Raw genomic sequence first — 116923 nt, 5'->3', positions numbered from 1 at the left:
TTGGAGGGGAGGCAGGATATAAAATGTATGTGAGCTTACAGATAGCATCTGTGAGTTTGGGTACTACAGCTTTTCGAATATGAATACCAAGAGAACAGGGAAGGCTTGCATGGTGCAAGCACTGAAGCTTAGACCCTAAATATTTTTGGTTTACCACTTAATCATCACCCTCACCTCCACTCTCTTCTAGGTGAAGCACACCTAAAAGAATGAATTCACCCTGATAAAAAGATTAAAGTTTTCTTTTTATTTTCTTTTTTCTTTTTGGCCCCTTGCCCTAAAGGGGAAGTACAGTTGGTCACAATAACAAATATGTTGTGCAAATACGACTTTTTTTTTTTGAGGAAAACTATCATCTCGAGAATATGATCAGTAAACCAATTTTAAGTCTTTTCAGGCAGAAAAAAATATGTATGAAACTAGTGCGGTGAGAGCTAAACAAAAATTTCATTAGTATTTGTTTGGCTTTGCACATCTCTCAGATGAACTGATTTTTAATGTAAAAATACCCCTTCAAAATTCCAAATTGGAATTTCCCTTTTTTAAAGTAACCAGCAATGCCACTAGCACTTTCAGGTTCATCAGAAGAAATTTGCATAAAATAAGTGCACAAACAGACACCACAGCAACTCTAGCTAAACCAAAACTTCATGTTTGGCATGAATGTGTTTCAGGCTACCCCTTCCACTGCTAGTTACCGTGGTGAGAAACACAAAACTGTCAAACATTTTACATTGGAACTCTCCAAACAGCCTTATATGGTGAATTAACCCATTACCTCATTGTGTCCCATCTAATTGTGTCTGTTAGTTTGTATGAATTTTTAATACTTTGTCTTGTATTTTTATTGTACCATACCAAAGCTGTCTTAAGTACAAGCATAAGGAATAGGTGTGGGTGATGGAGTCCTTGGGTTCCAAATCTGTTTTGAATTGTGACATACCGTGTGCCAAAATTAAATGTGCATGGCAGCAGTGCAACAGAGCAGCTGAAGGAAGTTATTTCTGCTGTTATCGATAAGGAGTTTTGGTTAAACTTACAAAAATTCTCTTTCTTCTTTCAAATACATGAGAAATGAATTCTTCCATGATGTTCAAAAGTATGCAACATACTCAAAAGCTGTATTATCTTAGATCAAATTGCTAGCTTCCATTACAGCATCAGACCTTGTCCTTTTGCCCCAGGACAACAGAGGAAGTGCTGCTTTTATTTTTTTATTTTAAATAAGATTTGTAGAGACTCATGCATTAAAATGGAGAAAAAAAAAAATTACAAGTGATATTCACCAGTTTGTTGCACTGCAGTTTTTATATTAATGGTTTGCAGACTGTTTGTCTTGTGTAAACCCATGTACAGACTATCAAGATCTAGAAGTCCTTGACTAATCAGTACTGTTCATCCTGATTATTTTTAAATTGTATATTTCTAATCATATTTTTTTAACTTAGATTGACAGAATGGGAGTTTATTTTGCTGAAGGTATTTTTAAGATAAAGCTTCATATTATCTTGTAATATCAAGTAGTTCAATATGCATTTGTGTGTCATTTGAAAATATTGCATATTGTATTTGGTTTTATACAAAATACTGAATAGTGAAAATTGTAAACCTGAATTGTGTAAAATTAAAAATAATAATCAGAAGTTTGTTTTCTCACCTTTATTTCCAGCATTCTAAAATGAATGTCAGAACAAAACCATATTTGTACAATTTTGACTCTTCTGTGCTCTTAAAAATAATGAGAATCTCACCTGCCTGTGAAATTTTAATTAAAGCATGAATCTTTCACATTTTTTTTCTGATTTCAAAAATAAGCTTTGGCTCTGCATTTCAGAGGACTCACTTCAGAAAATAATGGTAATTGTACTTGAATTGTTGGAATACTCTTACCCAATACATATATATATTTATACACATATATAGTTAAACCGAAATAACTGGTTCTAGTTAACCTAAGTTAAGGCTGGGCTTACAAAGACGCTGCGTGCTTTAAGCTTAAATAGCTGAGTCCATTGATGAAGATATTTGGCACTTTTTTTTTTGCTTTTTTTTTTTTTTTTTTAATGGGGAATGGTGAGGGTGTAGACCTAGACATTCTGCCCTTTAAACAACTGCTTTCCCAGTCAGTGTCTTTCCCTTCAAACTCCTTCCCAATATAGAAGCCTACTAAAAAGACTGGCAAAAACCGCACCACCGGGACAGCCCAGCAGCAGTTGCTTTTTGTCCCTGCTGCATGCCAACATGTTCCACGCTGCTGCGTCACTACCACCGCTGCCTCCCAGCCTGTCCAACTACCCCGGGTGCTGCACACCAGTCATGCCATGAACAGGACAGAGGTAAGTCCTACACTGCTTGTTGCTGCAGGACTGAGGGAGCAGACAATCGACTACCCTTGGTAGCAGCTAATGTTAAAGTAAGAAAACCCAAAATGCTTGCTACTAGTAGCAGGAATGTAGCCACTTAAGCAAGCGTTGAAGCAGACCGAGTCGCACCATCATGGATTTACCTTTACCACCATCAGTGCTTTCGTGCCATCCCCCTTAAGATGAGGGTAGGTCATTTCCTCAGTTTTTTTCAAGGTGGAAGGGCTCAGCTTCCCCATTACCCCTCCTCCAAAAAAAGTTTCCAGCTAAGCACACCTGAGTTTATTTTTAGGTTTGAGTTCTGTCATAACAAGACTCTACTCTTCTGTTCCTTATTCTTCCCAAAATATTGTGCTTCTGGGACTGAACCTTTACTCAGTACTTAAAACAGGCAACATTTGTCCTGCTGCCTTTTTCCAGGTGCTTTTTTGTCCGCCCCTTCCCCTTTCACAACAATATGTACTTTATTTAAGTGAACCATTTAATGCTGGCTCCCCTCCTGCTCCCATACTTAAGGATTTCCTTCCCCTCCTCCCATTGATCAGACATTTTCCACCCTTTGACTAGAAGCCTGAACAAAAAAGGCTCCTGAGTTTTTACGTTCTCTCATTTTCAAGGTATGCAGCCTTTACTAGGGCCAGAAAAAATATCTGATTTTGTAAACATGAAGAACGCAACCAAATCACACCTCACCCAACGAGCACGCAATTCCTGGATTATATTATGTCAACTTCCTTTTTCTCTTGTCAGAAGAGAAAAAAGTAAATCAACACATTTTGCTGATATTTTTCCCTTTCAACAAAGCTGTCCCATTAATTCATTACATTCTGTAGAAGTTGCTGTCTTTCATTCAAGCAGTTAATACTGCACAGCTCTAGATAGAGGACCTGTCTTTGCTGGAAGGGGACAGCAGCTTATAGTGTCCTGTTAACCAGCTGTAAGTAAAACAGACAAAGGAATGCTGAAAAATTTTATTGACACTGGCTACCCAGGACAGCAAAAACTGTACTCAAACCATTAAGTGGTAGCTTGTCTCAAACACAGCACTGCTGTTATGTGTGAGGCAGGATCGAAAGCCACTCTGAAGGTTCAGCCATCTGCACCATTTCTTGCATCACATCTGCAAAAAGGCGTTTGTTTGCAGGCAAGTAAAACCTGGAGATGTAATGTATGTCATATTAAAGTCTACGTAACAGAGCCAAAGGGTAGCAGTTGTTATTTCTTACAATTGAAAGACTGAAGGTTCCATCCCGGCAAAGCACATGTTGCTCAATACTTCCCCAACGTGCCTTACTGAGAGAGAGGCGCTCACATCCCACAGCTGTTACTCAGTGACTGAGAGTACTTCTGCAGGTAACCACATTTCACATTCAGTTGTTGGTCCAGGGGTAACGAGTCAGTATTACATTATTTTCAACACTGTATTTACATGAGAATATAAATACACAGTTTGTGTATCAATGTGTATGTGCACATGTGCCCGTGGCAGCTCTGAAGGGGGAAAACACGGAATGGCATGAGCACAATGTGACACCTGGGAGACAAAGGTGTCCCAGGGCTGCGAGTTTTGGTCTTTGAGCCCAGAAGCTGTGCCAGCCACCTAGCGCTAGATCCGTGTGAACAAGTGTAACCAAAGCAGCTGAAATACCATCGCCCATGGGGTCATTTACATATATTCCTAATCAACTACACTTTTCTACCAGGGTCTTTTACTTCTGAGTCTATTTATACTCTTATGTTAAGCACAGATAATCCTCCTCTTGCTTTTAAAGGCACTCTCACAGGAATATACCCTTACCAATCGTATACCATGGTACCACGTATGCATCAGGTGGGCTGCATAATATCGAGACTCTCAGCTATAAATGAGATCTGTGGAAAGAGATTAATTCCTTTTTTGCAAACTTTAGAGTTCACTGCTTGGGGGAGTTCCACCCCTCACCTCTTTGAAAAGCGTATTTAAGAAGATAATTAAAATAGACATTCCTTGCATTCATCACACAACCTTCACAAACTCCATCTACATCAACATAAAATTTCCCACGCCAAAAATCAACGCATCATTATCACAACGCTGACAAAGGTGGACAATTTATACATGCTCCACCTTCATCCCTTTCCCACATTACACCACCACACTCTCCATGATTATCACATTCTAACAATGTTCAATCCATGTTTTGCCCGCTCTCTCTCCCAATTATTGCCCTTATCTTAGACTCCTCAAGTCCACAGTTTGGTGCCAGGAAGGACTGTGGTGGCTTCACTTCAATGGGCAGCTGAGCTCCCCCATAGCTGCTCTCACTCCCCCTCCTCAAAGGAAAAAGGGGAGCAGATAAAACAGAAGGGGGCTCAGGGTTGAGATAAGGTGAGGGAGATCATTCGTCAATCACCATCGCAGAGAAAACAGACTCAGCACAGGGAGATTAATATAATTTATCACCTATCACTAGCAGAGCAGAGCAGTGAGAAACTAAAAGCAAACCAAAAACGCCTCCCCTCCAGGCAGCCTTTGGAGCTGGCTCTGATCTGACATGGGGCAGCTGCTGGGCTCTTTTCAGGGAGGATACCCCTGCAGCTCCCTGCTACCAAACCCTTGCCGTGTAAACCCAACACACATACATTAACTAAACACAAAGCTCACGTGTAATTTTCCCTAGACCACTATAGTAATCCTAACACTGAAGTGCCTGTCATAGTGCATTAAAGAGTAATTAATGTAAGATCTACAACAAAATTTCATCTCTTGCTTAGATGCATGCCACATTTTATTAGTGTTGGTTTCTTTATTTACCCCGGACTGCCACTTGCTTTACATGAAGGAGTAAACCTAAACCAGGAGTAATTGTTAGCAGCAGATGTGCTTAACAGATACAGCTGTTTCCATACCTTAAGTATGACAGGTGACTGAGATTTAATATTTTCTCTTTTCACAGCTAGGAAAAATAGTCAGATTGCTGTTACCACTTACAACTAGTAACTTCTCTATACTTAGATACTGTAAACTAAAGAAACTCGGGACATGTTCAAGTTTGAAAGTCTGAAAAAGAAAATTATCACACTTAGTTACTCTAAGACACTCTTGGTTTAATGAGCAGTAAACAACTACACTAAACCTCGCACCTGAAACTTTACGGGAATGTATTTTTTTTCATATCAATTAGCAAGTCTTAAAGCCAGACCAACTTTTTTTTTTTTTTTTTTTTTTTAACAGGAGTTTTGAAACAACCTGCTGACCAAACACTTACTACATAGATACACTTGGACAATTTCTCTAACAGTTAACTGTCCTTTGAGAAGGAAACTATTTGTCGTTCCATTTTAGAATATATAACAGTTAAAAGGAACAAGCAGTGACTTTGTAGCAGCAGGAATCAACCTGAAGAAATAAAGTGATCCTTCTGCCCTTTCCAGAGAATGTCTGGAAAGTCAAAACCGAATCAAGTGTATGACACTACAATCAACATGGCTGAAAGGAGTTACCTTTAAGTATTTCACTACTTCCCTTAGCAAAAATAAAGTATCAGTAAAAGGAGCAGCAACAAGAAAAAGCTCTCCACATATACGTACATTCACCCCTGCAGGCAAATAAATACAAAGGATTCATTTTTCCCTGTCCCGTGGCAAAAGGGACACGGAAAAGGGATAAGGAGGGGAAGAACAAGTGAAAAAAAAATCCAAAAGCCTCATATGCAGAATCACTTCTGTTTCACATTTGTGAAATTGCCATTTTTGTCAGAAATATTCAACCACCTATTAGAAGAGCAGGCACAGTTAAGTGGTAAATCGCAGTCATTTTCAGGTTGTAGCTTTTTTCTACAAGGTCGTTTCAACCATTTCATCCATTCAGTTCTATAACTCAAAAAGCATCAGCGTGGTTCCCCTCATACCAACATGCTTGTTTGCCTTTGCACAGTCTTGCTACTGCAGGCTGTCAGATTATCTCTGTGTCTTTAGAAACAGTTCACTGTGGAATTTAAAACCTCATTTTATAGCAAATTGTCATAAAATGTAATTTAACAATATAAAAACCTTTTGGGCAGTACTGCTTTGCAGATGATCTGTTTGGAGCATACAGAAGAACATCAGTGGTCTTTCTAGAATGATTACATCTAAGGGCATGAGGCCTTACCATGGAGATGAGATACTTTAAGTTTCTGAGTGCCCTAAGAGCTCACTCCAAGGCAGAACAGATTGTTAATTCATGTCTCATCTAATACCTGCTCTCAAAGGAGATTGTTTAGAAGTGGTACAAAACAAAGTGAGGCAGAAAACAGGAAGAAAGGTCTACAGCCATCCTGCTTTTCCAGTAAACTGAGAGAGTGAGTTCAAGTCAACAGGCATTTGGACATTCTTTGGAGGGTGGCAGTTACTTCTAAAACACCCAACATAGTTATCCTCTCATTTCTTTCCCTCATCAGTTTCTTTCACTATTTGCTTCTCTCAGATTCCTGAGAACAGCTCCAAGCATTCCCTTTGACAGGAAACAAGCTAGGGTATTTGGCTCAAGTTAGAGAAATATGTTAAAACTGCAAGGAAAGGACCATCCCATCTCATCCTCACTGCCACACATTTTTTTTTTTTTATTAAGGCAAGAAATATTGCTGTGACAAGGGAGGGTCAGGCTGTGTGGGAAAGGAATTTGCAGGTGGCTCCGCGCTGTTTCACACATCCCTGAATTAGAGGTAATGAGCAAACAAGCGGTAGAAACAAAAATTTGAGCAAGGTTGAGATAAAGTAAATTGGCTGAAGTGTTAAAGATGAGCTTTGGGCAGTGGCCACTTGCTGGCTGGCTCCAGGCACATGCCTGAATGTCTCTAACAAATTGTATGACAGATTCAGGTGCATGGACAGCACATGGGGCTAGAGGGAAAGTATATGTAGTAGTGAAAAAGGGCAAAAAATGGCTCCTCTTCAAGAGCCATCAGGAGTCCGTGTCTTGCGTCCTTTCAAGGTTGGGTGTCAGGAAAAGGTTCTTCAGTGCAAGGGTGGTCGGGCACTGGGACAAGTTCCTCAGGGCAGTGCTCACAGCACCGAGCCTGACAGAGTTCAAGCAGTGTTTGGACAATGCTCTCAGAGATAGGGTCTGATTTTTGTGTGGTCCTGTGTGGAGCCAGGAGTTAGACTCCATCTTTGTAGGTCTCTCCAACTTTTCCATCTCTTCTATGATTCTACGATTTTAGCTTGCAGTTTCTCCTGCTAAAAATGAAAAATTCCTTAACAGTTTGGTTCTGTCTTTAGCTCAAAATTATTTTATTTAACCTTCAGACTCTTAAAAGTAGTTGCAAATTGTCATTTCTTACTGAAGCAAGACTTGTTAAAGTCAGCTACCAAGAGCACCTGCACTGTCTTAAGATCACTTCTGTTCAGAGGTTATTTCTTTTTTTTTTTTTCCTTTCTTCCAGATGGCAACCAAACAGCATGGGCTTCAATCTCCTACTCTGACTTGTGAAAATAATAGCTCAAACCCAAACCAATGTGTGCTTTCCTTTATTTGCCCATCTCTCAATAACTACAACTTCTAACTGTGTAAAATACACATCACCCAGAGAAACACAGCAAGCAGCTTTCAAATGTCTACAGTGAAATAGAGTCCCAACTGCAAACCATGTTCAACAGTTTACATTTGATCAAGCTGTCATGGAGAACTTGATATCATCTCTATATACACATTTTCAAGCACTGTACCCTTGAACTTCATGTGAAGTAGAGTAGAGTAGTAGTAGGCTTGTAGTAGAGTGCTGCAAGCCTTCACATCATTTTCACACATGGAAGCAGACACTGGACCCTATGACAGAATCCCAATCTACTGTTATCTCCAGAACCCATTTCCATTAACAGAGGAGTGCAATCATTCCACACCAAAAAAAAAAGAACCCAAAACAGAACAGTTTTTCGTGTAGACTCAGACTTCTTTTCCACACCAGAGCAGAACTGGCCTCTTCACAGGCTACACCAAAGCTATGTTGATAATACCATTCATGATAGCTCCTTCAAGCTAAAGCAGGAAAATCCTCAGGATCATCAGGATTTGGAGCAACAATTTGCACCTATAAAGTGAAAAAGGAAGTTTTATAAAAATGAATCCATTGTAAAACACATGGCAGCGATATATAGACATGTATTTTACCCTGACAAATACTCATTCTTTTATTCAAATTAAGTACTTTATGTAATAGAGATGGATATAAATGACAATCTTATCTCAGAGATTATGACTATTGTAAGCCACACCATGAAGCTCTTCAGAATGATGATTTGCTGGCTGAGCAGGACCAGAAGGTCAAGGGTTCTGAAGTATTTTGATGGGATGGAAAAAAATGTAAAACAATCTCATCTGTAACATTTTTTCAGAAGCAGCATTGTGTTGTTTTTTTTTTTTTTTTATTAACATTCTCAGGCTACTACATATCTGATTGTAGTTTTAAACTCTGTGCTCTGATATAAAGAGACTGTTTCATTTTTATGAAGCAAACATCAAATTATTTCCGTATCATTCTGTAAGTTCCCAACCTTAATTATTTTATTCATGATAAGCAGAACTAAACAGACCTTTGGGGATTATGAAGAATAAAGGTGTAATTTTTAGGTGGTCAAATATATTGTTTTGTTTGTTTGTTTTAAAAAGGAAAAAGGGGAGTAGAAGGTTTTTTTTAATGGTTATAAAAAAATACTTCCACCACTCCATGTCTTCATCTGCAGGATCCCAGATGTAGTGATCTCATGCTGTGTAATCAAAATACTATTAACATACAGTACTGAAATCTCTTAAAAGGGATATAAACCTTTAGTCATTTCAATTACTTCGCAGTTTATACCAAAACTCACTGCAGAAACAAATCTTCATTACGTCCTGTCTTCTAGATAACATTACAGCAACTAGTAATCCAGCCTTTGGAAATTTATGTGTTGGAGTTCCTGAGCCTGAACTGGTATTTAATTTTAAGCAACTTGATATGGGTCAGGTACTGAAAATAACAACACAGGCCAACATACTGTGAGGTAGGCAATAGAAACAAGTCTGTCACTATGGAAATCAGTAATCCCCCCAAGAAACACAGGGGGAAGACAGCCACTACCAAAAAGAATTCCAAGAAAACAAAACAAAAACCACAAACTTTACCGTTACTTCTGGTCGAGGTCCCATCTCTTCGACTCGTCTACCACGACCACCTCGTGCTCCTCTTGATCCACGGCCAGGGCGAGGAAGACTCCCAAAGTTAATATCCAGCTGAGATGTTATGTCATTCACTGCTCTTCGAAAGACGTGAGAATCATCTTCAAAGTCTTCCTTTTGCAGCTAAAAAGAACATCTGGTTAAGGCCTGTAATTTCCTTACACACCCTTCTTCCCTCCCTGATACACACACACTTGTATTACAAACTAAGCAGCAGATAAATCAACAAGATGTCCAGAATAGAAGACAGGCCTTAACTTGCAGAGGGTTTGAAAAGAAGTGAGACAACTGCTGCTTCCCAGATGCCAGGAATAGTTCTTTGCTGGCTCAGAGAGTCCTTGCAAAACAAATCTTATATACCAGCTCCGTAACACCGAAGAAGTTTTCAGAAATATGATCTACAAGGTTTTCCTAAGGAACCAGAGAGTCAGGCCTATGCTACTTACTCCTACAATTACCTTCAGGTAATGAAAAGATCATAAGCAACTACAGCATTTGCCTACCAAATGAGCTGTTAGTAGCTGTTTAAACTAAATAGCTGTTTAAACTCTGTGTATTCCTTGTAGCTAGTGGATTTAAGATTGTTTCCCACTGTAATTTTAATGTGTGTTACAGTTAACATACCTGTAAACTCGTCCCATACTGTGATGGGTCACCTATTCTATTCAATGTCTAATAGACGGATTTGACTTGTTCTTGTCATGTAGTTTCTGTACCTCTTCTATATTCATTTTAATAAGGTCCCTTGATAATGCTAGCCAAGAAAGTTTAGGAGCAAAAAGAACAGCAACTTGCATGCACTCTTCATACACTGTCATACTCTTCAGAGCTTGTAGTAGTTATTTTCCCCAGCACATTCCCACACCCTGGAGAAGGATGGGGCAATGGCATCTGTGACCACCAAAAGCCATGCTAAAAAAGGATGCAGCAACTTCTGTATTAGTGTTGGTCTATGTAAGTGCTAGGTGACCTAAAGTAATTAAGACTTCTCAAAAAGCTGTAAGCTTTGATGTTAGTATTATAACTAGGCAAAGGATAAATGTGTATCAATACATGCATACAGACGTTATTCAAGGATAAGAATTCCATTATGCTAGGCTACAAGGATATGCACATATTTCTGTGATCCCAAAACCTGAAATCTAAGTAAGCAGGAATCTCTGAGTCTCCCTGCTTGCCTATCATACCAATAAACTAGAAGTCATCTCTGAAATATGAATCCCAATAATATCATGGAATAAAAATTTCAGAAAAGCATGGACAAAAGCACATTACTATGAAACAAGCTCTCCAGAGTTACTTTTAAGAAGCTTCTAAGAAGCAGGACCCTAAAACTGGAAAAAAAAATCATATATTCCAAGTGTACAGTGAAAGCTGGGATCCAGCGCAGATGAAAATAGGAGACTTAGCATCCAGACTAAGAGATGCTAAAACCAGAATGCAATATATACGTTCAAATACATACTGGTAATTATGCTAAATATAACTCAAAATTAGTATAAGACATGTTTAGTAAACCAAGTTTCTCTAGTAGCACTACCAAAGATGTACATAGGTGGCAGCAACAAGGACACAGGTTTTATATTGCTAAGACTAAGTAAACTCTAAGGTAGAGCTACTTGTTATATTACATATTTGCATACAAAATGTGGGTGATGATCTGAGAGAAGAAAAAAGAATAGACAGTACGTATAAAGCAAGTTTTGAGGCACGTATGTGATTACAGTAACAAAGTTGGATAGTGACTTGTGTTGAGGTTATACTAAAACTAGTAGAAAGAATAGAGACAGTTTCCTAACCCTGAGCATAAAGCAGAGTTTACAGAATTCCTCAGGCAATGCATGCTTACATCATCGCTATATTTTGACTTGTGAATCACCACTGCTTTGGAAGGAACAGTGGATTCTGGCTTCCGGATGTTGAATTCAGGCTTTGGTCGATTCTGTTGCTGAAGATTTTTCCACTCATCTAACGTCATTTCTTGAACTACTTCTTCAATTGGCTCCCCTTCAGCAACTCTAAAGGTTTATAGTTGTAAAGTAAAAACCATTAGCTTGCAACATGCCAGGATGAACAAGAACACTAATCTCTAAAGTAAGGATAGTAAACAAAACATCTGGAATGTTTCTCCCCAAATTACTATCCTCAATTTCACTTATAACCCGCAGTAGCTTGAGGTACAAGTTTTATGTCAATATAAATTAGAAAACACACCTCTTTGCTTGAAATTAAGTCTTATGAATAAATGCTATCTCTAACCTACTACAGTAGGTTCTGGTGTTTATCCATCCTTATCGTAAGTTCAAGCACTTCAAATTCTAGACAAAACCAGGCTGTCTTTTGATCTGGCATATTCTCAATTCTACTGTTTCATCAGTGGATCTACTCCTAGAAAATGCAGCCACAGTAAAAAAAAAAAAAAAAAAAAAAAAAAAGTATACTAAGCAGTTCACAATACCCCAGTTGCACAGTTTTATTGACTTACATTGCAAGATGACAATGAGATGGATTTGTGTTTCAGTGCGGCTTTCAGCCATCTAAAAAGACCTGATGACACCATGGGATCTTCTAAGTAATTATTAGCATTTTCTTTGTGAATTTTAGACAACGCTTCTGATGCTTGTTTGACTTCTTTTGTCAGAGGTAGTAGCTCACAAGGAGTCATTATTTATCACCTGCCTGAAACTGACAGATTAATCCTAGTCCACTCTGAATTTGCCACACAAAATGCAATAATGCTGATACGTTCAAGGAAAACATATGGAGTATGTCACAACATAAGGAGTATGCTTTGCATATTTTTGAACTGTAAAGACAGAAGTCCAACGCTGTACATCTGTACTTATAAGACAAGATATGTAAGACTAAAAATCCTTCTCCACACATCACTGCTTGACTACTTCTCTGCCATTTTCCTAATGCTGGCAAAAGTTTTCTTGCCCAGAACCGGCTGCTATTACGTTATACTCCACATGTACCTTTTAAGGATAGTAGCAGGCAGTTACTCCCTCCTTAATATAATCAGATGCAGGAAGCACAACTCACATCACTCTAATTGTTACAATAACCAAATACTATGAGCTATAGGAAAATCTGCACTGTTGACTCCCAGATACTTGAAAAAGTGCTTCTTCCACTGCTTCTTCCTCCTCCCACCCAGAACTATTACACGTTACAATAGCAGTTGAAATTGGTTAAGTTTTTCCCTACCACAAAGTTAGTTAAGTATATTCCCTAACACTTATTTTTCCACAAAACCTTTTAATTAGGCTCCTTCTTGTGCGAGAGATACAGATTTGTGCGTCTTCATTGGATCACAGTTCCAAGATGTCTTCTATCAAATGCTGATTATCAAGAGTGGATTTTTCTAATACAAATATACAGTTGATTAGATGCAAGCTGGAAATTTGCTTTATCATGGAAGATGCAGAATCAAGTGAACTGCTGTCCTGGTTTCAGTTATAACAGAATTAATTTCTTCCTAGTAGCTGGTGGAATGCTGTGTTTTGGCTTGGGATGAGAAGAGTGCTGATAACACCCCAATGTTTTAATTGTTGCAGAGCAGTGCTTATACCAAGCCAAGGACGTCTCAGCTTCTTGCTCTGTCCTGCCAACAGGCAGGCTGGGGGTGCAGTAAGAGCTGGGAGGGGACAGACCCAGGACAGGTGACCCAAACTAGCCAAAGGGGTATTCCATACTGTATGGGGTCATGCTGAACAATATATAGGGGTGGATAGCCGGGGGAGGGGGCCGGACTGCTCGGGGTTAGGCTGGGCATCGGTCAGCGGGTGGTGAGCAATCGCATTGTGCATCACTTGTTTGTACACATTATTAGTAGTAGTACTATTATCATCATTGTATTATTATTATTATTATTATTTTCCTGTCTTATTAAACTGTCTTTATCTCAACTCACGGGCTTCACTTTCCATTTCTCTCCCCCGTTCCAGACAAGGAGGGGGAGGGGGAGTGAACGGCTGCATGGTGTTTAGCTGCTGGCCGGGTTAAAACACGACAAATGCACATTTCATCTCTGAAGTTGTACAAGCACCTCAGAAGAACGCACACTTGAGAGTTTTCTGTACATGCCCTCTCCCTATGTGATCTTGCAGCATGCCATTTTATTACTTACCAGTCAACTTTATATTCTATTTTACTGAAGAACACAGGATATGACAGGTAGAAGCATATGAAACACTGAACTGCACAGTAACAGTCTTAATTTTGGTTCTAGGAAGGACAGTTTAAAATGTACTTCATAAAGCCAGTAAATAAAAATGTACAAGTCTACATGCCTTCATTCTCTGTTATTTATAAAATTCCAGCTATATAAACACGAAGTTAAAGGTAAAAAGACTGGTAAGCAGTTTGTAATTCTATACTGATTAAAATGATCTGACACTATAATTAGAAGAATTGATAAGGAAAAAATTAACACATTTACTGACTTAAATGAAAAGGATACTGGTGAAAGATGCAGCTACTTCTGGAAAAAAGGCCAACAAATACTTTTTCATGTGTAAGAACATTGCATGAAGAACCGATGACACCCTGAATGTTTAAATTTTCTGGCCTTAACAGTAAGAAACCAGCCATTTTTTGGCCAATTTTCTGAAACGTCAATTCTGGGAACAAGCATTAGAAAAGCAAGACTACTTACAAGCACCCAAGGAAGAAGAAAAGAGGAAAAAAGCTAATATAAGAGCTTCTATTACAACATTTAATTTCTTCCCAAGATGCTATGTCAAGACAGAATTGGTAAAATGTATATCTGAACTTTAGAAAGCCTTTTGTTCTTCTCTCCCCTTTTCACCAAGTAAGGGAGGCACATTTCAGTCCTTGATGAAACCTGTAGAAAGACAAAAACAGCTGCAGCAAGTACTTGAGATGTAGCTATCTATCTTCCTAACTACAACAGAAAAGCATGCCACCTTCAAGGCCAGCTTTGTGCTGCTACCTGTACTGCAAGAAGTAATACACACTTTCTGCAGCAAAAAGTTCAGAAAGAAAATGGCAAATAACGAATCCATACAAGAATACTGAAGGGCTGACCAAGTGTTACAAGATCCTACATAGAGAAAGTAAGTGGCCCAAAAACAAAAAGCACCGTCACCAGGATCTACAAAGGACAAGTAAAAACACTCTCAGGCAAAAAATGTCAGCTGCCCAAACACAGAAAGAAACACTGGCAAAACAGAAGCTCTGAAATAGGGAACATCTCCTACCCAACCCACACAGACTTTCTGCAAGTAACCTAGTCAAACCAAACCTTAAATCAACACTATCTAGTATTATCAACAACCATCATCAACACTACATAGCATTATGCTGCTGAGGATAGGACAAAGACATGTATCAACCTTTTTGTTTGGAGCAGATGTCACTGCTGGTGGGGTAGAACAAGGTCTCAACTGATGAAAGTTTCCATGTGGGAAATTCTGGAGTCCAGAAGAGAACGGCAAGACAGATATGAAGTCAAAAACACACAATATACAGGAAAGTCTTTAAGAAGAGCTGAGGAAGAAACAAATATATAATGCTAAGAAGGAACAAAATAGTGCATGCTGACAATGATTAAGGCAAGACAATTGGGAGAAAAAAACAAAACCCCTAACTAGTACTTTCTACTTCCAAAGCATTAGAAAGTCTATCAGAGACACTGAAATCCATCATTAGAGGACATCAAAATCAACCACACAGGTATAAGAAGTGGTATAGGTACTATCAACCATGCTTTCAGTCAGCAAGACCCCTTTCAGACTTAGAGTCCAATGATTGTAATACAAGGACACCTCACTATGCAGCAACCTAAATTTCCCAGAAGGCAATTACAAGTGTAACTTTGACAAAAACACACCTACCAAAAACAACCGCTTGCTTGTCCCAAAGATATAGTGGAGCAGCTACATCACAAAGTTCTGGTTTCTCAACTTTTAAACCATGGTTTGATCTTTACTTCCAGGTTATTAGTGCTACAGATTTGGTTTAGGATGCTGACACTCCCAGGGGGAAGTAACGTCGCTATTACCAAGGCAGAGCAAAAGGAACATGCATATAACTTTTTGGAGAGAGACTCAACTGAAGCGGATTATTTTGGTCACTCAGACTGCATGGACATGCACTCTATGCATTACTTGACACCTTCTTACCTTATTTATTTTTCATAACCTATCACTGTATTTTCATTAATTCCGTGGAAAAGCTCCTTGACATGACAATGATCATGCTGGCAAGCACTGCTAACTATCTAAGTACGGTCTCTGGACATGAACAAACTGAATTCCCAGTGCATGTATATATCAAAACATCAGACAAGGAGGTTTTAGTTATGATTCTTACTGCTTCAGTGTTTTCAATGGTTACTATAACCCTCTACCTATACTTTGTTTACTGTGCATACCTTTCCTACAGGAACTGCTCTAAATGAACACAATAATATGCAGAAGAAACAACGATTGAAAAGAATGGATTTCAGTTCATCTCTTTGGCTAATTATTTTCATGTCCTTAAAAATATTGAGCTTTTTTGGATCAATTTTTCAGCTGCACAAAGCAAATTCTTATTTGGCTTTTATCAAGAAATCAATAGCACAAATCTTTCCCACTGAACATCATTTGCAGGGACATTACTACCAGATATAACAAAATTTAAAATTACACAAGGTAAGACCAATCTACAACCATACAAGTTAACTATAAAAGAAAAGCGAAGGATTAAGGATTTGAACTGGTATACACCTAGCTTTATGTCACTATTAAGAAACAAGAGAAGTGAGTATGTCGGCAAACTTGATGACAAATTTGGAAAAATTCCTATTAAATGACCAGATGGGTACATATATCTACTAAAAAGGAAGGAGGTCCTTTGTCAAGGAATAGAATAAAACATCACAGAATAATTATCAACTCCACAAATATTTGATAGGGATTAATTAGATTATGTGTTGTACTGAATAAAAAGAAAAAACAGTTTATTCAAGTCATCAGTCAAGCGAAGTTGGTTCTATTGTTTGAACTCTGAAGATGAGTTCAACAGAAAGCAGTTGTGAGGACAGCTTATGCAACTATACAACTTATATATTTTGTACTTACTAGTTGCAGAAAAAAATAGCATGTCATATAGGACACTATAAACAACAGACACTGATGATGTTGAAGCGTCAGTGAAATTTGTCAAGGATATAGCAAGAAGGAACTTAATGTATGAGTATTAAAGAAATTGTTGTCCTATTCACTTTGCAAATGGAAACTTATGAAAAACAATATGGACACAGTCCTGAAGGCAAAGACCTCGTAGGTTACAGAACTCTGCAGAAGTCTTTCTGGAGATGCATTGAGGTTGGTGAAGTAACACACCAGAAAGCTATATAGTATCTCCATACAGACAAATTATTCCCAATTGACAGGACTACTACTACTTTTTAACATGCTAACAGTCACGTTAAGAAAGAATGAGAGAAAACACAAAACCAAATATTTCAACTGTCTCAGCACAAGCACACAACTGCAGTTAAGCAGAAGAAAAGAAATTGATTCCTCGGAGTTGTTGCATTTAAAGTCAAAATGAGAAAAAACCCTAGCTGTAGCTTGAACAAACATACGTGCCTAGCCCCACAATGTCGAGGCTGCAGTGAAAGCAGAAGCTAGCCTTGTCAGAATCTTTTGCTGGTTTATGTTACCTGCCAGAAGACAGCAACTCTGGAGAGCAGGGACAACCTAAGCAGACAAGACCTTAAAATGCATTTTGAAGAATATCATACCTGAGAAAACATATCCCTACAACTTTTGTTTTTAAATAATTTAAAAACAAAAATACTTTTGCCTCATTTAGCAGTATCCCATCCATCCATCCCTAATTACATCACTACCATTCACACAATATTTCCTCAGATCTTGAAAGATGTGGAGACGCATAAATGCACCCAAAGGTAACTGCAATGAGCTACATATAATTCATATTTTGCATACAGATTTGAGAGTCTTCAGGATAGTATTTACTGAAAAGACTACACGATGCAGACTTCTGTACTTTTAGTTTACTTGCATCTTATGGAATTCAGTGGACTATTCCTAAACTAAACTTTTGAAAACATGAGAAGGCAACTGGCAGATTCTGTCAGAAACCTTTGTCAATATGTATACTTCTTGCCTTATGTTCTACAAGGAACTGATGTTAGGACACATCTAGGAAAAGCCTGATATTCTGAGCATGTTTCCACCTACCATGAAGTAGAAACTGGTACAAGTAAAGATATCACTAACTGATAAAGAGTGTTTAATAACTGTTCTCATATTTAGCTATTTTTTTCAAATATGCATTGCATTTATCTAATTTAACTACCCATCTGATTTAAGTTCACATAGAAAAATCTTTCTGGAAATCCAATTATCATCATTCAGTTTCTGGCAAATTCAGCTGTATAATAAAAGGTAATTTTAAATTAAAGGAATCAAAGCACTATCAATTCATATTCTTCCAGGATTATACAAACTGAACAGGTTTTGTAGTGCACTCAGCTTTACAACTTAGATAAGAAATGAACCAATGTAACTAGTAAGCTACATAATTAGGCAAAAAAAGGCTTCATAGCAACAGAAGAGGGCACTGACATTTCATTGCCTTCCAGTATTTAAAAGATATTCACAACATGGTATCTGCTTATTCTTTGAACTCTTGGTTGAACAAGATTGTCTAATTAGTTTTTCTTAAGCCAAAGTGTTTATTTGACCTGCAGTAAATTCTCCTCTGGACACTGATCAGAATGAAAGCCAGAAGACCGAGGCAGATTTCTCTCTCAGTTCCCCAGCTTTTAAGGCTCACTGCAAGACCATTTCCAGTTAGCCTTCTAGGTTCTACGGAGGCCCTTCATGAATAGATGCATTTGGATGGTATTAGTGATTGATGAATAACTGACTTAGAGAATTTTATCTTAGTGTACTTCAGTTGTGTTTGTTTAATTGCATAAGTACCTTGAATACCTTTTTCCTTGCAGAGTACTTCAATAAAACAGGGTAGGTGTTTTTTTTGTTTTGTTTTGTTTTTTTACCAATTACCCAAGTTAAAAGGGTAACAGACAATAGGCAGCCCCTCCTTAATCAATCTCCAAATGTTAGGAATGTAAGCATCACTGGTCACTCAAAATTGCAGCTATATAAATCAAGCTTTAGTCAGACTAAGGGACTCGTTTTCTTGAGCCACAAATAGAGAAAAAGCTTTGCTACTGCAATTATTTAAAAACAGAAAAACTTCACAGTTCAGATTTCCAGTGTGCCTCCCAATAAAAGTCAAGAATATCAGTAACAGTCAATTATTTTCTTTGTATTTAGAAAAAAAATATATATATTTTAGCCAGACTATACTTTTTTAGAGGCTCTCCTTCAGTAGTCCCTTGCTGCTGAGCTGTTTCTGCAGTCTCTTCCACGGGAGCAGTCTGTTCCACCTCACTAAAACAGTAAACAGAAAAACACAAGGTCTTCATGGGGCACATTGGCAACGAACTCACATATCAAAGCATCACATTTCCCAGACAAAATTCCTTGGGAAGGGACAAAACAGAAGAAAAGCTCTGGGATCATAAGAAAAAGTTGATCTACTAAGCGACTATGTGAACTAACAAAATGAGAAGGAATGGGGAAACCTAATTTCTATGTACTTACAAACAAACAAAAAAAAAGTGAAAAGCATGCATGAAGACAAAATAACTCAGTCATGAACACCAGTACTTGATTATAGTACATCTCTGATACTTATGCTTGCATTTCTTATTTTCAATTAAAACAGTAAAATTCACACTTCATCTTTGAAGTCCACATTTTCTGTAACCCATTAGCCACATTAGTAAGCTTTCAAACAAGAGCAGTAGCATGCTTATTTTCATTCCATTTATATGCATACATTTTTTAAATTAAAACTTTGTAGTTTCAATGCTTCATTAAGAACAATTAAAGCATAGAGATGCTTTTAGAATCGTTTAGACAATGCCAATTTAATGTGAACTCTACCACATGCACCACATCACAAGAAAGCAGTGTTATCTCACATCTGTATCACAAATTGTGATGCTTCTGAACTAAAAAAATAGTAATAGCTAGGGAGAAAAAACAAGAGATTTAACTTCCTTGAAATTTATAGAGTTCGCACCATCTTCACTGACATATTTAGAAACTAGGTTTGTGCTTTTTTTTTTTTTTTTTTTTTAACCAACTAGGTTTGTGCTATTAGATCAAAACCATGTTTAAATAATCAATTACATGTTTTGAAAAGCTGGAGTACCTAATCAATCTTTTGCTTTTAGTTTGCAGCATTATAGAAAAGATAGAAGTCAGTACAGTCTCTTAGAGCTCAGAATATCAAGCCCCAAAACGTGGACCCAAAGGGATTTTTTTTCAACCTCTTAGACAGATACCTCAAAAAACCTGGTGTACATTAACAAACATAATCATGATTGGAGTTATAAATACAAAACTATTTTTAAAACAGTTTTGTGAATCAATGTGCATGTGGCTACGGATGTTTACTCTAAGCTCAAAGTTTTCCCTTTTCTGTCTTTCAGCAGCCTTCAGCTGAAAACTTCTGTAAGCATTGAAGAATAAAGGCTACTGGAAAGAGTAGCATACTGCTAGGTGCACAGAAAAGTTGACTTTTCCAGCAAGCTTTGTGTTATCTAGAAATAAACCAATGAAAGAAATACAGAATTTAACTTCCCAACTTTTTTCATCTAATTGACCATTAGTAAAACATCACATTTTGTCACTGATCCTTATGTGCTTTAAGATGTATTTCAGTGGTACAGTCAGCTAAAAAGTCTCTTGAGCCACACTGAATTGTACTGCAGCTTTGCTATTAAGACACAATACATCAAATTTGAGAAAGAAGGACCAAACTTCAAGCCCACTGACAAGTTCCACTTGTTAGTGACTATTTTGTAGCAATGTCAAAAAGTACTGGAGTCCCACTTATTTGAATATAAGAAAAAGTCATAACTTATTTCAGAAAAGACAACGTAGCCCCAGTCTAAAATATTTTGACAGGCTTTTATTCAAGAGACATCACCATGCCTTTGCTACAAATTAAACTCTTCAGGATAAACAAGATGAGTCCAGAAAGCTATAAAATTATGCTTAATCTATAATTAATAGAAAGTATGACTTAAACCTCAAAATACCCAAACTTCAATGAACTGAAAATGATGATCTATGGTGGGCACCAGAAAATGATGGTCTATGGTGGCATGAGAAAATGTTGTACCTCATATCATCTCTAGCTGTTCCCCAGTTGCGAGCTCCGCTTCCACCCTTTTTGTCATCTGCTCTCACTCCTCTAGAGAGAGAAACAGTGTTCTTTAACAGCTTTTTTACATTACAGACTTGAACTGAAACTAGTACTGACTTATTGGCAAGCAGCTTGGGTATAGAATGCACAAACAGAATATGCAAGAGATTCTACTTCAGTGTCAACTCTATCGTTCACTTGTGCACGAAGAACAAGTACACTGAACACTTACGTTTTATCGTTGCCACTTTGTCTTTCAAATTCCCGCTTTCCTCTTTGGTCAAAGCCATCAAAACTTCTGCTTATTCCACTACCTCTTCCTCTGCCTCGCATTCCACCTCTTCCTCTTCCACGACCTCTTGGTCTTTCATAGTCTACTCTTTCACCTGATCTAGAGAGAAGATTTCCAGTCAGATTTTTGTTTCTATGGAACCATTAACAACAAGAAAAACATCTGCATGACTTCATTTGTGCAGTTATAGGAGACACCTGTGTAAGAGAGCTACTGTACAATTTTTGAAGACTACATATTTACTCAGCACAGTTGTATTAGTTTTGTCATTAAACTGAACACAGCAGGAATTATTGCAGACAACAGAAATAGAAAGTTCACGTGTTTATAGTTTAACAGTGGAAATATTAGGGAAGTTTAATAAAACACTACAGAACTGTCATGTGTTCAGTGACCTTATTGGGCCATAACTCCACAATACAAATTCATAGTTACATGTAACTGCTAACACGTTTTCTGAAATTTTTTAATACCAACTACTGTGATGGAAAATAAGAAGAGTTACACCCTCAAGTGTTAAGACTTTAGGTGGAAGTATTCTAGTACAAAGTATACATTTATACTAGAATATTACATTTTGTACTAGAATATTGCATTCTAGTACAACAAGTTTGTCATGTGTTCACTGTCCAAGTAACAAACAGTGTCACAAAGGTACAGTTTCAGTTTGAACTGTAAAATTAATTCTACTTTGGATCTGCACCAGATATTCTACAATAGTTGGTATGCAAGTTCAGAAACTGGATATTTACCTTACAGGCTGAAGGCAAAGTTTTCAGATCTTAACGTGTTTTAGTTTTGCCTTCTATTTTACCACTTAACAACAAAGCTCCAAATCAATCTGCACGGAAGCTGAAATGACAGCTCTGACAGACATGAACTAATAGGTACCCAATACCAAACTGATACGCTAGTAACGCAACTATGCCTTTGAGTCACCTCTGCCTATCACATCTGTTTAAGAAGGTTAAATCTTTCCCCTCCTTTTCCATCCCTGTGGAGATCTTCTACAAGGCACCTATCATCTCCCTATCCGATACATACCTTTCAGCTGTGAATTCTGTTTGCCTTTCTGTTTCATAGGAACGGTATTCCCTGAAAGAAGGTCTCGATTCAGTTTTGTCTTGTTTCTCTGCTCTTCTGTTGTCATTCCATCCTTGCTCTTCTCCTTGTTTAGGGGCTCGCTTCTGGCCTATACAGAAACACACACATTATTACTGAGTTTAATAATAATCAAATTGTATTTACCAGCTACTGTCTGAAGGGAACTGACTACACAATAGTCTTCTGCTTTACCACCTCCACTCCCAAGTCCCCCAAAATATTAAAATCACTTACAGTTAAGGTTGTCAGACACTTTCTTTAAAGACATTTACTTACTTTCCCCTCCATATCGATGAATCTGTCTCATGCAAAAACGCTACTCTTGTTGACTCAGCTCAACCATTAAAAAAAAAAAAACACACAATACACAACAAGGTAGAAAAATCTCATCTTGCTCACCTTAAATTATAAAAATTGAGAACAAAACTTTCTCTTATGTTTCCTCAAAGACCTTAATGGTGTACTACAAAACAGGATAGAGAAATTTCACCAGAAGACATGAATTGCAAGGCTGTGGTAGAAGAGATGAAGACAGAGCAAAGAGGATCATTTGAGACAGGTGTTAGCTGTTTACCATCAGACATCACATTTCCTTACAGATAAGCTCAATTTAGAGTCTGCACCTCTGTTTTATGCTCACAGTTATGGTATCCAACAAAATAAGGGTCACCTCCTTACATTGCTGCTCTATGGGGGAAAGAATAATTTACCGACATTACAAGACACTTAGTTTAAATAGCAGAAACGCAAGCAGTAAATACAAAGGCTTCAACTAATTCTAGAATTCCAATATATTACAAGACAAAATGTATTTAAGCTTTCTCAGTTTTTGTTTTACATTGTTGATGTTGAAGAGGAGCAGGTAGGGCAAGGTGATTGCAGAGGAACTGAGTGCTACAAAAAGCAATAAGCCGAGGTTATGCGTTCAACTCAAGTGCACCTAGCTTAAGACTAGAGTTCAATATGTACTTCCTTCTCTGTTTTCCCAAATTCTCTGCTCTATTTAGGACAAAGTTCTCCAAAAGCAAACCTTCTGTCTCCTAGACCCTATACTTAAACTGTGCAATGCTGAACAAGTTACTGAAGTCAGGTTCTCACGGACAAGAAACAGCCCTGGCTACTGTGCCTCGGTTGTTAGCACATAAGAAGAAAACTTATTCTATGTCAATATATTAATATACGAATGAATTCATAGTTCCACAGAAATGCCCGTATAAAAAGATCTCTCTTCAAAGCTTGGCTGTCAGGCATGAAGTCAATAGCATCATCTTTAAAAAGAAAACTTCAAAGAACTATCCACTCAGAGAAAAACGTAGAATGGTGACTGATAAAGCTTTTTGTTAGGCAGTAAGGACAGTCGCATCTATACACTGAAGAAAGTTTAACTGGGGCTGCACAAGCAACCCTAGCTTTTTTTTTTTTTTCCTAAACTACAAACTGCTTGACATAATATATTCTCTTTTCTCAAGATTTGGATTTCCTCAGCCCTTATAGCAGCAAGCATATTTGCATCCCAAAAATGAAGACAATCTGTGGATGAAGGACAATTTTGAAATTAGTCTGAGTGCTTTTTATTAAAGCATCCTAATTTGAAAAGGATAAAGTTGAAGTTATAAGGAATACAGAATGACATTTACTGTTTGGAAAGGTGTCTGTTCTGTGCATATCCCAACTATACCAACAATTACACAAGTGTTAACTCTAAATTGGAATCTTGGTGTGAAAAACAAAAGACCATTTCTGATCATTTTTATTTATTTTGATCAAATCTGAACAGGCAACTGCAATACAAGAGTGCATGTTTATCCCTTTCTGAGCCTCTCACTAGCTATGAGAAGCAGAACAACTCAGCAAGAATGCAGAGACTACATCCCTACATGTTTAGTATTAACTTCCAATTCACATACATATTTAGAGAACTCCTTAAAATGAGTAAAGCAATCACAAAACGAAGATGTAAAAGCCATTTTAGAGAGATGATCTGTGGTTCTGTTACCCAGTACCACTTAAAAGTACTTAAAAGTGCTTCAAAACAAGTCTTGTCAGATATGCAAGTGTATTACAGTGCATTACAAGTCACCAGCACTGACCGTGCTAGACAAAGCAGACAGCTCTTGACTTCATTGTACAGTTAATTCACTTCGATTCTAATAGATGGGTATAATTACTGCAAATGGATTTCAAATACTACAAAAATTTGTGACACTTGTAACCTGCATAAAAATACTTTAACTAGTTCGACAGACATGCAACAATGGATTAAAACTGCACAGCTGCAGTGAACACACCTCTCTAATAAACAGCGTCATCCTCAGAGCAGAAACACATGGCTTGCGAATCTGTCCAAATACCAGCACAAATTTCAGCTCAGCATATAAGGGCAAACCAAACCAGAGTCTGACAGCAGTGATAACATAAACCATCTGATCTTCTCCCTGCTATGTATCTGTCACAATGCAGACTCACTTTTACTTAAGGATCCAAAGGACCACCAGCCCTCTGGGAGACTGGGTTTGGGGGAAGGAAGAGTAAAACAAAGGCAATCCTGTGTAGTGTTGCCATAATAGCTTTCACTTACAAAGAACTGGGCCGTGCTTTGAATGCTCATTAATTACTTCTCCTGGTACACTCCAGTGTTGCCAGCTTGTTAGCATATACATATGTAAGTATGTAAGTTCCCTTCAAAACCACAATAGGGTCTTATGGATCATCTACCTGAGGTCTTGCAAACACTGTGCTGAAAAAATGAAGATTGCTTTTTTCTAGTTAATAAGTTTAGCCTCATTTAAGATGATTTTCTTGTTCATACACTTAAATCTCTATTAAACTCAAGTAGATACCCACCACTCCTCACGTCACCATTATTTCCCTGCGAGGCTACTGCACCAGCCCGATCTGTCACCTCAGTTGCCTGTCACTTTACTTTCTAAATTGATAAAACAGAAGAAAAAAAATGCTGATTAAACTGTTTCTAAACCAGTTTTTTTCAGAAAATACACCCAAACCATTATTAGAGGTAAAGACGTCTGTAAATAGTAAAATTACCAGGTATAAGACATAGTTATAGCTAAAGAAGAAAAACACACCAAACAACAGTGGGGTTTATAAACTGCAGATTAAGCCAAATAATACAGATCTAACATATTAAAGTATCTTTCACTTTGCCACCACTACTATGAGTATTAGTTTTGCTTATGCAGCAGCATTTACATAGGAAGACTTTCTAGAAAGTGTATTTAATAAACACGTTTTGCAGAACCCTGAACTGGGAAAGCAGAAATTATATTTTCAGGAACTGCAGCATCTCACTCCCTGCCACTGAACGTCAGTGTTAACAGAAGGATTTAAAACAACTCAGAGAAATCTAGCTGCCATTGCAGTGTTGTGTCTAGCTCCCATCCAAAGTTTCTCTATTCATACATGTATTATCTGCCCTCAAACAAGCAAAACTTTTGCCTGAGAAGAGATGGTTCTCTAGTTTATGAAGGGGCAGGCTCTTCACCGGCCTGTTGCTGATGCAGAACATTCTTATTTTATGTTTTAAGGGAAAAAGAGTAAGCTTTTGGGAGGCAGACCTCGTTTTCCATTTAGACATACACCTTGAATTTCCCAGCTTGCAACCACATCCAGTCACTGCAGGCGACAGCAGAAATCCTGTCCTGGCCCTGGCACTTCGAGAAGCCAGGCAGCCAAGGGTGGCAGCTGCCACACAGCTCCCGGGCAGAGGGATGGAGGCTGCTGATGCTCAGCTCGCCTTGCATTGCCTTGCATTCAGGCCTAAAATCCAGCCCCAAACGCTGCATCGCAGCGCTTTATAAATTCTCATAAGACTGAGACCAACTCACCCCACTAAAATAGATGGTGCTCAAACCCACTGAAAAGATGGCATCCATGCTCTGTTTCTGCAAATGTGGCCCAGAGGTCCCAAACAGGAATTACCTATCTTTGGCCCCAGCAGGCACGCACTGGAACAGAACAGACGGAAAGTGAGAGCTGCTTTCATTCAGGTAGAATAAACATTAGAGCAGCCACTGTAGTTACATGAAAGATTTATGCATCTTACAGCATGTAATTGATGGAAAAAAGCAATGACAAAACGCTTTCTGTCTGACAGCCTACACTCAGAAGTTTTCTGAATGAATCAAGGGCAGCAAGCATAAGTAACAAACAACAAACGTTTTTGCCTTCTCCGTCTCTCACCTTCAGTTCCACATCCATTGTATGCTTAGATACCTCTGCTCAGAGCAAAAAAATCTTAGTTTTGGTCTTCCCAATACATAAATTATTCAGTAGGTTTGGCCATGGTTGTCGCTCCTGCTTTTTCTAGTTTTCCTACCACCGAGGTGAAGAAAAGAGCAGACACTTTAATAAGTGGGAAAGTGAGATTCTTTCAAGAGCACAGCAGTTATTTTTCTGGTTTTCTCGCTACTGGTATCTCAGTAATTCCTGATACTGTTTCTCTCAGGCTGCCTGCTGTTTTAATAGTATCAGACCTAGTGACCCTCTGCTCTTTCCTAAGCTACAGTAGCTTGAATCAGAGAAATCATTCATGACGCAGCACAGCTAGCAATGCTGCCCTCCATCTCTAACCCATGTTCTCCCACACATACTGCCCTGCGCTCAATGTAAGTGAGCTTCCTTTGCCATTTTGTAGTTCATTTACAGTATGTATTGCTATTGCTCTGTAACTCTACCATTTTAATTTAATGGGCTAAATAACCTTGTATCAGCAAACTTGAGCTATTTATCCCTCCCACAGTTCTTCCAGCAGACTTGCCAGCCACCTACATACATACAAAATGAAGAAGAACTTTATTCAAAAAATTCTCTTTTGGAGGACTTTTGACTGCTTTGTAAGATGTTAGAACAAAGCTAACAACAGCAGTTACTAGTCCTAAATTTAAATTGCCCTTTCCACTTTTTTTTTTTTTTCCCCTAAGAGACACTTCTTCCCTCAGCTTTCAGATTAACAACTCATTTTTGAATGAAAATGTCTGAGCCACAAGACACAATTTAGTGGCAGCTCAGAAAAGATGAAGTGACAAAAAACAAGAAGAATACTGCTCTGATTGGTCTGGAATGAGGGCGAGTGGAGAAGTTATGCTATAATTCAAGGATCTCTGCAATTAATTATGGCTCCATGCAGAGACACGACTTTATTACCATCCCAGTAAAACAGCACCTCACACAAATGGACAGCTGGTCTTCCTTTAAAATAAAGCTGCGTCATTGGAAATACTGAAAGACAGCTCCCACTCTCAGGGACTTATTTTCATATATCTCCGAGTAAAAGCAGAATTAGGAATGCATGAACAACCAAATTTCACTCCTTTGCATACATGTGCGTCCATGTGACTTTAATTCCAAAGCTTCAAGCATCTACTTTTGTGAACTAAAGCAGGACTAACTACATGATCTGCAGAATAACACTCCCAAAGCACAAAACCAGGCTTCAGCTATTGCATGCAACGCAGCAAAGAAAAATAAGTGGAGCTAAGACTCTATTCTGTGATACTTTCTTTTCTTGCGTGCCAGTACCCAATTACAGAATTGCCTACCACAGCTACCCTCTGGACAGTCCTTATGACTTTGCATCTGAAAGAATGACACTGGAATTAATTATTTAAAAATATGAGAGCTACAGCCAGCATAAGATAAAATTCCCCAGAAACATTCCATGACCTATTAGCTTAAATAAGTAGCTAAAAATTCAGACAAATAGTAAGTATTCAGGAGCTACATCTAAATGTTACACGGGTCATCAAATGCATACGAAAGAAGAAAACCTTCTGGAGGTATCAGCAACAAAGGTTTAGAGATTTCAATTGAATAGAGCTTATTACTGCATGATCAACAGATTTAATTTGCCTGGACTGCTGAAGAATGCAAGCTCTGCAACAAGGCCTTTTGAATAAAGAGCTGGCAAATGCAGTTTGGCCACTGTGCTAAGAATGAACTGAGTTAACATTAAGTGGTGCAACTGCAGGAGCTGTAATACCTACAAAGAGCCCTTACCCAAAGCCTCAGCACTCTGTTAAAGAATAACAACAAAAAAACCAATAATATTAGTTTAAAAAGCCACGACCACATCAGTATGGCCAAAAAAAATAAAAATAAAAAATGTAGGTTTTGATAGGCTATGAAATAGCAGTTTACTTTCTCTGTAACAAAAAAAAAATAAAAAATTACTCCTTATAATTGTGTCAACTCGTAACAAACAGTTTGGATTCTAAAGATCACTCAATTATCAGCCAAAGACCTCTTACATGAGGTTGTTTCAAATTGAAAACATCTCCAGAAACTATGTTACAACTCCTCTGGAAAAGGCAGCCAAGAGCTAAGCAAAGCAAAAATGCTGATTTGCAGCAATACCGTGAGTAAACCTTCCACTCTAAAATCAAAACCTAACACCAAAAACAGGCTCTCAGGCATATGTAAAGCTTTCTATGTATTGCAAGTTTGAAGTCATACAGAAGGATGAGGCTTGCTTCAAGTCTTTCTTAAGATAAAGACCATTTTCAGATTTAAAATTTTCAAGAAATAACACAATAAAACAAGTTGTGAAGCTTAACAACACTTCTGGTAACCCAGACGAGCAATACACTCCAATAAATCGATAAAACTTGTACAGTGAAGACTTAATTTTGTAACTTCAGTCATAACATCAGAACCTGATTCAGCTGTTCAGATGGGTCTAGGTACTCCTTTATGGTATTTAATTCATAACCAGTGGAATGAAATTAGAGGGAATTGTTCCCCAAACCTGATAGCTTAAAAATAAATAAATAAATAAGACTGGAAACATTTTTTTACATCAATTTTAAGAGAGAAAAAAAAAAACAGAAGTTTAGTCATTAGTTCCATAATTCCGTCATTTTAGTCAGTATTGTGTGTGATTGCTTATATGCCAAACAAGGGTGTATTCTTCTAGAAACGCAGCCATCATTAGAGGCTTTATGCAAAATTCAGCTGGTAAGAGCAACTTCCCGAGCAGTTACTCATTCTCACCCATTAAGCCAATAGTCCCAACAATCTTCTACAGTGTCCAGAAGTTTTCTGGCTGAATTCTGTATACCAGACGCACATGTATGTGTACAGCCCAGATAAAAAGCCTGTGGCAGAAGCGCACAAGCAGGCCCAAGTCTCACCTCCCTCACTCGTTTTGCATGCTGAGCACTATGCATCTACAGTCCTTGCTCACAACAAGCCCAAGACATACACATACGAGCATACAAAACCCAGGATACCCACTTGCTCTTACAAAGAAAGTTATGTTTTTTTCCTGAGAGAATAATTCTTAAGTTATTCAACTTTCCTAAAGCCTGCTATAAGCCGGCAGTCTGTTCCCAATTTAAATCAGCAGGAAAGTAAAACAAGGCACATGGCTGATGTCTCTACACGGGGAAAGCGGGCTCCCTAGCATCAAGGTGGCAGAAGATACTCGGGCAGCCCACCAGGTCACTGTGCATTGCCACTGCAGTACACGCAGAGCCTGCTGAAGACACCTTACAGAGAAGCAGGATGCTCTTCACCCACTTCATGGTCCTGGTAGACTACTGACAACTACCAGCACTTGCGCACAAACTTTTCCACCAAAACTTGATTTTGCCATTCACTGAGCAGGGTCCTCCGCCTCCTGTTGATAGCCACAGCAACGCACCCTTGAAGTGAAGCCTGGCAGTAACGCGAGCGTTGGTCTTTCAGGCAGGGCTCCCTGACAGCCGCATGACCACGTCACCCCCGAAGAATCCCAAAAGACAACTTCTGGACAACTCTCTAAAGCGACAGCCCGCGCCATCGCCCCCTCCGGAGACTCCCGTTAACGAGCACGGACCCGGCACCGGGAGGCTCTCAGCGCCACGCGGGCGCGGAGCTGCGGCTGGGGCGGTGTCAGACTAACCGGGAGGGGTAGCAGAGGGGCAACCTGACGGCACGATGACCCCAGGCCCCCTCCTGCCCCACGCAGCCCGGCCCCAGCACCCCCCGGGACGCGTCTCCCCCGCCCCGTACCGGGCTGCGGCGCGGCGGTGCCGAGGCCGCCCTGCTGCTTGCGCTCCTTCTGGGACTCCCTCCTGACGGCGCCCCCGCGGCCGCCAACGCCGCCGCCGCCGCCGCCGCCGCCGCCGCCCCTCTTGGCCGCCGCCGCCGCCTCCCCGCGCTGCTTGCGCTGCTGCCGGCGGCGCTCGGCCTCGCGGAGGATGTCGAAGGGGTCGGAGTCGTCGTCCAGCAGCTGGCAGAAGCGGTTGGCCACGGCGCAGCCGAAGCTCTCCTGCATCACGGCGCCCTTCATCGCCGCCACGCCACGCCAGCCCAGCCGCCGCCAGGCGCTGCGACGCTGCCGGCGCCGCCGCCGCCGCCGCCGCTCCGCGGGGTGGGCGGGGCCGAGCCTGGCCACGCCCCTCTCTCTCTTTCGCCCCCTCTCCCCCCCGCCCGGCCCCGCCAGCCAATCTCGTGGCGGGGCCGCCGGCGGCGCGCGGGCTCCGCCTATCGGCGCGGCGCGGCCCGGCCCCGCCCGGCGGCGGCACGCGCGGGCGCGGCGGAACAATGGCACGAGCCGAGCGGGCGGGCGCGGCCCCGCCCCCCCGGCGGGCCCCCTGCCGGCAGCACCCGCAGCGCCGCAGCCCCAGCGGGCAGGGCGGCGCCACGCACAGCGGGAAGGGAAGGGAAGGGAAGGGAAGGGAAGGGAAGGGAAGGGAAGGGAAGGGAAGGGAAGGGAAGGGAAGGGAAGGGAAGGGAAGGGAAGGGAAGGGAAGGGAAGGGAAGGGAAGGGAAGGGAAGGGAAGGGAAGGGAAGGGAAGGGAAGGGAAGGGAAGGGAAGGGAAGGGAAGGGAAGGGAAGGGAAGGGAAGGGAAGGGAAGGGAAGGGAAGGGAAGGGAAGGGAAGGGAAGGGAACCCCCAGAAGCTGCGCTGTGTGGGCGAGGAAACGCTACAAAATAAAGCATTACAAGAGGAAACGCTATAAAATAAAGCATGATGGAATAAAGCATTGTAAAATAAAGCGTTACAAAATGAACCATTAGAAAATAAAACATTACAAGAAGAAACATTACAAAATAAGCCATTATAAAATAAAACATTATAAAATAAAGCATTATAAAATGAACCATGACAACATGAACCATTATAAAATGAACCATTACAAAATAAAGCATTATAAAATAGAACATTATAAAACAAGCCATTACAACACAAGCTATTACAAACACAAACCATTACAAAACAAACCATTACAAAATCGCACAGCCCGAGGTCCCTTTCTGGGGCACAACACCTGCAAAGCCATGCCATGTACTGGGTCCAGCTGCCGCACACGCGATCAGTGATGTGATCTGACAGAATTCAGCTGAATACATGAAGGTTTCTGCTGAGCAGTACGGGGCTGCATCACCGGAGATGGGCCTGCTCGCAGTAGGCCCATTCATCACCTGCAGGGGACGAGATGCCAGTTCGTCTCCAGTGCGGGTGTGCTTGCCTCGTTCTGCTTCCTTCCCCAGGGAACACTCGGTAGCTGGCCTCAAGTAGGCCGTAAGAAACTCTACAGCAAAGGGCTGCGATGGCTGTAGCAGCAGAGGGGCCCATGGCGATGGCGTAGCAGTCGGATCAGTAAAGGAGCCCGCAGCTCCCTCACTGTCTGGCAAACCAGACGTTTCTGACTGTGGCCCCACACGGCCCTTTAAGGCCTCAGAGACTGCTCGCCAGGTGCTGAGCAATCCCACTGCAACCTTGTCGTTTTTAGTTGCAGAGTCCCACACCTTGACCTCAGTTTGGTCCCATGTTTCAGGCTCATAAACTGTCCGATTGTTAATGAGGAGAATAAGCTGTAAGGTTACCAGGACAGTCTTTGTTTCCAAGGACGAATGATTCCCCATAATGCGCAGCTGCTTTACCAGCCGGGGCAGTTGTGTGCACAGGTCCACTTCTCTCAGCTTGAGCTTCTCCCCAGCTCCGGTGCGCCCATTTCCAGCGACTTTCTGTACGAGCTTCTCTGAGCATTTTGCTGAGTCTGGCCGAACCTATCCTCATGAGGCGATCAAAGTGCCTGTTCCCGTCCTGGTCTCCGTTCCTCTAGCCTGTTCCTCTTCACTACTTCTTTCTGCTTCTTTATTGATGACGTAACTTCATCACATCTTGTTGCCTTTATTTTTAATTGAGGGCAGGCTCCCCTCTTATACCCTTTACCCCACAGCAGTTCTTTTCAAAACAACTTTTCATTGGTCAAGCAACTTTGCAAATAACAGCAACAGCAAACACCCAGCAACTTCCATGCCTTAACGGCTGGAGAGCAAGCAACCCGAGACCGCATGGAGTCTCCTGAATCACCCTGCTTTGTTCCCTCTAAACTCTTTCACGTTTCTGATGGCCTCATCGTAAAGAGCCTAATGTTATCATCAACCATGGGGCTTGCCGACCCCCATGGCCACACTCCCACATCTCCCCCTTCATTATTAGTATCAACCATTTTCTCGACATGAATTACCACTCCATATGTAACAGAAGTACATCAGTTACCATCCTAGGGGAGGTAGATGTTTAATTTTTATTTCTGAGAGAGTTTCACATCCTTACACTCCTGAATCATGATGCTCTTCTCAAGTCCAACTAGAAGGACAGAACATAGGTACTCAAGTACTGTGTTCAGTTTTGGGCCCCTCGCTACAAGAAGGACATCGAGGTGCTTGAGCGGGTGCAGAGAAGGGCGACGAAGCTGGTGAGGGGCCTAGAGAACAAGTCCTACGAGGAGCGGCTGAGGGAGCTGGGCTTGTTCAGCCTGGAGAAGAGGAGGCTCAGGGGTGACCTTATTGCTCTTTACCGATACCTTAAAGGAGGCTGTAGTGAGGTGGGGGTTGGTCTATTCTCCTACGTGCCTGGTGACAGGACGAGGGGGAATGGGCTTAAGTTGAGCCAGGGGAGCTTTAGGTTAGATGTTAGGAAGAACTTCTTCACTGAAAGGGTTGTGAGGCATTGGAACAGGCTGCCCAGGGAGGTGGTGGAGTCACCATCCCTGGAAGTCTTTAAAAGACGTTTAGATGTAGAGCTTAGGGATATGGTTTAGTGGGGACTGCTAGCGTTAGGTCAGAGGTTGGACTCGGTGATCTTGGAGGTCTCTTCCAACCTAGGCAATTCTCGAGCACCTCCATGTCCTTCTTGTAGCCAGGGGCCCAAAACTGAACACAGTGCTCGAGGTGCGGCCTCACCAGAGCCAAGTACAGGGGGACGATCACCTCCCTAGCCCTGCTGGCCACACTGTTTCTGATACAAGCCAGGATGCTGTTGGCCTTCTTGGCCACCTGAGCACACTGCTGGCTCATATTCAGCCAACTATCAACCATCACTCCCAGGTCCTTCTCTGCCTGGCAGCTCTCCAACCACTCATCTCCCAGCCTGTAGCTCCGCTTGGGGTTATTGCGCCCCAGGTGCAGGACCCGGCACTCGGCCTTGTTGAACTTCGTGCAGCTGACCTCAGCCCATCGGTCCAGCCCATCGGTGCAGCCTGTCCAGATCCTCCTGCAGAGCTTTCCTACCCTCAAGCAGATCGACACACGCACCTAACTTGGTGTCATCTGCAAACTTACTGAGGGTGCACTCAATGCCCTCGTCCAGATCATCGATGAAGATATTAAAGAGGACCGGCCCCAGCACCGAGCCCTGGGCAATGCCACTAGTGACCAGCCTCCAATTGGATTTGACTCTATTCACCACGACTCTTTGGGCCCGGCTATCCAGCCAGTTTCTAACCCAATGAAGCATGTGCCAGTCCAAGCCAAGAGCAGCCAGTTTCTTGAGGAGAATGCTGTGGGAGACGGTGTCAAAAGCCTTGCTGAAGTCAAGGTAGACCACATCCACAGCCTTTCCCTCATCCACCCAGCACGTCACTTTGTCACAGAAGGAGATCAGGTTCGTCAAGCAGGACCTGCCTTTCATAAACCCATGCTGACTGGGACTGATCACCTGCTTGCCCTGCAAGTGCTGCGTGATGACTCTCAGGAGGATCTGCTCCATGAGTTTCCCTGGCACTGCAGTCAAGCTGACAGGCCTATTGTTCCCTGGGTCTACCCTCCGGCCCTTCTTGTAGATGGGAATCACGTTTGCTAGCTGCCAGTCAACTGGGACCTCCCCCGATAGCCAGGACTGCTGATAAATGATGGATAGTGGCTTGGCCAGCTCCTCTGCCAGTTCTCTCTGTACCCTAGGGTGGATCCCATCTGGCCCCATCGACTTGCGCACATCCAAGTGCTGTAGTAGGTTGCCAACCATTTCCTCGTGGATAGTGAGGGTCACATTCTGCTCCCCATCCCCTTCCACCAGCTCAGGGTACTGAGTATCCAGAGAACAACTGCTCTTGCCGCTAAAGAATGAGGAAAAGAAGTCATTAAGCACCTCCACCTTTTCCTCATCTCTTGTCACTAAGTTCCCCCCCACATCCAGTAAAGGCAGGAGATTCTCCTTAGTCCTCCATTTTGCATTGATGTATTTGTAAAAACTTTTTTTGTTATCTTTAACAGCAGTATCCAGATTGAGCTCCAGATGAGCTTTGGCCTTCCTAATTTTGTCCCTGCACAGCCTCGCAACATCCTTATAGTCCTCCTCAATGGCCCACTGTTTTTCCAAAGATTATAAACCCTCTTTTTTCTCCTAAGCTCAAGCTGCAACTCTCTGTTCAGCCAGGCCGGTCTTCTTCCACGCCGGCTCATCTTTGGGCACGTGGGGACAGACCGCTCCTGCGCCATTAAGATTTCCCTCTTGAAGAGTGCCCAGCCTTCCTGGACCCCTCTGCCCTTCAGAACCGCCTCCCAAGAGACTCTACCAGCCAGTGTCCTGAACAGCTCAAGGTCAGCCCTCCGGAAATCCAAGACTGTGGTTTTACTGATCCCCCTCCTGCCTTCTCCGAGAATAGAGAACTCCACCATTTCGTGGTCACTCTGCCCAAGACAGTTTCTGACCACCACATCTCCCACCAGTCCTCCTCTGTTTGTGAACAGAAGGTCTAGCGGGGCACCTCCCTGGGTAGGCTCACTAACCAGCTGCGTCAGGAAGCGATCTTCCACGCTCTCCAGAAACCTCCTAGACTGCTTCCTCTGGGGTGTGTTATGCTTCCAGGATAAGTCTGGGAAGTTGAAATCCCCAAAAACAAGCGCTGATGATTTTGCAACTTCTGCCAGCTGCCTGTAGAACTCCTCATCCGTCTCCTCATCCTGGTTTGGCGGTCTATAACAGACCCCCACCAGGATGCTTCCCTTGTTGGCCTTCCCACTGATCCTAATCCATAGGGACTCAACCTTATAATTCCCAGCCTCAAGTTCCACGACATCAAAACACTCTCAAATATAGAGAGCCACACCACCACCCATTCCGTGCTGCCTGTCCCTTCTGAAGAGCCTATAGCCAGTCATTGCAGCACTCCAGTCATGAGACTGGTCCCACCACGTCTCCGTGATGGCAACCAAGTCGTAGCCTGCCTGCTGCACGATGGCTTCCAGCTCCTCCTGTTTGTTACCCATGCTGCGTGCATTGGTGTAGATGCACTTCAGTTGGGCCATTGCCTTATCCCCCAGCCTTGCCTTTTTTCCCCTTGGCACAGCTCCAACAAGCCTTGTTTCAGCCCCGTCCCCCTTCTTACCTAGTTTAAAACCTTCCCAATGAGCCCCGCCAGCTCCTGGGCTAGGATCCGTTTTGCCCTTACAGATAGGGACCCATCTGTGGCCATCAGGCCAGGTGCCGAGTAAAGCGCCCCATGGTGAAAAAAAAAAAAAATCGCACAAAATTCCTGTGTTGGCACCAGCCTCTGAGCCACGTGTTTATCAGGTGGGCTTTCCATGTCCTGTCTGTACCCCTCCCTGCCACCGTAGGGATGGATGAAAACACCACCTGTACTCCTGCTCCCTCCACTAATCGTCCCAGCCCCCTAAAGTCCTGTTTGGTAGACTTGAGGCTTCTGTCTTCAGTGTCATCACTGCCAGCCTGGACTATTTAAAGAGGATAATAGTCAGAGGGGTGAACCAGGTTGGGAAGCTTCCTGGCAATGTCCCTGACCCTGGCCCCAGGGAGGCAGCAGACTTCCCTACGGGTAGGGTCAGGCAGACAAATAGGGCCCTCTGTTCCCCTGAGAAGGGAGTCTCCCACAACAATCACCCTTCTTGCTGTCCTGGTGGAGGCAGTCCTGAGGCGTGGAGTTGACTTCCCCGCCCTAAGCATCCTCCTGGGTAGACTTTCTACCTCATCCTCACCTACTGGTCTCTCAAGCTCCAGGGCCTCAGCTCTGTTGCATAAGGGCACCTGGGAAATTGGGGCCGGTAGGGGTGGGTGTTGCTTGCGAGGTGGAGCAGGGACCTGTTTCCATTCCTCCTCAACTCCCAGGTCCCCTCCCTCTGCCTGACGGTGACAGGGCAGGGGATCCACCCCCATTTGGAGTGTCTCACCCCGGTACCTCTCCTTGAGGCCCTGCAGGGAGTTACTCCACCAGTCTATCTCCCGCTCACACTCTCTGATAGCCCTCAACCTCTCCACCTCCTCCTTGAGCTCTGCCACCAGGCGGACCAGGTCATCCACCTGCTCGCACCTCAGACACACTGTGTCTCTGCCACCCTCTGAGGGCAGCAGCAGGCTCAGACACTCCCTGCATCCAGAAACCTGAACTGCCTCATTTTTTGAGCTGGCAGTCGGTCTGGGTGGATACAGACTTCCTAGGGAGAGCTCTCTGCGCAGAGTCTGATGGTAGACTGTGTAATGGCTCATTATTCTGGTAATTTACCTCTGAGAGAGAGCACTCTCTTGTTTCTACACTAACTAAACCACTAAAATATCAGTGCTTTTATCTATTAAGTTGATAGAACATCATCAAAATATTACAAGGAACAAACACAATTAGTATTGTTCAATTAAGATACTGTAGCTCAGATTATTTTTTTATAACCGTCTTTACACAGTGTGACCTTAACCATCAGTTTTATATGTATGGCTGTGTGTAATGAAAAGCAGCGAGTCCTTTAGTCTGTGCATGCTGTGCATGCGTTTCCCATTCCAGTAGCAGGATCTGGACAAAGAAGTCACTTCTCTCCTCTTGGTCATCGTCATTGCACAAAACTTTAATTTTCAGACCAGCTAATATATCAGAAACGGCATCAGTTCACTTTTGCACTCTTTGCACTCTTTTGCCCTGCTTCCTAATGTGCATAACAAAGATCTGTTATTTCAGACTAGATAAATTAACAAAATCTGCGTAAAGAAGTTGATTCTCAGCTAGGGCCTTGGGAATCGTTTCAAAATTTCACACCTACCTTGAGCTAGCACAGGATAATTACGGAGATATTTAGTTGCTTGCTTCTATCTTACTGCATGATAGCAACTCACAGTATCTACCATTCTATGTACCGAACTGTAACATTAATTCTATCCCTCACTGGAGTTTCTGGGTAGCTACCTGTAACACTTGCAGCATCAGCTACACAGTTCTGGAAAATTGCAAAAGCTATTCACCGTTTGTTTCCAGGACACAATTACTTTAATACATCACTATTTATTTATTTATTTTTATTTTTTTCCAAATGTAAGTTGTTCTCTCACAGGAACTTTCTCTTCCGGGTTATTTTTAGGGCTGAAGTTTCGAGTGGCACAGATCCAAGCGTGTGCAAACCTGTTCACTCATTTTGGAAACGGTGTTTAGTTAAAGGCTGTTGTGTTTTCTTCTCAGGCCTGGTAAGTGCGTGGGCAGGACTTTGGCACGTAGCAGCAAGCTGGAGAAGCTGGAGTGTCAGTAGCATGAAGACGATTTTATTTAAAGAAACGCTAGGGACCTTTTCTAGTTACGTTAGAGAGGGTAGCCGTGACGAAGTGAACCGTAAGGCGTAACGAAGGGGCGCCTGGCATTAATCTCACAGATTAACCAATAATGACTCTTGTACAAATTACTCATTTCACAGCCTCTAATTGGGACAGCTGCGATGGTGCGATAGCGAGGCTGAACCAGCGCGCGAGCTGAACCGCCCTGGCTACTGAGCCGCGCTGGCTCTGACGGGAGGCCCTGACGAGACCCCGGGCCTGCCAACGGCCGCCGCAACCGCCATAACGGCCGCCCCCCCGCTCAGCCCCGCGCCCCCACGCGGAGGGCACCGTCCCCGCCCCGCCCCGCCCCTCCCCCCCCCCGCCACGCGCCTCTTCCCCACTCCCGCCCGCGGCGGCCCCTTTAAAGCCAGCGCGCGCCGCGCCGCCATTGGTGCGGGGGCCGCGCAACAACAACAGCGTGCGCCTCGCGCCCGGCGGCGGGGCCAATCAGCGGCCGCGCTCGGCGCGCGGGGGCCGCGCCCCGTCCAATGGGGAGGCGGGACGGCGGCCGCCTCCCGCCCGGGCCCAGCTCCCGGGGCGCGGGGCGGGGCCGAGCGGGCTGCCGGGCCGCGCGATTGGCCGCGGGGAGCTGCCGCTCCGTGACGTGGGGGGTGCGTTCGGTGATTGGTTACGCCCAGGCGCGAAATGTAACGCGGGAAAACCCAGGGTGCGGGTCGCGCTGCGGGCCGGCGGCACCGGGACCGGCACCGGCACCGGCAGCGGGGCGGGGGCCGCTTGGCAGAGGCGCGCGGGGCGCTATGGCCGCCGGCTGCCGCTGGCGCTGGCGCTGCCGGTGGTGACCTCGCGGCTCCGGCTCCAGCAGCGGGTCGCGATCGCGGGGCAGGCACCGAGACCCCTCCGGCGATGAGCAGCGGCTGAGGCGCGCCCGGAGCCACCACAGCAGCCGCCCCCCAGCGCGCCCTCGCCGCCGGTTCCGCCGCCAGCGCCGATGGCGGAGCGCCCTCCTCCTCCTCCTCCTCCTCCTGCAGCGGCGGCGGCCCCGCCGGTGATCTTCTGCCAGGACTCCCCGCAGCGCGTGCTGGTGTCCGTCATCAGGACCGCCCCCATCAAGCCGTCCCCGCGGCGGGGCGGTGGCGGCGAGGAGCCGGCGCCCGCCCCGCCCGTGCCCACCAGCCCCGGCTTCAGCGACTTCATGGTCTACCCCTGGCGCTGGGGCGAGAACGCGCACAACGTCACCCTCAGCCCCGGCACCGGCACCGCCGCCTGCGCCTCCTCCTCCTCCTCCTCCTCCTCTTCCTCCTCCTCCGCTGCCGCCGAGCCCGCGCAGCAGCCCCGCGGCGGGGCGGCCGCGGACGCCGCCCGGGACGAGGAGGAGGCCGGCAGCACGGACGGGGGGGGCGGCGGCCACCGGCACCGGCACCTCAAGGTGAGGGGCGAGGGGGAGGTGGGGGGGGGGGGGCGCGCCGCCGCCGCCCCCGCGCGCGGTGAGGTCACTTCCGCGCGCGCGCGCCCGCGGAGGGAGGGAGGGGGGGTGGGGGGGGAACGGGTGGGGGGCGCCCCCCCCCCTCAACGGTCGCGGGCGGCGGTTAACGGCCGCGCTGCTGCCGCCGCCTGGCGACTGCCCGCCGCGGCCCCGGGCAGGGTGTGGGGGGTGTTGGGGGCTGTGTGGGGGCGGCTCCCCCTCAGCGCTGTCCCTGCCCCGCCGCAGGACAGGACCCGTCGCGGGCGGCCCCGCGCGGACACGGTGCGGGACCTGATCAGCGAAGGGGAGCACTCGTCCAGCAGGATCCGCTGCAACGTCTGCAACAGGGTGTTCCCCCGGGAGAAGTCGCTGCAGGCGCACAAGCGGACACACACCGGTAAGCGGGGGGCGTCCCGTGCCTCCCTCACCTGGCTGCGCGCGGCCGGGCGCCAGGGCCTCACCTCCGCCGCCCCTGCTCCTGCCCGTCCTTCCCAGCCGCGGTTAAAGTGTAGCCATGGGAGGAGAAAGTATCTTGTAAAGCCCTTCCGCGGCCGGCACAGCGTGATACTGTGTGGCTGGAGCGCTGCGTGAAAAGTTGAGATGCTCTGGGAGTCGCTGTCCGCCTCTCCCTCCTGCCGGCTGCTTGCTTAGAGTCTGCTTTCTGCCGTGGGGGTTGTCACGCTAACTTAGCGACCCGCACACACAAAGCAGTCCAGAAGTAACATGCAGTGAAACGGAGATCCAGCGTCAACGCATTCAGTACCCTCACGAACTAGAAATTAAAGGGAAATGCTGTTTTTTATTCCAATCAAATACATTTTCCTTCAAGTTTGTGTGTTTTGTTTTATTTTTAATATGCTGTGAGCTATCGTGGTTCACAATACCACACAACAAAGTGAAAAGCTGGCTCCCACAGTCTCTTTTTCTGACTCTAGTGCATAAGGCAAATCTTGTTACTAACACTAAGCACAAGTTTCCTCGTGCTCTTTGGTCAAAAGATGCTTTCATTTCACTTGCTTATGTTAGGTGTCAAACTTCCATGTTAGATATGGATTGCTTAGTTGAGCAGAACTTAGCCTGATGTTACTCCAGTAAGTCATGGTTAACCTCACTTTGTCATCCTTTCTGAGCGGTGGTGGCGTGGCACACCTGTGATTCTCTTGAGACAGAGAGGAGATACTTGTCATCTGAATTCTTCACGTTGAAGTTTGCATGGAGAAGTCGTTTTTGAAAGCTCTTTGGAGACAGCTTTTTTGGCTGGCATAAGCTTATTTTGATACTTTCACTTTTCCAACTTTTTCCAAATAATTTACTGAAACTATAGTGAGATACTTCTGCAACTTCATACATTGCTATATTGTTGATCTTGGTTATTTTACTCCAATTTAACCTATGGTAATGATAATATATATATATAACGATATCATAATATTATATCATTTATATACATTATGCTATATCATAATATTAGATATCATATCATATATATTGTGATATAATATTATTATATGTATAATTTATATATATATATATATATATATATATATATATATATATATATATATATATATATGGTTACAACCTGAATTATATTACTTCAATTATTTCACTTCATATGTTTCCTGCTCTGTAGGTGCATAGTTTCATGGGACAAAGGTTGTGTAGTACTCTGCAAGGGTCTTAAAAAACAAAACAAAACAAAAACAAAAAACATGGAAAACCTATAACTTCATCATTTCTCTGGAGGAAAAAGTGTTATCCATTAGCATTGAATATCTCTGTGGGGTGAGAGTGGATCTTGGCTGTCTGGTACAGTAATGCTTTCTGAGTAGACAAGAGTGCCTGAGTGGGTAAATGAAGAGCTTGCTTGTGCAAATATCAAGCCAAGGATGACTAGTGGATACTATGACTCCTCTTTTATACACAGCTTTCACAAATCTGTTCTGTTATTATTTTTAAGGTGAAAGGCCTTATTTGTGTGACTACCCAGACTGCGGGAAAGCCTTTGTTCAGAGTGGGCAGCTCAAAACTCACCAGCGTCTCCACACAGGGGAGAAGCCTTTCGTCTGCTCAGAGAATGGTGAGCCAGAGAATGACCCGCGGCTTTCAGAGTTAGGGTCAGCCTACTGCTGTAAACGTGTGCACATCAGCAATCTATCAAAGCTTTGGCTCTTAACTTTGGAAGAGCTGCTAGAGACGAGAGTAGCCAGCCAATCTGCATCAGCATCCAAGTGTGAATTGAAGGTCTGCGTATGTTACTATATAGTGTTACTAGTGATGTCTGTTGATACTGATGTATAAAATGATTGGGCGTGTTACAAACCTTGCCAAGTAGAACTTGTTTTCAACTGTATCTAGGCTCTTCTAGAGTGAGGAAGGCTAGATTTGGCAGCCTCTTCATCCCACAGATATTATGGTTGCTCAGCGGTTGACTGCTTTCCTTACCGTGTCTTTCATTGGCATTTTGTGCTTTTAAGGCTGTCTGAGCAGATTCACTCATGCAAACCGTCACTGCCCCAACCATCCGTATGCCCGCCTGAAGAGGGAAGAACTCACTGACAGCCTGAGTAAAAACCAGACAGCTGACAATAAAGACGTGGCTGAGTGGCTAGCAAAGTAAGTTCCCATATGGTGTGATCTTTGTCTAGATAGTCATAAAAGTGGCCTGAGAAAACACTTTATTCTTAGGAGGCGAAAAACAAAAGAAAACAAACCAGAATCAGCTGTGCCTCTAGCATTACTTGTTCCAGCCTTGCCTGTCCTTTAAGAACTATTGACTCTAAGTTAAGACAAAGTTCCTCATGAGAAATGTCTTTTTTTAATTTTATTTTCTCTGCTTATATGTGTTTTTGCTTGAATAACACTTGCTAATAACTTGTTAGTACTGCAGCCTTCCATCTGAATTTGCATTTATATGAGGGACGTGAATTGTGTGCACACAGGTAGCCTGTTGGGGGATACCATGGGGCAGAATGGTCTGTCACAGATGTTTGCTTGGGCACTTCCCTTTTTGGCATTTTAAATGTAGGTTTCTGACAGCTTAAATACTACCATATAAGGGCTGAAAGATAAAACAAAGTGCAGTGCTCAGTTGTGTGCCAAGTTTAAAAAAAAAAAAAAAAAAAGCCCTTGAGTCTTTTTTGCTAGCTTTGAATGGGTTGGCACATGAGTTGTATGTATTTCAAAAACGTTCTTCACATTTGATTTTCTAGATACTGGGAGACTAGAGAACAGCGTGCTCCTGCTTTGAAAAGTAAAGTAATCCAGAAAACCGATCAGGAACAGCAGGACCCGATGGAATATTTTCAGTCTGATGAAGAGGATGGCGAAGAGAAAAATAGTGCTCGCTCAGCTGCTCGCCGCCGCCGCCTCCAGGAACAGCGTGAACGTATGCATGGTGCTTTGGCTCTCATTGAGCTTGCAAACCTAGCTGTGGCACCACTCCGGCAGTAGATCGGGAAGAAGTTTGCCTATACAAATTACTTCCTGGTGGTACTTAACCAGTTAGATCCTGGGCATAAGCTAAGCACCTTATTTGCTTATCACAGGCTGCTATTCTGTAGAATTTATGAAGAATGTTGTTACCCCATAACATGGGGTGAGAGAATTGCACTTTTTGTAAGGTTAAAGATAGATGTAAAGTTTCTAAGTATTTTGTAAATATAGGGCTGCGTAATGCAGGGTTAACAAAGTACATGTGGGAAGCTAGATTTTGCAAGGTTAACTCATTTATTTGAAGCAGTTTTCACAGGAAGCACTAATCACAGTGTTTCACTAATCAGTGTTTGTGATTAGCAGAATGGTACACGTGGCCAAAGAAGGCTGACAAAAAGAAAAGTATTTATCTGAACTATTTAAGCAAATTTATATAAAGTGGTAGGTCTGAAGATACTGTAAGCACCAATGAAACCACATTTTTCTAAATGTCAGTGTATGTTTTACCTAGTATCACTGATGTATAGAGGGCAAAGCTTAGTTATTACAACTTGTAGAGGGGAAGAAGCTGCTTCATGCAGGTGAATTATAGAATAGTTCAGGATCTTCGCTGTGACTGCTCCAGGTATGAGGATGACTTTGCTCTTTTACGTGTTCTGGTTTGATCTCTGGTTTGAATTTATTGGTAGCACTTGTTATTCCTAGCATATGATGTTAGGAACTTTTGCACATTGTTGTGTTTATCTGAAAATGATTAGTCTTGCAAAGTCTAGACAAAGTTAAACAATTGGTGATATTTTTGTCCGATATTTTTTGGCCCTGTAACGATTTGGCACTTGTTTTTGTTAATAAGGGGGTGTTTACAGGGTGGTAAGGATCTGTAGTAAACTATTCTAGATCTCCTATTAGCAAACACTAAGTTTTAAAGTCTTGCTTTTACATGGTTATTAGCAAATAGAAGCCTCCGTATTTTCTGTGCATAAAGCCACCTTATTGCTTTACTTACGGATAACATGCCCATTTTGTGTTCACTAACTTTAGCACAGCTATCAATTAAACACTGCAGGAAAATATTCACTATACAACTAGAAAATAGGCTTCCAAAGATAGTTACAAGTGTGTTAACAGTGTGATTTCTTGTACGTCCCAAATAAATGAAGTTACAGAACGCTGCTTAGTAATATCAGATGCTGATATAAGATGTTTAGTGGGATATTTTGTTACTTCATGAATGTTGTATACTTTTGAATACCATCGTCTTATGGTAATCTTGTTCTGTATTTTGCTTGGAAGGCAACCAGAGATTTGTAATATGCTAACAAGATGTTATCTTCAAATCGAACTTTTTTCTTTTTTTTTATTTTATTTTTGCAGTTGAGCTACTGCTTGAGGGGATATTAATAATTCATTTACTGACCTGCTTGCTTTTAACTCTTCCTTCTCATTGAAGGTCAGGAAATTCAGATGAGAAGGGAAGCCACTTTCCCTCTTGTTTAAGCAAGAGGAAAATAGCATTTTATCAATCACTTGATACAGACTGACTAGATGCCTACAGCTGTTCCAGAATAGTAAGTCTATTTTTCCACCAGAAACTGCAAGTGTTGTATTATGTTCTTTGATGGTTGATAACCTGTTGTGGTAGAAAATTGTATTAACTGTGTTTGTTTAACATCATATGTTCGTGATGCACTTGACTAAAGAGTCATTGAATATTTAAACAAAAACCACCAACAACAAAACAAAAAACAAAGATCATGTTTGTGGAATGTAATTAATTTTGTACCAGTTATACGGTTTTAACTTCTGCTTTCAGCTGGCATCAGGCTCATTTATTTTTTTTAAGTCTTTTTGGGCTTAAAAGTCTGAAACACTTTGGAGTCATTCTGGGCTCCTTAGTCTATGTAAAACTGGTAATTCAGGGTATAGATTTAGAATGTGACAAATTGGTTTTGACTGTTCAGTTGGCTACATGCAAAGACTCTGATCTCAAAATGAGTCCTGAGTGTAAATCTGTTGTATTACCAAGTTGTAACTTAGAATTGTTTGAGTAGTATTTCACAGGGCTCAAAATCTTCAGCTCCGTTGTAATCACCAGCTGGTTGCAGGCTGAAGTCATAACTTTGCTGGTTGATTTTATTTTCTTCAATCAGCTGTAAGGTTTTGGACAACTTGCAGAATATTTCTTTCAGTATGACAAGCATGCTGAATTCTACTTAGCTGTAGAGCAGATTCAGACAGCTCAAGCTGTTTTGTGTAGTGACAGGTTTGGGTTAAGATACCAAGTTAAAAAATTAAGGTGTGGAAGATTGCTTTTTGTATTATAAAGAAGTGATTACACACAAGAATCTTGAAGGTTGAATTGTTGTTTGGCATGACAACAGCAGAAGAGTGAATGTGCCGTTATTTCAATAGATGCTTTAAATAAAGAGTTGGTTTAATTTTCAAATCCTGTGTATGTGCGTGCTGTTTATAGTAATTCTTAGTATTTCCATTCTTCCTTGTTCTTATAACCCCATCCGCCCGACCTGTGGCAGAACAAAGAGGACCCGTGTCCCTCCTCTTGCTGTGAGGTCCTCCTCTTTTCCGAGGAGATGGGTCTAAAACAAAGCAAGCCGGTGGCTCGCAGCTCGGGGCTGCCGGCGGCTCCGGGGGAGGGCTCCCCGCGCCCGGCGCTTCCTCAGCTGGCTCCGCCAGGGGACGCCCTGCGGCCGCCGCCGCTGCTCGGGCCGGGCGGGCGGGCGGCCCTTCCCCGCGGGCCGTGCCGGGCTGTGCCGGGCCGGCTGCCCCGAGCTGCCCGGGGCGGGGCCGTGCCCGCCGCATGCCCGCCATGAGCAGCGGGCAGAGCCCCGGGCAGGCCGCGGAGGGGGCCCCCGCCGCCGCCCCCGCGGTCTCGGCGGTGCCCAGGGTGCTGTCTGCACTCTTCTACGGGACGTGCTCCTTCCTCATCGTGCTGGTCAACAAGGCCCTGCTCAGCGCATACAGGTGAGCGCCCCGCGGGTCGGCACTGCCCAGCGGGGAAGGTCGGGGCTGAGCGGCTCTCGGGGGCGGCTGCCAGCTGAAAGCCTGCTGCTGGTGCTGGCAGGCACGCTGCCGACCTGGAAGCACCTCTCTTTTATAAGGTAGACAAAGATAAAAAGCAGAGCCCGAGAAGGTCTCCGAATTGTAAAAGTGCCTCTGAAGTGGTCAGGAGGTAGCCCCTTGCAGAATTAGAGACCTGCAGCTGCCAGCTGTGCACCATTCATGTTCTTCACTTAGTTTGCTTCGTTTTTGCTTTCTTTTAGTTCACAGTGGGCTAAGAACAGACACAGAACTGAACACACACAAAAAACAAATCTAGCAGTTACTTTCTAACATGTAAGAGCCGTATATTGCGTCTCCCAGAAATGATCTATGAGGCAATTTATGGTTTTGTTTCCTAGTGGTTTTCATCCCACAGTCTGCAGCTCCCTGTAAATCCCAGGTGTACATCTGGCACGTCCACGAAAGATAATCAAAGACAGCATGGCCATCACTAAACCTGAGTTTTGTACTACGAGCTTACAGCATTGCTGGGAACTTCTAGGGCTCTGCAAGACCAACAAGATTTGGAGAAATCTGTATCGTACATGTGAATGAAGTCTTCACACTTATGTGTTGCAGCTATAAGTACAAACTAAAATACAGTTTAGATGTCACACGATTATCAAGTCCTGTTTTTTCTGCTCTTTTTTTTTTTTTTTTTTCTCTGTGGCTGCTAATACCTGTTTCCTGGAACCTCTTTCACTGCTGGCAGTTCTTGTCCTTTATTTGTGTTATGACTCCAGTGTCCCCAAGAACTTCCTGCTGTGCTTCAGGGTGTTTCTTTCTTCTGTTAATGCCGTGTTCCTGTCCCAGTGGTGCTCACTGGAGAAATGCAGTGCACCAAGCAGCTCTTGGTGGCCTCTGTGTTAAATCACTGCAATCTCAAGGAATTTGTGATAAGGGAAAATTACAGAGCTTATTGAGAAGGTATGCCCCATATTGGGCATTTGTTTGTACAGGTGTGCACAGAGAATGAAACAGATTTTATTTCAGATTCCCTAGATGCAGATTTGTGCATGACCATCCCTGACAATGCAGTCCAGCAAAATGCTGCATGGCTCCTTGGAGGAAGCAACTGTTTGTTAGGTTTGGGGAGCTCCTTGGCACCTGAGGATTCCGGTCAGAGAGGCTCCAAACACATTGCTGGTTATAACATAAAGCAGACAACCATACTAAATAAATTATTTGCTTGAATTTCATTATGCATACAAAAAATTAGCTGTTGCTACTGCATCTTTTTTTTTTTCTATTCTTTTTTTTGGAAGTAGGTTTAGGGGGAAAAATGGAGACTCTCAAATTCTTGGGATGTCCTAAAGTTTCTGCTTTCTTACTGGTCAAGAGTCTGTGCTTTGAGCAGGAGCCAACTGAAAGGGTACGGTAGGAATTTAGCCATTTTAGCAGACAATAGATGTTTCTGCAACATTTACGTAGGATTTTTTTTTTTTTTACAAGTACATATTGTTGGTGTGTTTGGACTGTGGAGATAAGCTTTCAGGTTAGGGCAAGTACAAGAGGTTCAGCTTACTGCACAGTGTATGTGAGGCCACTCAAAAACTTATGCTTTGTTAGAGTTCTCCAAGTATGTAATCTTCACTCAAAATACACCAGAACTAATTAGCTCTTTAGGACTGATCAGCAATGCCTATGAGGTATCATTTGTACCTGGCTTGTGGTTTGCTGCACAAATAGGATATTAAGACTCCAGTAAGTGTTGCAGGTCCTGAGCTCTTCTGAAAGACTGGTCAGTAATCCACATGTACTAAATTTAAACACCTCCTTTACTGTTGTTGGATTTGGCTTTATTGGTGGTGTGGTGTTTTTTTTTTTTTTTTTTGGTTTTGGTTTTTGGTTTTGTTTTGGTTTTGCTTTCCTCAGTATTAAATGTCTGTTTATGCTTTTCAGATTCCCATCACCAATATTTCTTGGAATTGGACAGGTATGTTCACATATAAAACATTCTATATGTACTTATTATTTTGTAAGTTCAACTGTTGTTAACATAGAGATATATTTTAGGGGGGAAATCTCTCTTACAGTGCACTGCTACTTTTGTTAGATGCACTGTAAGAGTACTTTGTTTTAGTGAGATGGAGGAAGTTTCAGTCCAAGTCAAAAACATTGGCTAGGAAGAGTCACATAAAGAACTGGAAATGACGTTTATTTTCTCTCATAGAACTCAGCAGTTAAGAGATACAGCCTCCCAAACTATCAAGATTGCTACCAATGGCCTAGATGCTTTTAGAGTCCTGAAGCATTTGTGGAATATGTGTAGAAACACTGCCTCCCTCATCTGTAGACAAACAGTGTTTCCTCATAAATTTCTTCCACTTTCTCCATCAGTTTTCTGGTAGGACTACCATACGCTTTTGGTTCTTAGGTACCTTATTAGGTCGTGGGCAATTTGTAGTGCCTCAGCAGAAGTACTTGCTGTTGTAGTTAGGCATCGTAGTAAAACCAAAGTTCAAGTATTCATGTACATGGCCCATAAAGAGGAAGTGTGTGACCCTGCAAAGGGGTGGCTTGGAAAGATGGAGATTTATCTCAAACATTGTTTAGGCACATACATTTAAAAGAGAGGATTTATTTTCTGCCAAGGTTACAAGCTAAGAATTAGTGAGGAAGAGGGGAAAACAGGTCTGACATCTCTGCTGCGTAGTGCTGAAGTGAGTAAAAGGTCTTGTAAAATTTGCTATATGAGAAGGGGGAGAAAAATGGGGTTTGGTACTTGCAGACTGCTAAAACAACTGCAAGTCTTTGGAAAGCTCATGTTTCCGTGGAAGCCAAAGAATGGAAATAATTCATATTAAGGGCAATGGTGTGGGCAATGGGGCAATGGCCTTTCTTTGCAGAACCTAAGACTCAAGGCCATTCCTTTGTTTTATTAACCAGTTCTTCCAAGATTTCCCTAAATGCTTTGAAAAGAGCATGTAAGATGATATAATACTTCAGTCACTAAAACATAACTCCACCCTGTCCTTGTAGGTAGCCAATTATTTTATTTTTATTTATTTTTTATTATATTTTTGTATATAACATTTAGTCTAACATTTTTTCCTCCCTGTGGCCAGCATTAAAGGCTTATGAATGCTCAAATACCCTCCTTCATTCTCAACATACCTTTATTACTTTTTGTTCACTTTGTCAATAGACTGATCAATGCATGCCCCCCCCCAAAAAAAAAAAAAAAAAAAGTAAACCTGTAGGAGTTATTCATCAGACTAAACAGCACTCTGTGTGAAAATAGCATGATAATGCTGGGATCATCTTCTTAATTTTCTTGGCTCTTTAATATGCACTTTTTTTTTCACAAGGTACAACTTTTTTTTGAGCCATAAAACTTATATGTATTGTACTTTAAATAAATAACAAGCAAAATCAATGAGAATAAAAAGTTACTCCTGTTTATTCACTACATGCTGTGCTGTTGAAAGATGTACATAATACATAACATCTCTCTATTGCTCTGCAGTTACCTTAAAGGAGTTATAGCCAGGTGAGGATCAGCCTCTTATCCCAAGCACAAGAGGAAATGGCCTTAAGTTGTGCCAGAGGGGTTTAAGGTGGTTATTGGGAAAGGTTTCTTCAGTGAAAATGTTGTGAGGCATTGGAACAGGCTGCCCAGGGAAGTGGTAGAGTCACTGTCCTCAGAGGTCTTCAAGAAACGTGTAGATGTGGTGCTTAGGGACATGGTTAACCGGTGGACTTGGCAGAGCTAGGTTAAAGGTTGGACTAGGTGATCTTGGAGTCTTTTCCAGCCTGAATGATTCTATGATTTTGTCAAATGCATAGATTTTGTCTTTAAAGCAGTTCTTCCATCACGCATTATGGTTTTGTTCTTACATGACTTCTTATTTATTTTTTTTCTCTTTGTTTAGATGGCAGCCACTATACTTATCTTGTATATATCAAAATTAAATAAGATTATCCACTTTCCTGACTTTGACAAAAGTATACCTGTGAAGGTAAGCATTACCTAGCGTGTGATAGTAGTAAGAAAATGTTACCTTCCGTAATGGCTGTCTTTCTGCAGGACTTGAAAACTGTTTTCAAGTAGGAGACAAGACAGGGAAGAAGAACAGAAAACAATTTTATATTTTTAAATCAAATGTGATTTTCTGTATCTTTGTTTCATTCAATGTTGGATTAGATGATTTCCATTTCATTGCAGTATTCTTGCCTTCTGTCTGAAGAGAAATGTACTGTAATTTGGTATGCAATACATGGGAAAGGATGTTGTACTCCATACAGCTGGATAAACTTTGCCAGGTTCCTGAAGTACTTTGTTGGATGTGTACAGCTCCCTGCAGGATCAGTGAGAGATCTATGTCTATAAGAGCAAATTTTGATCTAGTACACAACATGAAGAGAGAAGTGCTGCTTGGAAATTTGAATGGGGCATGTAATATAGCAAGAGAAAAAGAATATATCAGAGACCAAAAACCCAAACAACAGTTCTCTCCAAATGTAAGATTTCAGCTTAACAGAAGGTGTCAAAATAATACTCATCAAAAACAATGTAGGTAGGTGCTAGCTGCATGATGCAGCCCTTAAGTGTGTGTGGTCCAAAGAGGCAGGATAGAGAGAATATGAAGGAGTATCTTATATTATCTCAGATTGGGAGCTAGGATCTGAAATGACTACAGAAATGATCCTTCTAGATTTTTTACAACCATGTGCAAGATTGCTAGAGCTTTTTTTTTTTTTTCTTCTTTTTCTTTTTTTTTTTTTAGTGCATAGGTCTGCATATTTATGTCTTGTTGCAGAATATTGGTCAGCATTTGCTCAGAGAGAGAATTAGTTCCCAGGCTTGCTGCAGAGCTCAGCTATCCTAGCTTCCTAGGTTTTCAAGCCAGCATCTCCATTGCAGAATCTTGTTTTGCTACAGGGTGCAGTTTACTACAATGCTGTGTGTTCTTAATGCATGTTGAAATTATTGGGGTTTCTGCACTTAGAAATCTTGAAGGAATATCTGTGCTGTTGATTATAAGATGGATGATCCTTTTTTTTTTTCTTTTCTTAATATGAATGAAGAAGGTTTCCCAGTGAGTAGCTCTGAATTCCACTTATCAAAAACTTTTTGAGACCTTGAGAAATTTATTTCCTCTGCATCCTCTATCAGTCCCACTACTGTCCCCATAACCTTTACAGTAATGTCAGTACAAGGGCACTAAAAAAGTACAGCATCCTTTTCACTTTGTCCTAATAATATCTATCCTTTGGAAGATTTTCCTGGATATGCTGGGAGTGGTAAACACTGCAGCATCCAAGACTTACACTTTGCTTTTAGTGCTGGATATGACAAGTCACAGTGAGTGAGCTAGACCTGTCTTGTTGATTTTTTTACTTTTTAAAACACCGTTTGACTGACCTCTTAGTCTTTGACAGCTTTTGCTTTCACTAAGACACTAAGATCATTGTGGCTTTTGAATCCTGAATGGTCTCAGTGATTTCAGCTAGAGTTTTAAAGTAGCAAAGTGCTTACTTTTGCAGTAAAACTTCAGAGTTCTTGAAAAGCTTGTTAAAGTAAATATTTCACTGATCTTTGATGCTATGAAGTTGATTGCAATTTTTCCTTCACAACTGATGACTTCAGAGGAAAGAAAATGTAATGTCAGCTGCTTTCATCCTATACAGAGACAGATTTCTACATAAAAGCCTGCTGAAGAGGTAGTATATAACAAAATTTTTGTGAGTTCATGTTGACAGGGGGAATATTTATTATGTTACTGGTACTCCTTTAACTTTGAACTCTCAACTTTAGATAACTACGGCTAACTTCGACTGTACTTTACTCCTCTTTGAGGTAAAGAAGGGCCGAATTTTCAACATAGGTAAAATGCAGCCCATTCTTGTATGTTTTCCTAGCACACACAGCTTTGAGAAGACGTACCCTGTGACAAACACAGTGTCTCCCAGCACATGTGTATAGGCACACCAACACCAGCTATTGCACACCTGCGGACCGGGGATGTGTTTTGTCTTTCTGGCATTTCAGCTCCACTTGACTGATAGCAAACGGGACTAGGCATGCACACTACCTTTGTCCCCACTGATTACTTTGGCTGCTTTTAATCTTCTGCAATTTTTCTGCAGTGGGCAAATGACAGCTTTGAACTGCAGCTGACTATTGCGTAGAGATCCGTGACTTCTTGTATGTTTTCTCAAGGCCCTGAAATTCTATTATTGTTTCTCTGTATTGAGTTATGGCCCATATATTTTTGTGAGAGTCAGTCTCATTATGCTAGAAGCCAGAAATGGTAGAGCTTGATTTACACCTAAATATTTATCTTTCACTTCTAGTGTCTCACATAGCGTAATTCATTAGGTAGATCTAAAATAATGTATCTTCCAGAGATACTAATTTATGCAGGGTACCTAGAGAAACATGAAATATTTATAGCTTCTTTTTTATTTTTATTCCACTTGCTCTCTTGCTTATTTTGTTACAGCTATTAATATTACTTCTATATGTAAAATCCAAACATTAGGTATTAATCTGAGAGTGACAGTAATTAAAATAAAATTGATTAAAAGTGACTCTAAATGGAGTCTGAGTCTCGTTAGAGATAAATTGGTACTGTTCCAGTGAAGTCAGTGAAGCAGTGCAGGACTCAAATGGTCACATGAAGAAGAGCTGTAGATCAGTTTGCAGCAGTTACATTTTTTTCCCCTTAATACCAAACCACCTTCTTTATTGCTAAAACTTGCTAAACCACATCTAATATTACAGTTCTCAAATTTTATCAAAGTTTCTCAACAGTGCTTCAAAACATAATAATCTGAGTTGTGCTTTTAATTTTATCACAGTTGTTTCCTCTGCCTCTGATTTATGTTGGAAACCACATAAGTGGATTATCAAGTACCAGCAAACTCAGGTATAGTAAATAGAAGTTATAATACACTGGCTTTTACCCTTTATTTTGTGGGGGTTAAAAGCACTGAAGAAAAGCGTTGCATAGGGACTTTAATGCAAATGATGTCTGTCTGTCTAAATACCAGATACTACTATCGTATCTTATAGCACTACAGTAACTTACCCAAGCATTTGACCTGTTTACAAGTTGTATGCTTCTTTTAAATTCTTGTAATGCTTCTTTTCTTTCTCGCTTAGAAAAAATAAATCACAATACTCCTCTGTGACAATGAAAGTGCTTTTATATTATTTTCAGGGTCCTTTCCCCTCATAACTCCAGTGTCATTTTTCCTGGGTGATCTATCGACAGGGCTTGAAAGCTCTAAGACTTCTTTGAAGGAAGAGGGATGTGGGGAAGATTTGTATCATGATGTTGTTGCAGGTTATTTAGGACATACCACGAGATGGAAAAAATACTGTGGAGTGGAGTGGTAGTGGTGGTGTTCCCCTGCTAAGCACAAAGAGCTGGCTGTGGTTTGGGTTGGAAGGGACCTTAACGACCACCCAGTTCCACCCCCCTGCCACGGGCAGGGACACCTCCCACCAGCCCAGGCTGCCCAAAGCCCCAGCCTGGCCTTGAACACCTCCAGGGATGGGGCAACCACAGCTTCTCTGGGCAGCCTGTGCCAGGGCCTCACCACCCTCTGAGTGAAGAATTTCTTCTGAATCTCTATCTAAATCTTTTAGTTTAGTGTCCTATCACTACCTTCCCTGATAAAGAGTCCCTCCCCAGCTTTCCTGTAGGCTCCCTGATCCATGAGAGGTACTGCCATGCTAGTGCTATAGAAGCATAAACTATGTAGAGGAAATGCAGTAGGAGACTGAACGACAGAGTTTTCTGTGGAAGAGGAGTGCAGAATCATAATGGCTGTTGCGGAATTTGAGATCACTGCAATGCCATTGCAGCTGTTTCTTGTATGTTATCACAGGCTACTGAGGATTTGACAGTAAGTTAAAACAAAACTGAGAATTTTGTAGATTTTAAGCATATCATAACTCTGAGATGCTGGGAGAGAGAATACATAGCTTTTTGTCTAAAGAATTAGTTTTCTTCCACTAGCAACATTGGGCACCTGATTCTGCAACATTTTTTTGTGCACAGGCTGAAATTGTTCCTCTGAAGTGTTTGTTCAGGCAAACATAATGCCTTTGGCTGCACTGTTCCTAGGAGTGTTTAAGCTGGTGTGAATACAGAAGTAGTTTCAATTCTGTGGAAGTTAGGTTTGTGGGTTGTTCTTCCCCTAACCATAATTTTTAATTTTAAAAACCTGCAACCTGCAGGTGATCCTATGCATAATCTCAAAAGGTCTCTTTGAAAGCGTCCAAAGTCAGTGTTAGGATTTGTAGTGTTTATTAATGCAGTTGCCAGTGCTTATCTTAAAAAGAGGATTAATTGGTCCAGATGGCCATGCTGTCAGACTCCTGAAGTGTCATATGTAAATGTTTTCTCAAATTAGTCAGAAAGGTTTCCAACTGTATCACTTCATGCAGACCAACAATATGTTGTTCCAAAGTAGTAATTTGTTTGATAGTTTGTTTGATAGGATCCACCTTTCATGATTCTTGTACACTCTGTTTTCTTCTTATGGATTTATTTTACTTTTTTTTGAAAGTACAGCTTGTTTACCAAGCTTGTTCACTTTGTGTTTTATCTTTGTTATGTGTTTCAGAGACAGCTTTATTTCTTGTCTTTTAGATTTACAATAGAAATGATTGTTACTTACCCTGCCTCTGATTTCTGTAGAAAGATTTATTTCACAGGGACTACGTTAAGCAGGAAATAGCCCTTATGTTCCATTTCAGTGGTGTGGAGGGACTTTTTAGAAGGTAGCCAGTTGCAAGCTATTTTACAAACTGGCAAACCTTGTTATTTTCAATGATTCGGTTATCTAATCTGCCTCTAGTGTCAGACTGACATTTTTATGTATGGTAAGTGGTTGGGAATTTGTTTTGCTTGCCTATTGCTGGGGTAGTTGTTTCATCCTCTGGTTTTTAAAACTACATAACAATTAGAACATAAAAATGCTGTTAATTTGAAGCTGTGCTTGGTTTTTTATTAATTATTTAATTAAATTAGTTTATTTATTATTTATTTATTTATTTTGACAGTTTGCCGATGTTTACAGTGCTCAGGAAGTTTACCATTCCACTTACATTACTGCTGGAAATCATCATACTTGGGTGATTTTATTTTATTTTTTTTTCATTTTAAGATACCTTTATTTGAGATCATATCAAACAGATTACTTGTGACATCTCATCAGGGTACTGAACAAGTGATTTTTACTGTCAGACAGAGAGAAACAAAGAAAGTGGTTTTGTGTAGCTTTTATCTGAAGACATAGATACACCATAGTGAATATGAGAGAAAAAGTGTGCACTTTTCACAACTCATTCTCTTGACTGTTGCACAGGAATCAAGTAAGTGATCCGTGACTCAGATGCTTTTTTTAGCGAAGACAAATCCTTATGTCTCAAAACAGTGATGATAGTATGGTACTTCGCTTATGCAGAATAGCTTGATGAGTCAAATCTTAAAACATGCCAGTTTAGTGAAGCAAAATATGTGCTGTTAGGTCAGCAAACTCTATAATTACAAGTTATCTTAAATGAGAAATTAAGAACTTTCTGCTATTGCAGCTTGGGATCACTAGTTTCGAGTGTACTGCTTTGGAAGAATAGGAATATAAATCTGTAATAATTTTTCTTACCTCTAAAGTTTTACCCAGAAGGCTTGTGTTTGGATGAAACTAGGTTAAAAGGGGAAAAACAGCTTGCTGAAGCAGTATCCAAGCAACATGAGAGTGATGGTTGGGGAAAAGCTTTTCAAAAAGCCCCCAGTTAGATAGTCATCTCCTTTTGGTTGAAGTATCGCCTTTTGGTGATCAAAATCAGTTTGAGTCATATTTGGGGGAACACCTAGATTCTTTTCTAATTACATATTCTCACAGGAAAAGCAGCAGAAGTTTCTATCTTCTGTTGGCCTGAGGATTCTCTCAAGCAAGTGAGGAAAGAAAGTACGAGTCAGTGAGGTTGCAGGATTTCTCTGGGAGCATTATGCTTTTTTTTTTTTTTTTTTTTTTTTATGTATCTTTTCTCAGAGGCCTGCTCAGAGCTGGGGACTGGCCTAAGAGACATGGGAAGGTCTGTAAGACGCATTGCAGCATGTGTCTTACAAAAATATTTGAGACATTTCTAAATAAAGGAATGTACCTATAAGAAGTAAGGTAGCTTTATGGTATGCTTTGCCCTACTCTGTGTCAGCACTGATGTAGGCACACTGAAGAATATCATAAGCTTCTGTGCTTTCCACTCCAGATGAAAATCTTGTTTGATTTCAAAAATAACCCAGATAATCTGCTCTATAGCATTTTCCCCATGAAAGGTGAGATGACAAATTGCACAAGAGATGTGTAGTGATTTTTATTTTTTAAATGACTTGAAGACACTGAGATATGTCCCATATGAACACCAGTACAGGGTAGGTTACAGTGTACTCTAGTACTGATACTTTAAACCCTTAATCTTTACTATAAAAAATATCTAGTAGCAGAGTACTCATGATGCTTTTACAATCTCTGTTCTCAGTGCCAAAATCTGACAGTTTGGGCCATAACTTCCCATCGTCAACCACGTTGCATCTGTAAGGTTTTCGGGACTGTGCCCTCCTGTTAAATATTTTGTGATTACTAATTGCTTTGGAACATTTCAGTCAGAGAGACATTTAATCTCCTCTTCAACTAATGAAAACGTGAACTGTCTAATTTTGTCTACAGGAAACGGTACCCGCTGAGCATTTTCATCAGTGTGTTTGCCATCGTTCTTGGGGCTTTCATAGCAGCTGGGTAAGGTTTTCATTTGTGAAATGTGTTTTCGTTTTGTTTCATAACATAACAGAAGTCATGTTATGAGAGGAGGGACAACAGGAGGAGTTTCTTCCTTGTTAAGTGCCAAATGACCCTAAGTCGATCCACTTACTCTGAATGAAATTGACTTGGATAATCTCTCTACTGACATCATTGGGAGGTGCAGGAGTACAAAGGGAAAGCTTGAACTCCATCTGGAAGTATTTGGGTGCTTCTTTTTCCACTCCTAGCTTTTCTGTGTTTGCAGAAACATAGCAGGTTAAACTGTGTAAGAAGCACTGCCTTCCTTGCATAATATCATTGTATTTTAATAGTTTCAGAAAAATATATTTGTTCTGGGTAGAAAGAATGTTCTTTTGGTTGTCAAATTTTGTTTTGAGTTAGACAATGTCTACTTTTTATCACTTTGAGCAAGTTCAAATATGAGATATGTTCCCAAATTACTTATCTGCTAGTCTCTTGTGTTTTCTTCTTGTTCAAAAATTCATTTACTTAAATGGAAATGTAATCTTTGTTGTTTTTTTTTTTTAATTTTTGGCTTTACTGTGTACAAAGGTAAATAATTTCCATGTGGTGTGACTTGGATAGAGCCATGTCCTATTAAATAAATTTCACTATATCCGTGAGGTAACTAGTCAAAACAGAAAGGATGACAATATGTCTGGTCTGACTATAAAAAACGAATAGATTTTATTCCATAGCTACATTTTTGTGTTAAAAGAAGTAGATAAATACACTCAGAAATAATTGAACAGGTTGTCATGTTTGAGACAGACGGAATTTTTCACAAAATGAAAGCTGAACTTTTCCTTCTACTTCCATACTGAGTTCTGGGAACTCTCTGATGACTCATTTGTGATCGTCCTGTGACTGGAGAAATAGAAAGTACCTTGACATGCAAAGGAGATTTAAAGCAAAGCCTGTGACTTGAATGATTTCTCAGGATTTACATTTCTTCATTTATGGTAGTTCTCTGGTTAAGCAAGGTAGTATTACACAGCATAATATTTGTTTATTTACAATATAATATATCTTTTCCAGGTCTGATCTGTCTTTTAATCTAGAGGGCTACACCTTTGTATTACTAAATGATATCTTCACAGCTGCAAATGGAGTTTACACGAAGCAGAAAATGGATCCAAAGGTAACTGAAGGGTGATTAGGTTGAATTTAACATTTTGACAATAAGGTTAATTAGTATATGACTTTATGAACATTCTGTATGCACTAATAAATAGTTTTATTGCTTTCATATTTCAGTTGATAGGTGAATATACACATCATTAATACAGAACAGCCTGGGAAAAAACTCATAATGAGTGTCTGAGGACAGGCCTAAATCAGCAGCAAGTTTTATTTTCTCTCAGGTCTTTTAGGCAAACTTTGTGGTAACTTTATAATGTTGCTTTTGTTTAAAAAAAAAAAAATCCAAGACAAAAGCAAACTATGTACCAGTAAGCTTGATTTATATCTAAGGATATAATCATTTGACTAGAAACACACTTTTAAGTGACATTTATGTAAAATAAACCTGTGGGGAGGAACAGAGACCTGTCTAGTTTAAGTCAACAGCCATCACAACTGATATCTTTGTAGGCTATCCAAAAGCAAGTCTAAACTCAGCACCAGTATGCCAAAGCATTAAGTGATACCTTGATAGATTATATGCTATATAAACGCTGAGCAGGCTACTCTAAGTTTGGTGACATGAAAACATACCAAGTCATAGCAAAAAGCAGTTTTGGAGATGTTGAATTCAGGTTTTGTCACTGACTTTTATGGGTCATTCTGTACAGAGGAAATATGTGTCTTTTAATAATCTCAGAAGTTGCACTGAACACAGACCCTGCATTTTTCTTTGAGAGCAGCACTTACTGGCCTCAAAGGTTTCTGCAAAATACAGTGTTTCATTTTGAAGCAACACCTAAACTGCAGAGATTTGCTGAGTAGTATAACTGAATCTGGAAGAAGGGAAGGCTGCTTTTTCATTACCCTGATCCTCTTCTGCCTTTCTGTCAAGCAAATTAACCTACAGGATGTATGGCACCCCTCAAGCTGCTTGAAGTTACAGCAGTTACCAGTGACTGTGGGTGCTACATCTAGGAGTCAGGCTTAATTTTCACTGTTACACTGGCCCCGAGGAGCCACCTTACCCTGTGCATTCGGGGTGAATATGCACTAGCTGAATGCAGTCTAATACAAAGCATCTCTGGACTGATGCCTCGGGAAGTTTATGGCTAGCTACTGCTGTACAGACACTTTTCCAGGTGTAGCAGAACAGTAGTATTTTTCTGAGTATTCAGTGACTGAAATGGAAGCACATCTTAGTCCTAAACACTGAAACCAATGATCACAAACTTGTGTTTTAAATTGTAGTACATTACCTTCTAGCTGCTCATTTACAGTAGCGTTGGAAGAATTGCCAGAGCAGTGTTTATTTTTTTTGCTCTCAGTTGTCTTGTATTTTGAAACACCATGTTTCATTTTTCACAGGAGTTGGGAAAATATGGTGTCCTTTTCTATAATGCTTGTTTTATGGTGGTTCCAACGGTTATTATTAGCTTTTCTACTGGAGACTTCCAGCAGGTAAGCAGCAATATTCCATATATCAAATTGATAACAGTATTTTATTGTGTTTTTGTTTGTTTGTTGTGTTCTTTTTTTTTTTTTTTTGAGGTTATGAATTTTTATTTGTTTATTTATTTATTTATTGAGAAGTAATCCTACCTCCATGTTAGTGGCTAGCATTTGGAACTATGTGACTTGGACTTACCCTTTACAGATAAGAAAATGCAATTATTCACTCTAAGGAGAATCTGAAGCTGAAGTATAGCTCTTATACTTTTACCATTTCAAAGTAATACAGGACAGGGTCCCACAGCTAGAGCAAGTGGTTGAGAATCCAGCTGTATCATGTGGTTTGCCATGTTCTCTGAAAAGAGGCTGCAAATACGAACACCAGATGATTTCCAGTTTTTCTCTCATTCAGAAGAGAATCTTATTTAGTCTCAGTCTGGTTTAGTAACCTGCATGCTACAGTCTCATTGGACTATAGCATAACTCTCCACAGGTAATTATAGGACAGTAATACTGTATGCAGTATGTCCTGGCAAGTAGTGTAGCAGACCAGAAGATTTGTGTTCTTTTTCTGGCATCCTCACAGTTTTGCTGAGTCACTTTTTTCTTACCTGTAAAAAGAGTCTGAAGATTTGTATTTCCTTTTGGAATTCCTTGAGATTTGCCCCTGAAAATTGCTACAGAGCTTGTGGGTATCATAAATCGTTCCAGCATCCTTTTATTGCAAAGTTGTTGTGCCCTGAGCACTCATGATTTTGTCTTTGTGTTCTTATAAGTCTTCTTTCACTGGAAAAATCGTCATTCCCTGAAAAAATGATGTGATTTATAGCTATTCTATGTGAAATGCCTTCTTGTCATCTTCGTCAGTTGTCTCTGAAGTTAAATATATCAAACTGTTTCAAAAGTTACATAAACCTTTTGTAATTATATTATAAATCTGTTTTGTGATTTTTCACATTTTCATGTTAACTACATTTTATATCTGTTTACAGTTATATAGCACACAATTCTGTCTATCTCTCTTTTTTCTTTGTTTAAATAGGCAACGCATTTCCAGCACTGGACAAATTTTTTATTTGTCTTCCAATTTCTTCTTTCCTGCTTGTTGGGGTAAGGACAAAGGGCAATCAAATAAGACATTTTAATGGCAGTGTTGTGCAGTGTTTATTGCTCCTCAATAAAGTTGAGGAGCACTTCATGATTCGGTGTTTCAAATTGCAAATCTCCATTGTAAAACTTATCAATAAGTTATGTTAAAATTCAAAGAAAATGCATTTCTCCCCCAGGTTTCTTTCTTGCTTTTAAAAGATTTCTAATACTGTAAATAACCATTTCAGTACTACCTGTGTTGTTGTCCTCACAAGTACTGTGGTCAACAAGATAACATTTAGGTTTTTAGTTTCTGTACTCAGTATCCCTCTGCTAGCCATCTATTCTGATTATGTGACTAAATCTATGCAGTTAATAGAATGTAAACACTTCAGTATAGGAACTGTTTCAGTACATTTGTTCTTTAAAGTATCTGGAAGAGTATGGGGCACTCAGAAGTAAGAAACAATGCTTTTTTTTCTCTTGGAATTGCAGAATAGAAAAGTAAGAATAGAATAGGAAGAATAGAAAAGTAAGTTGGGTCCTATTCTACTCCTTCACATAGCACCATCCAAAGGGTCAAAATACTTTTACATATTGACATTTAAGAAGCACAGAGAATGGAAGTGACTTTGCTAGAGCTCAAGCAGCATAAAGAAAAACTTAATTTTTTTAGATTATATTTTGAGTAATTTGTATATGCACCTAGTTGACTTAAAGTACAGATCCACAAGTTTTTTGGGGGAGATAGAACAAGTTGGGATGAAGATCTCAGCAGAATACTAGTCCTTGAAAAATGTTGAACATTTCAAAGTATTGCTAAGATTCTGAGCTCCCTGGAAGGAACTTAAAACATTTTTTTCTTTTATTTTCTGTAGGTTTCTTTTGATGTATTCTACTGTCCTATGCAGTCATTACAATTCTGCACTTACGACAACAGTAGTTGGTGCCATCAAGGTGAGTAAAGGATTAGAAGAGAATGCTGAAATAGAGCGTTGCATCAACACTGATCCTGATTATGCTTCGAGCTGTGTTGCTTCCTGCAACAGAGCTGGAAACTCAAAGCGAGGACTAACACTGAGACGCTGCTTGTGTCATAGCTGTATTTTTACATTTTGGAGATCCACACTAGAAAGTCACCTTGTCTTCTTCCATTGAAAGAATGTATAGATATACTCTAGAAAGCAATATGAGTATTGCTTTGGTTTAATTTTTCCTATAAGAGAAACTTGAATCAGTTGTAGTTAAAAGATGTAAAAGATGTGCATTTAATCACATTTCATCAGGCACCGTCACCTGCTAGTGTGTTTTTTTCAAATTGCTGTGGGTTTGTCAGGGTAGCCCTAAGCAAATCCATTGCAAACTGATACAGACTAATCTATGTTCATTTGGGGTTGAACTTATTTTAATTGCTCCTGATAAAAGGGCGCTCATAGATGAAGTTCATAGATGAAAAATAATGGCTAAGCCATAGTAACAACTGTAGTACGGAGTTTATTGTGTTATGTTAAGTGCTTCATTCTCTGTGTGGGAACTTGTATTCTGGCTGAACGGACTACTTCATTTTGATTTATATAACTTCTGGTCAATTTGATTAACATTAAAATGAGCTTGTCTTAAAAACTGAACTTGGTGTCCTCATAGTCTATTTTCTCTAACCAAGATTAAATTGAAACCAGTGCAACTTCCTTTGTGTTGATGAGACCACAGTGTCTGATTTGGGAAGACTGCACAAACACCAGTAGTTTTGTAGGTCAGTTTGGAAAGGAGCATAAAGCTTAACCCAGAAGAGTTTTAGTAAAAGATGAAGTTCGTGTGGTTGTGGGCCAAATAATTACCAATATCCAAACTAGCTGAGGCACAGGGATAACAGTCATCAGGGTGCTCTCTTGAGTGGGTGACTAAGGAAAACACTAATTCCAGCATAGCAAAATCCGCAAAAAGAAGATGGTAGTTCTCTTTCTACAGATATTTGTTCATTTGTTATTTTGCTTTTGGAACGCTGGTAAGAATAATCTAGTAGTTTTTCCTTCAGGTCCTGAAGGCTTTCTTTCAAATTTTATATATCAGCTTTGAACCATTAAGGTAGAGCAATGCTATGTCTATTTTCTGAAGTATAATTAACTAACTTTGAAATGCCTTGGTTTGCTTTAAAGTTGAGAAGCACTTCATGATTCAGTAGTCCCCAGTAGAAATCTGTAGAAATGATGTAATTGTTCAGGTTAGCTGCTAAAACATTTGAAACCAGCAAAGCACTGGTAAAATGATCACACAGTTCTACAGCTTTCCTTCTTTCTGTAGAGGGCAATTTCAGATTCCCAAAACTTCATGGGGCTGGTACTGTACTCTAGCTTTAAACTGTGCCTGACTTGAATTTGAGCCAAGTGCTTTCAATGAGCTTTTAGTTGGCAAAGTAAGGAGGTAACCCTTTTACAGCAATAATAAAAAGCTTTTATTATAACTTTAAAGCATACTTTTTTAAGCTTGAGAATCTGAAACCTGCTATTAAGAAGTGGGATTTGAAATGAGCCTTCCAAAGATTAAAAGGAAGTACAATTTCAGAAAGTAGCCTTAGCTCCATTTTGCCTAATGTCAGATAACTAATTTTCATACTCTGTCTCTTCAGAAGTCACTCTCAATGCCTTGCCTCACATTTAGAAGATACATTAGTTTTATTTTCTGTTAAATTATCCATAATGATGACATCCAGGGAAACTAATTTAAGCACTAATTTTAGAGTGGCCAGCAACAGAGCATAGCTACATATATTTCTTTAGTAAAGTAAATTATTTTGTGTTCTTGGAGATGTCCATTGATTTCAACAAATTCATAGCTTTTGTTTTCTTTTCAGAATATATCCATCGCTTACATCGGAATGTTGATTGGTGGAGATTACATATTCTCTATGTTGAACTTTATAGGCCTAAATATTTGGTGAGTAGAACTTGAATAGCCATTGTTTGTTAAAGCTGAAGATTTCTCAGTGAGATACAGTTTTATGTTTTGTTTGGTTTGGCCCACTTGGGTGATGCAGTTTGGAAACAACCTGCCTGAGGAAGCAATGCCTCAGGATGTGAAATTCATTACAATTAGTTATGTTTTTTTCATATTTGTTTGCAGATACTGAATCTTATCATGGTAGGATCTTAACTATAGAAACATGCCTGAAGATTTACTTTTTTTTTTTAACTATCCTTTTTTATGAGTAGTTTTTGACCTGATCAGTTCTGTGCTGTGAGGCTTCCAAGGGAAAAAAAAAAAAAAAAAAAAAAAAAAAGTGGTGTGGGAAACAAGAACACTGACTGAATGAGTTGTGTTCATTGAACATGAGTTACGATTCAGAGTTGTGATGGTTTGTGTTTTGATGAACTCTTGCACCTGCTTCTATGAATGTGTTGAAGCAGATGATAACTGATCTTTGTAGTCTCAGGGCTAGTTTCTGACATGGCTTACATAGTTCTCAGGCACTCCTAATTTATGGTAGCTGGCATTCCTTAATCATTCAGAAGGACAAGTAAATACCTATAAAGTGACCGTGTGTGCATACTTTATCAAGAATCTCTGACACCTGTGTTCATTCTCTTTTCTTTAGTATGGCAGGAGGATTGAGATACTCATTTTTAACTTTAAGAGGAAACAGCAAGTCTACGCACTCTGGGGATGAAGAGAATTCACTTCTCGAGTCAAAGTGTTAGTCAAAATACCTGCTTTGAAAAAGATTGCAGACTTAAACAAGTATGTGCTGGAACATATTTGGAATGAGGAAAAAAAAATCTACCTCAGTTACCACACATCTGCACACATCCCATTGGTTCAGAAATATTTTTGCACACCATATTTTTTACACATGGACAAGTTTAATTTTTAGCTTATTAAAAAATAATAATAATGTGATTATTTATAAGAACAAATGCCATACATGAGTAAATCTCAAGTTATGAAGTTTTTAATTCACCTGGACTTTGGTGCTACGTGTACCCAACAAAATCTGTTAGTTCTGCCTCAGTTTCTGTCTTCTCTTTGAGGAAAAACTCCCTGCAAGGATCACAAGGCTTGATTCACCATTGCGTTGTGCATATAATCTTTGAAATCAGTGAAGAGACAAAAGATGCTTGTGGCTCAGAATGATTTCACCTATGCACTTGTTCTTGTATAAGTGACTGTAGAACATATGGATCAAAGAAGAGACGTGCCCCGAGATTGTTCTTTGTGTACGTGTTGACTGAAGAACTCAGGATATGGCCTAGTGTGTTTGGTATGCACTGTGTAGACATTCTCTCTCAGTCTTTTCCTCATTCTCAGTAACATCACAGCATTCTGCTGCTGTTGTCACTGTTGTTACAAGTGAATCGTCATAACTTCGCTGCAGCATTGAGGAAAGAAGAAAACTTGGAGAGGCTCTTTTAATAATTAAAGAGATTTTTTTTTTTTGACAGAGCCAGTACCAAGCAGGTAATTTAGAGAGATAACAAAGGTAACTCTATGTTTGTGTAGGTACAGTCATCATTTTATATCACAGTCCTCTTCTCCAATGTTTTGTCTGTAATTACTAATTAATGCTGCACAGAAGTGATGTTACAAACTACAAGTGGGAAAACTGGTTGATATATGGAAATCTAACTGTTGTGTTTCAATGGGAAGAAAGAATCTGCATCTTACATATGCAGTGAAAGTTTTTTTGGTACTAATTTATGCTCAAAATTCAGAGCAGGTGATCATGGCAAACCTGAGGGTTTGCTATATCCAGCAAGGTGAGTCCAGTGGTTCAAAAAAAAGTCTGGACTCTGATGGTTTCTGTTATTACGTAGGACAATAAAAGCATTGCTCTGTATTCTCACTTCCTTCTCTGAAAATACAGAAGATACTGTTTACTTGCATTTCTGAGGTTGTAGTGTTTAGCCTTTGAAGCTAACCTTAGAAGCACTGCAGCACTGGAAGACAGCAGAGCAATTAATCTTGTTCAAGTTTTCAATTCCATACAAACATGAGCCAAGATTTTTTTTTTAATACTCAAATCAAAAGAACTTTTTGGAAGACTTTGACATGGAACCAGGATGATGTCATGACTTGTACCCCAGTTTGAATTAAAATACAGCAAATCCTGAAAGGCATTATGTGATGTGTTACACTTGAATGACCAGACTGGATTAAATCTAACAAACCAGAAGCTTCAGGGACTGCCTCCACTGCCCACTACCTGCATGGATTCGAATGGTAAGAGGAAGAGTGACTGCTGATATTAGAAGTGTTTATTAGTAATTAGCAAACACAGTCAAAGTGGAAACAGAAATCTGGGCTATAAAGTTTCTCACGGCAGGCTATGAGATTGACTGGGGCTTTGGGTAGTCTGATCTAGTGAAAAATGTCCCTGCCCATGGAATGGGATGATCTTTAAAGGACCCTTCCAACTCAAACTTTTCTGTGATTCTGTGAGATGTGACTTATATTGTCTACCTGTTGAGGAGCTGTGCAAGGGATGGGTTACTACATATATTTAAGAAAGATCTTCTGTTTTAAAGGATTTCCTATGTGACTTAAAAAGCCTTCACTATTTTGACTATAATACTAATGAATACATAATGGCACCTACTAAATAAGTTTCCACAAAGGAATAGCTGTGTACATTTCATTGATTAATATTTTGCTGTACATTTATAAACAGATACAGAATGTAGTTTCAATTAGTTTTTCATTTCTGTGTAAATGGACAATTGTAATGATTTCAAGTACACATGTAGGACATAAATATTTGCTTTCTATAGGATCAACTTCTGGACTATAGTTGAAGAGTTTTTCAGAAGTTCATTCCATACTGTAGTGGAAATAGTTTTATTTAATTTTTTATCTGTATCTTGATTTTGAATTCCTTCAGGCTTGAACTTACCTAACATACAGACCTGGCTCTCAGTCTTTTTGACAGTATTATTCAAATGGTTAAAAAGATTAGGAATAATCAAAATTAGGTATTATGTAGAAGAGTGTGCAAGTAATTGCATCCTTTCACAGATCAATTCAGCTTCAGTCACTTACTATTTTTCTTCTGTATCTGCAGAGATAATATTGTTCCAGTAAATGTACTGGTTGAAACTCTGGGAATATGAATTGAACCAGACACAGTTTTTCATGTTACAATTTAGCCAATTACTGAAATGGCTATTCAGAACCTCCAGCTAAGCAATTTAATCTCTCAGTTAATAAAGCAGTAATTTAAAACTGATTTCTCATACGATACATCTGTAGGTAATACTGCTCTTTTCTACAGTTTTCATGTTAGCTTAATGTAATATTGCAACGGTTGTATGACTGTCACTTCTTTGCTGTGTGAAACTTCAGTTTCTTTCTTTTGGAACAATTGAAAAATGGTTACAGAAAACTTAAGTCTACAGAACACATATTTAAGCACTAGTAGGTGACCTAGTTTTAAGAAATAATTGAGTGACTTCTGAAAGTCACATTCCCTTAAAAAAGTGCCTTATGGTCACATAATGCTAGCTACAAAGCTTGATTTTCAGAAGTCACTTCCATACTTCTAAAATTTAAGTTTTACAGGTGACAACGTGTGTCTACAAGGAACTTAAGTATGGTAACAGAAGAAGATTAAAAAACTTCTGAAAGCAAATTTAAATTAAGCAGTAACTGGATTGGAAAGGAACTTTAGACTGTACATTAACCTGTTCACTCTTGGTTTTATAGGATTGCTTAGCAGCAGACTATCTGTAATGGAGTGAAATGAAGAGAGAGAAAGTACAGTGGCTGTCACAAGAAGCTTTCTAGCCATGCACTGTGTAATGTCCTTGCAGTGATTCCTGTGAAAAGATAAAAGGAATACCTCAGGGGAAAAAAAATAGACTGGGCTGGATGAACAATTCCTTGAATTCAAAAGGACTGTTTTGTTGTTGTTGTTGTTGTTCTTCTTCTTCTTGGATCTCAGCCTGGTTTACAAGTATTAGGCCCAGCACAACATGTGTTTCAGGCTTGTAACCAGTCTCTGGAAAAGCAGTAAAATTGCAAGGGAGTGTGGGCAGAGCTGGAAGTGCAAAAGTGAAGACCTATAGCTGTGGACTTTGTGATTCTGTAGTCAAAAATGGTGTTTTGTTTTGTTTTATTTTAAATTTATTTAAAGGAGGTATTCAGCACCATTGTTGCATATGAAAAGGCATAGCACAGCTTGTTCAGATTTAAAGTTTTCCTTGAGTAGTGAATGACTCTTCGGGGAATTTGTGATTGTATGTAAATATTTAGGAGAAATTTAGTATTCAGACCATTTTTAAGACTGGCCTTACCTGTGGAGTAAAATGAGGTGTTAAGATATAGAAAACAGTATGAATTTTTAAGGGAGATTAAATATCAAGAAACTGGCTTGTTGTTAAGATAGTAATGTTTTTTATATCATTTTGTTACAGTTAATGTTACATTCCTTGTGATTCAGACATCATCTCTTCAATTCATCTGTGTACTTTGGTTTTCTGACCAAAGGTGTCAGTAATGTGACACTTGATATACATTGCTGCTCTTCAGTTGAAGATTTCTGGGTGTCAGAGATTCAGATTAAATTTTAAAGATGCTTCATCTTAAATGTGAAAGAATATCATTGAAGTATATACACAATTTTTATTTTGCCTTATTGTAAGTGCATGTGTAACCATCAGTGTTTCTCTTCTCCAGTTTAAGTTGGTCTTTGAAGAATGCATATTTCAAACTGCCACTGAAAAGAAGAGTAAATGTTTCTGTGCCTTCCCTGAGATTTTCCATATTAACATTAAAACAAACAAACAATCAAACAAAAAAAAAAAACAAATTTGTGTGAATTTAATTAATTGTATTTTAATATTACTTTGTATTTTCAGCTTTCCAAAAATTTCATGTTGCATTAAGGTACTGTTCTTGACAATGCTTTTTAGCCTTATGTTTTTGATCCATGTCCTCAGCTTTAACACTAGTTCCAATGTATTTTGGTCAGAAAGCTGGAAGTCCTGTTGCCTTGTTAATATCTTACTGTAGTAGTTTGTGCCACAATTTCACCATCTATAAAATGGGTATTAATCTCTTACCAGAAAGCTTTTTTGAAGGTTATATAATATTGCTCCTTCTATTAAATAGGAAGAATTAAATGTCTTTATTACCCATTTATTATTTTGTCTTCAAATCAAGAGATAAATGTATTTTTCTGGCCTAAGCACAAGTTCAGTGTGAACTTGCCCTGGAAGTCTCTGGACTGGGGCTTAACTCTTCACCACTGTATGAAGTAGTGCTGTTGTGTTATCCTCAAGGTCTGGAGTATTCTTATCCAGGGTTTTGGTTTAGACCCATCTTCAGTCTCTACGATTCCTAAGCAACTACAATAAAAATATTTTTATTCTTTTTGTTCTTGTGTAACCTCCAGAAAAGGAATTAAACCTTGCTACTAAAGCAAGCACCAGAAGTCATTGTTTCATTTTGATTATTTTTTTTCAGTCATTTGCAAATCTGTGTGTAATGCAGAGACTCTGTTACTCTAGTCTAAACTCTGGGCATTCCTCGGAGAAAACAGGTCACGTGCCCTGATTAGAATTCTCCCTTCTCTGCCAGTGCCCGGAGACTGGCAGCGTGCTGGGAAGAGGCATTTCCCAGGAGAGTGTTACCCTTGCATGCATGCTAGCTTGCTGCCTTCTGTCACCATGGAAGACTATCAGCATCAGCTGCTGACGGTTACTGGGGGACTGATCTGTTTCTATGCTCTGGTAAAATGCATCAGATTTATGAAATACGTTTTCCCACATACCTGGAGTGGTTTGCCTCAGGCTTTCTTTCCGTCGCTGGGAGAATGGGCAGGTAATGCAAACTTTCTTACCTTCTTGTAGCTGAGTGATGAATTGTTACGTTACCAGCTGGGAGAGGTTTTCCTTTCATTCTTGCCCTGTCGCTTCAGAACAGAACATGATTTCCACTAACTGAGGCTTGCTTCATTTCTTTTTTGTTGCCTTGTAGTAGCTTAAGGTTTATGAGCCTGAAGATTTTGCCTCCTTGGGGAGAAAAGAAAAATAAACTGTTAACAACTTGCACCCATGGTGTATAGATGTGAATTTTCTCCCCATTCCTACTTGTGATGTTTTTTTCTCCACTGGAAATGCTTTAGTTTTGATAGCATTGCCCATATCCTCAATTTCCTTCTAGTGTATCCTAGTATATGGTCTCCATTCTTCAAAGCAACTTGTCTTTGTTCCTTGTGACTTTGCTCCAGACAATTTTCTGTTTTCTTTTCTTTTTCCAGAACTGATGACTTATCCTTAATGGTATCATTAACAAACCAAATCTGCTTTTGCCTAAAAACTACAAAAGCTGCAACTTGGCAGTGTTTTTTTAAAAGACATTACATATTCTCATAAAAATAACAGAAATGTTTAATAAACACATTCTTCCTACTGAACACTGATGTTTTTCTTAGTCTTGATAAATTAGTGGTATGAAGAAAGAATGAAAAGGTATTACAGTTTCTGAGTTCCTGGGCTATAGATATCACTGATGGTGGCCTCTTGGTAAGAGGTGACCCCAAAAGTGCTCTTGTGCTTTCTTTCTTGCCGCCTTGCTAGCAACTTGATGTCACTGCATAGAGTATATGCTTAACAAGCACTTTCACAGTGGATTAAGAAGAAATTAAATCCACCCCTTTACTGAAGACCTGTCTAAACACCAAGTACTTCTGAAATAATGCACAGGCATTGTTTGTGTTAATTCTAGTCAGGTATAGACCTCACTTGTGTGTGTGTGGTGAGGAGCACTGTCTGGAACCCTCTGTGTAAAATCCTGCTTCTGTTGAAGGCTGAGAGACTCTCATTTCCTTTGGTGGACCTTGCGTGCTCTGTCCTTCTACAAACACTAAGGTTTCTCAGGCTAGTAACGTTAATTAGACCTGACTGATTTGCTGTATCACGTGGCACATGAGCTCCTGAGAATTGTGAGAATGAAAGTTGGAAGCTTCTTTTCCAGTGGGTGCTTGCTTTTCACCTTCAGGCCTACTAGGAAGGTAAAAATCCACTGCCTCCTCACCTCTGTTCTTTGTGAAATAAGAAGGTAATAGCTCTTCTGTTGGCAGTGATCTCAGCTGTTCAAATTCACCTTGCACTCCCAGTTTCTTTTGCAATTTAGAAGTTCTTAATCCACGTTTTTTTTAGACACTGACCCATTTTTAATTTTGCTTTGAAAACTTATGAGGTGTATGTCAGAATTGCTTCAGTGCTTGCCTACTTTACTTATTTCTTTCTTGATAAGAAAGGTGATAAACTTGTTCTTTCTATAGTTCCTCTTTTTACTTGCTTGCATAATATTTAAAGATCAGGATGCTTTACAAAAGCCAAGGCTTGTTTGCTTTCCCAGTGACACTAAATCCAAAGGTAAACTGTGAGTCAGAAAGCTCTGGGAGAAGAGTATTTTATAGATGGTTAAGATTTTCCTTGCAGACAGAATTCTTGCATGAGAAAAGTATCACTTCAGCCACTAGTATCAGCTTCAGTCACTGGTTACTCCTTGTCTTCTGCTGTACTGCCACAGACATACAAGCTAAAAAGCTGCAAAACGGAACACATAAAAATATGTGTACAGAAGACAACTCTACCATCTCATAGGAAACGGACTTGCTGATGAGTGTTTCCTCATTGAATAATAGCTAGCTACTGCATAGGTTACTCCGAGGAGGGATTTGCTCTGAAGACAAAAAATGCTAAGTGAAGTAACAAAAAGATGAAAAAGTCAAGTCACAAGGGATTAAGTGGGGGAGGGGTGAAGGGGGAGAGAATTGATTCTGTGCTTTACTAGAAGCATTTTGGTAATGTTCAAGAAATGCAGAACAGTAAGTTTAACAAATTCAAGAAAGAACAACCTACAGTAGAGCAACAAACATAATCCCTCTTCTTTTTACTTCCTCCAGTGGTCACAGGAGCAGGAGATGGGCTTGGAAAAGCGTATTCATTTGAGGTAAGATAGATTACATACACTTAATTTTTATTTTAACAAAATGGCAATTGCTACCCTGTACCAGTCTCCACAAGTTACTAACAAAATTCTAGGATTCAAAGCCAGTGTGACAAACCCAGTACTAATCCTTCCCCTCTGTATGTGCAGAATAACATTAATCAAGTTCTGCAAGGAAACTGGTGTTGCATTTCAGAGGAAAGTCATTCATGCCTTACTGGTCTCATCAGTCCAAAGAAATAAAATGGAAACACTGAATAATCCAAAAGATTTTGTGTAGTCTATCCAGAGTGGGAAGTCTCCTAGGTTATCCCTTTTTAATCCCAGTTTCACAGCTAATGTGCTTTTTGTCTTTCACTGAGGTTGTCCAGCATTAAAAATAAAAAATGTATTTTGTTAGCCTTCACAGTTGCAAAGAAAAGTCTGAGAGTCATATCTGAAATAATAAAGGATAACTCTATGCAAATGAAAATGAACTACAAATTATGGAAAATATAATGAAATATATATGATTTGATTAAGCATTGGTAGCTTCATGAGTCTGTAGGAGGAGGAAGGAGAGAGCCACAAACAGCTCTGTGCTGTTGTGCAGCCACTACATTTCACTTCACTGATATCACACATAACTGGTGACAAGGCAACCTTGAAGTTGAAACATCCAGAAGTTACTGTCTTCAGAGCTGAGACAACAGGATGAAAATTAGTAGCCTTTAATATGTGAGAGCTTAGATCAGATGTGATGCCTTCTGATGTGATACATTATATAAAAAAAAAATCTTTAATGGGAAAACACATTTGCCTTTGATTTAGTAGGTTGGATTTTTTAAAGCCAGCTTATGCATTATTTACTTTAATCACCTGATTTTGATTACTGGGGGTGGCAATACAATAAGTACTTTTGAAAGGGTGTTGAATGTAGGAAGCACAAAGATACCAGGTGTTGTGTATATATCTATGTATAGTTTAATATTTGTAGTTTAATATCTGTCATAGTTGTGATAAAGATCACATGCTCTCCTGTGGAAGCGAAGGGAAAATGCTACCTTCTGTCTATTGACTGAGCTGCCGTAATGCTGAGCAAATGGCAAGGGTCTGCAGATGCAGCTTACTGAACTAACCCCGTATGGGAGCACCTGGTGATATTTCAACCATGTGAAGTTTGCAGGCACCTGAGAGTGTCTAGATCGGATTCTCTGTTTTTGTTCTGCCTTCTTTGTGTCATATGGGTTATACAACAGTAAATCCCATTTAAAAGGCCATTCATGGCATGCGAATCATGAGAAAGTATAAAATAACTACTGTCTTTTCTTGAAAAAAACAGTTCTTGGCTGGAACTGGCAAGATTCTGTGGAACATTTGTTCATTATTTTTGGCTTTTGTGTGATGACTGAGAGCCATCTTGATCCTTGCTGAGACGTACCTTCCTCCCCAGGTGGTCTCTTTGATTGAAGCTGTGGTCAGCTACTGCGCTGTGGGGCAGATCCCAAGCCCACACCACATGAGCTCATAGTTTGGCACATCATCTCGCTGGCTGAGGTCAAAGCACACGCTTGTGTGTGGCTTGTGGATAAATAAACCCAAACCTGCTGTTTTAGTGTCTGTGTGCCTTTGGAGTTCCTGGCTCAGTGCTGCTGTCTGCTGATCTGACGTCGGAGTACAAAGTTCTCTGATGTTCTGCTGGAACAGGTCCCGTTGGTATTGTGGGCCGATGGAGAGGCCCACATCTTGTCTGTGGGCCGCGGGGCCACAGCGTCTCTTCCTCTGAGTTTGTGCTGCAGCAACAAGTGATGAATTTCCTTGAGACGTGGGCTGATAACAAGTTACAAACTAACATAGGGGCTCAGGCTCCTGTGGTACAGGTGGCTGAGGAGAGCAGTCTTCACGTTTTGGAAGACTAGTGTGATGTGGCTTTCTCTGCTCAGTGTTTCCGGTGGAAACTCGAGTTGGTGCTCGTGAGTACAGCCCAGGAGATAGAAGTTCAGGCAATGGTTACAGTATTTACTGGGTCAGAACCCTTGTTTCCGAGGTTTATAGACAGATACAGGCCTCTGCGAAATCCATTAAGCTCAAGAGCTGTCTGGGTCTGTGTGAGCAGCCAGGCAGCTGTGAGGTCTCAGAATACTGCTTTGTTAATGCCAGGACACAGATTTTTCAGAGCAAATTATTGTCCCTTTAGGTTTCTAAGCTTGTGTTGGCAGGCAGGCACACCTTGAGCTTATCCTCTCCTGCATGAAATTCCAGGCTTCTGAGAAGGCTCTGACTGTACTTCTGACATGTCAGGGTGATTTTGAAGGACTGGCCTTTGTGAACATACAGACCCCATCCCTTAAACTGACTGCTGTGATGTCAAAGAGCTGGCTTTTGGATCTAGTTTGCAATAATTTTTCCAAAAGCCAGGTTTCTGTCTCAGGCTGTCATGTCTGAGAGATCCTTGACATCTCCACTCACTTGTTAGCACTTCAGGTACTGGTACAGGCTTGTTAGCTCTGTTTTCCTGATGTAACAGCAACAGAAGTGCTTTAGGATCTCCTCCTGGCTTAGCACCTCAAATATCCTGTTTGTATAGCCAAGGCCATTCCATATTCTGACATTTACAGTTTCACCTCTGCACACTTATCTTATGGCAGGACACAAGAAGGATTTTGGGGACTGATGTGGTCACCTTTTACTTTTTTTTTTTTTTGTAATTATTAATATTTAATAACATGCTTATAAATCTAAAGGTATCTAAATCAATGTTTAGCACACCATTTCAACCCAGGCCATTCTATGGTTCTATGATTTTGAGAAAGGCCTTGCATTCATTTATTAATGCAGCCTTTTTTGAAATCTCAAACCTTTGTCCTATTTCCTGAAATCCTATGCAATATTACCAACAGTATAATAAAAGCTAAATAAGATCTGAGTTTTTCTGTTCCAGTTGAATATGCAGTCTAATTTCTCAAGTCGATCCTGGATTTATTCCTTGAAATACTGCTGATCCAGTTGTGTTGTGTAGGTGCAGAACTAGCAGAAAGCTTGCAGAATCATCTGCCCTGTCTTGGCCTGCTGGACCAAAATGGGTTGAAGGATTTGAATCATAGGGATCCTTCAGGCCTGATTCCCAAGCAAGGGAAGAAAATAGGTGAAACACTGAGGCCATATCAGTGTGGTCCTGGGGAAGAGAGAAAATCTTTTAAGATTAGTAGAAAGTTATGGTAGGTGTGCACAGAATTATTATCAAGGATTTTAAATTATTATGTCTAATGATCCGTGTAGACTATAACCAATCTGTCAGTATAGCTGCAGATACAGTTTGAATCTAAAACACTGTCGTGCCTCGTGTGAAGCTTTATTGTCTGAAAATTTCATTTGCTGGAAGATTTACTTCAGACTGTAGCTGCAAAAGCGTGCTGGAAAATACAGAGTGACTTCACATGAATTAGTGTGGGCTTAAGCTTTTTAACAGTGTTTTTGTGCGATACCAGAACGCAGATCCCATCAGATCTCCCTTTAACATTAATCCCACTTCCAAAGGCTGAGATACCATAAATGTCTGTGGCTGCAGGCTGCAATACTGCTCCCGCATATCGGCAGCCTCAGAGGGCCGGGAGCATTTCGTCCCTTTGCCACTGGGAGTCAGGGTTTCCTCACCCAGCAGGTCTGCGTGGTGCGGCGCCGGGAAGATGCTTCGCGCTAAGGAAGTCTGCGCTAGACGTTACTTTCGTTTGCAATGTGGCTGTGTTAAAACTGCCGTGGATGGCCAAGAAATTCCACTTTTTTTTTTTTTTTTTTTTTTTTTTTTTTTTTTTTCCTAAATACAATTCATTTTGTTTGCCTCGGGGGTGTTTTTGAATCACGTATGGTCATTAAAATGTCCCATGAAACTGATTTCTGAAGAGAATGTGCGCTTTCTATGTGGGTCAGGGGGCAAAAATAAAAGACTAGGCAAGGCAGGTGTGCAACCATTTTTGCCTTGAGAAATGGTTGCCACAACCTTTTGCTTCTGGTTAGTCTGGTATACAAAAAGCAGAGGTGAGTCCTCTCACCTGCCAGTTTGTGATTTTGTTTGCCACAAGTATATATGCTTTTGGCTAAAATACAACACAGTCTTAGCAGTGGGTATCATTATTTATTTATTTATTAGGAGGGATTTTTCCTCCAAACAAAGCACAGAGAGATATAGCTGAGATGATGTTGAGAAGCCCAGTGAGACAGAGCTTTAATTTTATTTTGTGTATGACACATCTGATATTTGGTCTGGAGTCTAAATGCTCAAAAAAATCAAAACAATCCCCATCCAAGCACCCCCAAGTGACAGGTAGGAATAAGTGACCACAAAAGCAGGGACCATGTCTCCGTTGCTTTCAAGTGGATAGGAAACAGCTTGAGCAAAGCTCATGTGGACAAAGGGAAATTCACCAGTGTGAAGACAATTAACGTTCTCTTCCTGAGTACCTCAAATAGAGCCCTTAAAATAAGCTTTCGAAACTCCAGAGCGTCTGAGCCTCTGCATGTCTCCTTGGAGCACAGGACAATTATGTGAGAGGGTCTCCGAAAGCTCAGGATTGTGCGTGGTCTTTGTGCTGAAAATGCAAATGGTCGTGGCTTATACATTTAATAGACAGTCTGCCCCTCGTACTCTCAATGTAGTGAATTTTTAAACAAAGGTCCTTATTCCTTAACATTCTTTTCATTGTTTCAGAAGAGCTCAGTAGGACAATCTGCTTCCCTCAAATAGGTTTAAGGAGAGTGCATTGCAGGGAGTCAGCGACAGAAATGAATGGGTCTTCAGTGTGTGGGCTTTGCCAGTTAGTTTCTTGGTCTAAGCAAACATGGTACTTTCAGATGAAGTTGGCTTTATCTTTTGTGCCGACTGATTTAACTCTCTTTCTCCTTGCTCCCATGGCTATTTTTTTTTTTCTGGTTTCAGCTCTATCTTTCGTTTCTTTGTGCACACAACTCTCTTCAACTGCTGCTTGTTAATACCTTAGTTTCACAAGCTGAGGGCATATTTTTCTCTCAGGTTCTGCCTAAAACTCTTTAGCTGATGGGAATGGGAGGCCTAGGGAAAATGGGAGAATACCCTTCCCTATTTGTTCTGCACATGGTAAGACCAAACTGACTATGGACTACTGTGTTATGTGTTGTTCACAGCTGTAAACTTCAACTCTTGCCAATATCTTTGTGGATGTACCTTTGTGTGACTGTATTTTCAATTTTTATGTGTGGACTTACTGGACTTTTTCACTTTTGTTTGTTTGTTTGTTTGTTTTTTAAGTCTGTATCTAATGAAAGAAACAAAATTTATCCATCTGTCCTGTGTGAGATTTTATTTCTATTAAGTACATATGAATAAGTCCGTATCCCTGCAAACTCTTGATTCTTCAGTTCAATGTGCTCAGTGTACTTCCTCAAGATTAAAAGCAAAATGTGAGGATCAAAGATGGTGTCATCAACATATTTGTTTCCTAATGTTTTTCTGAGAAATGTCATGTTGTCTTCATTCCCTGTGAATATTCACTCACTTGAAACAGGCTAGGGTCATTTATTTTTTGGTATGTATTGACTTTTCATTACTGTCCAGTGTGTTTTTCTCATAATGGTCCAAGATTATACAGGAGACTACTAGAATCCAAATCACAGACTATTAGAATCCAAATTAATTTTTTGACCTGTTTTCAGTATCCATTGCTTACCCATTAGGCAGGTGATAAGTGACTGAAAACAATTAAGTAAATCTGTAATTTTTTTTGTTGTAAAACTAGAAAAAATATCTTCTAAAAGAAATCTTGTCAATATTGTTTTCTGACAACTTTTATATTCTCCTCTTGCAGCTGGCAAAACGTGGATTAAATGTGGTTATGATAAGCAGAACTCTTGAAAAACTGCAGAGAGTAGCTGCTGAAATCGGTAAGCATTCATCTCAAACTTACTTTCCTGTTTAGTAGGCTGGCTTGGCAGGAACCTGGAGGTCTGTTTCCACTATGGGTGGGCCCCTGGTATTGCTACAGATTGAGCCCCAAGTATTGATGCAATATAACAGATACTTTGTTTGATATCACTTTGTTTTTTGAACCCTTGTAGTCATGGACTACGTTAAATGTACATGCTGTAATTCAAACAGTGCAATGGATTAGACACATAAAAAAACCAACCAAACAAAAAAACATGACTGTAGGTTCTCTACTGGCTTAAAACCTTTATTCACCTGAGTTTAAATTCTATAAGTACAGGCAAGGCAGATGTTGTGCTAGATTTGTCTGAATCATCTATGAACCAGTTTTTGCTCAGGAAAGATTGCCTTTAGACTAGTTCTTGGAATATAGCGAAGGAGGAGCAGAAATGAAATCATTGTAGCTGTTGTCTTTTTTTTTTTTCCTTTTAAGATTTACAAGTTCCATTTGGCTTTTGATAATGCAGTTAAATAGTTCATCTTTAGAATTAATGTTCCCTTTCTTTCCTGCAAAGTGGATAAACCATTTGCCCTGGGGAATGGCTTGTTTAAATACATTAAGATTGACAGTTAGGATTTCTATAGGAGTCAAGTGAGTTTATATCCTCCATTAACTTTAGAGATTGTGTTAATCACAGTTATTTTTCCCACAGTCTCTTCTTCTATACATGGCTTCCATCCACCGTGCTCCTTGATTTGCAGGCTCCTGTGCTAAGCATGTGTCACTCGGAGGTTTACAGCCCTTCCCTTAGGCAGGCGGGGCACCTGGCTGCAGCAGCACATCAGGTTTGGGGCACTCATCTGCCGAGCATGCAGTCCATCTCCTAGGGAAGCTTCGGGAGCTCCTCCTGCTGAAGCAAGGGATTGATTGGGCTTCTATTTCTAATTGGGCTTCTAATTTTTCTCTCCATTATCCCCCTGTCTGCCTTCCTGGCAAGGCCGCGCAGTGCTGAACCCTACAGCAGCACCCAGCCAAAGACCTGCCCTGTCCTGGAAGGCACCAGTGTGGCAGCCCACCCTGTGCCAGTGGGCACCACAAAGTTTTGTTTTCCATAAAGTTTGCTGAAATTAGTGGCAGCTCTCAGTGAGATCTTTCCATTGTTTTCAGTGGGTTTTGGCTCATGCCCAGAGTGACTCATGTCTTATTGTGTCAGGCTGGAAGTGGGTGCGTAACAACTAGTAGATGTCACAAACAAAAGGAAGAAGAGGAAGATATGGTGATGACAAGCAGAGAGCATCTGATCTAACGCATGGATAAAAAAAAATAAAAAATCAGCAGGGAGCTCTGGATGTGTACTTAGGTTAAAGCTTTGGAATGGCTCCTCTGATTTCAATTTGCAGACTCAGCCTTTACTGTAATTAAACTAAACAGTTATTGGAAAGGAAGAAGAGTTAAATTTACTGTGATTTTATGTAAGTAAGTAAACAATGCAAACCAAAAATGAAGCAGAAACTTAACAGAATGCTTTTACTGTTTTCTAAATTCTATAACTCTCATTGGCTTTTTTTTTTTGTTTTTCTTCTAAGCATCTTAAACAAGCAGTGTCTTACTGCAAGCAGTTATCTCTACCCTGAACTAACATGCAAGGAGATTAAGGCACAGAGAGATAGAGACACAAAAATTATCTCACGCTACGTAAATATGTCGTAGGACTGTGCACATTGCTCATGTTTCCTTTTGCTTAACAGCGAGACTGTGTATCTTTTTCCGATGAGTTGGACACAGTAACTAGACGACTTGACTCCCTTCTCAACCTGATGACATTATTTGCGTAATTGTACTGTAGAATTCCATTCAGACACTGAATAATATAAACGAAAGGATGTTAACAAGGGTAATTCCAGAGGTCTCACTAGCTGGCTTTCAAACAGCCCTGTGGATTGTAGGGACGTCTGAGAGCAGCTCTCAGAAATGAAGCTTGCAGCAGACAGAAATCCACAAGCAGAAAAACCATTCTGCACTGGAACCAAAAGCCAGATTTCCACCCCAATGGACAGGATGGCTTTTCCAGAACATGAGATAAAAGATAAAAAGTAAGTCTTGTGAGGGCAGATGGAGATATCCACTGCACCAGATATACTGCTTATTTAATATGTTTACTGTTGTGGTTGTAAAGCCATCGATCAGGAGATTAGATATGATGGAATGCTATTGGATGTACTCCTTCTTATTTGTCTTCTTACACTTCCTAAGCAAGCTGTACAAAGAAAGCTAGATCCTGATAGAGAAGTTATAACCCTAGAATTGGTTTATAAGACCAGGGCCTGTAGTTGTTCAGCTGTTAAATCATGCCAAACAACAACTACAAAAAGACACCTCTGTAACACATTAATATATTAGCCACAAAAAGGTATCTATCTATCTATCTATCTATCTATCTATCTATCTATCTATCTATCTATCTATACATGTAGATATATACATATATATATTTATAGATATGAAGAAACAAGTTTGCATTTAAAGAAAGAAAGTGTTTGATCCTCAGAATGCAGTTGGAAGTACAGCTACATCATCTGAGACTGCTGAACATACAGGTTATGAATTTGGATTTATTGATTAGGTGAGTAGTTTATCAGACTTTCCCTGCAGAAATCACATCTGCTGCTTTAGAATAAAGCAGCAAAAAAAACCTCACTCCCACTAAGTCTGGTAAAGGTGCTAGCTGTGTCTAGCTGTCCCCAGTACTACACTGTGTCCTTCACCTCTCCTTCCAGAGCTGGCTGCAATAGCTAAGCAGGTAATAAGCTGAGATCACTGAGGGTTTTTATTAGCAAAAAAAAAACCTCCCTTGGCACATCCTTCCTTCTCCATTAAAGGTGGTTAAGCATACCTGTTTTGTCTTGCTGATCACTTGGGGTAAAGCGTGACTGCTTAAGGCTGATTTCCCAATGCACACTACTACTGCTACATAACAGAGCACCTCAGGGCCTTGACCAATATTTCTGAGTGCTCTACTGACTAATAGTAATTCCCAAGGCTTTTTTTCTTTGTTGCTCACTGAGTTCATGTTCTCTTGTATCTTCTATCATCTATTGCAGTTCTATTTTTATCTTAATTCTCTTTGTTTCTTCTCTGTTTTCCTGTTATTTTTGAAACTGAGGTTTATTATATTTCTGAGGAGATACATTTCTTTAAAAGACAATCAAAATGTAGCCAGAAATGTAGCCAGAGCTTGAAATTTATAATTTTACAGAACTTCTAATATTTCTCCCGTCATATTTTTTTAGCTTCTTTTTGTTGTTTAAGTAACATCTTGTTTTGCTCTTCTCTCTGCAAATTTCTGCTGAACATGAAGCCTGAATGCTTCTATTGCATGTTCAGATTTTGTTATAGCACTTCAAAAGTGTCTCCTATTGCTACACAGATCAATTTGTGTGTAACTCAGGTATTCATTTTGCTACCTTGGGTTTCCTGAAGATCTTCCTAACTCTCCAAACAGAAAGGGAGAGTTTCTGGCAGCCTTCATGTTCTAACCAACTTCATGCTTCTGCCAGATTTATTCTCTTCTTAGTAAATTTCAAGAGGCAGCGTGTTATCCTATCTGACAAGTAGGATTCCCAAGTGGTCTGAGGTCAGAAGGAGTTAGATGATGTTTAGTTAGTTTAATGATACATTTTGTAACACATCAGATGAAACAATACAACTCAGGTTTTTAATTTTCCTGGTTTTTTTTTTTTTTTTTCTCTATCTCTCTTTTTTTTTTTTTTTTTTTTTTTTAAGGGAATAACCTATTCTGATGTTTAAAAACCTAGGTTCTTTGCTTCTGGCACATTTAGGACTTTGAAAAAGAGTTGGAGTAGTTTTGGTCTTCAAAGACTAATGTAAATCTTTGTCACAGAGAGGGAGATACAGAAGATACTTGGAAAATATTTTTTGTCTTTCTCCTATATAGACTTGTTATCATTTCCTAAAGAGCTATCCCTGGATAATTCATTTATAAGCATGATAGATTTATTTTATTTATTTATTTTATATATATATATATGTGTTGCTTTATTCTTAAGTGAGACAGAGTAAAGCCATCTGGAGTACTTTGTTTGTTGGCTGTGAGTGCTGGTTGCAGCAGTGCATTTGTGTGCAGACAAGGGGATGCAGAGAAAGGCCAAATGGTTTGTTTGATCCTAATTTTTATGCTGCCGTAGTTTTGGCTGCCCTTCTTGTTGCCCGCAAGAAAGATGGCCACAGCATCACTACACTTCTGAAGACCATCTTGTTTTGTTTATAGAGCTCTTCAATCATCAGGTCACCGTAGGTGTCTGCTCCAGCTGTTGCTCTGTTCTTTCTCTTCACTCCATTTACACTCACAATGTCCTTATTCTTTGTAGCTGCACCGTTCCCCCAGTTTGGGTCTACTAGGGGGTCATTTGCCACTAGAGTTGCTTTTATAGGTTGAAGGTTCAAAGGGTGTTTCATCCTTTTCATGCACACAACTGCAGCTTGGAAAGAAGGCAAGAGAAAGGGCATTGCATCCTCCTTGCCCCTGTCATGGAGACAGATGTCCTTGAAAATCACACAGAAGATGCAGCCTGCTTTTCACATCTGGAGTCGGAGCATCTGCTGTTTCCTCAGACTGATTCTGTTGCTTTGGTAGTGTGAGGTGTTTGAGACTTGCAGTACATTGAGGGGCAAGGAGGGATCAGCCTGGGAATGGCATCCCTTTAATCCATCCTCTAATGCAGGCCCAGTGTGGCTGCAAACTGGCTTGCTGGACTCAAAGTCCAAACGGGCTTCCTGCCAGGCTCGCTGGCCCAAGGTGTTCTGAGGCCTTTTCCTAAATCTGAACGGACACAGAGAGGTGAGGCACGACTTGAGAGTAAAAATTGGTGAGCAATTCCTATTCAAAGGAGCACTCTCTGTTGCCTATATGACAAAACCAAGCTCCAAGCAAATTCGGGCAGTTTCCCAAGCAAGACTCAAAGCAGATTTTCTGCCATCCATGTTCACCTGAATTCCTCCTGGTGCTTGAAGTGAGTCTGCAACCCGATCATCTAATGACATTTCCAAGATTCACTTGTCACTTTTTTCAGCAAACTTCATCTGGATTTCAGGTTGCCCATAAAACTTGAAAGCAGGTTTAGTAGCAAGAATTTACAATGTGAACAACTAGTTAGAAAAGACCTTACTGGGCCCCTTTGAAGGAGAACCTTGCCTTTAAAAATGAGTAAATAAGAGCCTCTACCTCTTTTCCTCATGAAACTTCGTTGAAAATATGGACAGTAATAAATCAACTGCTGAGAAAAATGGTAATGTACAGCTGGGCTCCACTCCTGCATAGCAATGATACTGGAAAAATCATACACATTTCCCTTTCCCTTCTGTGTAAATTGACCTTGCAAAATTTAAGCTCCAACTTCCTTTAAATGTCTTTTAGTCCAGCAACATCCTAAGATTCAGTCCACAAAGGTGCAAAAGTAGAAACAGGAGAGGAATTGGGAGAAAAAGATGCAGAAAATATGGCATCACAAGTCCTCTTCTCCCCTCCTCCTACAAGACAAAAATGAGTGTTGCTTGTTAAAATGTTCATCTCATATATGAAAACACTTTAAAACAATTCTGCAAAACTGTGCTTATGTCAAGGATCTGGCACCCACATTCACTTGTCTAATGTATGCTGACAGTGTTCTTTTATAAATATTATGACAACCAGGGGAAGAAGTTCTATATTGTTTATTTCCTCCCCACCATCCCCCCCCTTTTTTTTTTCCTCTTGCTGAAGGACTAAATGCTGTTTAGATTTTGTGAGGGAATTTCCATTGATTTCAGGGCATAAATTCATCCTATTTCCCAGGATATTTCCCCAAAACCAACAGTAACCAGTGAGAGTGTTTTGCTTGTGTTGCAATTCTTTTAAAAAACAGAAAGTTGAAAAAAAATCTAAGTGGGAATTATTAAATGATATATCTCATTATCGCTCTTATTACTGAATTACAGTTCTCCCTCTCTCCGGGTAAACGCAAAGGAATGTTATATTTTTTTTTTCTTCTTAATTTCAGAGCAGGCCACAGGTCAAAAGGTGAAGGTTATACAAGCTGATTTCACTAAAAATTCAGTATACGAGAACATTGAAAAAGGCCTGCAAGGCTTGGAAATTGGTGTTTTGGGTGAGTCATTAAGGTCTGTTAATTAAAGAGTGTTTTATGGCTGCAGTGCATTAAGCAGAGAATTGTATAAATGATGTGTGTCATAACAACTTGTTGGCCAACATGTGAAACCAAGCACACAACTGCCTAACGCATTTAGCATTAATTATCTCCAACAAGTTTTAAAAGTGAATTAAGATTCTCCAAGCATTTCCCATTTCTCTGTATAGTGGCTTCTTTTACTGTGAAACCTTTTCTGCCACTTCATGTGCAACACCCAGCTTGTGGAGTGACTGCTTCCCTCTTTGGCCTCAAGGAATCCATTTTCTCTGTGGGTTGTTTTACAGCTGTGTGCAATTCTCATATTCAATCTGAAACAAACCTGTGGCTAATGCTAATTGGTATGATCCACATAGAAAAAAAGAAATATATATATATATATATTGGTTAACAAAATTATCCTTTTAGTAGTGAAACAAACAAGCAGAACAACAACAGAAGAAACAAACAACCCCCCTAAACTGTACAGCAGATTGTTTTTTTGTTCCCTGTAGTCTATACCAACCAGTACTGATGACTTCATTAAGAGTAAAACTTGATGCTTGCTGAACGAACGCTGATGAAGCAGCATTTCTGTTCATGTACAGCTTAAAAACTCAGTCTTGAGGAGAAGCCATTTGTTTAACTATCTGAACTGCGCACTTTATCCAGATGTGGTTCTTATCATTATGTTTCCTTTGATTAGTTAACAATGTTGGAATGCTTCATAATCCTCTCCCGTGCCGTTTCCTTAATGCACCAGACGTAGACGAGGTAGGATTACTCCATGGTTTTCTATTTCCAATATAACAATTATGCACCGTAATTCTTCTTAACAAGGGACAGATTCTGTCCCTACTACAATCAGTGGATATTTAAGTGTTCAGTTGTGTGGGAAAACTACTAGGCCTGATGGAGCATCTCCTGATGTGTTTTTAATGTTCAGAAGAGCTTGCACAAGAAAAAGAATGGTATAGTTTAACTAAATTGCCGCAGACACCTAGCAATATAAGAGCTGGCCTGGCCACAGCAGAGATCAGCAGCCTCTCTGTCTCACTGCTCTTACGTAATGTCATGGGGGCCAGCCAGAGCATTTCTGTTATTAGTATAAAAAGTTATTTCTTTGAGACACCGTTGATTTGATCTGTGGGAAAATAAAAAAATAAACCTTGCTTAAACATGGTTTACTTTGGGGGGAGGGATTAATTTACACACTTAGAACAGTTTGACAGAATTGTGGACTTGATTCTTTGCCTTATTGTTGTTTACCCGTACAGTATTAACCATGAAATAAACAGCTTCCAAGTGTATTTCTTGCTAAACCTTGCCCCAGGATCCATTCAGTCAATTTGTCAACAACTGTTACAAACCAGAGATCCCCATGCTGGCTCTTCCCGCAGTGTCACAGCGATGTGATGGCACCTCTGCTGCTGCTACAGCTTGTGTTTGCCTGCTGGCTGTGGGATGATACCTCTACACGGCAGTGCTTATGGTGTGTAGATGGCTTGTTAAAATGGTGCTATTTCTGCCAATGGGAGCCTGGCATCTTTGTAATTTGGGTGTCCTTTGGTATGCATCTAGCTAGGTTTGCTGGTACAGCCACTTCTGGGACACCACGATCCCAGGTTTTGCCATGTCCAAAGACTTGTCTGCTTGTCTGGGCAAAACAGAATGCACTTAATCAAAGGGATGCAAGGCAGATTTGGATGTCATGATTAGTAAAAATAAACAAACAAATAAATAAATTCACTCCTCACCTGCCTGTGAGTATCTTACATAATAGGTACAGTGAAAAGCCAAGGCAACCCTGCTTTGTAAGGAACTTGGAATTGCTAGCTTTGCTATCTAGATAAGCCACACACTCTCTGGGGTTATCTATGAACTTTGTGTTTTCTTGTTTCCTGTAGAACCTTGTCAACTGCAACATTATTTCTGCTACAAAGGTATGTGCCACACACATGGCAAGTCTGTAACTTATTTCATTAGAAAAAAATTAGTCCCACAGAAGAGTGACTGATTAATTTTCCTGATTAATTTCATTCAGTTTATCCAGAAAGGTATTTTTTTTTCGGCTGTAAAGTCAGCATTATTTTAAGGACCCTTTTGGATTCTACTGCCTACAAAATACTTTGATCAGTTGATTGGGAATGTTTTAACACTGTTTCTTGGTTGATGCACATCATTAAAATGTAGCTGAAACATTTTGTAAAAACATGACAATTTTGGTAAAGAGAAGATTTGTTTCAAAACCAAAATCTACAAGGCAGGAAGGTTTATAGTACTGTACTTTTTGTACTGTACATGCATTTTTAACAGACAAAAAACATTTTTCTATCAGTGTAGGAGAGAAACTTCAGGAGTTGACTCCCAATTCAGGATTGTTACCTCTTGGAGTTAATTTTGGTTGGCTACTTCCCTTACAAGAACAGTTAATATTTCATGCTTTGAAATTCCTATTGCTCTACTGTTTGCAAGCAGCATGTTAACATGAACAAGAGCAGAACAAGAGCTTTGTAGTTCATCTCAACCTTGGCAAATATCTTTCTAAACATGACATGAAAATTATCAACAGATGCTCCCCTTTCTTTGACTAGTAAACTTTACCTCCCAGATTTGTAGTGCTGCTTGATGACTTCAGATAATAGATCATGTAATATCAATCAGTTTAAACAAATTATTTTATAAACTAGTTTGGTGGACTTTCCACTCCTAAGTTTTATTCCATTTATTTGTTGAAAGAAGATTGCAATATCTGAATATTGAGTATATATGCCTCACAAACCCAGCCAAAAGTTTTGTACCTTTGCAGTCTGGATCCAAGGTGTCCTCCACTTACCACTTCAAGCCTTATAGGTGCCACAAAATCGATATCTTCCACTTCCTCAAGGCTTGGTGATACAGCTACAACCTTAGTGTTACAACCACTTGGTGATTCCATTCCCTTAGTGTTCCAACCATTCCATTTTCATTTCTTCACAATAATTCACCTTCCACCAAAACACAAAGAAGAAATCATGCTCCTCACCACTGTTGCTCGTGGCTTGGTCCCAATCATCATTAATTTCACACCCACTGCCTCATCCCTGACTTGACTGCTGGTAGGGTGCTGCTCGTCTCTTCTTGCAGTAGGATGCCTGATACTCCTGTATCCCACAGATATCAGTGGGATTTTCAGCACTGAGAAAAGGCAGGAACTTTTCCTGTGTTTTCCACTTTAATTGGAAATTCTTCTTCACTCAATTTAATGTGACCCATGCTGTCACCCTTTCTGAAAATGAAGCTTGCAAAACCAGCCCTGCTTCTACAGTCCTGTTGTGCATGAGAACACTACTGGGGAAAAAAAAAAAAAAAAAAAAAAAAAAAAAAAAAAAAAAAAAAAAAAAAAGTGAATCAACAAGGACTGAATTAAGTTGCATCATTCAAGAACTGAACTAAATGATATATTTCATTTTCTTTTTGTTACAGCCCTTGACAAGTTAGGTCACAGTCTTATCCTGTGAAGATTCATACATCACGTATGTTTATAAAGAATCAATAGTATGAGTATGAATTCCCTAGGGAGTTAGGCTTAATATCAAGAATAATCTTCAAATTAACAGGCAGCAGGTAACTTCTTACCTAAAAATGGACTTAATTGCACTTCAAAAATTGAAAGAATTATTCTATTTGTTGTGAAAATTGAAATGCATGTTTAAATAATTATAATCAAAAATGGTCCTAGAGCTCTTCTGGTAGCAGGAAAGGAGAGAGGGGAGGGGAGGAGAGGAGAGAGGAGAGAGGAGAGGAGAGGAGAGGAGAGGAGAGGAGAGGAGAGGAGAGGAGAGGAGAGGAGAGGAGAGGAGAGGAGAGGAGAGGAGAGGAGAGGAGAGGAGAGGAGAGGAGAGGAGAGGAGAGGAGAGGAGAGGAGAGGAGAGGAGAGGAGAGGAGAGGAGAGGAGAGGAGAGGAGAGGAGAGGAGAGGAGAGGAGAGGAGAGGAGAGGAGAGGAGAGGAGAGGAGAGGAGAGGAGAGGAGAGGAGAGGAGAGGAGAGGAGAGGAGAGGAGAGGAGAGGAGAGGAGAGGAGAGGAGAGGAGAGGAGAGGAGAGATTTTATTTTCATGATTTTCTGCTATTTCTAATCCAGGTAGAGAGAGAAGCAAAAAATCAAAAAAAAAGTATGGAGTTTACTTTTTCCTTACAGTTATGATTCAATACCAAAGATTTATAAAATTCAGATACTGTTAAAAACTTTAGATAAGCATAAAGTTTTCATTGCCTAAGAGACTAACCTTTGAAATTTTTGACAGTTCAACTGATTGACAGTCCATTAGCTTTTCAAAAATATTTTCCAAAACTTTGAATGTTCCAAATTTTAGCTATTTGAACTGTACCTGAATGTCTGAGGCTTAAGCAAATAGGAAACTGTGAATAAAACAAGATGAATGAAAAAATGTAATTGGAATGAGGGAGATTTATTATAATTCTTAACATACTTGTCTTACAGATGACACAAATAATTTTGAAACAAATGGAACCAAGGTAATTTTTTTTTTCAGAACTTTCAATTTGTTTTAGTTGCTGCCTCCACTTTATGCAGTGTTAGTTGTGCTTTTTCATTATCAACTTCTGCACTTTATGGTATGACAATCAGTAAGATTTACTTCTGGTGCTGTTAGTTCTGTGCAAATAAATGACAGGAAGTGCTGCAAGTTTTTGGTCAATTGTAGAATGAGACAGAGAATATAAAATTTTGGTCTGTTTGCAGCAAAAACATGCAGATGTTGCAGAAATAAAATGGCATGTGATGAGTCTAATTAGGCAAGCAACTATATTTGAATATATTGTCATATTTTTCCAGAAGAGGTAGCCATGCTTGGAATATTACTTTTAAAGCCCTGGAAATACCTGTATTTCCTCCGAGAGGTTAATTCCGCTCTGTAATCCCTTTTGTCCTTTTAACACAATGTGATTATAGACACATCCTTAAACCAGAAGTTAATGTTTTAAAATGAAATTTCTAGAAAACATTAACTACTACATTTTAGAGGACAGTACATGCTTTTTGTTTTGGCAACAAAATAAGCTCTCACTGTTTAATTGTTTTGTTTTGTTTTGTTTTTCCTGGTTGTTGTGGAATAAATTGGTTTTAGTGATTTTTTACAGGGAGTTGTGAATAGGGAAACTAAAACAACAGATGCATGGAACAGGAAAAAGAATGTGCTGGCTAATGAGCAAAGGGGACCTACCAATTACTTAGGAGCATAAAATCTTTCCTCTGATGGCAAATTTTGCTCTGTTAGATGTACAATAGCATATAAAACATTCCTATGGTTCTGACTGCACTAGGCATTTAAGTTTCACTTATGCCATTATTCTTAGCTGCATTAGACTTAATTGCACCTAAAAAAATTAATAATAACAAACAAATAAAAAAAGGGTCTTTTGAGAGTGTAGTCTACAGTATTATAAGAGAACTCTGCCTTTTGGGGGAAAATGTTGAATTCCACTTATGCAGATTTTTACTCTAATGCTGTATGTAACAATTTAAATTCAATTTCAGACAGAAGGGTCTTATTCTAAATCTGTCCTCTGGTCTGGGTACTTTTCCCTGTCCATTATACACAATGTACTCAGCTTCTAAGGTAAGTCTTTCACATTGCTTTATGAAGAACTCTTCTTCAAGTGTTTCCCCAAAAATTTATATCAGCAATACAGGGCTGGGTTTTCAGTTGACATAAATGTATTGTTCCACTGAAATAAGGGAGTGATGTGAATTAGCACTAGCTGAGAACCAAGAGTAGGTATGCAAATGAAATCCAGCTGAAGGTATGTCTCATCTTAGGAACATTTTTGCTGTTAATTAAATTGTGTTATACCAGTGCTCACAGTCTGTCCTAACTGAGGGAACTGGTGACTTTTACTGGACTAGCTTAGCTAGCTTGCTTGAAACTGTAGATACATGGCAGTGTTAGATTTTGCTTATGGAGTCAAGAATAAAAACCCTCATAGCTGGCTGGTGAGTTTCCTCACTTCCTAGATTTCACTTTAAAATAAAATTTTTGAGTTGAAACCCCAGACCTTACCAAAGTGAAAAGTTCCTGATTTTCACTGAAACTCCAAAAAATGATCTACTCAGATCAGGTTTATTTCAAATTCTAACAATATTTGCTTGAACATAGCTGAAGTTCAGCTTGGTAAGAAAAACTAGTTTTTCTTGGTAAGAAATTCTAGTTTTCCATTTCCTCTTTCTCATTTTAACATAAGTTTCTCATTACTCAAAACTTGAACTACATTCAAGCCAGTCAATTTTTGTTCCTTAGAAAAGTTTAGTTAATATTATTTCTAAGTGATATGGTATATTAGTTTTTCTATTTGGACTTTTTTTTTTTTTTTTTTTTTTTGAGAATTTGCTACCTTTATTTCTGAGTACTTTTTAAATCGACTAATTCTGTCAGTGCCCTGAAAGGAAGCTATTTTACTTGTCAGCATATTGTTGTATCATGCAATATCATGAAGCTATTAGTGTTTAAATTGCAAGGCCTCAGCCTGAGGAAACAACCTCAGTTTTTCTGCTTAATATAGCTTTTATACTTGTAATTACAAAGGAGGGATTCAATGTTGTCAAGTTTCAGAATATTTCTAAAATCAATCCTTATATAAGAAAGTCATCTTATACAATGTAAGTTAGTATATGTGTAATCTTCGTGATGTGAAGAAAAATTTAGAAAGATAAACCCTGAAGGCTGAATCTGAAAATAGACAAACAAACAAACAAACAACTGCTCAAATATTATTTTGCAAATTATATTTATAGGCTATGATCATTTATATTTATAGGCTATGATCATTTATATTTATAGGCTATACTTCAAGGTATACCTTGAAGGCATGAGTTGTATTTCACTCCCATTTTTACTGCAAGAAAAACTGCCTTGTAAACCTTGGAGTAGGAGGGTAGATATCAGCCAGAGATGACAACCACATGCAAGAGAGCTAATATTATAGGACTCAGATATTTTTATCTCTTGCATTTTTATAAATATGACAAATATTTCAATCCAGTCTGCAGTAATACTTACCTGTTTGATGTCTGGCTTGGGCCCATGCCATACTCCATCTTCCCTCATGCAGGTAGTCAATCTATTTGCTAATCTATAGCTAATGTGGAACAGCAAAAAACGCATCTTGAAAAGATAATTTCTAGGTTTTTCAACACTCTCTGTGCTTGGTTGCATGATTCTTGTTCATTTTTTGTTAAGGACTCTGTATGAACATATTTGCAGGTGTATGTGAAAGTACATAGTTTCCTATGCTAATGTTATTTCATTTTATTTTATTCTAGGCTTTTATATGCACTTTCTCCAAAGCACTACAAGCAGAGTACAGGGCAAAGGGAATTATCATACAGGTGGTACTATATCTCGCCACACTTGTCTTTGTTTCAACTACTTTTTCAAAAATTATCTGGGGTGCCTAAACTTGTGTCTTGCAGGCTTTCTTGGCGAAGTGTTGAGTGACCCTATCAAAGCTTTCTCTTCTCTCTATATGCAGCTATAAACATTTTTCCTTATTTCACTACAGTACCTTTATGCATTCCATATAGTCCCTTAATCCATTGGAACTATTTTTTATAATTAGTCCAATGCAGTGAAATTCCTCAATGTAAATGGCCTTATGTGAATATTTGATGACATTGCACTGCTATTATGTTTCTTATTTTAGGTAGTGGCTCCTTATGGTGTTTCTACTCCAATGACCATGCACCAAAAACCTGGTCTTATTACAAAGACGGCAGAAGAGTTTGTTAGTGAATCTCTGGATTATGTTACTTTTGGAGATGAGATTTTTGGATGTTTGGCCCATGAAATACTGGTAATTGAATTTGACAGTTTGTAAATGGGTCCCCAAAACTGATTCAAGGCTATCTGGACTCAGTAGGTTCTTCTGACTGATTCTGGAATCCTCAAGGTTGGATTTCCTTAGGATAACATGCTAATAAAATAAATATGTACGTATGGCAGCTGTTAATGATGAGCATAAAAGTACAGGGAAGAGAACGGATCTACTGATAACTGAGAGGAAGATCTACTGATAACTGGGAGGAATGAGCATTTCTCTCTAAGAGAAACATTCGTACTAAAAGTATAAAGGAAAAGTTTTTGCATTTAATGTTTTCTATGACCTTTCTAAACACTTGGTTAATTTCTTTCAAGAGGTTTCTGTAACCCATTGTCTTCCTATTGTTGTTATTTGATTATTCTAAAGGCCTGTGTCCTGCGGCTCATTCCTTTATGGGTATTCCACAGTGACCGCCTTCAAGAAGCAGTCCTGCATCTGTTCACCAGTTATCTGAAGAAAAGGTGGAGGAAGCCCTGATGTAATTTTCTTTCTTCCTTTTTTTTTTTTTTTTTTTTTTAAGATGTGCAATGGAAAACCCCAGCAGGATACATTTTACTGTGGCTCTGTGTGTGAATGTGGAAGGAATCAAATCAGTTGGAGGCATAACTCTATCCAAATCACCAATCCAGTGATCAGTGACTGGATCCAATGTATCTATTAACCAAAATAATTACTGTCCCTTTCCAGCAATTTCTGGCCTTTAGATAGATTCTAAGAAATGCTGCTCTTATTTTGATATAAGTTTGGAGATATTTATGCTTATTTGTTGTTCACAAATAAAACAATAATTTGCTTTATTCCCAAATTTATTCAGAATGTGTTTTGATGTTTTCAGAGAGTGTTTTGTGCCTTTGGTTTCTTCTGAAAAGACAAGGAAATTTTCAGGAGGAAGGGGAAAAAAAAAAAAAGAAAAAAAAAAAAAGGAGAAACTTTCCAGATATAACGTACACACTGGAACTTTGGAAATCTGCAGTCATAAAAAATGTGTTACTGAACAGAGGCTACGAATGACTTAGTCCTCTGCAACATCTGATATGGGCTGCAAACGCAGAAGCATAGGCAAAAGGTAGGCAGTAATTCTACATTTCTGGATGGATCCAGAAGGCAAATCTTTTGATTGCAAATACCTACTCATTCAGATGTACTTCTGTTTGTAATAAATCAGGAGTTTTTATGCATCTTCTCATTTTAAATGTTTATTTTACTTCTGCTTTCCAAGGAACTTTTCCCCTAAACCTGCATTTGGATAGCAAATGCTTTGCTAATAAAAATAAGCATATTTTGGTGTTTGACCAAATTATGAGGATGAGTCTTTGTAATCTTTGACATACAGGAAGGAGAGGAATCACTAAATGTATCCTACTGGGTCCAGAAATTTCTGTATGCTGCATTCAGCCTAGTAACAAATCTAGGCAACACCACATAGACTTATGATACAATGTCATATGGTCCTAACTTTCTGCACATGCCTCCTATGATTGTTGCTGTAATTTTCACAAAGAATGACTAAGGATTACACTGAAATATTTGAACTAATATAATGAAAATAATGATATATACTATTATAAATACTTTTCCTGCAGTACAAACAGATTTGATCATAAAAAATCACCTTCTTCAAATGGGTGAAGGGAAGGGGGACCCTTGCCAAGTCTTTCCATTGAGTTCAATTAAACTTCTCATATATTTGTGTTCTTTCATGTAAGAATTGAGAATGAAGGGAGAAGGTCACTTGCAGACCAGTCCTAAACACAGCATTAAAAAAGACATGTTTATCCCCTAAAATTGTGAAATTTTAATATACTGCAAATATTCTATATTTTTGCTGTTGTTGTTTTGAAACTTTGAAAATAACATGTTAAATGCTTTCTCTATGGCCCCCAAATAAAAGAAAACAAAGCATTTAAGATATTTAAGATATATATAAGATTATATAAGATAAAATATTTAAGATATTTAAGAGGATAAGCTCCAATTTGTACATAATGACATGAATCTAGAGTTCGGTACTTTAATGAAGACAAAAATAAATGTATATCTTGATAAAACTATGTCAGTGTCAACATTATCCTCTTCTTGAGATGAGATTTGGAATGAACTTTTTGACTGTGCTGCAAATGAAATCCTGTCTTTGAGCCAGACTCTTGAAGGACAGTAGAAAATGTGTCAAGATGTGGGAGCACTGTAATGTCGTGGTAGCAATGTGTGCCTGGGAGGTCATCCCTGTTAGAAACCTTTATTTATAGTTCCCCTGAGACAAAATACCTGCAGTTATATCTGCAGGAGATAAAGCTTAATAAATGTCATCTCTAAATATCATGTTCCAAGAAGATGTTTTGCCTAATAGTTTTAATGGTCTGTAAGTGGAAGCTTTAGCTTCTACTTTCTGCATGTGGAAGTGTATATATCAAGATTGTTTTGCTGGTTTTTAAGACAGGAGTGAAAGAGACATTCCTTTTGGTATTGTTAATCATCATTAGAAATAAAAGCAGAGGACAAAGTTTTTAAAAAAACAGTTCTGTGGTTCAGGAGTAAGAGTTTCACTGATTCTTAGAGTATGAAATTAGTTCAGCCTTTTCAAAATGTTTTTTACTTTATTTCTCATAGGTTGTGTCTAGTCTTAAAATGACAAGATTCTGTTCTTTGGAAAAGGAAGTAATTTCTTTCTATGATAGTAGAATTATTATTATTATTATTATTATTATTATTATTATTGTTGTTGTTGTTGTTGTTGTTGTTATTATTATTATTATTGTTGTTGTTGTTGTTGTTGTTGTTATTATTATTATTATTATTATTAAAAACACCTTTTGTGTTTTATGTCCACTGTATCTCATACCCTTTTTAATTAAACAGCCTCTTATTTCTGTATGGTCTCTTGTATTTTCTGGCTTTGTATAAAATACTTCTTCAAATAAAAATACTACTGAATAGTACCAACCAAAGTAGAAAACATCAGGAAGTGAAAGTGGGACATCTGTTCTAGACATTTCATCATCGCTGATTTGAAAAAGAAGGAATAGGAATGGTTTGTTCATCACTTCATAAAGACTGTGTTTTCCAGTGATTAAACTGTATCCTCCTAAGTGTGATATTTGTGCAGCTGTTCAGCAAATAAGTATTGACTATAATGTATGATAAATATTACATGTGGGCCAAAAGCTGAAGTCCCTGAGAGAAATGTTGATTCAATAAGAGGCCTGAGTGTGGAATGCAGGGGCTGTGCTTACCATTGGTATAAGTGCTTTGTCCCCATGGATGTATATAGCATGAAATGCAGCACACCTATTCTCTCCTTGCCTCTCCACTCTAAATATTCATGAGTCAATGCCTATGGGCAGCTCTTCACGTGTTTGCTTTATGCATGTGAGTAGTCCCAGAGGGGTGAAGGGACTCCTGCAGATAAGTGGCTGTGTCTGCTCTGCTCACATCAGTGGGAGTCATTTTACAAATTTCATGGCAGCAGTGACAATTCCTGAAGACTCTCCTGCCTGCAGCTTGGCCTGCTAGCACCTAGTAGAGCTACACGCTCCCTCATGTTATCTTGGGTTTTCACCTTAGTTACCTAACCCAGGTTAAAGAACACCTTTTTACCCTCTACACAATGATAAAAAATCTGTATGTTTGCCATGGGAAACAAATAACAGCTTATCTGATATACAGGGACACTCATAATATATTGTAGCATTGGCACAGTCAGAGGTTAGTAATCAACACAGACTCAGTTTCCAAGGCTTAAAAGTCTTGTAATCCATGACAAGTGACATTTCCATATTTCTTGTCTCAGTTTTGTTTATGCTTGTGCATGCCATGTGAGTCATGCAGGCTGTTGCTGAAGTTGAGCAATCGGCTCAGCGCAGATTTGTTTCTCTTGAGGAACAGGAGGATCTTGTTACTTGCTGCTCTTGCGTGGCCACTCTATTAGAGAAGCCATGTTTTGACCTTTGGGCTCGTTATTTCGTGTAACGTGAGGCTGGGATCTTGCTGACTTGCAGTCTTTGGGCCTTCTTCCCTCACAGTGCATTCGTTAACTACCCATGCCTGAGCCTGGGGGAGTAGCAGTTGTGCCTTCTGCTGTATTTTGTAGGCCACCTGTCTCCTCTGAGTGTTGACCAAACACCACAAAAGATGTGTCAGCTGCTCTTGCTGACAAACTTGGCCCTGGTTGACGGAGAAACAGAAAGTGGGGCAAAAAGGTAAAGCTTTTCACAGCCTGGGGAGTCAGGGGAAGAACTGCAGCCTGGCCTTTCTGCTTCCTCCACAGCAGCACCTGTGTTTTGTATTTGTGATAAAGCATAATAGTAATGCCTCCAGCTTCTGCATTGTACACTGACAGAGTAGCTCTCCAAGGACTTTACAAGAGAGCTCAGTGTTGCTCCTGTTTTACAGAGCAGGAAGAGGTGTGGGGAGGCAAAACAGCACATCCCAGCATTTAGTCAGGAGGAGGAGGATCCCAAGGAGGATCCCAGCCCCAGATGTGGGGGTTATGCTTCAAGTCCACAGGGGGTGAGTAATGGGAAGCCTCCATGTTTCATGCTTCCTTCAGCTGGAAGCCACCTAGCTGGCCCTGTGCCCTGCAGGCCACCACAGCCACAGGACAGGCCTCCTAGTACACCTATACCTGGTGTCTGCCCAACACCTGATTTTGTCTCAGGCTGTGGCTGTGTGGTAGAAAAATGCCATAAAAACAGCCTGTAGACCCCATTGCCACAGGCGCAGTCAAAGGAACAGGCTGCCAACAGCCTCAGCCCCCTCAGTCCGGGTGTCTTCATGGTGTAAGCCCCTTGGCTATGGCTGCAAAGAGGGCAAGGAGACACCGCTCGGTCTGGGAGCTGAGGCAGTCACCCAGGCCCTGTGGGGTGAAGGCATTGCCTTAGTGTTAGCACAGCCTGGCAGGCCCTTCAGGAGTGTTCCTAAAAAGGGTTTCTCTGTGGGTATCCCAAAAAAGCTGAAATCCACACCAAACAATTCAGGGTTCAAGAAAAGGCCTGAGTTTACAGAAAATCAGATCTTTTTGATTTTGATTCAGGCTACTTTTAGTTATCTCAAGGACCAGCAGTCACTAAGGGCTTTGAGAGTGTAGACCAGGATAAAATTGTGGATTATGTGTTTAAATTTTGACTGATGATGATGATTATTATTATTATTATTTATGTATTTATTTATTTTTATTTTCTAGTTCCAAAATCTCTGCTGTTGAGTAAAGAGTTTCCCAGCTAAAACAGTTTACAGTCACAGGATGCAAACAGTACAGCTTTGACTCACACAGATTTTAGTCAGTGAACTAGACTCATGCTTAGGCAAAGGAGACAATCTCTCAGCAAAACAAAATTCAGTTAGTCAGTCTGCAAGGCTACTAGATTAATGAAAATAAGAACTATTCAGTGCAAGATAGCTTTTAACAATATGATGTACTCAATCAGTGGATTACATCAGAAACTGAGTCAAAGCCTTACTTTTACAAAGATTGGAGCTGCAAATCTGTCTAGACAAGCAAATTACATCAGGAGGAAAAAAAAAAAAAAAAAGGAAAAAAAAAAAAAAGAAAAAACCCTCTAAACCATTGAATCCTAAAGTTGTAAACAGTCTGTTATCAAGACTGGTAACACAGACAGGGCCCTACTGTTCTCAAGGACCACCCACGATGAGAAAGAATTTGATATGGCAGCTTGCCTGAAAATTTTATTTGCTATATACTGGTATGTGGTAACAACATGAAGGAGTTGTCAGAGTGAGGAGGGCTTTGCTGAGGGAGCAGCTGATAGGATTGGCCTTGATAGTGACTGCAGTATGCACTTGAGAAAATGTCAGTTCTCCTAAAACACACAGAGAAATTGAGAGGTTGCAAATGGCATCCTTGGCAATTATACTGTGTCCTCTCATCTTTTGCTTATAACAGTACTTCAGGAACCTCAGATGAATCACAACCTGTGTGTAAAAGGCCAATATTTATTTTGTTTTATTTTATTTTATTTTATTTTATTTTATTTTATTTTATTTTATTTTATTTTATTTTATTTTATTTTATTTTATTTTATTTTATTTTATTTTATTTTATTTTATTTTATTTTATTTTATTTTATTTATTTCCAAAGATCTTTCTTGTTTAAGAGCATACTTGCAGGCACTATGCATGCTCTTTAAGCCATGATAGTATATATCTTGGTACATTTGGGCTTCTGGGGGTGAAGGCAGAGTTCAATATTGCATCTAAGAGTTTTCCAAAGTGAGACAGACTATCAGTCACTGTCTGTGACTGCAGCAGAAGTGTGGCAGACATCTGGTATAAACTGCCCCTTGACATCCCTCTGCATCTCCTGGGCCAGCCATGAGACAATGAGAGCTTTCTAAACCCCATTTTCAGCCTTGGATATTGAAGCTAGGTACCTAAATCCACACTTACACAGTTAGGTCCCCATTTTAGGGTTGTATATGTGATTTACATTCAAATTTCTAGCAAGTTTGCTCAGAAAGTTGAAAAAGAGTGAACAAAATACATGTCTGACCAGTCTCCTGCTTGGAGCTTGGTGTAATTTAACCTTTCAGAAATGATTAAAAACAAGAGTAACTGAAATGTTTATATAAAACATATTTCAAACCAAAACTATCTAAACTTCTCTTGATGTTTCAAATCTAAGTGAATCTGGGCATTTGTCATGAAAAACTATAGCAAATGGACCAAAAAAGAAACAACCTGTGAAACAGCTCTGCTCTGCCCCTCCTTTTTTATTTTTATTTTTTAATTTAATTTTATTTTAGTGTGTGTGTGTGCGCGTTTTACTTTTTGGTTGCCAAGAAAGAAAGCTGAATTAAAAAAAAAATAAATATATATATATATATATATTTTTTAAATCTGGCTAGCATTACTGGCTACTTGCACAGTGAAGAAAAGTACAGGAAAGGCAGCCAGCCCAGGAGGGCTATTACATTCCTCTCTCCCCTTCTCTTCCTTCTGCCACTCTGCAAACTTCAGAGCTGAACGGTGCAGAGCGGAGTGGAGAGCAAGGTCAAACACAGCTTTATATGCTGAAGCCCAAATTGATAGCTTTTGCTAGCACAGGGGGAGAGTGTAAAATCTACTGGAGGTAGACCCAGTATAGTCTTTACCTCCCTGAAGTACTGAGGCAATTAGGATTGTAACTACCCTACGAATATATAAAAAATACATTGGGATCTCCCATGCAAACTTTTGAAGATGCTAACGATGGGAAAATTCTGTGAGGCTGAATAATGGTGCTTGCTACTGTTTGAGATGATAAAGGCAGGCCTATTTCAGCACAAACACAGACTTTGTGACCTAGAAGAAGTTCTTGCTGCATTGTGATTGCAGTTTGTTTGTGCTGGGGAAGTGTCTCCAGTGAATAGTTCCACGGAAGTTAAATCAATGGACATCAAACTTCTGCTCACTGTCTTTGAACAGATAAGTGACCTAGGCTTTTATAGGATAAGCAACTAACAGATACAAATAATGGTAAAAATAATTTTTCATGCAAAAATACTTGGCAAGGGGAAGAAATCAAAGGCAGTATTGCTTTGACGTAGACTGAAGTGTACTTAGATGTGATACAGAGGGGAAGAGGGGATGACTCCAATGCCTGAGCTGGAGCAATAAGGGTGAAATGATCTATGCTGAGGCAGCTCTCACATAGACCCAGTTTGTGGTCAGAGGTGATCATTAATGCAAAGTGTCCCTCCTTGGAGACAAGGATGTTCACCCCACATCAGGGATACTGACACATGAAGACACTTCCATGGAAGACTTAATAACACAAGTGCAAGAAAGGCTGGTTAATATTGCTACTACTTAATGAGTTACAACATGGTAGCACTGCAAGCACAGCAAAATATAATTACAGAATCATAGAACCACAGAATGGATGAGGCTGGAAGGGACCTCTGAGGGACCTCTGAGGTTGGAAGAGATCATCTAGTCCAAGCCCCCTGCCGAGCAGGATCACCTAGAGCACATTGTGCAGGATGGCATCCAGGCAGGTTTTGAGTATCTCCAGAGGAGACTCCACAGCTTTTCTGGGTGACCTACTTCAGTGCTCTGTCACCCTCACAGTGAAGAAGTGTCCCCTTATATACAGCCGGAACCTCCTGTGCTTCAGTTTGTGCCCATTGCCTCTAGTCCTCTGGCCAGGTATAACTGAAAAGAGACTGGCGCCATCCTCTTGACACCTTTCCCCCAGATGTTTATATACATTGATGAGGTGTCCCCTCAGTCTTCTCTTTTCCAGAGAAGAGGCCCAATTCTCTCAGCTTGTCCTTGTATGAGAGCTGCTTCAGTCCTCTAATCATCTTAGTAGCCCTCTGGAGTTGCTCCAGTAGCTCCATGTCCCTCTTGTACTGGGGAGCCCAGAACTGGACACAATACTCCAGGTGAGGCCTTACCAGGGCTGAGCAGAGGGGGAGAATCACCTCCCTTGACCTGCTGGCAACACTCTTCCGAATGCACCCTAGGACACCGCTGGCCTTCTTGGCCACAAGGGCACATTGCTGAGTCTTGGTCAGCCTGCTGTCCAACCGGACTCCCAGGTCCCTAATTCTTGCCATAAAGAATGTGCAGCCCAAAGTAACTGCTTAAAGAAAAAATAAAAAATAAAAATAAAAAAGATGCAACATATAGTATTATTATAACTGCTTGAACCTTCTCAGGCTAATCCAACTTCTACTCGTGTGCCCTACTAGCAGGCACACTACTGTGATAGATCCCACACAAGTAGTGAGCTATCAGCATGGAAAGCAGGTCAAGACAAAGATTTCCAGTGACCTCAGTGGGCTTTAGCTCAATGCCTAGTGAGACAGAACAACTCTTTGCAGAAAATAAATAAATAAATAAATAAAATAAAAAATAGAGAGAGAGAGAGAGACATCATTTGATGAGTCTGGATGTTGTCTTTCAAACAAGGGTATAGTGGGACAAGCCAGTTTACTTAGCTACTTGGTGCTGATAGGATGCTTGAAATAGCACAAATTTATTGCACGGAAGTGCAATTTGCCTCTTACCAAATATTGAACTGCTGTTGCTGAGAGAGAAACTAAGAGAACGAAACTTCAGAGCTTAAGTACTAGTGTGGGCCAGGACCACTGATCCATTGGTTGGCCTCATCCTGGGGACAGAGCTGGGTGTGCATGTACCCTGTGGGGACAGGGCAGGTCGGGTGCTGCTCAGTCGTTGTGCCATTGTCTCGAGGCACATCTTTTCTCGTGTTCTGGAAAACAGGAAGCACGGCCCGGAGGTGGGACCTGGGAGCAGTAAATCAAGTGGCCTCGCCGCTAAGCGGCGCTGCAAGAGCACGTAACTGAAACACCAGGAGCAACACAACCAGCTTGTGCATGGAAAGTACCACCTACCTGTCGCTCAACATCTACGGAAAACGAACCTGTTCGGGAGCACGCAGAAAACAAGACTTAACAGCGAAAAGAAAGAAAACAGAAAAAAGTCGGAATTAGGAGAACAAGTTAGGTCTTTAGTTCGTATGGGCACCACTGTCTAAATAGGTTAAAAATTGTGGGGAGTCACGCAGATAACTGAGCACACACTGCCGCGCGGGGGCACTATGACCTCAAAGTAAAACCACGACAGACATTTTATCCCTTTATTTTGCTGCTTCTAACATCGTGGTAAGTTTCAGTCATTCATTTGATTTCTCCGTCCTTGAGTATATGCAATCTTCTTCTTTCTTTCTTCCTTTTTCTATTTTTTGAAGGAAGAAGAAAAGTCAAAGCCAAATCAAATGCTGTTTTCAAGAGTGTTTTTCTTGAGCAAGAGCTCAGCAAAACCCAAGTGAAGACATCAGAGCTTGCAATCTTTGCTCTGAACCCAGCTGTACACAGACCACAGCACGTTTCAGCTCCACGCTGAGCTGGAAAGTCTGGCAATCCAACACAAAATCTTGCCTTTCATACATCTCTTAACAGTGTGCCATGGCCATTAATAACTTCCAAAAGAGCCAACCAGGCATGCTCACACCAAAAGCCCACTAAGTCAACACAGCATTGAAGAAGGTTCAATGCTACAGGAGAGCATCCCATCAGAGCACACCTGGTTCTGGTTTAAGTCTGCTCTGCCTGCAGACTTCGATCTAAATCCCCTATGTTGTTCTGTTCCTATCCACAGGCTAACATATGGCTAGGAGTCAGATCATCTGACTCTTTTACAGGCTCTTATCTTTCACTGTGCTCCACACAAACAGAAATGCTTCTAGATCTTGTTCTGGGAGAGCAAACAATGGTATAAGTGACATTAAGTAAGTAAAATACCTGTTTGCCTTTGAAAATCATGAAAATGTGTTATATGTTCTTGCTGATCAAAGTTCATTATGTCACCCATTTTGTTACAGATACAGATTTGTTGTTGTATTCATTTAGTATTTACAATATATAAGGCTTTAATCTGTTGCTCAAATTTTCTAGTTTGTTCAGCTATGTTTTTTTCTTTCCTTGATCAGTAATACTTAGTGTGAAAGTGTCACAGAGTGTTAATGCCACCTTTTTATTCTAGTCTGTTTTTTCACCTGCACCTCCTTTCTAATCCACTCCACTCCTCACTCCCCAGCCTACATGTATTGGCTCAGCAGCACTGGTGATTTAAAATCATACTGAACATTTCACTCGAAACAGAAAGGAAACCTCTCAAATGCTACCAGAATGGCATCCTCCCTTGTCCACAGGCAGACAAGACAGCACCTGGGCCTCCTGAAGGCACATAGGATAAAGAAAAGTAGAGAGAAGTAGGCTGAAAAAGGAATGATTATCTGCATCAGCATTAACAGCCAAAGAGAGTTCCCTGTGCAACTGCAACTGGCCTGGAGGCAAATTCAGAGTTGCAAAGGCCTTGGAGCAAGGCTTCATGTTGTCCTCAGCAGCACAGCCAGGCTGTCACACACATATCTTTTTTCTTTTTAGCAATTTTTGTGCACACTGTGTCCTGAATCACCTTAAATTGAAAAATATAGGTCTGACTTTCCAAAAATGTAAAATGGGTTCTGAGTTGATGTGATGGTTACAAGACAAGAAACAGTTGCAACTTGAGCCAATTTAAGTCACCTGATGGCATAATATCTGATATATACATGTGAGTTGGGATTTCCTATTATTTTGTTGTAAAGCATACAGACCACCTTATCCATCTGAAGAAGTTCATTCCAGTGGTCTACAGGCAGGGAAGGTTTGCTGCAGCTAGTGATATGTTCACTTCATCTCCTGTGTTCCCTTGATCTCAGGCACATGGGTAGATCATTTTGGGAAACGGCTTCACGAACACCTTAAGTTGGTTTTGGTCTTTGGGTGGGACCACCATATGGGAAAATTAAATCCCCTTTAAACATAAAGATACACAAAATCATTTTTTCCAAGCATGAGACCAATGCTTCACACCTTAGATCAAAGTTCTCTCTTTACTTAGTTTCTCTCTTCTCTCCTGTTTTCTGGTGACCACATGTCTTGGTCACCCATCACCTTGGTCAGAGCCTTCCACTGAAGAAAGGTTTGCATCATAGGGAAACATCCAGTGGAGTGGATGAGGTGAGAGAGAAGAGGTGGTTGGTGAGAGGAAGGAGAGACTTAGAAGAGGGAGAAGAATTGGAGCTGAGTGAAAAAGCTGCTTGGAATATGTGAGCTCTGGACATAACCTGTAGTGTGACAACATAAGGAAGAGGGCTGTGGACAAAAATATGGGAAATTTGTCACAGCTGAGGTACTAGAACAAGGAGCTAAGAGAGCAAAAGCAATAGGCATGATGATGGAAATTCACTTGTGAGGCAAATACTTAATGCCCAAGGGCATGAGGATGGAATTTATTTATAGGGGTAACTGAAGAAACAACAGGCAAGATCATTTGTTTCTGGACTCTGTGTTTTAAAGGCAATCAAAATATATAATTTTTCAAAATCAGGCTTGTACACAGACATGCACGCATGGCACAGAGCAAGCCTGTGGAGTTGCTGTAGAAGCTCAATCCTGGCCATTCTTATTCCTAAGTGTCCTGAGACTCCTCCCTGTTGCATGGACACATGGACATGCACATGGACATGTATGACCAAAGCCCAGATCCATCCCATTTCTTCTTTCTCCTTCTCTGCAGTTAGCGTATGTTGCAAGCAAGGCTTCAGTCACATAGTGGGAAAGGGGTGGTGGTTATGTCGTCCCTTGCTGCTCTCTGCAAGAAGCTGTGTGGCCCGCCCCACTCAGCAGGTTCTCCCATGGCATGACAACTGCTGTAGTTCTGTGCTTTTGAAAAATACTGCTTTGAGATGTGAGCTTTTTCCTTTTGAAATAAATCTGTTCATCTGAGACACTGAAATGAGCTGTTTGGGTGTACAGCTCTGATAACATTAGGGCAGTTTCATGTTTCTGTCTCCTAATTTTGATAGTTTACAGTAACTTTGCTTCTAAACGCATTTCTTCTAATCACTCTTCTGGGGCTGTTTTTTTCCAGGACAATGCAGCACAGCCCATAGCCTTCAGTTTTAATTAACACTTGATTTTTTTTTATTATTTTTTATTTTTTTAGTAAGGACGTTATCCAGACTTTAATGACTAAAACTTCTGAAGATATTTTATATATATCACTCTTAACCACTTGCACCCAAATACAATATGTAAGTCACTCAGAATGAGTAAACAAAGCACATTCTGCTTTATTTCCAGAGCTGCAATGGTTTTGAAAAGGAGGATGTTTAATGACATATTCTGCACAAAGAAACAGCAGAAGCTCTTGGTGTCTGACACAAATGTTCGCAAAAGAGTGTCTAACTATCCTCACATGCTGATTTTATAGATCCAGACTTTAGAAGGCAGCTTTCTTCCCTGAAAGCTCCACCCACATCATAAATCAATAAATAGATCAATAAATAAAGTGACAAAATGCCTCTGCTGCTGATACACAGTAGATGCCAGTTTCTCTTCCTATTCTGTTTGGCAGATCCAAATGAATGGCACAGAGTGGGTGGCTTGTATGTTGATAATCACCTTGATTTCCAGAGCTGCCTCCATTATTAAACCATGTCGCTGATCCCATCTGGATTACAGAAACCCGTCTTGCTGATGAAATCACAGAGGATTTCAGTAAAAGCTGAATAATATTCTTTTAATACTGAATAACTCTGTGTAGACCTGGCAGTGCTTGCAACATCAGCATATGGCAAGCACATGCACAACATGTTGTACTCTGAATCTATTGTTTAAGTTTGTTTCCAGCAGTTTCAGTCCAGACAAATCCATTGCTAATAAATGAGTTGTGATGGTTTGTTGGGAGTGAAAGATGTTATAGTAGAGGAACAACTACCCCACCCCCCTGCCTTTTAGGATAACATTAAAGCAATTTTAAATAAATGTTGTACGCAACATTTTTTTAGTACAAGCAGGTCTGGCAGAAAGAAAGAAAACTGCATGGTGTAATGAAAATGAAGCAAATTTTGCTAGGAAAGATAATGCCCTTTATGAGATTAAGGGTTATACTTGCAAAAAAATGTCAAGTCTTACAAGCACATATGCCCTTCTTCATGTCCTTATGTAATAAAAGATATTGCCTCTCCTGACAAACCTTGACTCCTTTAATCCTTCTACCATCACAGCTACGTCAACACAGCTATTAGTATAATGAATTCATATGCCTGTGGAAAACCTACACAGATACTTGTTCATTAGTTGAAAAGTTCAGAATCTACTTCTGGTATATCTAAAGATACACTGTCAGCCATATCTTCCTTCCTTCCTTCCTTCCTTCCTTCCTTCCTTCCTTCCTTCCTGCCTTCCTGCCTTCCTGCCTTCCTTCCTTCTTGCTTTCCTTCTTGTTTTCCTGCTTTCCTGCTTTCTTTTGCTCTCTTTCTCTCTTCCTCTCTTTGATGTCTTACAATGTTACGGTGCTTGCAGTTGAAATGAAAAACAATGTATTTTCTTATACTACTTAAAAAAAAATAAGAATTGTATGGACTTTGGGGTATTCTATAGTGTAGATGCAGACCTCTGCCCAACACAGACAATAACTTTTCTTTTTTCACTTCTTCTTAGGGACTCTGCAAAGGCAGCTTTTGGCTTTCCCAGGTGCTGTGCAGTTCTTGCAGTGGACACATTCTTAACCCCATTTAAAAGTGAAATAAGTTACTACCTTTTCACTGACAGAAGGGCCACCCATCACTGTCTGATATGGTGGGTGTGTTCACAAATGCAGTAATAGGTGGTAACTTCTCCCATGTGCCTGGTGACAGAATGAGGGGGAATGAGCTAAAGTTGCACCAGGAAAGGTTTAGGTTGGATATTAGGAAGAACTTTACTGAAAGAGTTGTTAGGCATTGGAATGGGTTGCCCAGGGAAATGGTGGAGTCACCATCCCTGTAGGTCTTTAAAAGACATTTAGATGTAGAGCTTGGTGATATGGTTTAGTGGAGGACTGGTTAGTGTTAGGTCAGAGGTTGGACTGGGTGATCTTGGAGGTCTCTTCCAACCTAGATGATTCTGTGATTCTGTGAACTTCTCTTTCAGTGCATTTTCACACCCTTCAGTTGCTGTGGACTTCCAAACTATGGATGTCCAATCTATGGTGCCAATGGTGCCTGTGGTAAAGGTGGCTGACTTCTCCAAAGCTGTTCCTGCACATGGATTTGGCCTTCTGCTCTTTCATCATCACCCACTTCCTTCTGAGACCTTAATTTCCATTGTGGGATGTACAGTCCCCAGGGAAGAAGTGCAGAGAGACAGTACATCCTGTCACCTGGCATGCTCAACTTTGCTTGCTGCACCTGGGGCTGGCACCAGCTGGCATTCCTCTCTCACAAGAACTACTCTTGGGTGCCAGGGCTCAGAAACTCTGCAGCTGTCCCTGGCCCTGAGCGATGTACAGCTGAGCCCTGTAGGGCAGCAGTGCAGTCATGCTGGGGGTCAGGTGTTCCTCAAGCTCCAGCATGGATCAGTCTGAACTGGGTGTGCACTGCCGGAGAGACACGGAGGGAGAGATTGTGTATGCAGTGGTGGCATTCAGTTTATGTCTCTCTCAGAAAGTACTTTCTCTGATGACCATGGAAGGAGGCAGAGTTTCCCTGGGTGCTGGGATGCATGGAGTTGCTTTCTCCTAGCTGTGTGACTGTCTTGCTGGGTCCAGCAGCACCACACATTGCGTTGATGTAGGGAAACCTGCACCGTAGCCTGGACGTCAAGTCTAACACCTGGCTAAGCCCAGGCAGTCTCAGGGCCATGCAAGCCCTTTTCTACTTCTGAACATGCATATAGGCACATGTGTTGCTGGGGGACTAGACCTTTTAGCATTCACAGAAATAAAGTATGTGTGAAACATATGTCATGTCTCCCCCCCACACACACATGCATGAAGTGAATGCTCTGAGACTGTCAGGTCATTTATAATGCTGTTTGGTTTTTATTGCTAAGCAGACACAAAATTATTCATGTACACATCTTGCATATTCACAAATTATTTTCAGCTGTTATAAAGTAATAAATATTCTCATGCACCTGGCCATAATGGCACTGCAATTCTTACATATCCCATTTGCCTTTCTCCCATAATTTCCTTTAGAAGTACAATGTTGGCCTGTAAGGTTTCAGAAGCATGACAATTATTTTACTCTGCTATAAGAAAATAAAGAGAGGCTGATGAGTAAAATACACTGCTATAAAATATGCCTTGAGCTCAGAGATAGCAATATTAAAGAACCGGTTGGGTTGCTGATCTTTGGAACCCAGCTCTTTGTTGCTTTGACTGTAACCATACCCTTTGATTTGGCAGTAAGTAGCCAGGACCACATAACTCTTTTATTTCTGTGGCACCATTCACATTCCTTGCACACTTTAAGTCATAAAACTCATACCCATTCTTAAAGGCTGTCACGGCACAGACTTCATAAGGGGAGAAAGTTTCTTTAAGTAAAATTCTGGCAAGAATAAAGGCAGCACTGGCCCAAATGAGGCTGCTCCCCCCCTTGCAATAATGAGATGACACAACAACAGCCCCGAGTTGTTTTGTTAGAAGAGCCCAGCACTTGTGCTGCTGTCTCCCAGAGAAGAGCCTCTTCCCTCCAAGACCACACATCGAGTGCAGCAACCGCGGCGGCGCTTATCAAACCCAGCATTCGGAGCGACTCGAGCTGCAGCTGCAGGTCTAGTGCAGGCGTACGGGGAAGCTGCTGTAGCTGCCCCTGCTCCCCATGCAGCAAGGCTGAGGAGCCTCCCCACACAGCACGGTCACAGCACAGGGAGCTGCAGGTGGTTTCCTCCAGGGTTTCCACTCTGCTGGCAGCGCACAGGGCTCCAGACAACAGGGAAGAGAAATAGGCTGTTGTTGTTTTTAAATATTTTTTCCACTGTGCTTTCTAAACATGTGCAAGATTTACCAAAACAAAACAAAACAAAAAGCCAATAGAAGGCTAGTAGACCTGCCATTTCACTGCTCAGTTGGCAGAACTTTCTGTGTGGTGCTTTGCTAGCAAAATGATGGATAAATGCCATTTGTCCCTGGGGTGTGTTTCTGCTGCACCCCCATCCCCCCCACTGGCTGTGTGGTGCACTGACATCAATTTGTAGTTGTGGGAGTTCACTACCACATAGGGAGCAATTGTTGCCTTTCAAGATGCAGCTTTCTTTTCTTTTGATACCATTAGCCTTTCCTATCAAGTCCAAACACTGGAAAAAATGGGGAGAATAAATCCCACTATGATGCAATTTACAAAGCGTGAAGCTCTAGGATATTAAGATATATTGAAAAGGGTCTTCACTTTGTTCAGTTTGCTCCTATCCACTGCTTTTTGACCTTGGCTTATGCTAATTGACTTGAAGTTTTCTTGCCTTTAGGGGAAAAAACAGAGTGATGTGTATAGGACACATGATTAGGAAAATACTGTCTCTGGTGTCAGGGGAGGAAGGACAGCATTAAGAAAAATATGTGCCATTTGATCATAGTAGGTCACAATATATTTATGTTTGTAGAAGCAGAAAAATCTTTGGGCCCCATTTAGATACACATTTTGAAAGTATATTGAAAATTTACAGTGGTTGCTCATCAGATGATGTCTGGTATAGGTCCTGACACAGCACGGCTTTTTAGAAAAGGCATTTAAAATATAACATGAGGTGAAATGTAGTTCTTCAGATTTATGAGCATGGGTTATAAAGTGGTAGTCTGGCAGAAAGATCCTGGCAAGGAGGATTACAGTGGGTTTTAATATGACTTTGGAATGTAATGAGGGTGCTTTCAATATCTACATATTTTGGTATCTGTTTCTCCTTCCAGGTCTTACACTTCAGCGTTCAACATGCTGAATGGCTGCTACTATGCACATGATATTGCACTGCTATCACTATTGGATTGCACCCCAGGGACAAGCCACTGAAGGAATGCCCACTACAAAGAAGAGCACAGCCCCCATCCTACAGCAATGGGATGAGTCACGACAGCATGACAGCACGGAGGCACCCGGAGTGTTTTTAAAAACGTGTTTTGGTAGCCCATCTCCTCACCTTTTGCATCTGGTGAAAGATGCTTAATTTCTGGATCACTGAATGCCATGCAGGACAAGATCCCAGGCAATGTAATGTGGCAGTGAAAGATGCAGTTGCCCATACTGCCCCACAGTTGCAGTGACACTGTGGTGAAAAGGACTTTGAAGCCTTTCTTGTTGTCAGATGTTCAGGACGGCAGGGAGGGGATTCCTGCTATGTTAACTGCTCAGCAGAGAAGATATCCTGCTCACCACCACCCCACCAGCAGCTCCTCTAAAAATCATTACAATATTAACAAACCTATGCTGTTTCTGCTCTTTTTTTTTTTTTTTTTTTCTATATTGGGGATTCACAAATATGGGATTTGCACTGCTAAACACAAATTGTGCCTTTTTTTTTTTTTTCCCAGTAGGTGGAAGTTGAGAAAGCTCCTTAGAACACAGCTTAATCTGTGGAGAAATGGGGAACTCAGCTCACCCACTCCATAAAGAAAGTTTCGAAGGAAACTTTCCTTGTTAAAATTCCTCCTGTTAAAAAGCTGTGAAGTCATAAAATTTTACCGAACAATAGTTTTCCATACAAAAGGGCTCTTCAGTCTGTAGTTCCTCTCTAAGCAGTTCCAAATCACCCCGGCTTCAATAAGCTCAGATCCTCAAACAATCAGCGCAGGAAGCAGTGTGACTTCTATAGGTTTAGCAGCTGTTCGATGTGCTCTGTTGTGGGTCTGTCTATCTATGTGCAATTTTGTCATGTTTTTCACTGACTTCCATTATTGTGTCTATCAGACATGACACAGAAGAGATTAATTTTTAAATGGCATGTGTGTGGGGGAGGCATAGCCTATATCTCTTTTTTTTTTTTTCCTTTTTCATTAGGTTGTAGACAAGAGTCCCACTTACTAAGGCTGTAAATGGTCTCTCCATAGGGTAGCAATTTAAAAAAGGACTATCTGAGCTTCTTGAAGCAGACAAGTGATTTGCAGTCCCATGTGATGACTAGTGTCAGTATTATTTATTTATCTAATGGAAAACATGCTGAATTCAAAAAACAAAGGCCAAGATTTTCTACAGAAAATGTTCCCCTGATTTTTCTTCAGAAAAGACAAATAAATAATAAATGCTTACATTTTCAGTCCTGTTATCCTCTGTAAGAGGATCAGTAAAGCTGACATATATTTGAGATTAAATGTATTTCCATTTCATGCAGTCTAATCTCATCAGTAGCCTTGCTTTCTCACATAAAAAGGGTGTGTGCAGTGGATTGGGTACTGTACATTTGTCTTGTCTCTTACTAAGTGTAATCAGACATTCACTGGCAAACTGCTGTGTACACATTCATCTGTGCTGCTGTGTTCTGGCAGTATTTGTTCCTGAAGGCAAATTTAGGATATCATTAAAAAAACTGCATTTTCCTGTAGTCCACCTGTAGGATTAGCTGGGCATTCAGTCACAACCAGACAGGAAAATTGGAAAAGTGTTGAAGAAAATGGACAAGGCATTTTGCTTAAATCCAACATGCAAAATTCATTCAGAAATGTTTCTGTCTTATAAAATAAAACAAGATAATTTCTAAACAGAATGTCACTTCAAAATGACAAAACAAGCTTTTTGAATTTTGATTTAGGACATCTAAAAGAATTTCTGCTTTTCTCTGTGTGGCCAAAACAGCTTAATGAGTTCAAGGTGAATTCCATTTTACATGTTACAAAGTAAACATCAGCAAAAAAAACCAAACAACCTTACTAAAAACATCTCCTCTCTTTATATGCATTTATTTCTAGATTTGTTTGAAAGATTTTAAGGCCATAAGAGACTGATATTACCATTAATTTTGACTTTCTATGTTACTGAGGCAATATTCTCCAGAAAAAATCCTGTTTCTCTTCCAAAACTCTGTTTCCCCACTTGGAGAGTTTTTGCACGTGTTGAAATTGCCGAGAACGTTAGCAAAGCTGATGATGCCCAGTCTCTGCCAAAAAATTTGCAATACAGAATGGCAAGGTATTTTTGGCAGATCTTTTAGCAGAAAACAGCTGTTTTCTAGTTTGGCAGATAGCTGGGGTAGAGCTCTGGCTGTAGGAGCCTGGAAAAGAAAAGAAAAGAAAAGAAAAGAAAAGAAAAGAAAAGAAAAGAAAAGAAAAGAAAAGAAAAGAAAAGAAAAGAAAAGAAAAGAAAAGAAAAGAAAAGAAAAGAAAAGAAAAGAAAAGAAAAGAAAAGAAAAGAAAAGAAAAGAAAAGAAAAGAAAAGAAAAGAAAAGAAAAGAAAAGAAAGGAAAGAAAGGAAAAGAAAGGAAAGGAAAGGAAAGGAAAGGAAAGGAAAGGAAAGGAAAGGAAAGGAAAGGAAAGGAAAGGAAAGGAAAGGAAAGGAAAGGAAAGGAAAGGAAAGGAAAGGAAAGGAAAGGAAAGGAAAGGAAAGGAAAGGAAAGGAAAGGAAAGGAAAGGAAAGGAAAGGAAAGGAAAGGAAAGGAAAGGAAAGGAAAGGAAAGGAAAGGAAAGGAAAGGAAAGGAAAGGAGAGGAAAGGAAAGGAGAGGAAAGGAGAGGAAAGGAGAGGAAAGGAGAGGAAAGGAGAGGAAAGGAGAGGAAAGGAGAGGAAAGGAGAGGAAAGGAGAGGAGAGGAAAGGAGAGGAAAGGAGAGGAAAGGAGAGGAAAGGAGAGGAAAGGAGAGGAAAGGAGAGGAAAGGAGAGGAAAGGAAAGGAAAGGAAAGGAAAGGAAAGGAAAGGAAAGGAAAGGAAAGGAAAGGAAAGGAAAGGAAAGGAAAGGAAAGGAAAAGGAAAAGGAAAGGAAAGAAAGGAAAGGAAAGGAAAGGAAAGGAAAGGAAAGGAAAGGAAAGGAAAGGAAAGGAAAGGAAAGGAAAGGAAAGGAAAGGAAAGGAAAGGAAAGGAAAGGAAAGGAAAGGAAAGGAAAGGAAAGGAGAGGAAGGAAGGAAGGAAGGAAGGTACTGACTTGATAATACAGTAAATCCATAATAGAGATATCAATAGTACAACATTGTGGTCAACTCAGATGTTTCAGATTAAACGTAACCAAATTTCAGATTACCCAGATATCATACATGTCCTTCTGTTCTAAAAATCATGCAGTGTTTGAATTTATTTGAAATATCGGCCCTTGGTTTGTCCTGGAGCTACTTGGACAATTGGAATTTATCTGCATTCCACATAGATTTCAGCAGACTTTCCACAACATTAAAGTCTTCAGAATGGGAGCTGACAGCTCATTTTTACAATCACGTACTCTCATGCTTGCGTGGCAGTTTGTATATTAATATGATGTAGCTTCGTTTTGTTCTAAATAGTTTAGGATTAAGGCATTAAGTGTCTTTTTATTACATAGGAGAGCTGTTCATTATCTATGTCTGTATCTGCTCTACTGTTTCTTAGTCAGATTTTCCACTCTACCTCAAAACAAGTAGTCTGGGTTGGATACTTTGGATCGCATGCTATCTGACAAATCCAGAGAAGCACAGCAGTCAAAACACTGTCTGCAGATGTCCACTGCTGGAGCTGCACTAAGAAGCATGCTGTGATATTTTGGAGACACATGCTTGCTTGCAAATAACACTTTCTCGAGTGCTCTGTCACTCCTGGGTATATGATCACGGTGTGGGCAGAAGTTGATATCTTACTGGAGTGCAAGGTTTGAGTGTTGGTTTCTCACTTCTTTCCTCCTTGGGACAGATATTGGTAAAGTGTTTATAATCTTGGTACAAGTAAAATGTGTACCAGTGGCTGTACTTAGAAGTTTGTTTTTCATTTGAGGCTTGTAAAAGAAAAAAAAAAAAAAAGAAAGAAAAAAAAAAGTGAATTATGTGAATCACTTTGTAATGAGCCAAAATTTGTCAACAAATGTGCAAAAGCTAATTGCTCAGATTCAATCACTACTTGTCAGGTAATACAAGTGTCTTCTCCCTTGGGTACAGGCCAGTACAAATGTCTATTTAAAAATCCGGACTAGTCTCTCCTCCCTTCCCCACGGATAGTCTGATACTCAGATTAAAATTATAACATGAAAAGATTGTGCTATGATTCATTAACAAAACATGGGAGCACTTTACTGTAGTTCAAGTGTCTGACCATTATGACTGTCTACATGGTGAAATATGCGGGGCAAATCTTTTCCAGGGATCCGAAACAAGGTAGCGAGGTTTATAAATGCCCATTGGTTGTTGCTGTAGGTTGCCTCTCCCCCCCTCTGAGCACGTATCAGTATCTTGGTTTTTCACTGACTCTGTGTCAGTCAGTATCCATGATCAGCAAGCAGTGACTGAAGAAACACAGACTGGAGTAGTGGCACGAAGCTCAAAATGCATTATTAGGAGAGTTTTAATCTCTCAGTGCATAGGGCTATAAACTATGTGCAGGAATGGATGCAGGGTTACATCTTTCAGGCAGACACTTGAGTTATGCGTATGGCCAGCCTGGAGACCAGAGAATAGGTGAGCCAGCTGGTACCAAATACAGGCACCACTTGTCAGAAGGTAATAATCTAGAGGCAGATGCAAGAAATAGTAGAGTTCCTTTTTTTATCAACTGCATTTGCCCACTATACTTCTGTAAATGCGTGGTTAAGCTGTGTATGTAAGTGTTGGTATTTGTATACTTTCAGCATTTTTGCTGGACTACTCCGTAGAGGTATCAGACTCTCTGTATCTTCTTCATGCCATGGCTCCCTGTGACGAAGAGAGCCCTCACAGAGTCTGGAGAGGACCCATATGGATTCACCTCTTTCTGCTTGATACCATGAAACTGTAGGAGTGAACTGCTGTCAGTCAGACACAAGACCTCTGAAGTAGATAGGTCTATTTTATCAATAATCATATTTCTACAAGATTTCATGGCCTGGGCAGAGTGAACCAAATCAGTTCTTGGTGTCCCCTCTTCTGGAACTTTTCTTTTCCATTTAATAAAATGGTTCAATTTATTTATTTTAGAGGTGTGGTCCTCATGTGTAAAGAAATGTGTGCACCTTCCTGGCTCCACATACATCATTCTCTGTAGGCCAGCACCCCCCTGTTAAACTGTGAAAGTGAGCATTACAAGAATAACTTGTGAAGCTCACTGCATATATAATCAGCATTAACTAGCTTGTTGCAGTGTTTTGTGGGAAAGAGAAGCAAGGAGTGCCCTTCTCAGAGAAGGCTGGTCAGTTGTGCTTCAATGCCACACTCAGGACTCGTTATCACTGCTTCCCTGACAATACAGGATGCAAGTGGGTGCTGCTTCTGCTCCAGTAGATTTCAAAACCACCCAAGGATGTGTGCTTTGAGAAGACTGTTTGTCCACCTCTCACAAAAGTAAGAAAGAGAGGAGGATGACTATGTGTAGTTTTGTAAAACACCAGGGCTGAGCAGGGAAGAGTGGATTAGATAGACTGTAGGGTAGTAAAGCTCAGATGCAGAAAGCTATTTAAGTGCCTTGTTGGCATAAGACAACTAACTATTGCTATTGATCTCAACAGTTGAGGATGAAAAGATCTCATTGTTGGCAAGAAATCACTAACCTTTTAATAAAGCATAAAGACAACAGAAAGGTATTTTATCTAAAAGAGAATAGTAAAAAAAATAAAATTAATTCTGCTGTGACCTACTTCCTGAAATTTTTCTCTTCAAGTTTATTTAGACAATTCCATTTCAAATACATACCAATTTTCACTGACACTTTCTGTAAACAGTGATGAGAAGAAGGAAGCTCTAAGGCATGGCTCCTCTCATCCCATGACAAGATGTCTAGATAGGTCACAAAAATTCCTCTGCATGACTGCTGATGGAGTCCCATCTGGTAGTTCATCTCAACTCATATCCAAATGAAGCAGTATTAAATGATAAGTATTCATGAGTTAGAAAATCAATATTGATGTCTATATTTAATGCACCTAATCTTATATGAAATTAATTGCATTCCCTGTTTCTGAGGCACATGAAACTGAATTGCATTTGGTACTGCATTGCCAATGCCCAAGTGGTTAAAAACTGCTCTAAGAGAGCTGCTGAATTGGTGCCTAGAAGACCCAGGACTAAACTCCCTGGTTTCCCAGTCCACTTTCATGCATGCCTCTTGCTTGTGACAGGACCCAGAGGAAATGGCTTTCTCTTTCCCAGCACGCCTGGAGATCAGGGGAGTATTTTGGAGTGGGCACAGAGGAACTGAAGCTAACCATTAGGGATCCGTGGTGAGAAAGCACTCTCCCCTCTCTCTTCTTTTAAACACAGCATCTGGGGCAACTCTGCAGGTCACAGCTAGCAGAGGGAGAAAGTCTGAAGCCTTTCAGGGCTTTGTAGGTCAAAGTCAACACCTTTGCTTCAATCTGGAAACGCAGCAGGCGAGCAGCAGAGATCACAGAGCACTGGTGTCACACGTTGCCACGCTGAGGAGCTGTCAGCAGAAATCCAGTTCAAGGCTTGCTAGAAAAAACAGCAGATAGTAAAAGGTTTGTTTTGCTTCATTTCAGCTGGGTCCTGAGGTTACCAGCCTTCACAGAACGACGACGGCAATGTACATTTTTATAGTCCAACAGAGTTCAGAGCCCTGGTAAGAAAGCAAAGCACTGCTTGGTCAGCTCCATGCAGGCACAACAGTTCAAGGGTTCGTGTTTATTCCCCTCCCAGCTAAGCTGTTTTCCCAAGAACATCTTTGTTACTTTTTGCCATAAAACAAAAGGTCAGGTTTGATGTTGCTCCTAGAAATGTTCTTGTTGTTCTGTTTGTTTATATAACCCCCTTCTCCCTCCATCTGATGAAGAATGAGCTCTGCTGCTTAATGCCAGCTGCACACAGGATGGTGAGAAGAATGACAGACCCCAAAAGGGGGCTGAGGGGCGGGGGACAGAGGGGTGAAAGAAATAAAGGGAAAATAAACAGAGTTTTGCCTCTGGCCATTTGCAAACAGCTTGTGAGATCCTCACATCACACACATTGTTGGGTAGCCTGTGACGTTTCTGAGCACACAAGCTGTCATTTCCTCACAAGGAGTCAGCACTGCTAAACCCTTTCAGGCAACGTGGGTGGGCGCTTTAGAAGACACACTGTCTCATCCCATTCAGGAACTGCCCTCTGTCACTGCACTCCTGGCACGCTGGATGTTTGTTGTTTAAGTAAATAAACCGGCCGGTGTCTCAGGCTAGCTGTGAATGCTGTGTCCTCCCACTACCACCCTTTCCTGGCCACTCCGGGGAATGGGAGGAAAAAAAAAAAAAACAGCCAAAAGCAACAACAAGATGAAAAAGTTCACAGGGAGCTCCAATGCCACCCACTAAGTCACAACCTACAAATAATCAGTGACCAAATGGTGTCATGAGGGGCCCCAACATCCTGTCAGCACTCAGCCTTCCGATGGGAAGTCCATGGCGGAGGTGATTTTGAAACTATCTTTCCTATCTCTTTCGAAAAGAAGATTCTGGGAAACAGCCATCACGGGACACTTTGGTTTTCTTTGTTTGTTTTTTGGTTTTTGTTTTTTTCTTCTTGTTTTTCCAAATGAACCTTTCATGGTCCAAGTCAGTGGTCAACCTCAGCAAAACTGGAAGAATATTGTCTGAAGCCCTGTTGGCAGCCTGCCTCCTTCCTGGACTAGAGGTCGTGTTTGTGCAGAAGTGAGATGCAAAATCATGAATCTGCACCTGTTTTGTCAAGGGTACACAAATAAGAGTACAAAACAGTGTATTTTCTGTTTTACTGCATCCCCTCTGCCTCATTTCCCTCTGTCGATGTTAATCTACATCAGGAAAAACAATGTCTGACACAACAGAGATTCTCTCCAGAACTAATAGGGAGTTTTTATATCAGCTGGAACAGCACATGGTTTTTCATGTACTTTTGTTTTACAAATCCATGGGTATTCTCTTCACTCAAATGTAGACACCAAAGTAACTAAACTGGCTGACTAGCCACCCTTAACTCCATAAGTAGTCAGTGAGAAAAAAACAGCTTCCAGTAACTCCTCTTCAAATTCACCATCTCTGTGATTTTGCTTCTCTCTCCTTCTCTCCTCCCTACCCATCTCCCCTGCCTATACCGGGAGCCTGGGGAAGCTAACAGGATCTACAAAGTGCAAGAGATTTAACAAATTGAATGGCTTCTTCACCCATTGGTCTTTGCGCCTATCTGCTACCTGGGAACAGAATTTCTAGCTGAAACATTGTTCTGAATGAATTTGTGCCTTCATTGCACATAGTTTGTTAAAGGAAAAACAATGAAAGGTGCCA

At 40.4% G+C, this 116923-nt stretch overlaps 4 protein-coding genes across 5 annotated transcripts; 3 read left to right on the top strand and 1 right to left on the bottom strand.

Annotated features, from left to right (window-relative positions):
• Positions 1–7840: 7840 nt before the first annotated feature.
• On the bottom strand, positions 7841–30579 carry HABP4 (hyaluronan binding protein 4). Of its 2 annotated transcripts, XM_082783609.1 has the most exons (8): positions 30218–30579; positions 22148–22295; positions 21044–21202; positions 20788–20859; positions 18900–18983; positions 11390–11558; positions 9487–9663; positions 7841–8413 (listed from the first exon to the last, which is right to left on the bottom strand). In XM_082783609.1, exons 1-8 carry the CDS (start codon positions 30495–30497, stop codon positions 8357–8359), a joined length of 1146 nt encoding a protein of 381 aa, XP_082639735.1. In that variant the 5' UTR covers positions 30498–30579; the 3' UTR covers positions 7841–8356. The 2 variants fall into 2 exon arrangements, with proteins under 2 accessions (XP_082639735.1, XP_082639736.1); XM_082783610.1 differs by lacking the exon at positions 20788–20859.
• Positions 30580–38540: 7961 nt separating this feature from the next.
• ZNF367 (zinc finger protein 367) lies at positions 38541–45324 on the top strand. The gene is made up of 5 exons (XM_082784099.1): positions 38541–39413; positions 39696–39846; positions 41410–41529; positions 41927–42065; positions 42662–45324. Exons 1-5 carry the CDS (start codon positions 38976–38978, stop codon positions 42900–42902), a joined length of 1089 nt encoding a protein of 362 aa, XP_082640225.1. The 5' UTR covers positions 38541–38975; the 3' UTR covers positions 42903–45324.
• Positions 45325–45642: 318 nt separating this feature from the next.
• SLC35D2 (solute carrier family 35 member D2) lies at positions 45643–69126 on the top strand. The gene is given in 14 exon segments (XM_082784379.1): positions 45643–45866; positions 47847–47880; positions 49820–49906; positions 52752–52819; positions 54967–55038; positions 56634–56702; positions 57765–57867; positions 59217–59309; positions 60343–60410; positions 61268–61346; positions 63241–63323; positions 63982–64069; positions 64071–65603; positions 67083–69126. Coding segments are annotated over 13 exon segments (1089 nt in total). The 5' UTR covers positions 45643–45702; the 3' UTR covers positions 64152–65603; positions 67083–69126.
• Positions 69127–71258: 2132 nt separating this feature from the next.
• Positions 71259–92161, top strand: HSD17B3 (hydroxysteroid 17-beta dehydrogenase 3). Its single transcript, XM_082784380.1, has 10 exons — positions 71259–71339; positions 77153–77228; positions 83269–83376; positions 84101–84168; positions 85302–85337; positions 87876–87910; positions 88932–89013; positions 90714–90779; positions 91094–91243; positions 91637–92161. Exons 2-10 carry the CDS (start codon positions 77180–77182, stop codon positions 91745–91747), a joined length of 705 nt encoding a protein of 234 aa, XP_082640506.1. The 5' UTR covers positions 71259–71339; positions 77153–77179; the 3' UTR covers positions 91748–92161.
• Positions 92162–116923: the final 24762 nt, after the last annotated feature.

Source organism: Aythya marila (genome assembly GCF_965140915.1).
Source record: "Aythya marila genome assembly, chromosome: Z".
NCBI lineage: Eukaryota > Metazoa > Chordata > Aves > Anseriformes > Anatidae > Aythya > Aythya marila.
Note: the sequence above shows the minus strand (reverse complement) of the source record. Positions and strands in the feature narration are given on the sequence as shown.

Excerpts from the sequence above, each read along its gene's own strand:
- HABP4 (XM_082783609.1), bottom strand. The coding sequence starts at position 30,497 with ATGAAGGGCGCCGTGATGCAGGAGAGCTTCGGCTGCGCCGTGGCCAAC. Across the intron at positions 20,860-21,043 it reads CAAAGTGGCAACGATAAAAC|AGGAGTGAGAGCAGATGACA; the intron begins GTAAGTGTTCAG and ends TTCTCTCTCTAG. Across the intron at positions 9,664-11,389 it reads AGTCAAAATATAGCGATGAT|CTGCAAAAGGAAGACTTTGA; the intron begins GTAAGCATGCAT and ends TGTTCTTTTTAG.
- ZNF367 (XM_082784099.1), top strand. The coding sequence starts at position 38,976 with ATGGCGGAGCGCCCTCCTCCTCCTCCTCCTCCTCCTGCAGCGGCGGCG. Across the intron at positions 39,414-39,695 it reads ACCGGCACCGGCACCTCAAG|GACAGGACCCGTCGCGGGCG; the intron begins GTGAGGGGCGAG and ends GCCCCGCCGCAG. Across the intron at positions 42,066-42,661 it reads GTGGCTGAGTGGCTAGCAAA|ATACTGGGAGACTAGAGAAC; the intron begins GTAAGTTCCCAT and ends TTGATTTTCTAG.
- HSD17B3 (XM_082784380.1), top strand. The coding sequence starts at position 77,180 with ATGATAAGCAGAACTCTTGAAAAACTGCAGAGAGTAGCTGCTGAAATC. Across the intron at positions 85,338-87,875 it reads ACATTATTTCTGCTACAAAG|ATGACACAAATAATTTTGAA; the intron begins GTATGTGCCACA and ends CTTGTCTTACAG. Across the intron at positions 90,780-91,093 it reads CAAAGGGAATTATCATACAG|GTAGTGGCTCCTTATGGTGT; the intron begins GTGGTACTATAT and ends TTCTTATTTTAG.